The 121,896-nt window shown below is 48.4% G+C and overlaps 2 protein-coding genes and 1 non-coding gene across 7 annotated transcripts; 1 reads left to right on the top strand and 2 right to left on the bottom strand.

Moving 5' to 3' along the window:
- The first annotated feature begins 1,015 nt into the window (after positions 1-1,015).
- Positions 1,016-33,313, top strand: MX1 (MX dynamin like GTPase 1). 3 transcript variants are annotated; one of them, XM_074325077.2, is made up of 15 exons: positions 1,016-1,097; positions 5,731-5,796; positions 6,514-6,639; positions 11,298-11,490; positions 12,497-12,634; positions 13,374-13,528; positions 14,178-14,316; positions 15,160-15,358; positions 17,610-17,688; positions 19,291-19,413; positions 19,809-19,950; positions 22,858-23,016; positions 25,238-25,314; positions 26,386-26,631; positions 32,627-33,313. In XM_074325077.2, exons 3-15 carry the CDS (start codon positions 6,535-6,537, stop codon positions 32,855-32,857), a joined length of 1,986 nt encoding a protein of 661 aa, XP_074181178.2. In that variant the 5' UTR covers positions 1,016-1,097; positions 5,731-5,796; positions 6,514-6,534; the 3' UTR covers positions 32,858-33,313. The 3 variants fall into 3 exon arrangements, with proteins under 3 accessions (XP_074181178.2, XP_019601325.3, XP_074181166.2); XM_019745766.3 differs by lacking the exon at positions 1,016-1,097 and adding an exon at positions 1,479-1,603; XM_074325065.2 differs by lacking the exon at positions 1,016-1,097 and adding an exon at positions 1,579-1,736.
- TRNAI-AAU (transfer RNA isoleucine (anticodon AAU)) lies at positions 30,647-30,720 on the bottom strand. Its single transcript has one exon. It is a non-coding gene; the product is annotated as a tRNA-Ile (tRNA).
- Positions 33,314-37,234: 3,921 nt separating the features above from the next.
- TMPRSS2 (transmembrane serine protease 2) lies at positions 37,235-72,184 on the bottom strand. Of its 3 annotated transcripts, none has more exons than XM_019745777.3 (14): positions 72,060-72,184; positions 63,558-63,628; positions 60,663-60,885; positions 56,408-56,494; positions 55,532-55,651; positions 50,272-50,398; positions 49,033-49,143; positions 46,476-46,519; positions 45,495-45,666; positions 44,161-44,336; positions 42,938-43,033; positions 40,767-40,909; positions 40,125-40,277; positions 37,235-38,729 (listed from the first exon to the last, which is right to left on the bottom strand). In XM_019745777.3, the coding sequence occupies exons 2-14, from the start codon at positions 63,570-63,572 to the stop codon at positions 38,718-38,720; spliced, it is 1,479 nt and encodes a 492-aa protein (XP_019601336.3). In that variant the 5' UTR covers positions 63,573-63,628; positions 72,060-72,184; the 3' UTR covers positions 37,235-38,717. The 3 variants fall into 3 exon arrangements, with proteins under 3 accessions (XP_019601336.3, XP_019601335.3, XP_019601337.3); XM_019745776.3 differs by having other exon boundaries at positions 71,979-72,110; XM_019745778.3 differs by lacking the exon at positions 72,060-72,184 and adding an exon at positions 71,877-71,921.
- Positions 72,185-121,896: the final 49,712 nt, after the last annotated feature.

The following is a 121,896-nucleotide window of genomic DNA, read 5'->3' as shown; positions in this document are numbered from 1 at the left end:
ATCCCAGCAGTGGTCCTGGGGCAGGGTGAGGCTGGGCACAGGCAGGCCTGGCACACCACACTGAGTACGAATGCCCACCCCTGCAGTGGGGCAACTCGCAGCATTTTTACGGAATGCAGTTTTGAGAAAATGCCCAGTTGGGGCCGTAGGGAGTAATGCATGGAAGCTGACCAGGCATTGCTTTTCATTAATGCCAGCTCATCTCTCCTTGACACACCTGGGCCAGCCCCAGCAGGTGATGAGAGGGCTGGGGTCACTGTCACCCTAGTCACCCCTTAGTGCGCAGGCAACAGGGGCTGGGGTCACTGTGACTGCTTGGCCACTACTATGCTTCCCTGTGGATGATGTGCTTTTGCCAGATAAATTTTTTTTTTAAGATTTTTTATTGGGGAAGGGGAACAGGAATTTATTGGGGAACAGTGTGTACCTCCAAGACTTTTCCAAGTCAAGTTGTTGTCCTTTCAGTCTTAGTTGTGGAGGGCTCAGCTCAGCTCCATGTCCAGTCCCCGTTGTTAGTTGTAGGGGGCGGAGCCCACCATCCCTTGGGGGAATTGAGGAATGGAACTGGCAACCTCGTGGTTGAGGGCCCATTGGCGCATGTGGGAATCGAACTGGCAGCCTTCGGGGTTAGGAGCACGGAGCTCCAACCGCCTGAGCCACCGGGCTGGCCCTTGCCAGATACATTTTAATGGAGGTAGGAAACAGTAGTAAGGGGGCAGGAACCGGCTGTGCCGTGGTGGGAGCCCAGGGCCTGAGGTGGCTGGGCACCGCAGTGCAGTTAAATTCAGCCCATGTTTACTGAGCACCTTCTGTTGGTAGGGATAGAGCTTGACAAGATCTCAAACCTGCCTTTGTGGGGGTGACAGCCCCATTAGGAGATGGCCACATCCCCCACAATCCAGGACAGCCATCTGACATGAACTGCATCAGTCTTAGCTAAGCCAGTGTGGGGCGGGATGAAGCACGGCCCAGGCTTGGAAGGAGCTCCCAGGGGCAGCTGCAGACAGGGCACATCGCAGTTGGGGCTTGGCAGGGAAGGAGGGTGTCTCCGGGAGCCTGTGGGAGAAGGACGGGCCAGCAGGAGTGTGATGGAGACGGTGAGTGGGGCGCTGAGCCTGGTAGACAGTCCTCCAGGGCGAAGAGCACACAAGTCGTTTGGGAGAACACAGAGTAATCGATGTTTCTTTAGCAGAGAAGGAATCGTCAGCAATTCAGGGGGAAGGTTGTGTGCTTCCATCTTGTCGTTGCGGCTGGAGAGTCGGCGAGGCTCCAGAGCTCCCAGCGCTGCGGATGCTTTGGTGCCGGGCGCGCACGGAGCGCCTCGCGGAGGCTGCAGCTTCGCCCAGGAGGGGGGAGGCGGATTCGGTTTCCTTTCTGTTCCCTCCGACCCTCAGGTTAGGGGAGTTTCGTTTCTCCGCCGCCTGGGGCTGGCGGGAGATCAGGGCCGCAGGGTCGGTTTCGTTTCTGTTCCCTCCCGCCCCTTGGCTTAGGGGAGTTTCGTTTCTCCGCGGCCGGGGGTGGGCTGGAGCGAAGGGCGGAGCACACACACCACTTAAAGCCGGAGGGTGGTGAGCGTGTCTCACTCGCGGCAGCGAAGAGCCTGGTGAGTGTTGCGCTCCTGGGTCCGTGCACCCTCCGGCCGGCCGCGGGAGGCTCGAAGACGGGCGTTTGGGAGGCTGGTTGCAGAGGGAGCGCTCGGCGCTGTGGGCATTGCGGGGCTGGTAACAGTGACGAAGGTGAGAATGACGAGAACGACACTGATGTGGGCTGCGCTGAGAGCGCGCTTGATGCTACTTCAGAGCGACGGGCTGCTGAGGCTCCTGGGGGACCGATCCCAAACAGCCCCCCGAACCTGTGGCTTTTCTGCTTGAGGAGGTGGGAAGGTATTGGGGATGGGAGCCAATGGGGTCTCTGAAAGGGCGTGTTACGGGGGACGCGCTGAAAAAGTTTCACATCCACTGCCGCATGGTCTCTGAGCCCACCCCAAAAGCCGACCACTTTTTATTGTTTACTTATCTAGCTAACGAGGTCAAAACGGACAAGTCAGCCCCGGGGATTCCTTGGAAGCTGACGGACAAAGGGCCTTCACGGACCCTGCAGGGTGTGAGCGGCTGGCGCTGAGCGTCCTTGCGAGGAAGCTGGGTACTGGCGCAGCCCTGTAGGGAGGACCTCCCGGTGGGAGAGGCCAGGCATGCGCCGAAGTGCCCTGCGCCGCATTGCCCCACCCAGGGAATGGGGAGGTGCCCGGGACGCCCCGTAAGTTTGTGCAGCAGGGTGCCACTGAGTGGGGCAGACTCACACTCAGGGTCTATTGTCATTTGCGGGCATAAACGGAGGCAGGATGTGCTAGGGGCTGAGGGAAGTAACCCAGCAGCCGCGGAGAGCTAGCATGTGGGATTCTCGGAGTTAGGTCAAATTTTAAATCAAGTTTTTGTTGCAAGTACGGTCAACTGGTACTAACCGTCAGCTGTCAGTACCAAAGGGTGGGAGTCACCTTTCTGTTTTGGAGCACAGCTGCTCTCCCCACCCCCACCACCTCCGAGGTGACCCCCGCCCTCCCCCCCTTCTTTCCTCTTCTCCCCACCTCCGGACACTCAGCTCAGTGTGTCTACGGAGAGAGCATTAAGGCAAAGTGGAGATGTTCTCCCGTTTAGTAATAAAACATTTAAATGTCTGGGCTTTTGGAAAGCAGAACACTTTCAAGAGACAATGCAAATGTAAGTCCTGCAAGATTATTTTAAGAACTAGTCTGATTTATGAGTGTGAGTGCTGAAAAAAATACTTTTCCTCCCACGTAAGTGCTTCTCTCTGGGTTAATAATCAAATTAACAGAGACAGATTAACAGGAGAAAATCAAATTTTAGTACATGTGCATGGAAAATGCACAGAAGCAGGAAAATTCCAGGCAGCGAGGCAACACTGGGTATATGTGACATTATGGACAAAGGAGATAAGGGGGGGATGAGGTATTAGATTTTAGGAGTGAGAATGGGTGATTTACAGGTAGTTGAGGAAGATGGAACAACCTGGCAGGCAAATTCTTGCTGGGCAACCAACCCCGAGACAGTGGGACTTGGGAGGGATGGTCCACAGGCTCCCGCGTGGATCTTCCTGTGTAGTGACCCCTGATTATGCTAAGTTTCCTCCCTGAAGCAGGTTTTTCTGTCTGATTCTCTAGAGCAGGAAGGGGTTGGGGGAGCAAAGGTTCTTTCTGAGTCTTTTGTTTCTTAGTAACCAGCTTGAAAATCAATATCCCACAAAGTAAAACTTTGGTCCCCTTCTTGGGCAAGATGCAACTCTGGATCTGGCATTCTGTAGCACATGCTAGGTCTGCGGTCCTACATGGAGGTGGGGCGCTGGATCACCCTCCCATCCCTGCTGCCACAGGCTCTCCAGGCTCAGGAAGCTTCCCCACAAGCACGGGAATCCACCCCCTCAGCCCACAGCAGGGATTCTCCAGTGACACTGCTGTTAGTTAGATGGGCCTCCAGTCTGGAAGCCACTGGCAAGCTACCAGTCCAAAAATCTGAAGTGAAGGAGGCAACCAGCCTGTCACCCCCACAGACAGTGAGACCTGAGTGGACACAGAGCTGCCCTGGGCAGGAACGGAAAGAGGCTGCTGCACTTGGGCAGGGTCTCCTCCCTAAACCAAGCTTAGGAGTGAGAGGAGAGCCTGGTCCAGTAGCCCACCAGTGCCCACTGGGAGTGTGCAGAGCTGAGGAAGGTGAGAGCTGGAAAGGAGAGATGGTGTGCCGGCCTCAAAACTCCCTTCGGTCTTGTCTGCAAACGCAGGGTCCAGGGTAGACGCAGGGTCCAGGGTAGACGTTTGATGAGCAGTTTGGCCTGAGAGCTAAGGGTCACCACGATGGCCAAAGTTGGCAAATGCATTCAGATGCATTTGGCAGCTGTAGCGGAATACTGGGTGTGATGAAGTCAGAAGTGGTTTTCCTTACTGAGATTGTCCTGCACCTGAAATCCAAACTGATCCTCAAAGATGATCCATGAGAGGTACAAGCATTTAAGATGGACAGAAACCTACACGTTTTTGCTTTCAGGGACTGTCATTTTACGAATCAGGAAATCAAATACCATATGATCTCTATTACGTGGGGAATCTAAAACAAAATAAATGAATAAACAAAACAAAGCGGAAACAGACCCTTAGATATAGAGAATACGCTGATGGTTGCCAAAGGGGAGGGGCATGAGGGATGGGAATTAAATTCTTTTTTAATAATTTGGTTTTTTCTAATTTTAAAACATTTGAAAGAAATAAAGACGGATCCTGTGTGTGGGGAACTTCCTTAGTAATGCTAGCCACTCAGAACTTTCTTTTAAAATAAAAACAAGATGTCCTTGAAAAGCTGCAAGTTTTCTATGGGAAACCCTTGCTGAGTCCGTTTTTAAACACTGGACACAATTCTCATAGAGCAGGTTCAGGTTTACTAGGATGGTTGCCCCATATTAACGACTGACTCCTTTTACCTTTTTCTTTTGCAAAAACTGCACAAAATAGTTTTTACTTTTTGTCTTTGCATATTTACGTAGATAGCAATATGGAGACTCCTTACTGGGAGGAGCAGGGACTGTGGCCTTTGAGTCATGGATTCAGAATTCATTGAGCACCTTTCCTGTGCCAGGCAGTATACTGGTATGACCCGACAATGCTGGAAAAAAGACACGGAATTCATAATATTAACATTTAAAATCACAACTGCTGAGACTATATGTGTGGGTAAGAGAGACAAGAAGTCCTCTCGGCAGTTGGGTCCATAGAGTGTTAAGTGTGTCCTTCCTTAAAAGATCCCATGGATGGAAGATGTGGCAGCTGCTATGAAAGGGATATAAAAAAACACCACAAAACCATGAAAACGTGTAATGTGTTGAAGGCAGAAAGGAACTCTGACGCCCACTGGCGAGTGTTCCCTTTTACTGGTTGGGAATTTTTTCAATTGTAATATCGTCTGCCATCTCTAAAGCCACAAATATATGTAATTGCCGTTCCTGAGCTGAGCCCTTGTTTACAGAAGACCTCAGTGCCCCGACTAGATACCGCATGCATAGCCAGAGAGAATCATGACAAGAAAAGAAAAGGGGGGAGGAAGGGAATATATTCACAAAGTCCTGTTTTGCCCCTACTCGAATTCATAGTTATAGGGGTATAAGCCCTGGGGATCGCTGACGCCACCTGACTGGGTGCAGTAAGGCCAACCGAGGCAGCTGTGGTTTTCAACATGGGGCCCCAGCCTGGGACCCCCTGGGCACACAGTCTTTCCAAAGTCATGGGAGTTGGGGGTTAGGGAATAAATTTCTAGAATGCCAAATTCCAAATGGTAGTCTTTAAAACTGATCACCTTTCAAAACTCCCCTTTCTCCCACTTGACGATGAAAGGAGGGCGTCCCGGTCTCCCTTTGGTCTTTTTAACCTTGCCCTTCAACTGCACCAATACTGAGGATGATTGTATAACTCTTGGGGGAGAATCCCTGGGAAAGAAGCACAGAGCATCAGAAAAAAGTTATTGATTCAGGCAGTAAGTTTATAGCAAGACTATCTACCTTAGAATTAAAATATTCAAGATTTACAAGAAGGATTCTGGGCACTATGGATGGGCTTCAAAGCGGGTCCCCTCTGCATTTGAGCCATTGTCAGCAATGGGAATATACCTGGGTGAGGACCCTCATTCATTCACCAGGGTTTCGGTCTTATTTGTATGTTTTGTATGATTTCAGGGAGGTGGAGGAGAACAGCTCTGCATTTCTGCCCAACTCATCAAGTAAAAGGAAGGTATATTGCAGGTAAGTAGATAACTTTATATATTTTATAACCTTTATTTCAAATTGTAGGAGAAATATTTTTGTTTACTCTTACCCAAGATTACTAGATGTGTAAAATTTAATATTTAGAAACTTGTGGTCCCAGAAATATTTTTAAATGAATTTCAAATAATGCATGTATATTTTTTTTGATGTAGACAAGTGTGATAAAGTGGTCAATTTAATGCTTTCAAAAATAAAATGAATGACATTAAGATACACTTATGTGGAGGAAATGGGACGAAGTATGAAATTGATGATCCAAAGGAACAGAATAAATGACTTGGCGTTCATATAGTTTTTAAACTATATGTTTGCATATCAATTTACCATAATATTTAGATTCCCTCAGCTACATTAGAAAATGTTCTATAATAATTTTATTTATAAATGTAAATTTTTAAAAAAGGCATCAGATCTTTCATTCTTTACCACTATCTAAATTCATGGTGAAAAAAAATTTTAATGCTCTGCCCAAAATTGTGACAGTCAATACCCAGTTTAAAAAATCTTTTGGGTTCTGGAAGCAGATTCGTGAAGACCACTGAGTGGCCGTGCAGCATTTGTCGTCCTCTGACATTTGCTACCTTGGGGTCCTCCATCATTCCTTTTTCAGTCAGTAAGGAGTGATGGGTTTGATTCCGTGACCGATGTCCACAGCTTCTGAACTGTGTTAATTCTGATCTGCTTGACTTCAAGCTGAACAGATAAAGGAAGAAGATGGTTCATTCTGAAGAGGAAATTGCAAAACCTGGTTCAGCCTCTGCATCAGATCATCACTTACCAAATGGAAATGATGACATGCCAGGGGAAAATCTGAAAAAAGTAAGTTGTTGCCTGAACGTCAGTATCCACGTGGATGTAAGCTGTGTCCACTGAGGGCTGTCCTCGTGCACGGCGACACTCCTCCCTCACCTCTCCTGGTGCAGGACAGGACGCGGGTCCTACGGGCTGAGCCCTTCTGGAAGCCAAGTGTAGACGTTTTGCCTTCGCTGGTGCTGGTTGGTGTTCAATTTTGGCTTGGGAAGCCAGGTGACATGCTGACTGGCTCGTGTAGGTACTGGCCAGGGCTCTCGGCCCAAGGAGCCCTGTTACCACACGCCCACATCATGGTTCCGTCTCAAGCTGCAACCCCCTGAGATGTCATCATGACATTTTCTCACAGGGAAGCCATGTGCTGTCTTCTTTCTCAGAAGCAAGATATATTTTTGGTGGGAACCAAACGCGGCTTCTGGAATCAGTCCAACCTGAAATTGATCCTAAAGCTGACACTTCCAGCTGTCTGATCGTGGGTGGATGGTTATTTTTCCCTTTATAAGCCTGGTTTTCCATCTCTGAAATGGGAATAATAATGATATTTACTCTGTGTGGCTGTCGAGGGGAGTAAATGCAGGTACAGACTGGGCACTTCATGCTTAGTTTATTGCTGCTACATGTTTTAAAGCCACGGATCATCAGCTTCTTTCAAGTTGACTCCATTTCCACGATCAGGGTTAAACAACATTAAAAACCATGTTGAAGGACATAGGGAAATAAGGAGGTCCACCCATCTTTCCACCACCCCGTATAACTGTGTCTGGCCTGGCTAGAACCGGCACGGTACAGGGCAGTAAGAACTCACACTGCTCATAACCACCTGCTTGGCCTTTTCCAAGCAAGTTGACCAGGGTGTGTCTTGTGATCTGGCAGTTCTACCAAGGCATAGACCTTGGTTCTCCAAGTGTGCTCCCCAGACCAGCACCATCAGCATCGCCTGGGATGCTGAAATGCAAATGATCACCCCTCCGCCACCTCCGCCACCATCACAATCCTCCCCCAGACCTAGTGAACTAGAAACTCCAGGAGCAGGGCCCACCATCTGTGTTTCAATAAGCTCTCCAGGGGATTCTACTTCATTGCTAAAGTTGGAGAACCACTATGCAGTCTCTTGCATGTATCCTCTTCATGCAGACTCATGCATGAATTGTTTATAATAGCAAACTCCACACATGTGCCCATGAGTGGTGGGATGTGTACATCGATTGTGGTGAGCTCATGTTGCAGAATTCTACAGAGAGGTGAAAATGAATGAACTAAGGTTCTAGGCATCTGGAAGGCTGAGTCTAAGAAACAATGGTGAACCAAAGGATCGAGTCATAGAAGAAATGTACAGTATGATCTCATTTAGATAAAGCTCCAAAACAGGCAAAAATAATCAGTATATTGTTTAGGGAAAGGTGGATAGGTGGTAAGATTGTAAAGAAGAACAAAAACATTATCACAAGCCTCAGGATAGAGGGACCCTCTAGGGGTGAAGGGGCAGTAGGAGGAAGGTGACTAGGGAGGGGTGTGTGCAATGTCTTAAGTTAGGAATATGTGTTTTCTTAACCCAGGAGGTTGGTACATGCATATTTGCTAATTATTATTCATCTTTTATACTCTCTTGTGAATGGATGATAGGAAGAAATGAAAACCTATAAGGAGGGCTGAGACTGAGGTTGCTCATGGGTGCAAAGGCACAGCCAGGCTTCCAGCACTGCCACCATAGGCTTTCCCTGTGGAGGTGTGCTCCACAGCTTTCTAAGTGTTGTTATGGAGAAAAAAGGCACCAGGCACTTGTTAAAAGAGCAGCAAGGCAGATTTTACTCAAGACTATTGCAATAGGAGAGAGAAATGGAGCTCAGCTGGAATACAAGAACAACTGGGCTTTATAACGAGCCCAGTGCACAGGGTGAAAGAGAGCAGGAAGAATGACTAAGAGGAACTTGGTTAGGATCACGGGGTTGGGGGAGGGAGCTTGATTAATTACCAAAGGTGATGGACTTCTGGATGAACTGGCTTAGCAGCAGGCCGAGGAGAGGGCTCAAAGGAGCCCCATTCAGTTTGGTCAAGGGAGTCCTTGCCAGTGTCTACCCCTTTCTGGGCTGAAATTTGTCAGTATTCCCCAAATATGAAGTTTTGTATTCATGCATGCTGTAAGGCAGTGGTTCTCAACACAACCCAAGGCAGTTTTGCCTCTTGGTACGTGTGGCAATGTCTGGAGACATTTTGGTTGTCACAACTCAGGGAGAATAGTGAATAGAGGCCAGGGATTCTACTAAACCTATATTGCCCAAAACAGTCCGCCACAACAAAGGTTTGTCTGGCCCCCAAAATAAATAGCTCCTCACCATGATGTAAAGAAACTATTCTAGTAAAATTTATGTATATTATAAAGCATACACAAAAATAGGAATTAAAAAAGAAAAATGTAAAAGATAAACAAAATGATTTTCTCATATTTTATTCCTAATTGGGTTGTTCATTTTATTGTTGAGTTTTGAGAGCTTTTTGTATATTTTGGGTAGAAGTCCTTGGCAGATATATGCTTTGCAAACATATGCTTGTCTTTTTATTCTCTTAACAGCCTCTTTTAACCATCAGATATTTTCAATTTTAATGAAGTCCAATTAATCAGTTGGTTCTTTTATGGATTGTGCTTTTGGGGCCAGATCTAAGAAATCATAGCCTAATTCATAGTCACAAAGACTTTCTCCTCTATCTTATTTTAGAAGTTCTATAGTTTTAAGTTTTGCACTTAGGTTTGTGATCCATTGTGAGTTAATTTTGGTATATGGCATGAAATATAAAGTCTTTGCGTGTGTGTGTGTGTGTGTGTGTGTGTGTGTGTGTGTGTAGGTAGGTATTCAATTATCCCAATACCATTTGTTGAAAAGCTTATCTTTTTCCCACTGCATTGTCCTTGCACTTGTGTCAAAAATCAGTTGTTCGGGGCAGCCAGTTAGCTCAATTGCTTAGAGCGTGGTGCTCTCAATCCCCGCGTGGGCCACTGTGAGCTGCGCCCTCCACACCTAGATTGAAACAACTACTTGACTTCGAGTTGATAGGTACTGGAAAAACACACTTAAAAAAAAAAAAAATCAGTTTATTTCTGGAATATGTATTCTGTTCCATTGATCTCTTTCTCCATTTTTGCACCAGTATCACATTGTTTTGGTTTTTGCAGTCTTATAATAATTATTGAAATATGATAATCTTAGTCCTCCAACTTTGTTGTTTTTTCAGTCATTTTTTAAAAAATTATTTTTAACCTTTTAAACCACAATTACTTTTTTTTTTTATTATTGGGGAAGGGGAACAGGACTTTATTAGGGAACAGTGTGTACTTCCAGGACTGTTTTCCAAGTCAAGTTGTTGTCCTTTCAATCTTAGTTGTGGAGGGTGCGGCTCAGCTCCAGGTCCAGTTGCCCTTGCTAGTTGCAGGGGGCGCAGCCCGCCATCCCTTGCGGGAGTCGAACCGGCAACCTTGTGGTTGAGAGCCCACTGACCCATGTGGGAATTGAACCGGCAGCTTTCGGAGTTAGGAGCATGGAGCTCCAACCGCCTGAGCCACCGGGCCGGCCCCTCCAAGTCATTTTGACTACTAGGGGTACTTAGACCATTTATATTTATTGTGATTGTCAATATTAATAATTGGGCTTAAGAAGCTCATTTTGCTATTTGTTTTCTATCTACCTTATCTGTTCTTCATTTCCTCTTTCCTCTTTCTCTGCCTTCTTTGGAATTAATCAAGTATTTTTTTATGATTCCATTTTATCCTCTTTGTTGGCTTATTAACTACAACTGTGTTAGGGTTTATGTTAAATATTATTAACTTACCAAGTCTACCTTTAAATGATATTATACTACATCACATTTAATATAAGAACCAATATTATTCTTCCATGTCTCCCCTCCAAGCCTTTACATTATTTTTGTCATGAATTCTAACTTTAGCTACATCATAAACCTCACAATACATTGTTATTTTTCTTCGAATAATCAAATATCTTTTAAAGATATTTACATAATCTTTAAAAGTATAGTAGTTACCGTTTCTGGTGGGGATTGCTTTATGTCGATTCAGGTGTCCATTCAGTGCCATTTTCCTTTTGCTGGAAGGACTTTAACATTCCCTGCAGTGCAGGTGATGGCTTCATCCATATTTGGTCTCTCTGAAAATGTCTTTATTTTACAGCATATGAAATAAGTCTTTATTTCTCCTTTGGTATATCTGAAAAAGTCTTTATTTCACCTTCATTTTTAAAAGATATTTTCAGTATTTTTAAAATGCTGCTCCTCTGTCTTCTCACTTGCATTATTTCTGATGAGAAATCTGCTGCAATCTCATCTTTGTTCCTCTGTACATAACATGTCATTCTCTGGCTACTTTAAACATTTTCTCATCACTGGTTTTGAGCAATTTAACTATAAAGTGCCTTGATGACGTTGACTTTGTTTCTTGTGCTTGGGGTTCAATGAGCTTCTTGGGTCTTTGGGTTAATAGTTCTCACCCAGTTTGGGAAATTTTTATCTATTATTTCTTCAAGTATTTGTTTCTTCTGTTCCTCTCCCACTCTCTTTTGGGAACTCCAGTAATCTGCATTAAGCAATTGAAGTTGTCCATTTTTGATGGAACATGACCTTAAAGCCATGACAAAATTTTCCTATTCGTCCTCCTCCAGGGGCCCGAGAACAGCCTGTCCAGCCACTATGAGGAGAAGGTGCGTCCCTGCCTCGACCTCATCGACTCGCTGCGGGCCCTGGGCGTGGAGCAGGACCTGGCCCTGCCTGCCATCGCAGTCATCGGGGACCAGAGCTCGGGCAAGAGCTCCGTGCTGGAGGCGCTGTCGGGCGTCGCCCTTCCCAGGGGCAGCGGTAAGAACTTGCCCTCTGGCTTAGTCAGCGTGGATGGCCATAACAAATCCCACAGAAGTTTATTTCTCACAGTTCTGAGTCTGGAAGCCAGCCGGTTGGCTTCACCTGAGACCTCCCCTGTGCAGACGACCATCCCCTCGTCGTGTCCTCACATGGCCTTTTCTCTGTGTGTGCACATGTCTGGGGTCTCTTCCTCTTTTTATAAGAACACCAGTCATACTGGTTAGGGCCCTACCCTGTGACCTCATTTCACCTTAATCACCTCTTTAAAGACCCTATCTCCAAATACAGTCACACTGGGGGCCAGGGCTTCAACATATACATTCTGAGAGGGACACAGCTCAGTCCCAAACACCCTCTCATCACACATTTTTGTATGGGTTGTATGTAACCTGCAGTTTGTGGAAGGTCCCTAGGCCACAACTATGGTCATGTGGGTGTCTTTCATGAGCCCCTTCCAAGAGCTGACCCTCCATTGCGGAGGTAAAGGTTGGTGCCCTGGTTAGTGGTGCTGTCTGAGCTACAAGGCCCAGGATATCAGTGAGGGCTCAGGGGAAGGGGACAGACCTGAGGTGGGTCTTGAAGTGTGGGTTAGATGTGGACAATGGCTGGGATTTGGAAGGAGTTTATAGTGAGCTGGCCTGGTGAGCTGGCCTGGTGGGAGCAGTGTGCCTTCCTGATGGGAGTGCTATGTATCTCCGGGGATAGTGGAGGATGTTGGCGTAAGTTTGGGGTTTTCCCATGACTGTTTGCCATCTGAGCGGATGGCAGAACACTGGGATAAAGTGAGAAGCTTAAAATGGTGGCTTTCAAGCATTAGGGAGCCCCAAATCACCTTAACTGGATATGCAACGTGCATCAGCGCATCGCAGGGTGAGACCATCGCAGGGGCTGCAGTGTCAGCAGTCTCCCAGATTATATAAAAGTTTGAGACCCACTCGTCTCAGGCTACCATGTAGGATGTTTAAGAGCAGAATACAGAACTGATGTGGACGTGGCCTCCTAGGTATTGTTACAAGATGTCCTCTGGTGCTGAAACTGAGAAAACTTGGGAATGAAGACGAGTGGAAGGGCAAAGTCAGTTACAAGGACGTGGAGCTTGAGATTTCAACTGGTTCAGAAGTAGAAAAGGAAATCAGGCAAGGTAAGTGCCCTGTGTTCATTCATCCTCGCCTATTGGAGAGCTGGTCAGACTGTGTGGAGTGGGTGGGGTCTGCCTGTCATCGCCCCACTCCTTCTTTTCTGGGTCTGTCCTGCTCCCTTGGGAACCAGCCTCCCCCCTCTCTACATCCCCCTGCACATCAGACCCCAGCTTCCTTGTGTTTTCCCTCATTAAGACTAGTGCTTTGGGGCAGAATCTGACTTCAGTAATGTATTTCTTAGTACCTAAATTAAGTATCTTTGAGAATGATGTGCATTTTAAAATTTAAAGCTTTTCTCCAAATATCAAGTATCTGTTTCTTAGTCAAGGGTTCCCCCCATCCCCACAGACCTGATGGAAGAAGCATAGGGGTAGGCCTTTTCCTCCAGGAGCAGAATGGACGTGTTTACATAATTCTTGCTTAGCTAATTTATGGCAGGTCTCAATAAATGCAAACCACAGAGATCATTTGATCAATTTGAAACGTTCAAAGGGAGAAATAATACTTGAAGTCAATAAAGACAAAGGAGTGACACAGTTAGTTGCCCCTAAGTGTGATTGAGATGAATAAATAACTTTTCCTTATTGCCTTTAATTTCATCCTAATATGTCACATAATTAAGTTTCAGTCATTTAGGGGTGGTACGAAAGTGGCTGGTAGGTGTCGCTTTCAGAGGATTTGCTGTAATGAGACACTTTCATCCTGAGTGCTATTCAGTTTTTCTTTTTTCCCCTTCTCTAGCCCAGAATGCCATTGCTGGGGAAGGAATGGGAATCAGTCAGGAGCTCATTAGTCTGGAGATCAGCTCCCCTCATGTCCCAGATCTGACCCTGATCGACCTGCCTGGCATCACCAGGGTGCCTGTGGGCAACCAGCCAGCTGACATTGGACGTCAGGTGAAACTTCAGGCTCCATTCTGACCTTGGTCTTGGGGAAAGGGGGGTTGCATTAGAGCAATAGTATATTCAGGGCTGAGTTTGAAGGGTGGATATTAGGAGGTGTGAGTGGGGAATTTGGAGAGCAAATTGTGGTCTCCTCCACCAAGTCAGATGGAAGCTTCTCTGGAGAGAGTGAGGCAAACAGGCAAAACTGGAAATACATTTTATATGTTTTGTGTTTTATACAGTGACTCGTTTTGGGTTATCGTCACATTTTGCTGCACGTCTAAACTGACGTGTGTCAGGAAGGGATTTTATGTGGGAAGAGAGCGCATTAGGAACAATATAACAATATTTCCATATCAATGACTCTCACTCTATGGATTAAAGATTTAGGGAATAGTCTAGCATCTTGCTTTTCATTGAGAGCCTCAGATTTAAGGTCTTAGGAGATAGTAAATGAGTGAAAACCACAAGGTTTTCCCTGATCCCAGAACTGTTTTCTGCCAGAGAACTTGGTTTCTCATAACTCTGGCTTGGGAAGTGCCACCAGGCTTGTGTTGTGGGCTCATTTATTTTGGGGAAATATTCCTAGGACTCTGAAGGCCTGAAGCAAGTACAAGGTCAGGACCTATCTCAATTATCACATCCTCTCATTTTCTTGCAGATCACAACACTCATCAAGAAATACATCCTTAGGCAGGAGACGATCAACTTGGTGGTGGTGCCCAGTAATGTGGACATCGCCACCACAGAGGCACTGAGCATGGCCCAGGAGGTGGACCCCGAAGGAGACAGGACCATAGGTAAGAAGAGGGAAAAACCTAAAAATGATCACGGTCAGATGGTGGAAAATCATCCCTTGAATCTAAATTGGTGTTTCTTGGCACACATGCAGGGCTGAGGGCCTGCACCCAGCCGAAGAGAACTGCTAAGGTGCCAGGTTTGATGCCCATGAATCCTGATCACATGGGCTGCATACACTCTGGGTGCAGAGTGTTGGCTACAAGTTGGCTGATAACCTTTGTCTACCTGCTTATAAAAGGCATGGTGGGGTCAGGGGGCAGAGCAAAACCAGAAAACAGTTATATCAGTTAACATTGCATTTGAGGTAGAAAGGAAAGACATTCTGACACATGCCACAACATGGTTGGACTTTGAAGGTATTCTACTAAGTGAAATAAGCCAGATACAAAGGGACAAATACCGTGTTTCCCTGAAAATAAGACCCAACTGGAAAATAAGCCCTAGCGTGATTTTAATGCATCTTTTGGAGCAAAAATTAATGTAAGATCTGGTCTTATTGCAAAAATTAATATAAGGCCTGGTCTTATTTTGGGGGAAATATGGTACTATATGATTCCACTTACATGAGTTCTCTAGAGCAGTCATATTCATAGCGACAAAGTAGGATGGCAGGTGCCGGGGTCTGGGAGGGGGAGAATGGAGTTAGTATTTAATGGGAACACAGAGTCCATTGAGGAAGAGGGCAACTTCTATGCCTTGTACCTGGACTCTACAAGCCCTATTGTCTGCCCTCAAGCAAGAGTAGGAACAAGCTGGGGGGACTCTGCATGGGTGAGCTGTCTGTCGCTTCTGCCTCCTGAGAAGCTGTGAGCGTCCTTTAATCCGGAGGCTCTGGTTCACAGGAATCCTGACGAAGCCCGACCTGGTGGACAAAGGCACTGAAGATAAGGTGGTGGACGTGGTGCGAAACCTGGTCTGCAACCTGAAGAAGGGTTACATGATTGTCAAGTGCCGGGGCCAGCAGGACATCCAGGACCAGATGAGCCTCACTGAGGCTCTGGACAGAGAGAAGATCTTCTTCGAGGACCATCCACATTTCAGGTATGCCCGGCTCTGTTTTCCCAAGGTCAAACCCAAACTAAATACCTCTGACCTCCCAGGGACATCTGTGCTTTCCGAAAGCAGATATCGGAGTACTGATATTCTGTGAGTGTGATTGTTCTTTGATGATAACCATAGACTTTGCCTGAAAGAATAAGCGAGGAATTCACAAGAGTGACAAAAAATAAATTAAAAAAAATCAAATTAAGGAGGGGACTTGCTACGATAATTTGAGTAGTATGGTGCTAGAACCAGAATAAAAAACATAAATACAAAAACCAAAAACAAACAAACCCATAAATACAACAGAATGGGGAAAAAGTAGAAAACCCAGAAATAGACCTAGAGACATATTTAATATGTGATAAATGTGGCATTTAAAATCCATAGGCTCTGTGAGTTTGATTATCAATTAGTGGCATTTGAGAAAATTGTTTAATATTAAAAAGTTAAATTGTGCCTTTACTTAACACGTTACACCAAAATAAATATCACTTGAAGTTTAAATCCAAGGAAGAAGCCATAAGCATTCCAGAAGAAAATATAGATGGAGAGTTTATAACCCCATGGTTAAGACCTTTCTGACCTCAATGTGAAAGGTGGAACTTTTTAAACAGGAAAAGACAGTAAAATTGGTTAGATTGAAAATAACGAGAAGATGTGGCATTGGCAGGACAGGAGGAGCCTGCACAACCTCTGCATGGCACTGGGTACGAGGCCAGCGGGTCTTAGAAAGGTGCCTCCCTGTGGTTCAGAGTTTCAGTTCTGGGAATTCCACCCAGGAAAGTAATCAGAGATGTGCGCACTGATGTCTGCCAAAGGATGTTCGGCACAGATTTGTTTGAAATGGTGAAAAATTGGAACAATCTAAGTGCTGAAAATCAGGGGGTTTATAACCAGAGTAAATGCTCACGGTGTTTGCAGCCATTAGAGTGCTGTGCCAGTCAGATGCCACTAAAAAGCTGCTTATGAGATGTTAAGTGAGGCCCCTGTGTGCCCATGGGTATGTAGGTGGGGCCCCACGGATGCTGTTGATACTATTACAGTCAATTCCCCCAGAGGCTGTGGAGAAGTCGTATTCAGAATTGACAGGTGTGTAAACAGATGCTTGTAGACACCACTGTGCACAGCAACATTGTTCACTAAAGCCGAAAGGTGAGACAACCCAAGTGTCCACTGATGAAGAAACAGATCAATATGATGGGGTCTAGCCATGCGATGGAATATCAGCCTTAGAAAGGAAGGACGTGTGACACAGATTACAACATGGATGAACCTGGGGGACATTATGCTCGTAGTGAAATAAGTGGGCCACAAAAAGACAATACTGTGTGATTCCATCTCTGTGAGGTCCCGAGAGTGGTCAGATTCACAGAGACAGAGTGTAGAATGGTGGGTGCCGGGGGCTGGGTGGAAGGGAGGGCGAAGGAGCTACGGTTTGTGGAGATAGAGTTTCAATTTGGGAAGATGGGAAGTTCTGGAGATGATGGTGGTGATGTTTGCACAACAGTGTGAAGGTGTTGAACGCCACTGAGCTGTGCACTTAGATTGTTCAAATGGTAAATGTATGTGATGTGTGTTTTACCACAATTAGACAAATTGACAGGTGTGGAAACTGAAACTTAGGTGTGCATGTACTCTCACCAATAGGCATGTCAACTCATGCTTCGCTGTCTTTTTTCCTAAAAAGTCCTTTAAAATAAAGTCCAGTCATAAGTCGTCCTATGGACACAGACTTTGTTGGAGTGTGAAGAAGCCGTGGCTTCCCTCCTGCCAGCAACCATGGCTTCAGGTCTTGTCTCGGGGGAGGATGTGTCCCCAGCTCAGTGTGCATGCGAACACCAATGTAAATATGTGTCGATAGACTTTTATGAAGCCTTATACCGATTTGCATTATGTTTACTTATATAGGTATACACAGAAGGGTGTGTGTGTGTGTGTGTGTGCATGGTAAAAATGTATCTATAGGTGACTGTATGTATTTTTCTAAAGACTAAGTCAGATGTCATGAGATGCATTTAACATATCAGCTGAAAGGGCCCATTCCACAGTGTTGAGTCATCTGAAGTTACTAAAATGCAGCCATAATTAATTCTATGCGATCCACTTCTGAACGTTGGTGGGGTACCACCTGCAGGACATGCCACCCAATTGGAAATGACTGGATTTGCCTGAACTTCCCCAGCAGCACAAAGCTGACTGGCATTTTGTAGCTACACCAGATGGACGTGTACACTGTCTTCTCTTGCAGGGTTCTCCTGGATGAGGGAAAAGCCACGATCCCCTGCCTGGCAAACAGACTGACCACCGAGCTCATCTCGCACATCTGTGTAAGCACACACAGAGCTGTCCATCCTCTGGGTAGACTCCCACAAACACTAAGCTGAACCGCGGGGACATGCACACGGACCTCCTGGGGGTCTCGTGACGATGCAGGCTCAGATTCAGTGCGGCTTGGAATTCTGCATTTCTACAAAGGGCCCAGGTGGTGTGCATGGTGCTTGTCAGGGGACCACCCGTCGAGTGGGATGCTGAGACACTATCCACGTGGCCTAACTAAAAATTAAAATCGTGTGGGCACTGTCCTAAGCCTTCTTTTCTCATTGCCAACCATGTCTTGGTAATACATTTCATTTCTTAAATTTCTCCGTGGTCCTTTTCTAATCTGTCTGGACAGTCTCTGCGTTTTCACATTTTCAATACTTTTAAGAGGATTTTTCAATTCTTTTGAATATTTCTTTGTACATATTTCTGCTGTGTCTTGTGCCTGGTGAGTCCAGTGACAGAAGCTTGGTACTTGGGTCTGGCTGGCCATCACCCACAGTGACTTGGGTTGGAGGTTTGACTGTGAGCCTGTCTTTCTTGGAACTTGATCTGTGGGTGTTTCTGGAAGCCTGGGTTCGCACTGCTCTTCTCCAGGGAGGAGCAATGTTTGCTTCTGCGAGATGCCTAGAAGGGCCTCCCGCTTCTCAGCTTGTGCTTCGGGGGACACCTCAGTGAGTGTGAATTGGGCATCAAACCTGTCTGAGGACGAGCTTGTGGTTACAGATTCCCCGTGGAGATTTTCTGTTCCTCTCCCCTCGGTGCCAGAGTTCAGGCATTGCGTATCGTCCCCAGGAACGGGCTTGCGGGCAGGGCTATGCCTACTCACCGTTAGAATGAGAGCCTAGCTGTGGGGTTCCCAGCTTTCTGCAGAAAGAAGGTGCTTACCCATTAGATTCCCCACGTGGGACAAGTCCACTGGGGGTGTATCTTTTGCCCTGGCACCAAGTCAGGCTCTGAAATGAGAGTTTCGGTTTTCTTTCCTACATATGCCCTTGGGGCCAAATCCAGCTTCACTCTGTTTTCATCGCACATCCCTGGGCACCCATTGTCCCCTGGTTTTGGCTTCTGGGTATCTCTTTTGTACCGGACAACCCCCTGATACATTGAAACGGGTGCTTGTGATATTTTAGCCAGTGTTTCTAGGTGTGTGCCGTGGTACGGTAAGCCAGCCCATGCAGTCAACATTATTGTTAGAGCCAGAAGTGGACAACTTTTCATCTCTGAACAACATAAATGTTGTTGAATCTCAAATGATCCCAATGGCCACTTCAGAACCCACTAGAAACATGGCTCTTTCTGAGCTCCCTGCAGAGTTTATGTAAAACGATCACAGGGGCTGTTCCTGGCGTTGCTTTTACAGGGCCCAGGAACTGGACAGAGTGGTCACCTCAGCGTGGCTCTGAGCCTGTTTACACAGGAGCAGGAAAGTGGGAGGGCCTGGGTGGAAAACAGTGCCCTTCTCCCTCTGGAAAACCTTTCTAGAGGAAGCCAGGAAGTCCAATGTACTGCACAGCTGTCCTGCCCCTTGCAGAAGGAAGTTCGGGACCTCCTTTTCACTCCTGGTTCATATTTATGCATTTCAATAATTTTCTCTCTATTTTTCTCAGAAATCTCTGCCCCGGTTAGAAGATCAAATAAAGGAGGCTCAACAGCAAATAGCAGAAGAGCTGCGTAACTGTGGCACAGACATACCAGAAGACGAAAGCGGAAAACTGTTCTTTCTGATAGATGTGAGTATGGCCTTTGCATCAAGTTGAAGAATCATGCACTGACCATATAAAAGGGGCCGTGTGCCTTATGCACTTCTATCCTCTTCTGCCCACCAGAAAAGAGCCAGTGTGGAGGGATGGGGGCAGAGAGGAGTGGGGTGTGGAAGGCGGAGTCAGTGTGCTGAATGGTCACGTTGCTCATGGACTCTTCATCATGTGACTCACTCAAGATCCCAAAGGCATTAAGGGGAGAGTGGGGTGGTCTGGTGCCCAAGCCTCCTCTTTCCCTTTATCCCAGTGGCCCATCGGCAACAAAGAATGATTCGCCCACTCTCAGCCAGCACATGACCTCCAAACCACCTTGATGCTTCTTTTTGAAATATCACCACTTATACTTGTGTTTTTCTTCTTGACAGAAAATTAATGCATTTAATCAGGACATCCTTGCTTTAGTAGAAGGGGAAGAACCCGTGAAGGAAGACCAAACTCGGCTGTTTACCAAAATCCGACAAGAGTTCTACAAATGGAGTACTGTGATTGACAATCATTTTCAGAAAGGTGAGTCCAAGGCACCACCGTAAATCTGCTGGGTTGGGTTGAAATGCAGGATTGGGGAGGCAGATAATACGGTCTGAGGAGGACGGAGGTAAGAAGTTAGTGACACAAGGCACATTTGCTCTGTACCGTGTCATTGAACCCGGCCCAGCAAGCATCTATTTCAAATGACACTGAAAGAAGCTTCCAGAAGAATCAGCAGTCTTTCCATAGTGAGCAAGTTGACATGACGTGTGTACTCCTATTTGTGTCACCACTGAAATAACCCAGATCGATCTTGGTTAAATGGCTGGGTCCTTGAAGCCTGACCTGTATCTTAGTGCATTTTTATAGTCGCAGCAATGAAAAGAAAATAAAACAGTGTGCTAGATGCCACCCTTATATCATCAAATTCTTAAGAGTATGAGAAAAGTAGAAAATGTGGTCTGAAATTGCTTTTTTAAGACTAAAGGAAATTATATATTGATCAATGATAAGGCTGTAGCAACTGAGGGAAATTTGAAGTAATTTTGCTTGACCTGTCTATCCCTTCAAGGAAGACAACAATTCTCTTGTATGGTGCTCAGCCAGCATATTATGGCATAAGTGCTTGTGGCACGCAGCCTGTGAGAAAAGAGCCCTTTTTTTTTTTTAATACTAAATTCCTCCCGGCAAGTTATCGGTTACAAATCCCTGGATACCCACAAGCAAGAGGATGAATTTGGACCCCCTAACTTACCCCTATAAATAAATTAACTCAAAATGGATCAAAACCCAAAATGTACGTCTGTTAGAACATAGGTTTAAATCTTTGTGGCCGTGGATAAGGCAATGGTTTTTTTAGACAGGACACCTAAAGCACAAGCAGCAAAGGAACAAATAGATAAATTGGATTTCATCAAAATTAAAACCTTTTGTATGTCAGAGGACACTATCAAGAAAGTAGAAAGACATCCCACAGCATGGGAGAAAATATTTGCAAATCATAGGTCTAATAAGGATCAATATCCAGAATATAGGAAAAACTCTTACAACGCAACACCAAAAAGACAAATAATTCCATTTAAAGATGAACAAAAGATTAGAATAAACATTCCTCCAAAAATAAGATATGCAAGTGGCAATAAGCATCATTAGCATCAGAGAAATACAAGTCCAATCCACAAGATCTCATCTCACACTTACTGGGATAGATATCATCGAAAAGACAGATGATAAAAAGTTTTGACAAGAATGTGGAGAAATTAAAATATAAAACCCTCATACACTGCTGGAGGAAATGTAAAATGGGAGATTCCGGCAGTTCCTTAAAAAGTTAAACACAGCTATCACGTGACCTCGCAATTCCACTAGCAGGTATATACCCCAGAGAACGAAAACATAAGTTCATGTAAAAATTTGTGTATGAATGTTGGCAGAATTATTCACAATAGCCAAAAAGCGCAAACAACCCAAATGTCCACCAACTGATGAATGGGTAAAGAATATAGTAAATCCATAGGTGTTAGTTTACTAGGGCTGCCGAAACAAAGTACCACAGACGGCATCTTACTCAACAACGTGAATGCTTTGCTTACAATTCTGGAAGCTAGAAATCCAAGATCAAAGTGTCAGCAGGTTTGGTTTCTTATGAGGACTCTCCTTGACTTGCAAACGGCTGTCTTCCCGTCTTCTCTGTGTCCCCACATGGTCGTCCTTCTGTGTGTGTTCTAAGGTCCTCTTCTTATAATGGCACCGGTCAGATTGGAGTAGGGCCCACACTGATGGACCTCATTTCAACTTAGTCAGCTCTGTAAAGGCCCTACCTCCAAATAACACTCACATGCTGAGGTACTAGGGTTAGGACTTGAACGTGTGAATTTTGGAGAGACACAATTCAGCCTGTAATACCATAAATGGAATATTATTCAGCTGTAGAAAGGCATTCAGTACTGACACATACCACGACATGGATGAAGCTTGAAGACATGCTAAGTGAAAAATGAGACACAGAAACCCATGTGTTGTAAGATCCCATTTATATGAAATGTCCAGGGCAGGCAGATCCACAGAGACAGGAAGTAGAGGTTTCCAGGGCTGAGGCGGGAGGCATGGGGAGTGACCACTCTAGGGTACAGGGTTCCTTGGGGCAATGGAAATGTCTGAGGATTAGATAGTGGCAATGATTGCACAACTTTGTGAATATACTATTATAAAGTCACTGAACTGTACACTCTTAATACGGTGAATTTTACAGTACACATATCTCAATTTAAAAAATTCCTATAAAAAAATACCTCCTAACCAAAAGAGGGTACCCAGACCACTATCCCTGGTTAGTTCTTCAAAAAGAGGAACCAGACCCCTCCTGAATGAGGCCCTGCCCCCTCAATGAGGGTGTTTGTCAGCAATGCAGTGTGTTGAGAGTAAAAAGAATTCCAAAAGTATAAAGCAAAACCTAAGTGGTCATTATATAATAAACAGTGATCCCGTGCCACACTGACAGGAACTTATGTGCCCCTGGACTCTGTTATCCCGTTTGATCTACACACACTTCCTGCCTGTGCGACAGCACACGAATCAGTGACATGTAGCTGATTCTGGGAGGTGTCAATCCTACTTTTTAAAGGGCCTGCATATCATAATATTCTATTCTGATACAATTTCTTTGGTCAAAATCAAACTGGATTTATAAAATTTCATACTCAAGTACCTTTTCAAGGGTATGTCTGCGTTTGTTGCTTCCTGGCATCGCATCCAGGCTCTGTACTTGCCACCTCGAGATGACCGAAGAAAAGTGTCTTGAGACTTGTTTCTTAATTCTAATCCCTAAATATGTTTTGATGTTTTCCCTTGCTGCTCTGTGCTTTCAGAAAGTCGAGAATGGTCTTGTGTTTAGAAAAACCTGCAAGGTTGTTTTCGTAAAATAATGCAGAGCTCTTGCCTCTGTAGGTTACGAAGCTATATGTAGGCAGATCTGGAAATTTGAAAATCAGTATCGTGGCAGAGAGCTGCCAGGATTTGTGAACTATAAGACATTCGAGAACATCATAAAACAGCAAATCAGAGCATTGGAAGAACCTGCTCTGGACATGCTGTTCACAGTAACTGGTGAGTTCATGGTGTTTCACATTATTTCTTGGGCAGGGAAAGGGGTGAACTAAAGCCAGCACTGAACTTCACAGCTCTCCTGGGGTTTTCCAACACCAGCAGCCCAACCAGTTCTCTGATTTTCCTGATATCAGCTGGGAGTGCAATAATTCAACTCAGTTCTCACCCCAACTACCCAGAGCTGACACCAACCCCCACAACTTATGGCTCAGTCCCAACACGACTGCTACACTTTGGGTGGCAGTCACAAGTCCCATGCCCCTTGTTCTTCTGTCCAGCCATCGCTAAACAGAGTTCCCACAACTCCCTCCTCAGGGTTGGTAATTTGCTAGAACAGCTCACAGAACTCAGGAACACACTTTATTTACCTTTATTGGTTTATTATACAGAATTGACTTACCTTTACCAGTTTATTATAAAGATATTGTAAAGGATGCAAATGAAAGAGATACACAGGGCAAGGTCTGGGGGTGGGGGGGTGGTCCCAACTGCAGATCCCATGGAGTTGGGGACCACCACCCTCTTGGTACATGTTTGTGTTCACCGACCTGGAAGCTCTCTGAACCCTGTCATTTCGGGGTTTTATGGAGGTGTAATCAGTTATCAAGGAGACATAATCACTTATTAACTCAGTCTCCAGCCCTTTTCCTCGCCCCGTCCCCGGAGGATGGGCTGAAAGTTCCAGGCTTCTGTCAAGGCTTGTTCTTTCTGACAACCAGCCCTTATCCTGAAGCTACCCAGGGCCACAGGAGTCCCCTCATTAGAATAAGAGAGGACCCCGATTATCACTCAGGAAATTGTAAGGGACTAGGAGCTGTGTGCCAGGAACCAGGGACAAAGACCAAACAGAGAATTATGACACCACACCTCCACTCTGCTCCACTGCTAGGATTACTTCAATCTCAGAAGACTCTGTTTATTTGAATTCTCTGAGAAGTAAGGTTGACGACTAAATAACTGCATTACGGCAGTGTTGGGTGCAGTCTGCAGGTGGCATAACCTTTGTTGTGTGTAGGGAGGAAGCTGCCAGCGGCCCGCAGAGGAAAAAGGCAGCACTTCACATACCGACTTCCCTCTCCTTCACCGTCCGCCCCTCGGTTTCGGGGGCGTTATCCGACCTCTTCTCGCTTTCTCTCCCTGGCTGCCACCAGCCGCACTTAGTCTCCAACTGTCTCATTTTAGCCATGAGTAATAATCATTCATGGACCCATGAACTAGTGGAAATGGGGGAACCATGAGAGCTCATTAAGAGATGTGCTTCTACTAAAATTGTAGATTTTTACATATACCAAAATTTGTCATTGTGTTGTGTGGCTCAATTGTGCACTCTTAATCCTCTCCTGAAGAAAATGTGTAGTATGTGTATCCTTACAGTCATAGAAATAATTAAAACATATATATATATATATATATATATATATATATATATATATATATATGAATAGATATATGTATATATGTATATATAAACTTGTTTCAGAAAGATATGATATGGGGTCGATAGAAGATTTTCAAGCATAAAGATACTGTATGTCATATTAGGATAAAATTCTGTAAGTCAAATAAAAAGATGTCATGTAAATTTTCTGATTTAAATAAGAGCTTGTTCATGTATTTTTTCCCCCTTAATTTTATAGGGGAATATTGGGGAAACAGTGTGTTTCTCCAGGGCCCATCAGCTCCAAGTCGTTGTCCTTCAATCTGGTTGTGGAGGGTGCAGCTCAGCTCCAAGTCCAGTCACCATCCTCAATCTTAGTAGCAGGGGACACCGCCCACCATCCCATGTGGGAATTGAACCGGCAACCTTGTTGTTAAGAGCTCGCGCTCTAACCGAGTCATCCAGCCGCCCCTCATGTATTTCTTTTCAAATAGATAACATGCACGTTTAGACTCCATTGTTATATTTAAAAGAGTGATGTGATGTTTTCCTATAAAATATTGATATATTTGTAACTTACTAGAAATTACATTCTTTGCAACTATTTATATTTAGGATGAAAACTTTAAATGTCAAATAAATATGCCAGGGGACATTTAGATTTTAAAATTCTTCTAGAGAGTTCTTGGGACAAAAGCATACGTTCCTTCTTTAGTGAAGAGGAGAGGAAGGGAGGGAGGATACTTCTCTTTCCTTGTCATTTTATCCTCTTATTTTTTGCAATTTATAAAGACGATCAGTGATTCTACCAATACTGGACTTTTTTTGTTTTTCTTTCATCAGATATAGTCCGGCTTGCCTTCACAGATGTTTCCCAGAAAAATTATCAGGAATTTCTCAACCTTTACAGAACCTCCAAGGTAAAACTGACCGTATATTACTAAGAAATAAATAAGTAAATAATCCTGACACTAGAAAATAGATTTCTTGGATTAAGACCATTGCAACTTTATTGTATTTAGAGAAGCAAATAATGAAGCTTATTAGTGAATCTTCCTAATAATATTATCAGTGAAGACTGGTTAAAAGCAGTGAGCGGTGGGGGCAGCGGGGGGAGAGAGAGAAGGAAGAGGGAGGCAGGCCTCTGGAGGCTCATCTTACAAGAGCACTAATCCCATTCTGAGGGCTCCGCCCCCCAAGACGTAGACCTCCCAAAGGCCCCACGTCCACATGCTATTACCCTGGGGTTAGACTTTCCATACGTGAATTTTAAGGAGAACACAAACATTTACTCCCTAGCACCCAGCACAGATGGGAAGGCCTGCTCTGCCATGCACAAGCTGGTGGTCAGGGGGCGGGCCCAAGCCACGGCCTGGGCCTCCAGCTCCTCACCCACAAAACACAGCTAAGAATGGCTTCCTCAGAAGGTTGTAATGGCCATAGAAGAAAATGTCGAGGACATACCTGCAGCGTGCATCTCACTCCATGAAGCTCAGTGAGCTAGGAGTGGAATGGGGTACAGATGTTTTCTGTGTGACAGACCTCCCCCTGGCTTTCTGGTAGCCAGTTTCTCTAAATCCCAGGAACATAAGGATAGAGAATTGACTAACTTACATTCAGCCCCCATCCTGTCCCTGTGAGCTCTCTGATGGGTATACACTCCTCATCAGATGGACAAGCCTATAAGGGGGAACAGAAAGCAGCTGAGGCCTCAGGCCTTCAAACAGAACCTTATGGGTTCCCAGGCTCTGGGGATGAGGGCTGCTGTCACACGTGTGACTCAGCTTCCCCAGGAGAGCCCTACCCTCTACTGGGGATGGGAACCCCGTCCTAGATAAGCCAAGGTGGAGGTGCAGAAGGTTGCTCCAAAGCAGTGTGCTACTTGCGTGCAAGTTGGAGAACCAGCTATTGTGGGCTTTGCGTGTGATTCTCTTCCTGTGACCCAGCAATTCACTTCTTGAGGAGAACCTTGTGTGTCTCTTGTGCGATAGTCAAAAATTGAAGACATTAAACTGGAACAAGAGAAAGAAGCTGAGAAGCTCATCCGACTTCACTTCCAAATGGAGCAGATTGTCTACTGCCAAGACAAAGTGTATCGGAGTTCATTACAGAAGGTCAGAGAGAAGGAAACAGAAGAAAAGAAGAAGAAGAACTCAACGTTGCTGCCGTCCCTTCAGCCCGATTCTCTGAGTGACACCGTAGCTGAAATCTTCCAACATCTGATGGCCTACCGCGAGGTGAGTCCACGCATGTCTCAAAGATGTGGTTTCTGCGTCGCTTCCTTTCCTTGATGCCTCTCTCTTTAGTCTTATCATCTCCGTGCGGTGAGCATCAGGCAGCTCCATCTTTCAGCCATTGAGCTTCCGCAGCAGCGACTCAGCCTTAGGCTGACAAGAAGGGGTTATGGCGTACAGCCACTCTCCTCTGGTCTTGACTGGCTCTGTGGCCTTGGCCAAGTGCCTCCAGCTCTCTGAGCCTCAGCATCCTTCTTTGTAAAATGGTCTGTCCTCAGGTGTGTGGTGGCTATTCAGCAGGATGAGTGGGAGACCCCTAAGCATGGCAGTAACGTGCAATGGCGGCTCACCACATAGAAGCCACTCATCAAGACACGCGCTTTCATGGCTAGTCTATATATCAGGTAGTGTGAAGGGTGATCTAACTCATCCTGGGATGGCTGCAAAACTCAGCTGAGCACACCTCAGTCAGAGCCGCTGGGATACGTAAAAATCTGGACAGGTAAAGCAAATCGTAACCAGGTCCCTCCTTCTCTTCACTATTCGAGTGCTTAAGGCCGTGCTTCTCAAACTTGACCTCCCGGGGTCTTGTTGACAAGCAGCGGTGGAATGCAGGTCTGAGTTTGGGCCCAGATTCTGCATTTCTGCTGGGCTCTGAAGGGGATGCCCTGCAGCTGGACAGAGAAACAACTCACTCTGAGCAACACCAAGGGTCGAACTCCATTTCCCGCCAACACGGGGACATGCACACAAGTGAGTGAAGCTGGTGAAGGGCAAGACAGGACACCTGTGCATCTCGGCTGCTCATGCAGCGAGCTTACCACCCATCTGCTCACCTGCCTTGTGGAACCTGACAGTAGGTAATGCATGCACAGGCACAAAATCCAAAAAGGAGACAGTGGAAAGTGGGTCTCCCACCCACCCCGTCCTGAGCCATGCGGTCCCCTCCTCAGAAGCCCTTCCCCAGGTGTTTCTGGATTTCCTCTGAAGAAAAGCGCTATATTACACATGTTACACCAAGGTTAGCCAAGTACACATACTGATCCCCACCTTGCTTCCTTTATGGACTTTGGAGGTTCCACTCCAGCTCACGTGGAGCCCCCCCCCTTATTCTTTTTCATGGTGGCTGAGTATCCCATTTTATGGGTGCAGCAGATTGAGCCCATTCCCTATTAACAGACATAGTTTGTTTCCAGTCTTTTGCTAACACGGGGATGTTTAAGTGAATAGCTTGCTTCATGTCATATATCTGGAGGGCAAATTCCTACAAGTGAGATTCCTGGTGTATTAGTCAGGGTTGTGCCAGAGAAGCAGAACCAATAGGATATATGCAGTATGATCAAAACCTATGGTGAATGTTTAAATTAAAAAATTTTATTACAGTAAAAGGCACGTTGCCATAAACCTCCGTCAAAACCCCCTCGCTTCAAATGCACTTATCCCATCGTTCTTGCCACTTTCTGAAGCAGTTCTGGAAGTCCTCTTTCATGAGTGTTTCTACTCATCCTCCATCATGACAACGCTCCGTGTCACACATCACTTCGAGGACAGCAATTTCTGTCAAATAAAAACATTATGGTGTGTCCTCATCCACCTTATTCACCGGATCTGGCACCACGCGACTGCTGGTGCTTCCCCAAACTCAAAATGACTATTGAATCGATTCAGGACAGGGAGGCAGCACGGCAGCGCAACTAAAGACACAAAAGAGGACTTGCAGAACTGCTTCAGAAAGTGGCAAGAACGATGGATAAGTGTTCGAAGTGAGGGGGAGTTCCTTGAGGTGCGTTAATGGCAATGTGTCTTTTACTGTAATAATTTTTGTTTTTAAATTTAAACATTCACCGTATTTTTTTTAAAATCACATCTCATGTATATAAGGAAATTTATTTCAAGGAACTGGCTAATGGATTGTGGGGGCTGGCTGGTCAAGTCCACAATCTGTAGGAAGGCCCTCAGGGGAGGCAAGCTGAGGTTCTCGGGCAGGAGCTGAAGCTGCTGTCTACAGGCACCATTTCTTTCTATTTCACTCATAAGGTCTTCAACTAATTGGATGTGGCCACCCACACTAAGTAAAGGTTTTACTTAGTTATCTGGTTGAATATGTTCATTACATCTGTAGATTACCTCACAGTAACACCTCAATTAATGTTTGAATAATGGTACGATCGCCTGGCCACGTTGACACATGAAAGTGTCAGGATAGGGCTTCTTTTATATCGACGTTTAAAATTATATTGTATTACCCACAGGAGGCCTATTTCTTTCCACACTTGCCCATTAGACTACCCTAAAGTTGGTTTTTTTAATAGTCTGATAAGTGAGAAATTGTATACCTTTGTAATTTTAATTTGCGTTTTATCTTATTACCATGAGATGGACATCTTTCACAGTGTACGAGTTATTTCTATTTCCTATTCAGTCAACTGCATCCAGTCGGAGTTGTTTCTACAGCGAGCTGTTCACATGTAGAGATTTGTGATGCAACTGCTCTGAAGTTTGTCATTTGCCTTGTGGCTTTGTATGTGGTGGTTTCAGACGCTGCTGAAATGTTCTGGATTGGTGGGTTGGATTTCAGAGTCGTTTCTTTGGGGGCTTCTGCGCTTTTTTTGTCACACTGGATAAAGGACGTTGTCTTGTTGAGATTTATAAACAAAGTCCACAGTATTTTCTTCAAGTAACTTATTATTTCAATTTTTATATTTAAACCCTTGGTCCCTTCAGAATTATTTGATGTGCAGACTGAGGCTTGCTCTGGGGCCAGGAGCTGTCCCAATACCCTCACTGAAGAATGCTTGTCCCCATGGTGTGCAGTATGCCCCTTTCACATATTCTCTCCCCCTGTGTATGTCGGCCTGTTTCTAGATCCTGAATTCTGTCCTACGGGTTTGCTGTTCTAATGATCAGTGTCACCGTGATTACATTAGTAGATCTTTATACTGAGTTTAAATATCTGGTGCACTTAGCACTCCCCTAACCTGCCCCACCCACTTCTTTTCTTTTTTCTATATTGTGGTAAAATACAATCTCGTAAAATTTACCGTTTTAACCATTTTTAAGTGGACAGTTCAGTGGCATTAAGCACCTTCATATTGTTGTACCACCATCACCACCATCGTCTCCAAAACATTTTCATCTTCTGCTCCTGTTAACCACTGCCTACTGCCTCCCCACTCTTCCCTCTCCCTCGACTTCCTGTCTCTATGCCTTTGCCTGCTCTGTAGCTCCCATGAGTGGCTTCATAGAACATTTGTCCTTTCGAGTCTGGCTTATTTCACTTTACGTAATATTCTCATCCTTCATCCTTGTAGCATGTGTCACAATTTCCTTCCTTTCTAACGTGGAATAACTGTCCGTGGTATGTATGGACCACTTTTTGCTTACCCACTCCTCCATCCATGCACGTTGAGTTGGTCTTACCTTGGGCTGCTACGAACATGAGCGTACGACCATCTGTGTTCGCACGTCATTTTATGCAGAAATTCTCTGCCTGTTTTTATTTGTTCCAGTTTCAATATAAATTTTAGAATTAACTTATCCAGTCCCTCTGAAAACAGAGAAATGTACATATTCTTACTAGAATTACATTCACTTTATAGGTCTCCAGAGGGACCGTCGACGTCTTTATGACAGTAAATCTTCTAGCCCAGGACCATCCTGGGTCTTTGTATGTCTAAGATCTCCTTCTGGGGCCCTCAGAAGCGTTTTAAAGTTCCCTTCATGTAGCTTGTGCTCATTTCTACATTTAATTTCTACATATTTTCTCATCTTTGTCCCTATTGTCAGTGAGTCTTTTTTCCCATTATGTCTTCTGTTTGTTGTTGGTTGCTGTGCTCTCTGTGTTGTATGTATTTTATACCCTGTATTCGTACTGATTCCCTTATTGTCTGTAGAAGTTCCAGAGTTTTCCCCGGGGACACTCATCCGTCTGCAGACATTGGTAGCTTTCCACTTCTCTCCCCTTTCCCTCAGACTTCTTTTTCTCTCTCTTTTTTTTTAAGGAGGGCACAGCTCACAGTGGCCCATGCGGGGATCGAACCAGCAACCTTGGTGTTATTAGCACCACGCTCTAACCAACTGAGCTAACAAGCCACACCCAGACTTCCTTTTCTTGCCTCGTCTGGTCCCTTTCGTGAAACTTGAAACGATAGTGAAGCTACTAGGCAGGCTTGTCTTGTCTCAGACTTTAATGAGAACGCCACTTGTCCCCATCCAGCACGATCCTCACTGGCTCAAGTCAAGTTTTTGGCAGAGCTGTGTTCCTTCTTGAGGCTCTAAGGGTGAGTCTGTTTCCCTGCCTCGTCCATTCTAGAGGACAGGTGTGCTCCCTGGCCCGTGGCCCCTCCTCCATCTTCACAGCCTGCCGTGTTGCATCTCTCCCACCTTCTGGAGTCACAGCTGCCTCTGACTCTCCTGTCAGCCTCCCTCCTTTGTATGGGGTCCACCAGGTAATCCAGGATAGTCTCCCGATCTTAACGGCAGCTAATCAGCAGTCTCCTGCAACCTCAACTGCCCTTTGCAGCGACAGGTCACACGTTCGCAGATCCCAGGATTAGTGCGCACCGACACGTGTGGAGCCATCACTGCCTCAAGCACACGCATCATTAAATGAGTTGGTTTTCTCCGGGCCAGTGATTTGCACAAAGTCCCCGTGGGCACTGGGGAAAGGTCCAGAGCTAGTGTTTACCACTCACACACTTCTTCTCAGCTACCAAAGAGAGTGTTTCATGAAAACGTGGCCCATCTGTGAGTCTCTTGTGTGGCATCGCCACGGTGCCCCCAACGCACCCTGGTGGGAGGGACTTCTGCCACTGACCTTACTCAAATCCCTTGCAGGAAAGGAGTTTCCTCCTCTTGTCTGACACACGCTGTCCCTGCCCACGCTTCCTCTGTCCCCTCCTTGCATGTGGCTCTGCCTGACTGCCGCTACTTTTGCTACACATGGGTCAGAGGTGACACGTCACCTGTCTCCTACTGCCACCAGAACTGTTGGTGTTTTGGATGATCTTCATGAGAACGAGAAAATGATTCTTGCAGCCATATTCATACCAGAAGTCTCAAAAGGTATTTTGGGTGCCTGATTTTGTCACTGCAGATATTAGCAGTCCCTTTCAGCTTGTGTCCGTTCTCCAACGTCAGACTCCAGTGTTTGCAGCCCCCAACGCCCCTCTTGAATGCCTCCCATCAGCCTGTCCCTTCTCTCCTTGCCCTGTTTTCACTGCCGCCCTGGCTCACCCTCCTCCTAGGACACACAGCATATGTACCATCTCCATCTCACTGACCCCCTGACTAATATTCACTGAGCTCTAGTCCGCCTAGCATCTTCCTAAACGTTTATCTTTTAGCTCATTTAATATTTTCCACCATCCATTGAGTCCGGGTGCTCGTGTTTTATAGAGAAGGAAACTGAGGCACAGAGAGGTCACAGAACCCGCTAGGTGCGAGCGCCTGTCAGCTTGTGAGAGATCACTGTCTTCGGGAAGAGAAACTTTTCACCAGCAGGTGGGGCGGGAGACGGAAGGGTTGAAACTACCTGTCGACCTATGTGAAACTCCACAGGGCGCCCGTCCGTGGTCTTTGATAGCCCAGCCTCTGTTCCGCTAAAATCATTTTAGTGCTGATTTTTCTAAAAGTCACGAAATCTTTTTGGCGGAATTGTAAAGAATTTGCACTATAAGTAAGTTGTAAATAGTTTTTGTACTCCGTCGCCCATTCCCTTTTCGCAGCACGTTACCCTCTTCCATCACAAGGAAGCATCTCATGGCTCGGACAAGCGTGTGGTGCCCAGCTGGCCCCTGGCCCCCAGCAGGGTGCAGTCTGCACTGTGTGCGTGTGTGTTGTCCCCCGCTGCCCTTAGCACACAGGGCGCTGATGGGTATGAAACCCAGGGAGGCACCTTGCACCTGCCGGGTCCACGTGCTTCCTGGTGCTCGCGTGCTGACGTGGAGTCTCCTCATTACAATGTCCCCTCAATCCTTCTGTGAACTGTCCCTTCCAGGAGGCCAGCAACCGCCTGTCCAGCCACATTCCTCTGATTATCCAGTTCTTCATTCTCCGGTCGTACGGCCAGCAGCTCCAGAAGGCCATGCTCCAGCTGCTGCAGGACAAGGACAAGTACAGCTGGCTCCTGAAGGAACGCAGTGACACCAGCGACAAGAGGAAGTTCCTGAAGGAGCGGCACGCGCGGCTGACGCAAGCTCGGCACCGGCTAGCCAAATTCCCCGGCTAAGGCGCGCTCGGTCTGGCCTGTGCCTCCACGGCATGTATGCAGGGAGTGAGGACCCGGCGCCTCCCCCACAACTGTGCTTTTGTTAGTTCCCCATTTCACAGAGTGGTTGGCAGTCGCCATGCTCGTCTCTTAGTGGAGATGGACTCTGGGTGAAGCTGTGGTGAGCAGTTGGGTTTCAAGCACTGAGACTCAAGGCCCATCCTTGTGAAGGATGTGGATTAGGTGGGATGGATGATGCCATCTTCCCGGTTAGGAAAAACGACGACCCCCCTCACATAGTTCCCGCTCCCCAAACGCTCTCTTGCCTTTAGCAGAGACCCATGCTCGTGAGCATTGTAAGGAGCTGTTTCCTGGGTTTTCTGCACGATCTCTCACGCACCCAATGTTTTAGGATCATTAGTGCCATGACGTAGAAATCACACCTTATTGATTTGTAATAAACTCTTTGATAACAGACTTCTCTCTGACACCTTTTTTATTTTGGGGAGAAGCCTGAAAATGACAGCAGGTAGGAACCTGGGGGAGCAGACGCGGCCCACCATGGCCGGGCCAGGTACGAAGGAGTGAGTTGGGTACAAGATCGGGGTCTGCTTATTTACAAGCGGATGAGAGGAAATGGGGGATAAAATGAAACAGCGTGAAGCAAACGGCATTGGTGTGTAATGTGCACCATTAAGAGTCCAACCTGTTAAATTCCTGGGTACCTGCGTGGACTTGAGGATAAAAGGCCAAGTCAGGAGAGGTCATTTGCCCAGAGGCAGAGCTCCAGCTTGGGGAGGGGGGCAGGGCAGTACTAAGAAGCAGAGATAGTGGCATATTAACCATGCATTGCCCTGGAAGAGCATGCACTGTCATGACCTCCTGGTCTAGCCAAGTGTGGGGACACTCACAGACACTCGGCCACGGCCAGCTCAGGGCAGGACACTGAACAACAGGCTGTGGCTGGAGGCAGTGGGGGCAGGGGGTTCCAAAAGGACCTATATCATGTCCTTTCAAGTGAGAGTTGATGTGTCACAAGCCTAGAGGAGAGATGGCCAGGGAACAAGCGGAGATGCCACAGAGGAGGACCTGTGAGCGGCTGCTCTCCAGGGAGACCCACTCTGCACAACCAGCATGAGCGGCAGAGGCACGTAACGCCGAGATGTCCAGAAAGAAGGGCTGCCTCACGCGGTGCGGGCCTGGGCAGCGGGGGCTTCCGGCCAAGCTGGACAACCGCTTGTCGGGGTGGGAGAGGACTGGCTACACTGCCTCCTCCATCCAGGCCCACTCCAGATCCCTTCTGACTGGGACTCTATGATGCTCAGTGTTTTGGGACAGTTCGAGAATTTATTTATTTGCAAGAGGGAATGCCAGGAGAACAATGAGCATTCAACAAATTCAAATCAAGACCCACTGTGGGGGAGCAGCACCTTTGTGCCTCTCCCAGGTGCCAGTATGACTCCTATTTAAAGGGCACAGTATACCAACACCCACAGACTTGTAAGAACAAGGGGAGGCGGGCAGTGCCTGCAACCCCCAGGCCAGTACCAAGCATGTGTCCCTGTAGACTGACAGCTCCTCACCAGGTTCTGGGGAGCTGGCGCCCCCTGGTGGCTGGCCTGAGCAACGTCTCCAGTACCAGGCGTCCTTACCAGCGACAAGATTCTGTGGGGACCAGAAAAGTCAGAGGAGGCAGTGTTCTTTGCCGTTACAATTTTCCTGGTATTCTCAGAGAGGGCGGAGGAAGAAAGGTGATAAAGTGCACCAGATCAAGAATTTACCCAGGGAGGGGCCGGCCCCGTGGCTCAGGCGGTTAGAGCTCCACGCTCCTATGGCCGAAAGCTGCCTGTTCGATTCCCACATGGGCCAGTGGGCTCTCAAACACAAGGTTGACAGTTCGATTCCTCAACTCCTGCAAGGGATGGTGGGCTGCGCCCCCTGCAACTAAGATTGAACATGGCACCTTGAGCTGAGCTGCCGCTGAGCTCCCCGATGGCTCAGTTGGTTGGAGCACGTCCTCTTCTCCACAAGGTTGCCAGTTCGACTCCCATAAGGGATGGTGGGCAGCGCCCCCTGCAACTAGCAATGCAACTGGACCTGGAGCTGAGCTGCGCCCTCCACAACTAAGACTGAAAGGACAACAACTTGACTTGGATAAAAGTCCTGGAAGTACACACTGTTCCCCAATAAAGTCCTGTTCCCCTTCCCCAATAAAATCTTTAAAAAAATTTTTACCCAGGGGGTAAATCTGCTGTGGACTCGCCAGGTCTGTCCCCACGCACCAGACCACCCACCCATGGGGAAGATCCATGGGGAAGAAGCGTGCGCTCCTTCCAGGTGTCAGGACTCAGGGAGACACAGCGCTGGAGTCCACGTTGGGAGATGCCTGCAGAGGGTGGTGGGGCTCAGGCAAGGGGTTGAACTGCCCCTGCTGTACCGCCACATTCCCACGAGAGGCAGCGCCAGGATCAGAACCTGTGTCCCCAGATTCTGCTGCCTGACCAAAAACATCTACCTTGAAGGTCCATCAACCCATACAGAAAATGCTAGAATACCAATAATGTCCACTCATGGACCCTCACTCCAGGCAAGTCAGGGGCTCAGTGGACCCACAGGATGGAGCTGAGTTTGGAACAGAGCAGGGTGAGGGGCCAGAGAGAACTGAATTGACGGAAAGCCTCCGTGTGGGGACAGAGCCGGGAGTGCAGTTTCCAGGCTCTCGCCCTCACATAGACAGGTGCTGGCTCGGGTAGTAAATGGCCATCAACTATGATAGGATGGCCATCAGCTGTGGCTAGTTGGCCATCAGCTGCAACCAGTGAGCCATTGGCCACTAATATAACTGCCATGGCTACGCTAGCAGGACACAGGGGCTAGCAAGAAGATGGTGGCTGGCGAGCGCGGATTGCAGTTAACACGGCGGAGTGCGGGTTGCAGATTGCTGAGAAGTGGACGGCGGGCTGTGGATCTTGTGGCTCTTGCTGCCTGTGTCTCCAACCCAGCCGCCAGCAAGACTATAGTGGTATAACCCCTATCTATGGCTCCGTGGGTGTTTCTTTTTGGCCTCACCATGTCCTGCGTTCTTATGTGTGGAGCGGGAGCTGAGACCCTGCATGACACTCCATTTTTCTAGAACCTGGGGTCTGGCATGCTAAAGGTGCTTAATAAATGCTATGGGAGGGAGTGGGGTGTGGGAGATGCTGGGCGCGTGTTCAAATGACTTTCTGGATTCCTGACTATCCTCTAGAAGCTACAGAGCATATGCCTTTATCACTAACTATCCTTTCAAGCAAAAGCAGAGACAAAAGCACCCAGTCTGGGGAAGGTGGACCAGTCCCCCAAGGGGCGTGTTTGTCTGGCAGGAAAGGACTCCAGCCCCAGCAGCAAATCCTGCACCAGGCGGCAGGAAAAGCAGCAAAGGGGCACCCGCACTGGCTTTCCCTTTGTCTGATCCCCACTTTGCTTTCCTCCTGCGGAAACGATCCCAGTGGTTTGGTGGGTTTTCAGGCAGTGACAAGATCAGTCTCCTTCATCACAGCAAAGTGATGGTTCACACACCACTATTTATGAGGCTAATTCATTTAGAATGACGTAGCTGGTACACTGGTGAATTTCTTAAATGTTACTTTAGAAGCAGCCTAAGTTCCAGCACTTTTCATAGAACGCTGCGTGCACTGGGGCAGGGCGTTCTGCCATTCACGTGACATGTCACCTCGTCCAAAGCAGCGTGTGGCCGTGGGAGTCGTCACCAACCAGGGACTGTGGATCTTCACAAAGCCAGGCCTTGGGGGGACGCCTTGGTCTGGGGGGCAAAGGCTCCGAAATTGGAGCAGGATGAGGGGAACTAAGCACAGAACAGACAGAAAGAGCTGGGAACAGGCCAGAGCCAGGCTAAGGTGGGACTGTCCCCGCAACAACTCAGCAAGAGGCAAGTCAAGGTGGGGGACGCTCCCACCGGCCCAGCTGCAAGAACCCACAGAATAATCAGCACAAACCATGTACTTTTATTAACATTCATGGGTTCCCTTTACTATTATTAATAGCATTGTGGCTCATTTTGTATTAAGCGAATTAACTTTTTCGAAAGGTTTAAATACAAAAATATCAGTTATTTCCCTAGTCTCAGCATTCTGGCTAGATCTCAGCCTCATCCTAAAATAAAACCATTCACAAGGTGAGTCCAAAATGAAAACTGTAACGGAAGATTGTCAACTGCCCATGTGGATGTTTTTAGATATATACTCAATCATCATTTGTGAATTCGCTTACTTGCTAAGATCTAGTCGTAACCCCCAAATCAATACTAGCAGCATTTTGATAACCATGGTAATGGCAGAAAATTTGAATCCCCCTACCATTCTCAGATGAGGTGGAACAGGCCTCCAAAGACTCAGTGAATATTTGGAAAAAATGTATAATTTATTTGTACAATATTTCACAATTGAATTTTACACTTTTAAAAAAGATACAAAACAAGACAAGGGGGGTGGGGCATCACATAAATAAAAAGAAGCACTAAGGAAGGAACATTCTCACCATGACAGGCTTTTTAAAATCTGGCTTGGGGAGCAGGAACCTCAGTGCTGCGTGTCTGGAAGGACCCTGGGGACGCTGCTGTCACTGAGGCATGTGCAGTGGGGCACCCTGTGAGTGGGGCTGTCCAACCTCCATTGCAAGGTTAGTCCCAGCAGTAGAATCACCATTTCACTCTTGGAAACCAGTATGCGTGAGGGGAGGCAGTGCTCAGAGCACAGTATTTCCATGTCCCCACTTGGCAATTCAAGTGTGGCCCTTCCCCAGGGGAAACATAAGGGGCCACAGGGAGTCCAAAATACACCTTTCTCTTCTTTGTCGCGAGCACAGGTGCTGTTCTTCAGCAAACTCATTAACAGAACATGAAATTAGGAGCCAGTCACTTTATAAAAGCAGCTCAAGCTGGCCACCACTCATTCTTGGCAAGGACAGTGGTTTCAAGAACCAAGTGTGAGAAGTAGAGGTGTCACAGCCAAGATTTCATGAGCACTGAGGTAGTAACGTGTGGAAACTTTACATGGAAACAGTGTATTTTTAATCACACATCCCTGATTTTCCCAGGTGACCTCAATTTCCTGTGATTAGCGGGCCTGAAGAGGGTCAGCATGGCACCCCACTCGGCCTTCCTGTGAGGACCACAGGGGAGTGCTCGTCCCCAAGGAGGAGGTTGGGGAGGAAGGCGGACCCCCGGGCGGAGCCGCACCGACACGCCGTGGCCACCTGCCCCAGCGATGCTCAGGGGTGAGCACGTCTGGCTCTGTCTCCACTCTCACCCCCGCAAGAAGAGAAAAGAAGGCTTCTGATGCCCTTTCAAGTGACAATCAAGTCATCACCCATGAAGGGCTGGTCCCTTTATTTCCAGCCACCATCCGGGGCTGCTAAGAAGGCACTGAAAAATGACCAGTGAAAATTCTTGTAGGGAGACAAGCCCTGGGGTGGCCCCAGAGGGTGGCCCTTGCTGGTCCTACCCGGCTTTCTCTCTTTCTATCTCAAGCTGTCCAGCAGCTAAGAGGTCACCAGCCCCCTGTGCATCCAAACCCGGCCCCTAGATAGGCTCAGAAGGCAGATCCCAAGGGGCGGATGCATCCCTTTGTCCTGCGTTGGCCTGGGCGCCCACACCCAGTCCGGCCGGGCACCCGTTTTGGACAAGAGGCCAGGGAGCACAGGCCCGGGAGGAGCCCCTGTGGCCTGCACAGAACCGTGGAGACTGCCAAAGACAGACAAGTTCACTATTTAATAAAAATGAAAGGACCTTTGAATCATTTCTAAAGATACATTATGCACAGGGAATTAAACATCAGCCCCTTCATTTCCTTGTGGAACGGCACCAAGGACCAGGCTGTGTGGATTAGCTGTTTGCCTGTTCAAAAAGGAAAAAGAAATGCTGTCATTTTCTCAAGACAAACAACGGTAGAAAAATCATTTTTCTCCCTAGAATGACATCAGGCACTTATACACCGAATAGGCCAGCTTAATAGGACAAAGGGATTTCCCCCTGCGGCAGGAAGGTCGAGGAGTGCAGCTGACAACGCTCGGCCTGGAGGGAGCAGGGAGTGTGGGGGGTGTGAGGAAACAAACCGCTAGCACAGCTGGGACACAGGCCTTTCCTGGGAAAAGCAAGCTTGACTTAGCCACTGTCAGACAAGTGTTTACCGTCCTGGATGTCTACCTGTAGTCCTGCACCCAGCCTTTCACTCCACGCTCTGGCCCGGTACGGCTTGTCCCTCACACGCTGCACATACAGTCCACCCCCAGCTGGCTCACCACCCTTGAGCTGTCTGGAACACCGTCCCCTTCCAGGCCCACCCCAGCCCCCCAGCTCCGCTCCATCATGCGGCTCCCAACAGGACAGCTCAGTTGTCTATTTCCAGCACTCAGCCCTCTGCCAGATGCGGCTGGTCAGCTGCTGTGGTCACTTAAAGGTATCAGGTCCCAGGGTTTCATTTGGGGGCCAAGTCAGGCAATGCCCTCTGGCCTGGACCCCCTGCCCCAGACTGGAGACTAGAGAGGGACTCAATACAAGTGTTTCTTTCAGCAGCTACCCAGCCCTGGAAGGGGTGACGACGGCCAGTCCTGGAGCCCTTGAGATAGAGAGAGATTTGGTTGTTGCTGAACATCCAGGCCGTGCCCGAGCAGAGGGTCCTGCTAAGCAGGGGTCAGGCCGGGAGCCCAAGCGGGCAGGACTGCAGGGAGCCCCTGGGACCTTCCGTTTCCACAACCTTTTTGTACCAGAGAAGCCCAGCTGATCTTTCACCTCCACACTTGGGGATTCACTCAGAGTGTACTCAATAGCCCAGAAGAGGACAGGGCACTGTCACGATTCAGCTGGTTAATTTGCCTCCCTCTGCTCTCTGCCCATCAGCAGAAGTTGGATTCGATGAGCCAAGCCAAGGAGTGGACTGTGTGTCCAGTCTGTGACAGAGCAAGCCATACCCGGCCAGAGCATGGAGTGAAAGGCTGGGTGCAGGAGAGACTACCGGTCAATGAGGTCTGGGGGGCGGGGGGGCAGAACTGAGTGTGGTCAGCGGAGCACAGGCCCAAGTGCAGCATCAGCCACCAGGTTGAGCCCCGTCAGCAATGACGGGTGAACACTGGCAAGGGGGGATGCTAGCTGCAAACCGTCGCTAAGGGAGGCAGCATTTACATCCCGCACATGGGTGTCCAGCAGTCAGCCTCCTGCAGTGGGGCCACACCTCAGAGATATCTGGGCTTTGACACGAGCGAGAGACTTCAGTCAGAAAGATGGGACAGTTACCCTCATTTGTCGATAAATCCAGTCTGTAAATACTGTCACGTTGCCGTACACTCCTGGTCTGTTAGCCTTGGCACAGCCGGATCCCCAGCTCGTGTCCCCAATCAGCCACCAGACGCTGCTCTTCAAGGTGACCAGAGGACCGCCACTGTCACCCTGAGGAACACAGCAAAGAACGGAGAGCAGAATTTCAGCTCACAGCCCACGCACACGCTGATCTTGCCCAGGGGGTGGGGGGCTGGGTGGGGATCCTGAGTGGGAGTTACGAGTGGGTGTGCAGGTTTCACATCTCCTCCAAGGACGTCACAGTAATATAATCCCCCAGCGACTAAGCTTAGTCTCCACCAGCTAAGAGTTACTAAATAAATTGGTGTCTGTATTTCAAAATACACAAAATACTGACTTCGGTTCCACTGACACTCTGACAAAATGAAACCGTTTCGGAGGAGGCAGGGCATGTGGGTGGTGTTGGTAGTACAAACACTTTCCCACCATGACCGTTAGCTGCCATCACTTCCCACAGCTGCCCCAGAGCTGGCTCCGTGTCCCAGGGACATGGGACCCTGTCTCCCGTAGGGGCAGGGCTTCTCCTCACCGACTCAGTGGGCCAGGCAAGGCCCAAAGGTTGAACACAGTTGCACTTACCTGGCAGGAATCAATGGTCCCCTGCAGATACCCTGCGCAGATCATGGCAGGTGTGATCAGGTTATTGTAGACATATTTGCTGTTACATTGCCAGGGCTCAATTAGGGGCACCATGACGGCGTTGAGCACCTCCGAGGTTTTCCCTGAGACAGACGATATCATCGAGTAATCAGTGCTGACAGCAGCTCTCCCAGGAAGAGGGACTTCGTCCCAGAGAGGTCCCACTGCAGACACTAGGCAGGTGTCCACGTCCCTCCTGCTCCCTCCCTCCTCCTCCCAAGCCTGGGGAGCCTGGCTCATCCTTCCAGCTGGCAGCCTTCAGGCATCTCTAGGGTTTGGTTTCAGGGGACGACTTCCTGCCTCTGGAGCTATGGGCCTCCACCTGTGTTCTAGAATCGTCCTCTCTCATCACTCCACAACTTGGTTCGATAGGATCAACTTTCCTCATCCATTGCTCCCTCCTCACTGGACCATCCCGGGAGCATAAGGAGCTCTTTTGTGTCTCACCTCAAACCGACCTTTTTCCATCCCACACCATCCTTCATGCTCTGTCTCATTTCTCAGACTCCTATAAACAGCTGTCGGCACTTGGTGTCTCTACTTCTTCCCTCCCACCTTTCTACCTCCACGTGAATGTCTGCTGGGCACCACGGGGTGAACGTGCTGAGACAGAACCTCACATGCACATTCCTCTGCCCCACAGCCTCACCACCAATAGCCCCTGGCTCAGGCAGTGGCACCCCCCCAGGGGGCTCCCATCACAAAGCTAGAGGCCGTCCTCCCATGACTTCCCACCCTCTGTCCCACTGACATTCAATCCCAGTTGCTTGATCTCTCCACTTACATGCCCACCACCCAGATCTGAGCTGCCATCTTGTCACAGAGGGCCCCTCACCACCCTGTTGTGTCTACTCTCGCCCCCTTTCCATGACTCCCCACACAGCCGTCACACCCCATCACTCCCCTGCTTAACGCTTCCTCAGGGCTCCCTATCTCACGAGGACTGGAAGCCAGTGTCTTCACCAAGGCCTATGAGACCCCACGCAATCTGTCCCAGCCCACCCTTCGTCCCTGGCTCACCACGCCCCAGCCCCCCTAGGCCTTCTGTTCCTTAAACATTCTTGTCATTCAGAACTCAGCTCAAATGTCACCTCTTTTGAGAAGCCTTCCCTGACCACTTCCCGCCTTCAAAGCACTCAGGCCCTGACTGTCACACCCTCTGCTACTTGAAAGCATCTAGTTCAATTATGTTTCCTGTTTGTCTGGCCACATCCTGCCCCAGGCATCCACACAAGAAGGTCAAGTGCCCAAGGGCAGAGATTTCTGTTTTATTTTGTCCATTGGTGTGTTGTCCCCACCGTACTAGGGGCTACACCTACTATCTGTTGATTTTCCATTTCATCTCGGCTGCTGTGAAGCCTTGCTCACAGCTGTGAGGCTCAACCACGGTCACTTCTTTCAGACGAGATGCCAGGATACCCACCACCACCACTGTCTCCCCAGACGCCCCCCGTCACCCAGCCCTAGTACTCTGCACCCCGTTCTAAAGAATTTGAAACATTTTTCAAAGGATGTAAACACTACACGAAATGCTTCTTTACACCACTAAGCACTTCCGACACTCCACACAAATGAAATAGCCGGGATCCCTCCATTAGAAAAACGTTAGCTGAGATGAAAGCAAATTATAACTTAAGGAGGCTGAGCAGGCCCGTGCTGGGGGTCCAGGTTCTTCTCCCTCCCTGTGGGACCAGCGCAGGAGGACAAAGGCTCAGGACAGCTGGCAGCCGGCCATCAGCGGCCAGGCAAGCCCATCCTCCCCGAGTCCATTATCTCTCAGCCATCAAAGGGCGGTGTCTTCCAGGGTGGCCCTTTAGCAACAATGGGACCCAAACACAGGGCAATTTTATACCTCTCACACCGATATGGCCTTTATCCTTCAAACAGCAGTGTCCACACATTGCTCCATTTGATCTTAATATAAACATGGTGCATTCGTAGGGCAGGTAGGATTTTTTCTATTTCGCAGGTGGGGAAACTGAGGTACAAAGGCTGACTGAATTGCCCAACGTCATCCAATGATTTAGTCGTAGGACCACACTTGAAACCCAGACTTCCCGCTTCAAACCCAGTGCTATGTTCCACAGGACCTGCGTGCTCACGAGCCTCACCTTTCTCATAGGTGGCCCCCCACCCGGAAATCCAGCAGGACTGTGTGGGCTCCAGCATCAAGCCTGGGTTGGGCAGACACACGGGTTTCACTTTGTCTGTTTCAAGAAGAAAAAGCACCATGAGCTAGCCAGGTCTCACTGAGGGCCATGGGTGATGGTCTCCAGCTGGACCGATGTCCCATGTGTCCACTGCTGGGCCTGGTACCACCACCATCCTGCCCAAGGGAAATTCCGATGCCAACGGGTCCTGGCACTCTACTTTCCATCTTGGCCAGACCCCTCCGGGGTTTATAAGTTATGTGATTTATAAGTAGAATTATCTGCTAGCTCTGTTTCCAAAAATACACAATTAACGTTTCTTCAATCTCAAGTCTTCAAAAAATAGAAATTAAAAATACACAATGTCTCCAGGTGACAGAGGGTAGAAAAAAGACACCTGTGGCAGTGGCCAAAAAGATGACGGGTACGTCCCACTTGCACCTGGGAGGCCCATATTAGAGGCACTTCCCACAGATGGGTTTTCTACATCTACATTGCTTCTGAACTTGAACGCAAACACCTCAAGGGGAGAGATGGGGTTTTGCGTCTTCTGTATCCACACGGGGCTAGAGCATTCTGGATCCTTAGATGGACTAGAACGGGGTCCAAATAAGAAGCTAAGGGAAAGTCTATTTGTTTTTTACTGTCTTAAGTTGTTTTTTAAAGGATTTTATTTCCAGAATGTATGTGAAAAAATTAGACCAGTAGTTCTCAATTGGAGGCAATGTTACCCCCAGGGGACATCTGGCAACCTCTGGAGACATCTTTGCTTGTCATATCTGGTAGGGGAGGTGGGGGTAGTTCCTGGCATCTGTGGGCAAGGCTGGGGGTGCTGCTAAACGCCCTACAGCACATGGGACAACCCCACCGCAGAGAATTACGCGGCCCCAGATGGCAGTGGTGCTGTGGCTGAAACCCTTTTCTAGCCTTTCACACGTTGATGAAATCATCACTCTCCACAGAAGCAAAATGTGGTGGTCACTGCTTCCCGCACACACACAGGCACATTTTGGGGTGATCTGGCCCATGCTGAGCACTCTTCTATCGGCCCTGCCGCACGCCACCCCAATGCAACACAAATCCCTTACTTCCATTTATCAGCACATTCTGCTTCCAATCAACCTCTCCTTGAGATTTGGTCAAAACTGTTCCCACACCTGAGCCCCACACAAAAAGGTACGTACCGTTGAAAGTCAGAGGGGTCTGCAACTTCATAAGAGCAATGTCGTTGTTCTTGCTCTTGGAATCATAATTTGGATGAGAAATCACTTTTTCTACCCGGTACCCACTTCCATAGAACATGAAAGATTGTCTCAAAATTCCTGCAAAGGCTGTCCAATACCGTGGGTTATTCAGCGGTCTGGAAGACAAAGATGAACGGCGTTAGAACCACAAACAGGAAACACTCAAGTGATGATCTTCAAAAGTGGGTGACACGACTCGCCAAAAGCCACAGAGTGAGGCTGGTGAGCGGGTGTCAGGCTGCCCTCGGTCCCCACGTCCCCACCGCCTTGCCCGCACACACACCTTCCTTCTTTCCAGCCCCTGCTTTGCCTCATGGGTCACCCCTGTGTCTGCACCGGCCCACAAACCCTCGCAATTCCGAGAACATTTTTTCTTGGGACTGAATGCCTGTTGGGTTTGAAAACCCACTTCTGGCAGCACTGGGTCTCACCCATCTTTATGTGCGATGGCACTTCCTGGCGCACAGTGGGTGCTTAATAAATGCGTAGTGATGAATGGACTGCAGGTCTAATAGCCATGAAAGCATTACCTCTAAGTAGGGGTTTCCCTTTAAGAGGACCCCAAATCCAAGCGAGCCATCAGAGCCCAGTGGAAGGAACGGAAGGAACAAGCTTGGGTACTAAACGCCCCTTCCTTCAACCTGCACAACAGCCCTTGGGAGGAGCAGGCACACCTGTCTCAAGGTGCAGCTGAGCCAGACCCAGCCACACTCTAAACCAGAAAAAGACCTCTGATGAGTGGTGTTTCCTCCAAAATAGATGTGTAACCAAAAAAGGAAAAAAGAGGGGACAGCATCTTCCACAAAAGCTAACGCTGTAAGTTACACCTCCCCTCACCCTTCTCAGCCTGTCCGGGTGAGCAATGCTGTGACCAAGGGTGATTCACCCAGGCCACAGGGACCCTTCCGGCAGGGCAGCGTGAGGTCGCTGAGCGTGTCTGAGTGCACTCCCTCCAGGGATGACCACTCAGGGGAGGTCAGAGCTCCTGAGAGGGCAGCAAGGGACAGTGACGCCCCGGTCCCACCCTGCATCCTGTGCCAGAGCCCTCCATGCAGTGGACGCCCAGCGAATAACTGTGAAGGGAGGGACGTGGCCAGATGGCTCATGTGCATTAGCTCATCTGACCCTCCCAGTGACTCCCCGAAGCAGGTGCCATTAGAACCGCCACTTACTCCAGGAACCCAGAGCTTGAAGAGGTCAAAGACATCGCTCAGGGTCACATGGCCACAGAGCCACCTGCAAACCCAGGAGCCCTCTTCCCACCATGAACGTACTCCTCCACGCAGTGAGCCGCTGTCACGATCCACTCGGGGGTGATGATGGAGCCTCCGCAGACGTGGACCCCCTGGACGTGGAGGCTCACCTGCCAGGGCCAGTCCCCCAGGGCCGCACTCGTCCCACCCACGATCCGACTCTGGCGGCTCATCTTCGTGTTGACCCCACATTCTGCAGGCGACAAGCACAATAGCGTCTGGCAAGCAGAATCCGGGCCACCCTGCCCCATCCCGACACCCACCCATGCAGCGTGCACCCAGACAGCGCCCATCCCAAAGGTGCCGCCGGGCTGGTGGACAACTGTTGCCACCTCTCATCCCCTTTGTCTGGGGTCTGACTTCTAGAGAACGTGTCCTGGTCTCCCTTTGGATGGAGGGAGGACAGGACACTCCTCCAGCGCCCGAGGCCACCCCAGGAAGAGAACTTCTGCTGACACTGTGAGTCCAGACATCTAGCTGGGCATCCTGGATAACAAAGTCCCCGGGGTGTCCTTGAGTCTTAGAGGGACGGAATGCTCAGAGGCCCAAGATTCCTGAACAAAGTGAAGGAGGGCTTTCCTGGTGTGTGCAGGTCTCATTCCCCACAAGGAGGCCGGTGGGTCAGGAGGTGGGGCAGGCACCATGCCCTCTTGGTACCTAAAGGACCTTGAGCAGAGCCCGGCTGGGAAGTCCCTGCCAGGACCACTGGGATGTGTGTCCAGCAGGAGCATCTGCCGGTCCCACCTCTTCAATGAGAAAAGCTGAGCTTCAGGACCAAGACCCCAGGGCACAGGGGCAGGGCCGTCCCAGAGAAGGGAGCGCACAGATGGTGCTCGTTCTTCTGAGCAAAGGCTTGGAAGCTACAAGCAATCCAAACACAGAATGGGGCCCCCCAGCCTCCAACACCACCTCGGGGGAGCCACACGTCCCCAAAGACGGCGTACGTGTCTGAAGGCATAGAATGTCTCCTACTTGGAAGCAAAGAGGAAAACCAAGACTCACCTATACAGCGTAATGACACCACTGTTTTTGAAGAACAGACATCACTGCAAAAGAAGGGAAATTGTGGTCACAATAAATGAGGAGACACTTGACTCTCAAAATACTTAGAACTGAGTATTTTCTTGCAATGTCCTCACTCCCCTGCCTCCTCAGACATAGAAGGGTCCATGATTGAAGACTCGAATAAGGAAAGTAAATGTATAAAGCAGACAGTGGTGAAGAGCAGACACTGTGTATGGGGTTCAGACCCCAGCTGTGTGGCCACAGGTAAGTTACTTAAATGCGTTGTGCCTCAGTTTCCCCATCTGCAGAATGGGCTAATAATAGCACCAACCAGTAGGTGGTTTGAGGGTCAGCTCGCAGTAATGTCAGCCATTATTTTTATTCTTGGAATTGAAAATCATCCTCTCATGTTGTAAGGAAGCCATTTGTGGACTTTGGTTTCCTGTGACTGCTTTACATTTCTTGCATAGAAAACAGAACAATCAAGTACTTTCCCAGGAGCAAAAGAAAAGTTTCTCGTTTGGGAGGTAAACATTCCAGGCTACAGAAGCAAAGAAACAACTGAGCATTCTGCCGGATAGTGAAGTTTCCTCCTTGTGTACTGAGGGGAGATGCTGCCCTGACATCCAGGTGTTCACAGCTGGCTGTGTTCCACTGCACACCAACAATTTCACGGGGCACCAGCATCGGGCCCAACCACTGCTGGGTGATGCGGCAGGACACAGAGAAGCCCACTGCACAGTCCTGTCTGGACAGACACGCCGTGAACTGCTCCAAACACAGCAACCGTCAGCCCCCTCCCTCTGCAGTGACACGAGTGACTGCAGCTGCTTTGCCAGCCCCAGAGGTAGCCTGGTTTCATGCCACCCACCTTCTCAGAAAAAAACATTCAGATACCGATCCAAGAGTCACCCTCGCTTCCTGAAAGTATCTAATCCACAGCAAAGCCCTACTTCTTGGAACCTTCCCCAAAATGACCCAATACAAGCCCAAATCCTAAAGAAGTCCTTTACGACACCTTCCTACTGAGCTGCCTCACGGTTCCAAAGACTGCAGGTGTGTCCCAGTGGTCTTTGGCTGAGGGCACTGGCCATGCCACGAGGAGACACCTGCCCATTTCCTAAATGTTTTCTAAGAATCGTAAGGTCCATTCTCCTGGACACAAAAACGCCAGCATCTGGGCACACAGTGGCCACTCACCAGCCTCACTCGGAGCAGAGAAACTCGGGACCAACAGATGCCTTCGGAAAGCAAGAGGAAAGACGTCCTCCCACCCCTGCCACGTATACGGGACACCATGTGCCAGGCAATGACCTCTTCTTTCCTCCACACGTGGCATCCACCTTATGACATGCCAAGGCTCTCACCGAGAGTTGGCAGCCTCCCCTCCCCTGCTCAGCCCTGAATCCATGGAAGACAAAGAAACACTCAGCCTTTACAGAGCCCAGGCAGCTGTGTTTAGCTTCTCCAGTGAGCAAACCACAGCCTCACTGTTTTGATGGGTCCACCTGGCCATGCACACCTGCCCTGCTGGGCTCACCCTGTCACATTCCCCCTAAGATAGACAGGCTCCGCGGAAGTCAGTCCCCCGGACACCTCAGCCACAGGCCACCAGGAATGCAAAGGAGCTTTCAGCCTCCCACTCACAGGAAAGGAGGGGCTGCGTGATGAGTTCGTCCTCCCCTAAAACAGCACCTGGCAGGCGGGGCGTGATGGCCTGGCTAGCCACCTGGGGCAGAGTGACAGGGACCTGGAGCCGAGGACGTCTCATGCAAAGGACACCGTCTTTTAAGTCAAAGAACATTCAGATAATAATGAGCCTGGGAAGACTGAAGCATTTTAAACACAAGTGCAACAAAACGAGCAGTTGAAGCCTGCTCCTCTCCCTCACCCTCCTAACCGGTTAAGCCATCAGTCATGCGACCTGTCCTTTGGCTTTATTTCCATCCACAGGACACACCGTGACCCACCCAGGACCACAAGGCAGCTTGGAGGTACAGGAAATGTTGGCTGAACTGAACTAGCCTCTCCTTCCCCAGCCCTCGCTGAGCGTCATCTGTTACTAGGGTTGGGGCTGGGGACCAACCATCAATGCAGCCTGGGACTGAGGGGGTTCCGGGGGAGGAGACTTCTAGTGTGGAAATCGGCAAAGTCCTGGGCAAGCAGGATGAGTTGGTCACCACGCTGGGACCCCGAGGTGCTCTGTCGCATTCCTAGAGACACTCCCTGACACGCAGTAGGTACATCTCTAATGTCTAGAGTGTGAAGAAAATCAACAACGTGAATTCTGTTTTGCAGTGTCATCAACACCATTGAGGGCAGGGGCCGCAAATGAAATGGCACGTACATGCCACCTACGCCGCTTCCCCAGAATGAACCCCGAGCTGCTCAGGGTGATCGGTCCTGCTTGGAGTCCCATCTCCTCGTGAGGAGAGACTCACCACCCCCGGCATCACAGCTCAGGGAAATCAGGCTCAGAATACTCATTTCCCACGATGCCCCCAGACATTCTCAGTATAACATTATTTCCAAGGAGAAAAGAAATCACAACTACCTGTGGTAGAGTTTTTTATAGAGATCGGTGTTGCCAGCACTTATGTTCAGCTTCATAAAGCTGGTGGCCCCGCTGTCATCCACTATTCCTTGGCTAGAATAAAAACTATTCCTACAAAAGGCAGAAAATCGTATTCAAAATGATGGTTCAGTGGTAGGCAATCACAAATCCAATGCTATCACAATACGTCTTTTGTATGCTGTTCAGATTAAGAGAAACACCTTAGCATTTTGGAAAACAAAATCCCAAATTCTAATCCAATGATTGTTATAACCGTTTTACAATCCGATAACCCTGAAGTGTCAGGTAAAAGTCCTCTGTTGGTTGTGTTTCTTCTAGTTTGGGTTTGGATAAAGAAATGATGAGAACAAGGAGATGTGAGTACATACGACCTAACAAAATGTACAGAAGTTAAAATGCCCCCAGTTATAAATACAGGTCCTGAACCAAGATGGGGGCTTCACTATGTCATGCGACCCTGCAATGTGGGGGTGGCATTTTGAAGTATTGCACTAGCTGCAATGCCAACTTTCTTATCAAGAGGTCATTCATTTTGAGAACTGGCATATAGAGAACACCCTAGAATTGCATGGAAGTCACACTGGGACACCCCCACGGAAGAGAAGGTGGTAATAAAATCATACAGCCTTTCCCCGTGAGGCCAAAGGGCAGCCTAGATCTCCCCAGGGGTGCTTCAGTGAGCCCTGGCTGGGCCTGGGGGGATCTCCCTCCCCCTCTCCGACCTCCCCCATGGCTGTGCACAGAAATGAATTCTCCTACATCTGTCTGATGAGCTGTTCTCTCCTGTTCCAAAGCCTGCAGTGCCTCCATGTGCATACAGTGAAGGTCGCATGTGTGCCATGAAGGTCATACAGTATCTGTTCCTGCTCACCTCCCCCATCCAGCCCTCCCCACTCACCCACCCCCACCCCCACCCACAGAGGCCCTCAGTCAGCATCCTGGCCCCTGCCGACCACAGCGCTGGAGGGTCCTGAGTAACCGGAGTGGGTGGAGGTCAATGCAGGCTGTGTGACAGGAGCGACACTCACTAGACTCAGAGAGAAAGCAGGGGTGGAAGTGACGGGCACAAGTCCCATCTGCTGCTTTCCCACATCAGCTTTGGGAAGGAGACAACTTTGGGGGGGGGGGGGGACTTAAGCACTGTCTTAAGTTCCCACTGCCTGTCACGGGCATCCTGGCCCCGCAGCCCCTTCCTGAGGCCACGGGCCCCACGCTCACCTGTAGCCCATGTCCTGGCACGCCGCCCTCCCGTAGTTCTCGCTCCAGTCGTCCTGGCATACCGGGTGCCAAGACTTCCTCTGGGACGAGTACACCTGAAGGATGAAGTTTGGTCCATAGAGGCGAACTGCACAAAGGGAGACGCTCTGTGAGTTTCAGACAACTGTCCCCACGGCCACGTGAGCCCCACCCTGCGCCCGGAGGTGGCAGTGCTGGGTCCCCTCTCTCCAGGCGCCGACCACACACGAGGGAGGCCAGCAATCTAGTCTCGCCGCTAAAAAGTGCTCTTTCCCCAGAAGAACGGAAAACAGACACGACTTGTTCACAGATGCTGCCAGCAGCCTTGCTCACAGCAGCCAGAAGGTAGAAGCAACGTAGGTGCCCATCAGCTGAGGACGCACAATATGTGGTCCATCCACACAGTGGAATATTCTTTGGCCATGACAGGGACGAAGGGGCACATGCTACAGCGTCAGGGAACCTTGAAGACAGTGCGCGGAGTGACAGAAGCCAGTCACAAGTGCTACATGCTGGCTGATGCCATTTCTATGAAATGTCTGGGGCAGGAAATCCACAAAGACCAAAAGTGGGCTAGTGGGTGCTTAGGACTTGGGGGAGGCGAGGAAGTGGGGACGGGGCGGTAGTTCAAGATTTCCTACTGAAGTGATGAAAATATCCTAAACTTGACGGTGGTGATAGCTGTGAATATATGAAAGCCACTGAACTGTACACTTGAAAAGGATGAATTTTACGGTATGTGAATTATAGCTCAATAAGACTATTTTTAAGAAATAAATGAGTAAGATAAAAGGTTTTTGAAAAATGCTCTTTCAACAATTGCTCTAAACAGCAAGTCAACTCTCTCTCTCTCTCTCCCTCTCCCTCTATCTCTCTCTCTCCTTCTCTCCTGTACCCCCCAAAAAACCCCTGGACTCCGGCAGAATGCCCAAGGATGTGCCAAATACCTGGTGTAGGGCTCGGCCTCTAAATTCACTGTTCAGCCGAAACAACCATAGCTCTTTTGTTTAAAAAGATAAAACGTTATGAAGACAGTATAAGCCCCCTCCCCGTTCCATTCCCTCATCTTTCTCCCTAGAGGCAACCACAACCTCGAATTCTGAGAACATTTCCTTGTAGAGGAGAACACAAGTGGGTATTCAGAGTGGAATTCTACTTGGATTAACCTTGCTCTGTTGTTTGCGGGGAACTGTGTGGGGCTCAGAGTGTAAAATGAGGACCGGGTTTTTCTCAGGCCTCATTGTCGCCTCCGTCTTCGGCCCGACTCACCGGACAGCGTGACTGACATTCCTCCATGAAATACCAGCCTTGGTCTGATTATTTCCCAATGCTTCTGTGACGACTGACCCGACATGCCATCTGTGCGCTAGCCAAGTGTGATGCGAGTGGATAAACAAACCTACCGCAGCCAGACAACGGACTATTATTCAGCTAAAAGGAAGTGAGCTCTCAAGCCAGGAAGAGACATGGGGGAACTTCAAATGCACCTCACTAAGTGAATGAAACTGATCTGTGAAGGCTACGTAATGTATGATTCCAAATGTATGACATTCTGGAAAACGCAAACCATGGTTAAGTAAAAAGGTGAGTCACTGCCCGGGTCTGGGGTGAGCAGGCAGAGCACAGAGGATTTGTAGGCAGTGAAACAACTCTGGGTGATACTACTGCAAGCGCATGTCTTTGTACATGTATCCAAACCTACTGTCCGAAAGTAAATACATTATGCATCGTCTACAGCACCAAGCGTGAACCCTACTGTGAACTAAGGACTTGAGTTAACAATAACGTATCAACGTTGGCTCATTGATTGTAATGCAAGTACCACACTAATGCAAGATGTTAAAAACAGGGGCGACTGTGGGGGGAGGGGAACTCTACTATCTACCCTAAAGAACAGAGTCTACGAAAATTTTTAAAGTAAGCAGAATTACATATACTTCGAAAATTAAAAATAAAACTGACACTGTGATAGAAAGTGAGGGAGACATTTCATTTTTCATCTGTGGACAGTTTGGGGATTTTTTTTCCCTTGCAACTACCTGCATTCACACGCTAACTAGGAGAAGATGGCAGGTGATGGCCAGCACTGCAGCACGTCTCCAGCAGGCTTTTCTTTAAGCATTAGGAAAGTTTTCAGCTTTCCTGAGGTTTAATTGACAAATAAAAACTGTATATATTCAAGGTGCACAACTAGGTGTTTTGATGCCCCTATGCATTGTGAAACGTTCACCACCGTCAATTAGAATATCCATCACCTCACATGGTTGCCCCCTCCTTCCCTCTCTCCCTCCCTCCTTTCCTTCCTTCCTTCCTTCCTTCCTTCCTTCCTTCCTTCCTTCCTTCCTTCCTTCTTTCCTTCCTTCCTTCTTTTTTGTGGTGAGAACACTTAGATCTGCCCTCAGCAAATTTCAAGTGTCAAAAACAGTATGTGAACTGTGTCACCTCAACCGGCTCTTCCATTTCTGTCTGACACTTGAATTCTCACAGAGCGTAGCAATAGACGAAGAAAGTTAATTAATGTTAAGAATACATACATATGCTTTGCCCTTGGAAAGAAAGCTCTGCACACTTTCTTGAACAGTTTCCACGGCCGGCGGTGTTCTTTAGTGTTAGGAGATGTGCATTTATGCGGAGCACAGATTAAAAGCACATCACATGGTGTTCTCTCTAATATCGGTCACACACAACGTCATGTCCGTCTGCTTTGTTTTATGTAAACAGTCAACATGGAAATGAGATAATCCCACGTGGAGGAGGGCCTAGTGACTTATAAACTCTCAAGCCCTTCAACCCAGCAGTTTACTTCTGGGAACATGTCCTACAATATGCTCTTGTGTTTGGCACACGCATGTCACAGCAAAAGGGCGCCAGGGAAGAAACTGGTATCAGGGGCCTGTCCAAGCACCAGAGCACTGGACAGCAGAGGGACAGGGGGAAACATGGTTCCAGGATGTGTCACCCAATGCTGGAGAGTCACTTGGGTGGTAACCATTGGGAAATGGGGGGATTAAGCATGCAAACAATATTTGTTTTTTTATGCAAACACTCTGGAAGGAGAAGCAAAAAACTCCTTTAGTTGCCCCTAAAAAAAAAGTGATGGGCTGGTGAACAGGAGTGTGTGTGAGCGTGTATGTGTGAGTGTGTATGTGTGAGTGTGTGTGTGGTGTGTGTTTGCATACCTGGTGTGTACATGCGTGTGTGAGTTAGGAACACAACCCAGCTCTCTCCTCCTCCCGCTGGCTTTGTTTCCTGTGTGTCTCCTTTACTGCTCTCACAGAACACTTCACTTCTGACACGGCTGGTCACCAAATGTGCTTGGGGCTTTGGCCCACACCAAGCAAGTCTTCATACAGCCGGGTGTTCTACCCTTTATTCTGATGCTGCCTCCCTGGAGACAGCGTCAGATCCCACAGGACAAAGGCTCAGCCCCACGAGATTGCCCCCTTCAGAAACCAGTCACAAGTCCAGGTTGTCTGTCACCCGTGCTTCTGACCAAGTGGAGGTTCTCATGACCCCCTCCTCAGGCCGATTAATTTGGTGAGGGCATCACAGAAGTCAGGAAAACATGCTTCTGTTATGGGCTTATTAGAAAAGGATAAGACAAAGGACCCAGATGAACACGCAGATGGAGAGATGCGTAGGGTGGGGCCCATGGAAGTGCCACCTCCCAGGTCCCCGCATGCCCACCCGCCCGGAAGCTCCCCGACCCTCACACCATTGGGGTTCATGGAGGTTCCTCACGTAGGCAGGTTCGATCATCAACGCCATGGTCAGCTCTCCTCTCCTGGGTGGGACTAAAAATTCCCAGCCTCTGACCGTGGCTTGTCCTTTCTGGTGACCAGCCCTCATCCAGGAGCCATCCTGGTGCTCTCCCAGAGTCACCTCAGCAGAACTAAGACACTCCTCACCCAGGGAATGACCAGGGTTTCAGGAGCCCTGTGCCAGGAACTGGGGTCAAAGACCAAACATTAGAACCAAAGATGCTCCTAGTGATCTAATCACTTAGGAAACGATAAGGTTTCAGGAGCTTTGTGCCAGGAGCTGGGGCAGAGACCAATATATGCTTTCTATTGTGTCACAGCATGTGAGTGTATATGAGTGTGTGTGAGTGTGTGTGTGGGCAGAGTGGGGGAGGTGAGACCTTTAACTGCATACCCTCTGTTACTTCCTGAATTCTGATCTGTTCGCATATATTAACTCTTCGAGTGTTTAAATAAATACAACTTAAATATCAAGACAAGAGAAAGTGCGTCCAGGTCACATATGAGACGGTCCTGCTGGAGTTGAATCGCGCATGCACGTGTGGGAAAACATCAGAAGCCATTCCACCTAATACCGTAACCACACTCTACTCAACCTCAAAAACTTCCTACTTTAGTTCAGAAAATGGTGACAAATATATTATCACTGAAACAAAGGCAAGGCACTCCACTGAAAGTTTAAGGAGCGAGTGAGTCACTTGCAAGTACAAATAGTCCCCGGCCGGGAAGCATGTAACGCTATTGCAGGAGCTCCTGGCACCGAGACCAAGGTATCGACCTGCAGACACAGTCAACCGGGCAGAGCAACCATGCAGGGCGAGCACAGGGCCCAGGCTGCCTCTCAGAGGAATCCACGAGCCAGGACCGACAGTACAACCCACGCAGGGACGGCGACCTGCAAACGGATGTGCAGGAAAGGAAACCTCGCCAAGATGGTCTCAGGAGAAGAAAACTGACCATGAAGCAGACAAAGGCTTTCTCCAGCATTAACTGTGTGAAACATTATTGGCTCACAGGACGAGTCTTTAACTCTGGGTGTGTGCACTTACACAATAGAAAGTTCGTGAACTTAATTGTCCGTCCTTGTACACGTGGACATTAGCACGACTCCCAGATTCAAACATCATTTTCCCCATTGCAGCCTGTTACACAGCACGCTCGCACCTTTACACTGAAAACTCTGCCATGCAGTGACACCCTGTAGCAGTAGGGAGTGTGAAGGTCCCAGTGACCCTGGCCTTGTTGCGTGACACCCACCAGCTGTGTGACGTGGGGCCAGAAGCACACCCTCTCTGAGCCTGTCTTCTCATCTGCCAATCGTGGTTAACCTAAAGCTCCAGGTCGGGACTGATGACATAATGCATCAATGTGGGGGACACAGGCCTGCACCGACGTGCCCTGTATATGGCGGACCCCAGGCGCCCAGGCCCCCTGGGTGGGGGGTGCCTTCCCACGGCCAAGTGCACAGTCCCCTGACTCACCGCACCGGTTCTCGTCCTCCCCGCTGGGGCAGTGCAGGATCCCGTCACACCAGTGAGAGGCACTAACGCAGGTCCCCGAGGAGCCACACTCGATCCCGGACACCGAGCACTTGTTTTCCACTTGCAGAGACAGGAGGGACATGCCAGTCAGGCTCAGGAACCAAGGGAGCCACCTGGCACCCCCCAGAATTCCGTTGTCTGCCCCACATGACAGAGGGAAAAACTTTCTCCTCTTAATTTGAAAAGGAGGGGAGGTGTCCTTGCTGCTCACATATCAAAGGAACCAGGGCTGGGGGCTTATTCCAGGGCCAGTGGGAAGGACTTCCCGCCTTGCATTTGGACAGCGCTCCACTTTGTCTCTGCCCCCAGGTGACTCCTGTGAGCCGGCACTGCCCCAGGCTGATGGAAGAGACTGGGCTGCGTTCAAGGAGGTGGGGGGGGGGAAGGGGGGGCACAGCCAGCCTGAAGCAGCCACTGCTGGAAACTGTGATACAGGGGTCCAGGTGTGGCCCCCAGGTGGGGAACCTGTGCTCATGAGTGCCAGGTGGCACCTAGTGCCCCAAACCACTGGGTAAACTCAAATGCTTCTCCCAGCATGTGTCAATACCACACAAGTGGCACGGGACTGTGACAACTCATAGATTAGGATGGAGCATGCAACCCACATGAGATTGCCTGCTTCCAAGAATGGTTATTCATGCATCACCATAACTCAAGAGAAGCAGAGAAGACGGCTCGTCTTGTAAGACAGAAACTTCAGCAAGGGCTACGGGAGGGTCCCGCGCCCAGCGAGCAGGGCTCCTGTAAGCTTGGGCACCTGGCAGCCCGCCTCTAGTAGGCCTCTCTCCTGCTTCAAGGTGGCCACTCCGCACTTACTGAACTTCCAGAGCAAGATGGCGGCCACCACTGCTCCCACGAGGATGGCCCCCAGGGAGAAGGTGATGCACAGCGCTTTCTTAGTCTCTGAGAAAAAGAAATGAGTTTACAAGTTAGTTGCAAAGTTTTCTTCAAAGTCACACTCTTAGATTCAATCCACTATGTTTATAATATAGGCTATCAAGAAATAATAATTTCTTATGCACTTAAATGTGTGACTTTGAATGTGAAGAACGTGTCCTGGAGGAGCCTTGATTGTTCCAGAGCACTAAACTTTATGCTTTTTGGAGAATCAAAGCAGGAAGCCATGATATGAAGCAAAGTGCACTAAAGTTAAGCTCTCAAAAACAAAAAAAGTATGGTCTTAAAATAGAAAAAATGAATGGTTACGTAAAAAATTGGCTGAAAGAGGAAAAATACCTTGTTTCAGTAATTACACACATAAGCAAAACAATAATAAGTTACCCCAAACTATTATCTCCCCATCAGTGGCACTCAAGGCAAAATAATAAATTGTCCCACCCAAGGCTATTAGTGAGTGGACACTACAGACCCACACTGTCGCATTCCAGCCACTAGCCACATGTGGCTATTTGTACTTCAATTAATTGTGGCTAAATGGTGTTACATAGTTATGCAAATTCAAGTGCTCAGTGGTCAGTGGCTGCCACACTGGACAGTGCACATGCAGAAAGGACATTCCTGCTGCTCAGGAAGGTTCTGACAGTGGCCCTTTGGTCTGAGAGTAGGAACATTTCAGATAAGAAAAAAGGCATTTGGGAAAGGTCACCAATGTTCTCTAATCAAAACAAACTGACATGCCACTGTAGGTCGGAGCGTAAGCCAAAAGTTGCATCCAGGTCTGGAGGACGGTGCCAGAAACCCCACCCCCAGTAACTGATCCATGGAGGGCAGCCCCAGCCCCAGGTGCTTCTGGGAGCTTATCTTGGAAGGAAGGTGAAGAGGTGGAGGAGACACAGGGGAGTGGGCATTTAAACGGACCCGCCATCCCCCTTAATTTATACAGGGGACACCCAGGCTGGACAGGAAGAGCGTGGGGAGGCCTGCTGTACCTACACGGGCACATTTGTGCTTTGGGAAGTCAGCCGGGGCGAGAAATTCAGCCCTGGAGTCGATGGACCAGAACTGACCCCTCTGCTCAAAGCCACGCCTCACATTTCGTCCTCACATTCTGCTAATTCCACAGTCTGTTCTCCAACCCGAACAGGTTTAGGAGCCTGATAACCCATTTCCTGGCCCCATCCGCAGAGATTCTGATTCAGGTGGGGCAGAGGGAGGATGAATTTGCAGTTCTTACAGGCTCCCAGGTGAGGCCAGAGCCAAGGTCTGAGGAACGCCAAGTGGCACCCAGCCACATCATCAGAACTCGCCAAGAGCGATTATTTCTGAGGCAGGCAGGGTGGAGTCTCAGGGGCAGCTCTCCCGGGAGAAATTCCAAATGGCCAATCTGACCCATTGGCCAAGGATAATCTCTTCATTGGGGCGACTTTTCTGTATGTCATTTTATCTAAGATACAAGAACTTGACAGGACAGTTAGGGAATATTAAATTAGGTGGTGTTACCTGACATTCAGTGGCAATCTGCGCTGCTCTGGGCAGTGGGGACCCCTGGTTTTACTTTTGGTGGACAAGCATTTTGACTTGCTGGTTTGCAACTGCGCCTATTGTTGAGTTTAATTATAACTTACTATCCATTTTCCTTCATCATCATCAATTTAGTCTACTGTTGATTCAGCCCTACTGTTTCTAGTGTCAATTATTTGCGTCCTAGGCTTGTTGACCTTCAATTCTCCAAAACCCAGCTGTGATTCAGTGTGAAACACCTATGACTTGCTAAAGCAAAACAGATACATTAAATCCAAAAATGTCCCTTGTACTCCTGGTGGGAAAGCTTCTGATTTGTGCTAGTTAAGTAACTCGCAAAATACTGTCAAGGTTCGGACAAGGCTACATGCCACATGATTCCAACTGGACAATACCCTGGAAAAGGCAAAACTATGGAGCCAGAGAATAAGAAGGCCTGGGAGGAGGGAGGAAGGGAGAGATGACCAGGGGGAGCACAGAGGATTTTTAGGGAATGAAACTATTCTGTATGGTACTGTAATGATGGACACCTGTCACTACACATTTGTCCAAACCCATAGGAGATACAATAAAGAGTCTAATCCTACCTGAAAACTATGGACTTCAGTTAATATGGGCTCATATGAATCAACATGGGCTCATCGTTGCAACAGACAGAGGCACCACACCAAGGTAAGATGACGGGAAATTTTGGGGGTGAGGGAAGGTGGTATACAGGTGCTCTCTCTACATTCAATTTTTCTGTATGCCTAAAACTACTCTAAGAATAACAGTATGTTATTTTAAAAAAATACTTCCAAGGCCAAACATTACACTTATAAAATATATTTGTTTCTATGTGTTATAAGCCAATAAAATGTTCTAAGAATAATACCACGGTAAGTTCAGTGAACTATTTTTGAGTTTAAAGGGCAGTTTTAGAATGAAAAATCCTATGTGTAGGCTCGTGCCCTTCTAAGAATAACCGACAAGGGATTTATATATCCCTGTCAAACTGCCTGTCTTTACCAGTTTCTCCCTTGGAAAAGTGGAAATGTGGGAGTCAGGAAAGCCGGCTCTTTCTGTCAGCCGGGGTTGGATGGTCACCGGTATGAGTGCCACCCATTTAACATGCTGACCTCAAGAGGGGACCCCTGGCTTCTGACCACTGTCCTCTTTGTTTAGGAGGCGGGTACCACTGCCAGGGTTCCTTAACCCTCTTCACCTGGCTTCCTTCCTGCCACCATGACAGACTAAGAGTGGGGTTCTCAGCCTCGGCACTGCTGCCATCTTGGCTGGTCATTCTTGGCTGTGTGGGTGTCCCGTGCACTGTAGGATGTTTAGCAGCATCCTGGCACCTACCCAGGAGATGCCACTAGCCCCCCCCCCCCAGTTATAAACAACCAGAACTGTTTCCAGACAAATATCCCTGGGGGTCAAAATCGCCCCCCATTGAGAACCACTGGTCATGACCTATCCAACCAACCACCAGAAGGACATCAGAGCAATTTCCTTGAGCAGAGAGAAACTAATAGAGGGACAGAGAGAGCCAGGAAAGGAGACGGGATGATGAAGGAGGAACCGTGAAGGCATAGAAAACGTGGGAATAAAAGAGGGTAGAGGTTGAGAGACAGAGGAGCAGGCTGGAAACGCTGTGTGTGAAGCGTGAGGGGAGCAGACACAAGTGTTGGGACAGAAATACAGGACGGCAGTGCTCGTTAGGAGCTGGGGATGTCTGGGAGGGACACAGAAAGGGGGCTTCAAATAGCACAGGTATTATTTCGATGATGTATGATGTGGTGGTGGGTACATGGAAATGCTCTGTTACTCATCTTCAACTGCACAAGTATGTGTCTATCCCAAAGTAAGACCGAAAACATTATCATTTAAAATGTTAGTTGGTACAGCCACTGTACTAGTTTTGTAATTGGACTAGTACCAGCTGTACCAGTCCACTGCCGTGCTAGTTCTGTCTGGGCAATTCCTAACACTTAAACTAGTCTGCATCAAAATTCAGAGGGTGTAAGGAGAAGGGGTCTGGAAAGAAAGAAGACAGAGTGAGATGCAAACAGGGGAGATGAATGAGAGGGTATAAGAAAGATATGGAATTAAGTGATAAGCGAAGGGCACGCACCCTCGACCTCTCAGCCCTTCTCTACATCCAGCCACAAGATCATTAAAGCCAAGAGAAAGTCACAGAAACTTCTGGGCCCCAACCACACCAGCCGCTTCATTCACTGAACACAAAATCCTTATGGGGCACCTGCACCCCGACTTGTTGTATCCAGGGAAGTGCCACAAAGAAAGGTCCGTTTATTCCTGCAGCAGGACTTTACCAATTCATTAAAGATAAACCACGCAGGCAAGAAACAGTACAGAGACGCCCATCTTGAAAGACCACCCTGGGTGGTACAGGCAAAGCTGGGACAGGAGAGGTAAGGGAACGTGAAGACCTTTCAGCCCAGGGATTCCCGCAAGTCCCTGAGCAGGAGAAGACACTCAGCGGCTGACAGTTTTGACACAGCAGAGGGAGCGGGAAAAGGCACGTAAGACAGACCAGCCCCAGCCGCCCAGCATGGTTGGCCACAGCAGGTGGGAACAGAGCCCACTAGAGAAGGCAGACCCCAAACTCAGTTTCCATTGTAGGAAATAAACACAAAAAGTGTCCTACTTGAGGTACACAGCGTCCCCGACGGGGATTTGGGCTGCGTGTGGATGGCAGGTGTTGAAGTGTGCGTCATAACCCTCGGGGTGTACTGGGGTACCACAGGCGTGTAGTACGGGGCCGGATACACCGAGTAGGCACTGGGGGCCACAGCAGGCCGCGGGGGATAGAGGCTCTCGGGCTGGTATCCATGGTTTTCGTAGTAAGGTTCAACACCTGGTGGTGATCCCTAAACAATTAAAAAGACAATGAATACTACGAAACCGTAGTGACCCTAAAGGTTAAATGTAGACCCCACTGCACTCAGACAAGGCATTAGAAGCTTCAGACCCTTTTAAGGTGTTTATACTTATGCCAAACGCTGAACTTATCAAGAATAAAAACTAACCAGAATTTTCAGTTTACTGTCAATAGATTTTGTTTTTGTTTTTGTGCTAGTCATTTTTTTTTATTCAGGTATAACCGACACGTAACATCATATTAGCTTCAGGCATACAACACAGTAATTCAATATGTGTATAAAAATTATGAAATGATCACCACGATAAGTCTAACTTCTATCACCACACATATTTATAAAGAATTTTTTCTTACGATGAGAACCTTTAAGATCGACTGTCTTAGCAGCTTTCAAAGATGCAACCCAGTCTTGGTAACAACAGTCCATTATGCTGTAATTACTGTGTTTCTCCGAAAATAAGACCTAACCGGAAAATAAGCCCTAGCATGATTTTTCAGGATGACGTCCCCTGAACATAAGCCCCATTGCGTTTTTTGGAGCAAAAATTAATATAAGACCCGGTCTTATTTTCAGGGAAACACGGTACATCCTCAGGACCTAATTATCTTATAACTGGGAATTTGTACCTTTTTGACTCACCCTTAACCTATGTCACCATTCACTTCTTTTTTGTGACATAAAGAAAAAGTAAATGGTTTACAAACCATTGAAGTTTAGTTAAAAAAAAAAAAGCAAATAAAGAAAAAAATGTGTCAAAGTCTGGGAATGAGTCCATACCCTATGCCTTGAGAATGGAGTGCAAAGTTATAAACTAGTGATACCGGAATTATAATGAGAATAATAATAGCTGACACTGGAGAACTGACCTGCTTTCATGACCTTGAAACCTTGAAACCTTGAAATGATCATGACTAAGATGATTCAGGAGCAATTGATACACCCATTTTGCAGAGAGCAAAGTGAGCGATAAAGTTAGGAAATTGGCCTAAAGGATCACAGTATGCACGTCACCATGCAATCCCTTTTCTTGCCCCTCTTCTCTTGTAGAATCACATCACATTTACTCACTATCTCTCATTAATGAGCAGGTACCTGGTTTACAAATGGGGGCTGCTCGCAGCTCTGCCTAAATAAACATCTTTATACAGCACAAGCGTTTGTGTGGAGTTCTGTGGACTTCTGTGGCTATGTCCCTGCGAGTGGATTTTGAGTTCTGTGGACTTCTGTGGCTACGTCCCTGCGAGTGGATTTTTCTGGGTGCAAAAGTGAAAGGGACTGACCCAGCCATAGTGTTTTATTCTCAGCTCCACCTTTGGGCTGGTTTCTATGTTCTTAGAAAGCCCTTCTCCGCTCTTGCCACTTAAAGATTGTTTCTCTAGGCCTACCCTTTAGGACCCGCCCCTCCACTCCCCAGCGGGCCACTCTGGACCCTGCCCACCCGCAATCTTCTCCTGCTTCAGCTCCCCTCAGTCCCACTGGCTGGGAGGCCACTCTGCCTCTTATCAGTGTCTGAGGTCCCCATGCAAACCTTCTTCCCACTCGTTAATTTCTGCCCTTGTTTCTTGTTGACTGTGATCCCAGAGAGGACCGGTGTTCTCAACAGAGGCAACTTAATGCTTAGAATTTGAAATGGAGCCACCAGGAAAGTGACAATAAAGAAATGAGCCAAATGTGGGCTCCCAGAGTTAACTTTTGCTTAATAACTCACCAGTGCTCTCCTTCAAAAGTCCAAAGATTATAAGTCTGAACCCAAGCAGCAGGCAGAAGGAGAAAATGACATGTAATCTCCCATCTAAATGGGGGACCAGGGGCAGAACCAGCAGCACGTGTGTCAGCCTCTATCTGTAGCATCTGAGAACACACCGTCCAACCCAGGAAAGGCTGCAGCAAGCACCGCCATTTGTCCTGGCGGATTCCCGGGCAGTGGATTTGAAATTCAAAATGAATCCAGTGAAAATATATACCAGCAACAAATAAAGGTGGGGGAGCTAGAAGTCTGTTTTCCAGATGTAGGATCTAGAAAACTGTTATTAACCGCAACTCTTTCCTAAATGCACTTATTCCCAGGGATACGATGAGTTGGTGAGATATGATGGGGAACAGGGATCATGCATTTGCCTCCAATGGGGGTGGGGAGGGGGTAAGGGGGCGGCTCCAGGAAGAGACACAGCCAGCCCAACGCCTCATTCAATCATGACCTGTCCTGTGTACCAGTAAGTCGGGCTACAGGATGGTCTGCTGGCCCACGTGCCCTACACACTCTTTCTTCCCCAGGACTTACTCCCTCTCAGCACCATCCTCCCTCCATCTATCCCCACACCGAGCCCGAGCCTGGTCCCCTGCCCACCCCCACCTTCAGAGCAAGAAGAGAAGAGGTGGCAGTGAGACGCTCATCTCCCCACACCCACCCAACAGCTCTGAGACTCTCATGGGGGCAGCTGCTGGGTGGCCACACCCTGCCTCCTTCTGCTCACCTGTAATCTAGGGAATTTCCTGACCAGCATCCACAGAGCACACACAGTCCGGACATATGGCCCTTAACAAGGTGAGCAACATTGTTAAGGCCCATGTGATACACCTCAGGGAATCACAGAAGAAATAAGGGGACAAAGAGGGACGAAGAGGGACAAAGACCCGGAGGGTAATAATTCACCACTTACTGAGTTTAAAGCCATCCTGACTCTATTAGCAGCATCAGGTAAAGGCAGGTATTTGAAACCTTCAAGACGACCTAGAAGAAAGAATGACAAAACTGTAATATTTCCATACCAGTTAGTGTCTAAGAGACAGGTAGAGAAAGAACTAGAAGGCTGTCTAGGTGACAGTCACCGCTCCCCAGAACGAACAGCAGCATTGCCCCTTCACCTCTACCCCTGGCCCCCACAACCTGCCACACTGGAGCCTGGGACTCGCTCATAACTCAGAGTTCAGGGCTGGCTGCACCCACACAGCTCTCACAGGGGACCGAGTCCCCCCGCACCCACCACGTTACAACAGGAGAAACCAGGGATGGGACACACACACACACACACACACACACACACACGCACCCATCACGTTCAGCAGAAGCTGCAGATGGGCAAACATGTGGGTTAACTCCCTGCAGCACTACCTCCTGGAGGTATCACTGGGCAATAACGGAACGGCTCTGACTCTCGGACAGAAACAGACGTAATAATCAGCAGTGTCTTGTTTGGTTGAGGCTTGAACGAGAGGTGCAGGCCGACAGCTCGGTGCCAGGCACCAGTGACAGCGGGCACCATTGGAGGCTCCCTCGCTCGCACCTGCAGTGTCCGTGGGGATGGAAGTAGCCGCACACCCTGAGCAGGGGGTCTAGAACTTAGTACCAGAGGCCACACCTGACTTTTTAAGGAAGCCATATGGACGCTCCCAATTCTTAACAAACATATATGTAAAAAGAAAAAAAAAAGAAAAAGAGAAAAAGCTGGAAAACACATTCACACTGACCCGCTACTCCATTTACCAGCCCAAATCTAGAAGAGATTGAAATTCAGATCTAATCGTTTCGGTGGTTTCTAAGGTTAGCAGTACTGAAAAGAAAGCTCTGGTTCATTTGTTCACGGACATTTGTGAACGGTTCACCGTAATATCAAGAGCATCAACATGGAAACTCGGTAGGAAAGCCCCATCTGACACCACTCTCCCTCGCAAGACCAAATGAGGGCGTTTACCCGCCCTCCCCTGCTGTCTGGCCATGACCAAGGAGTGCTTCGAGAAAAGGCCTTTGCAATCATCCGCCCACAAGACTGCATTCCCAAAGAGAGAGCTCTGGGCTTCAAGGCTGGCCAGGTCTGGTCTGAACATTTCCACCTGGCAAATGGCGGCAGGCAGCATGGCGTGTGGGTCAGCCCGTGACCTCTGGGATGAGTCCCTGGACCCAGACCCCAGCTCAGTCCCTCACTAGCTGTGGCCTGGGGCAAGTCGGTGAACGTTTCTGTGCCTCAGTTCCCTTGTCTGCAAAAGGCAATAAAAATAGTACCCACTACAGGGTTGTTGGTATGAGATGAGATGAAACTTGGAAAGCTGTTAGTGCCTGGCACACAGTAAGTGCTACATGGATTTTTGTGAAATTAAAAAAAAGTGATCGTAAAGCTCACAGACGTGGAGCGGCCTGCTGGGGGGAGGGGCGGATGGCAGCATTTGCATGTTTGCAGACTTGCTAGTGTGAAGCCCCCCAGCTCTGAAAATCCAGTGACGCCAAAAGCAACAGAGCTCGCGCTAGGACACCACTGCCTGGCTGTCTCCTAAACATCATTATTTGACTCATTCAACTAAAAATAACAACAACAGGCTATGAATGAAAATATGAATATGGTTTTTTCATCTTGGGAAAACTCGTTGAACTGGTCAGCCCCCAAAACACACCAATCATTTATTTATGACTTCATGTAAAGTAAAAATATAAGAACCAGTTCATATTGACAACGTTGAGGTTTTTTGAGATTAAAAACAAAAAAGTCAACACCTTTCTGGGGAAGAGGAAAGGGAGGGATCACTATGTAGAAAATACATATACACACATATGTATATATGCACACACCATTTAAGCCTGTCAATGATGTAACTAGCATGTATTAATATACCTTTTCTACCTCTGCTCTGTGAGGAGAGAGCGGTCTAAGACTTGACATCAGCACAATAAGCTCCGCTCCCCTCTCGGATAAGCAGGAAAAAACTTGTCACCTTCCTAAGATTACTTTCAAAAGAGCCCTGGCCTAGCGAGCAAACGTTCTCACCCCTCTGGTTTGTCTGCTCTCAGGGCCTGTGCCTCTGAGCTATCTCACCAGTTATAGGTTTGGGTGAAGTTTCAGGAAATGAAAATTCGATCCCACTGGCGGCTTTCCCACTTGAGGAGCGCTCTGAAAGGAAAGAGGAATCGATGCTCAAAATTCAGGCTTCCTGTTCATTCAAGATCCCTAACAGTGAGACAAGGAAGCCTGGAAGGGAAGGCACCAGGGAGCACAGCCATGAATTATCCTGTAGAAGCCCCAGGACCCAGAAGCAACGGCACAATACCCTATCTCATCCAGCGATCCCCCGGCCCACAAAACCTTAGAACCAAAAACACCAAGTGTGTCTAGACTAGCTACCGCGGAGGAGAGGCGTGCCGCCTATAATCTCTCTGGCCGAAAAGAAAGGAAGGGAGAATGTCTCCATGGAACCGGGTCTGAAAGGAGACCCGGAGGTCACACTGGGTCTGGCTCCTCTTCACAGCTGGCGTGTCCACACCCACACAAGACAGCAACTCTCTAACTGGTTTCTGGAAGGAGCAAGACGAGAGAGGCCACACGGTGCCACGGAGGTCCCTTCCTGTCACTGACAGGGCACAGATAGTTGTCCTTCCTTCCGAAAGCCAGCCACAGCGAAGCATATTTCCTTTAAGTGGCAGAAGAGCAAATGTGCCACTGACCCCCTGACCCCAACTTGTTGACCGCCAGCTCCTGCTCCACAATCGTCCCCATGAATCACATGACAGAACACGGCCGTTTCGGTCGACTGTGGGCCTTCCTTTCAGGGAGCTGAGTCACACCTGAGTCACTTGCGGTCATGCTGTGGAGTCCTACCTGCACGTCAGGGCCTAATGAAGCTACATCCAAACAAGAACAGTCTCTTCTCTTAGTGTCTTCCCTCTCGAGATCTCAGAACACATTTGCCAGAGACTAAATTTGAAAACCACCAAACGAATGCAGATGAACTCACAGAGTCCCATCCACGGTCAGGGGTGTCCCCTATCAGGAAGGCTCCGCTGACCTCACCACGCACCACCATGCATGTGCTCGCTCCCACGCAGACGCCCTCTGGGTGCCTCCAGGAGGCGAGACAGGTGAGACAAGGTGTGACAGGCTGACGAGGCCCACACTCCTGGACCTCAGATTCTGTGTCCCTTCTTCAAACTCCAAAGCAAGCAACACCAACACACACTCCCTATCCAGTCAACAAGTGATGCATGAGCCCCTCTCATGCCTCAGCCATTGCACAAAATCACATTACAGAAACGACGCTCTCATTTCCTGCTGGGGAAATCGTGCACTGGTAAAGTTAACAGACAGTAGTAGATTTCAATAACAGTTCAACATAAATAGTAAGTAGAAGGCAATCAGACAGTGACTGGAGAGAGAGGTGGGGGAGAGAGCGACAGAGACAGGGAGAGGGAGAGGGAGAGAGAGAGGCATCGCCTCAGGAGAGGTATTGTCTGCAGCATCCAAGTTTCTTTCTCTATGAATGCCTCATTGTCCCAACGAGATTACAAACTTTTTAGGGCAGTAATTGGGTCTGGTCCTTTTTTATTTTTTTCAAATCTAGCTTTGTGCCACACAAAGAAACCGTTCCAATATTTTTTTGAGTTCCAAAGGCCAAATGAGTAAGAATGAAATGTAAGAGAGAGAGAGAGAGATGGCTGGAAAGCCTGCACCTGGACAAAACCAGCCTCCAAGGTGAGGTCACAGTGACCCCACAGGTCCAGGTGGTTAAACTGACTGCATGTCTAATGGGACAGGCAGGCCCAGGTCCCTCCAGGGGGGCACGTGCAAAGACCACTCACTGGCTTACGTGTAAAGAACTTGCCCCAGTCGATTTGTGAAATGGGGACAATAAGTCAGCAAGGTTGTTGCCACGATGAAGGTGGAAGTGTCCCAGCCCTGTGCCCAACTCGTGATGAGCACACAATAATAACACAATGAGCCGCTAAGATTCACCTTCCAGTATCTACGGGGCTGTTATGTGGAGAAGGGACTCAGTTTACTCTGTGTAAATCCAAAGGGGAAACCAGGATCAAAATGGTCAGAAATATCAGAAAGGTGGGTTTAACTTAACCCAGGAGAACCAAGTTTCCAACGAGAAAGGCCAGAAGTCACCTGGGTGGCCTTGGGAAGAACACAGTTCCTCAAACCTACAGACGTTTGATCCAACAGTGAAGACCACTTCCCTAGCGTATTCTAGAGCGGAACTAGGCTTTCGCCAGGAGACCAGACAGGATGAGCTTTTATTCTCTGCGGTCAGACACTTGAAGAATGAACTCCAGACCCACGGTGCCTAGAAAACCCAGGCTCCACGTGCACCGTTCAGATCAAGGGCTGAAATGAGGCCAAGTGCGGTGCTCGACCAGAAAGGCCCCTAGGAAGGCAGTGACCTTAGAAGGAACCTGACACTGAGGCTCAGGCCACATACAAACAAGCAGAACAAACGCTGGGCTTCGTTTTCTCTTCCAGTTCATCTCTCATTTGGGAACAGTTTTTACGAACGTCCCCGCCATCGCCATCGCCATCGCCATCGCGGCATCCTCTCTTCTCCGTCCGCCCCGAGCGCTCCCATCCTGTGTCTGTTCTCCCCTGGCATGAATGCCCAGCCTTCAGCCCCCACAACTGCAAGCACAGGGCGCCCTTCCAACATTTCATCTTCCTTATCCCCCCTCTGCACTCACACGCCCTCCTGCACCCCCTCCCTCACTGACGCCTGAGAGCTCCCGTCTGTCCACACACACAAACCAAATGCTGGAGTTTTCACCGAGAGCAAGTCCTTCCTCCTCCCCCCACCCACCGCCGGCTCACCTCTAATAAGAGCAAAAGCTTGCCTTTCGGTCACCGCCCTTCTTCGAAATCCAGTTTACAATTCAAGTAACTGCGCACAGCCCCCCAGAACAATCAGTATCTGCCTTTCTCCCAGGATGCCTCTATGGCTGCCACTGCCACTTCTCCATGTCCAGTTCCTCTTCTCCAGACCATTGTCCAGCGGCTGGGAAAAACCAGGTCCCAGGCGAGGCTCTTCTCCTTTCCTGACCACAAGTTCCTCCTCTAACCGGTCTTGCAGAGTTGCCTGTGTGATCAGACGGGCCCTCTGCTAGTCCTGGGGACTTCACGTGTACATGGGGCCAGGATGTCAATGGAACAGGGGCTCATTGCCTCGGGGGGCTTGGAAGCCAGAGCTCCCCCTAGATGGCCTTTGGGGCTCCCCAACCCCAAGCCAGGAAGGGGCTCACCAAGTCCGTCCCAGTGCAAATCTCAGCTCTTCAGGTCTGTGACTGACATCCTTGCACCCCACCCCCAGAGGCCACCTGACTCATCCTGGGGCAGACCCAATCTCAGGGGTCCCTGGCAGGCACTTTGGAAAGTAAGGTGGGGACAGGAAGAGCAGCAAGAGCTCAGCAATTGTGGGAGGTGGGACAACTCTGGGGAATCCAGAGCAGTGAGAGAGCAGAGGTGGGAAAGCCCTTGGGGTCTTGAATGCCCCCCAGACCCTCCTCCCCAGCAGATCCTACCCAATCCTTACGTAACCCAAACCAACCAGCCACTAAATTGACCCAGTCGCCTTTCCTTTCTGCTTCCATGCCCAAGGCTCAGACCTGAGCAATAATTTCCAAACCTGGAATTTTCTGGAAGGTTTAGAAAAATAGATTCCCCACTCTCAGTGTGTGATGCAGTTGGAAGCAGGGCAATGACCCCATATTGTTACAAAGCTCTGGGGACTCCTGCCACAAGTTCAGATGGAAGAGTGACAGCCGCCAGCCCAGGGTCCCAGTTTACGCTTGCTGGTGGGCTGCCTCCCTCATGCCCCGGCTGGACCCAGAGGCACAGTCAGCACACTTATACGATGACCACTACACTGTCCTCATGTCCTGTGTGTGTCTAGGCGTCATCATCCACAGGACATCGCACCAGCATCATCCGGGGAAGTCAGCCCTCCCCCCACTGCCCCACGGAGCAGTCCTGGGCATTCTGCTCCGTCACACGGAGCCCCAGGCGAGGCTGCCACCAGGGCTCCTGTCAGGAAAGGCCCTGTCACACGGGCACCTCCGGGGCCTGTGCTCAGCTTCTCTTTCTCCTCTTCTCTGGTTTCCATACATTCTAGTGCCCTGGAGGAGCCCAGGCGGAAGCAAAGGTAAGTGACAATATGTACCGAAGCCCAGAGCCAGATGGCTTTGCCGCATCCCTTCCCCCTGCAGGACCTTACAACTGCATTCAACATGTTACAAGGAACTTGCAGTGACGTCTGCCTGGAAGAAAGTGCCACATCCACGTTTGCTGTTATCACAATACCAGTGGAGCCAAATTTGCTCCTACAATTAAGGTGACTGAGCCCAGGGCAGGGCAGCCAGGGCTCAAGCTGGCAATCTCCAAGGCGGCTCCAGCAACAACACAACCCTGTTACAAGGCTGACCTTGAGGGTGTCTCTAAGAAGGAAGTTGCTGGGGACCAAACAAATGTCCAAGCCAAGAACAAAGGCCCACGCTGCCCACCAGTTGATGTGTTTGAAGGACAGGGAGGGAAGTGTTCAGGGGTCCCAGCCCAGGGGACTCCCCCAACTCTCCACTGAGTGTTTGCTTGCTCAATGGAGCCCCTCCTTCCACTCTAACCTCATTGGCAGGTTCGGTCAGCTGGGGTTGGGGGGATGGAGGCAGGCCCCACCTCTGGTAAAGCTGAGAGCCAGAGCGACTCTCTAGTGAATTCTTGGGGGCTCCTCCATCACCTGGCCCACCAGCCACCCACTCCACCCCCCCCCCCTCACTCAGCAATTGCAGCAGCAGCAGCAACTGCGAGCTAGGAGACGAGGCTCCCTCAGTGCCTGAGCCCCCAGATCCTGGGGCCGTGTAAGCTCTCCCAGCCCCCACCCCTTGTCCCGCGGAGGTTGGCTCCATTCTCACTTCCTGGAGAACCTTCCGGACCTCCCAGAATTAGTCAACAACCCTCCCCTCACTTTAGGTTTTGTAAGCACCTTGAACTCCGGCTCGCAGCCTTTGTAATTTCCGTTCCTAGAGGGGTTCTTGACAGCGGTGCGAGCGCAAGCATCAGCGCACGCAGCGCGCGCTCGCTAGTGCAGCCCCAGCACCGCCGCGCGTGTTTGAGGCGAGGAGTGCGCAGCTGTCACCCTGCCCACCGGCCGACTCTGGCCACCGTGCCGTCCTTTCCCTCCCAAGCGAACCACTAGGATTTCCCTTGACCAAGTCCATTGCTTGTGCATCCGAAATGGGATTCGAGGTTACCGCGCTGTGCCCGCGGGCGGGGCGGCTCTCTGTCGCATCGGTTCAGGATCCCGGCACCCAAACGCTGGGCCACAAGCCAGTGCCGGCAGCCACCCGCAACCAAAGCCTCTGAGACGTGGACACACAAACTTTGGGGTGGTAAAGCAATTCCGCCGCAGGACCCGTGCGGCGGGGAACAGGGCGCCCACTGCCAGGCTGGCGAGCTTGGCCGCTCGGCCACTGTACAGAGTCCCACAGGGCGGCATGCGGTGGACCGGAGCGCCCGGGTGTCCGGCCTTTTCCCCGGCAGGGAGCGCCCGCCCATGGTCCAGGACCACTCCGCCCGACCGGTTCCTGCGGGTGCCCGGTGCCCAGGTGGCCAGCCCTGATCGCCGCCTCCGGTCGCCGCAATGGGGCCGGGGCTGCGGGCAGTCCTTCCCCCTTGGCCGCCGAGCCGTTCGCGCCTCGCCCGGGGGCCGTCCGGGAGCCTGTCCCCGCCGTCCCCGCCGCGCCGGCCGTATCGCTCCCGGAATCTCAGCGAGTTTCCAGTTTCTCCCCACTTCGGGAGGTAACCAAGGAGCAGAAGGAGTTCAGGTAACACTCCGGGGCTGCAGAGATTTTCGCGAAACAAAGAAACGGATCGAAAATCCCCCCTCTTCCTCGTTCCCGGAGGGACAAGGCGCACCCCCAACCCCCCGGCCCCCAGCTCCGGGCCGCAGAGGCAGGGGGAGCAGGAGCCGGTTCCGACCGAGGGGATCCACCCAAGGGACCCCCAGACCGAGGGGATCCACCCGAGGGACCCCCGGGCACCCCCTTCTCCAAATAGGCCAGGGACTCACAAGGCAACCTGCCCCGGCCGCGGGATGCCCACGGGGCCGCCGGGGGCCTCCGAGCGCCGCGCCAAGGGATCCCGGGCTCGGGGCACCCTCGCAGCTCCCACGGAGGGGTTTTGCCGGGCTCAGCCCCGCGCGTCCCGCACCTGCCGCGCTCGCGCTGCGCACACCTGGCTTCACCTACTGTCACTCCCACCCAGCGCCCGGGAAGCTGAGGTCGCCCGGTCTTGCGCGGGGATCCCGAGCCCCAGACGGAGCACAGAGCCGCTCACCTGCGCCTCGCTGGGCCCGGCGCTCCCGCCCCTCGCCCTTCCTCCTCCTCCTCCTCCTCCTCTTCCTTCTCCGCTTCCTACCAAGCTCACGTCTTCTTCTGCCCGGCGCGGGAGTCCTCGACCCTCCCCGGATCTCGCTTTAATCCCGGGAGGCGGTATCCAAATGCCCAGGGCGACACCCCCAAGTGCAGGTCCCGGGTCACCTTGGGCAGGGGGAGGGGTCGAGCCTGAGCGGCGGCCCCAGAGGGGCGGGTCCGGGCAGGGGCGGGGGTGTTGGGGGAGGAGTTTCCCCAGGGAAAGCCCGGGACGCGCTCCTGGCCCCGGCCCCCGGCAACGTTCGGAGGGATCTTGAGGGACACTCCCCGGGCCTCGTTCCCCCGCGGGCATTTAAGGGCTGGGGAGGAGCGCGAGTCCCTCCCCGCGTCCGTTGGACCGCGCCTGTCGCGGCGCTTCGAGCCTGAGGACTCGGTTTGGATCGAGGAGGGGGGTTCCGGGGAGTGCTGATCGAGACCCCTGTGAGCCCCGGAGCTGCTGTTCCGCGAGCTAATGTGGACTGCCGGCCGCGGCCTGGCCCCCGGGCCCGCCTGGTCTCCGTGCCCCTGGAGAGGACCCAGGGGTCGGCCCGTGGGGACCAATGTCCCAGGCACTAGCACCTTCAGGTCCTAAGTCTCCACCCACCCACCCAGAGTCCCCTGAAGTGGCGCGAGGACTTCCAGCCACCAAAGGTGAGGGACGCGGGATGACGAAGAGGGTGAGCTGAACCTTAGTCCGGAAGGTGTGGCTTCCCCCCAGTCCTTAAATGGCTCTTTCCAATGCTGTTTGCAATACACACAGTGAAGTGAATTGTTTTAGAATAAGGCGGCAGCAGGAGAAAACCTAATTCATTCATCAAATTACGTTTTGCCTTGGCTCAGCCCTCTTTCCTCCGCATGTCTCCCTGGGCGCTGGATTTTCCTAGCAAGTTCTGCCACCCTCTCCTTTTGCCCTCACCCTTGGATCCACAACAGGGGACTGTCCTGATTATGCCCCAGTCCTACCCACGTCTCATACGCCACTGGTGTCCAGGTTGTCCTGAGCAGAAGACCCTGGAGGACTGTCTTTAGCAGGTAGATCAGGTCGGGGTGTCTGGTGGCTGTTGGCTTATTTTTGTTTTGAATAGTGTGTTTGGAGCCCCCCAGGAATGAAACCATTGTTCCACCAAACCGCTAATGTCCGCTGCACAGCAGGTAGTTTGTGTCTCTACATTCAGTCCTCATGTTGTGGTTATTCTCTCCACATTCATTTCCCCTTCTTTTAGCAACTTTCTGGAATTCTTGGAGGAGTATACACATCTCCCAGGAGCAGACCACTGGCTTGGGGAGCCGACACCCCCAGTGCAAGAGGTGGGCATGGGGTCAGTGTCCAGCTCAGCAGCTCAACTGTATTCTCTGCCAGAATTCCTGCTTCAGGGATGGACATACAGCCCACTTCTGGCCAGTGAGACACAAAAGAGAGGTTTCTTGAGGCTTGGGGGAATACTTTCCACTCTTCTAAGGGAACTTGCGGAGACCTTCTTCCTTGTGTTTGGAGGAAGAAGCAAGTGCTCTCAGGATTGTTGGTTGCCATCTTTCCATCATGGGGAGCTGGTACCAGGATAAAGATTGCTCCTCCATCAAAAGCACAGCATAGAGATGACCAGAAACCCAATTCTTCCTGCCATCACGGAACCACTGAGTCAAACCAGCTCTGAAGTGAGGTCCCCTTTACCGCTTCTTTCATGAATAGAAGTGGACAATCAGAATTGTTTACCACAGGGAGTCCCTGGGATACAATGAAAACAAAACAGTGTGATTCTATGTTAAAAATAAGCAACAGAGTTCTGTTCATAGTAGCATGGAAGACTAGATATCCTGAAATAATGCTCACACTACAAAACCGCCGAAAAGCCTGGATAGAAAATACGTTGTTGTATCCCTTATAATTACAGCTGAATTTGCAAGAAAACAGGAATTCCTCAGACACAAAAAGTGAACTGGGAGCATACATCCAGGGAACTGAAGGAGGAATCCTAATGGCAGGTGTCTGAACTCCTCTACCCACTTTTAGTAGTGCAGAGTTTTGTGGGCAGGGATTGCAGGTGGATGATAAACACAGTCAAAGGCCTCAGCCAGCTGGAAAGTTGACTAAGACACCACCATGTCAAGTCAACACCCAAAAAGCTCTACCCTAGGAGAAAGCATGATTTAAAAAATAAAAAATTATAATCTACCCCACCAGAGGGTGATGACAATAAGCTTGTCTGTATCTCAGTCTTAGCTTTCAATGGAGGAAGAATAATGCTCTCCCGAGACTTTATAACTGAAGCAAGCCCTCGTATGAGCATTTAGGCTTTGAACCCAAGTTCCCACTTGCTTTATGGTCAGAAAAATGTCAAGCCAAGAGTTTACTCTAAAGTGGTCCTAGACTGGTAACGCCCAGGCACACGGCAGAAGCAAACACATATCCTCACCGGTGGAGTGTTGCTTGTGATGGTTAATTTCATGTGTCAGCTCAACTGGTCTAAGGGATGGCCAAATAGCCTGGAAAGCATTGTTTCTGGGTGTGTCTAGGAGGGTGTTTCAGGAAGAGCTTAGCATTGGAGTCAGTAGACTGAGTAAAGATCTGTCCTCCCCCATGTGGGTGGGCATCATCCAGTCCTTTGAGGGGCCACCTATAGCAGAAAGGCTGAGGAATGGTGAATTCGCTCTCTCTGCCTGAGCCGGGAAGTTGGTCTTCTGCCCTCAGGCATCAGTACTCCCAGTTCTCAGACCTCTGGACTCACACTGAATTACACCATCAGCTTTCCTGGGTCTCCATCTTACTAATGGCAAATCCTGGGACTTCTCGGCCTCCATAATCATGTGAGCTAATTCCTATAATAAATAAATAAACACATACATACACACACACACACACACACACACACACACACACACTATTGGTTCTATTTCCTTTAGAGAACCCCGACTAATACACCCCTCAAACCAGGAAAAATTACAACACAGTCACAATTAAAATGAGCTCTAATTTAATTAAAAATAATTAAAATAAGACATAAAAAAGTCAACAACAATAACACACAATAGAATCAGACCATAGATATGGGCATTATTAGATACAGATGAGAAAATAAGTATGTTTACTAATTAAAAAATTAAGGCGATAATCAAAAAATGAACTAGAAGCAAAGATTGTTTAAAGTTACCTGGCAGAAAATACTAAAGAGAACTTCTAGAAATAAAAAAATGTAAATTTTCAATAGCTGCACAGGGAATGAATGGAATATAGACCTGAAGAAATTATCCAAAATTCACATAGAAGTACAAAGTTATTTTTTTAAATATATGGAAAAGAAGCTAAGTGGTATGGAGAATTGAGTATGACACTATAAAATATGTCTAATTAGATCTCCAAATGTAATAATAGAGATAATAAGGTAGAAACAATATTTGAAGCAATAATTATTGAGAATTTTCCAAAATTGATGAAAGTCATGAATGTCTAGATTATTGAAGCACAACAAATCTCAAGCAGGAAAAAAAAAAGGAATCCACAATTAATACAGTGAAATTGCAGAACACCAAAAATAAAAGAGAAATTCTAAAAAGCATCCTGAAACAATAAGACTAGTCGCCAAATGGAAGGCAGAGTATGGTGAAATAAAATATTTAAAGTGTTGGCAACAAGTCATTGTTAATCTAGAATTTCATACCCTATAAAAATATTCTTCAAGAAAGAGGGAAAAGACATTTCCAGACAAATCAGGACAGTGTTGAACCACAAGAAAGAAACTTAAAAAGGACGTAGTTCCGGAATACATAAACAATCCCAGAATGAAATGCAAGAGGAAATGGTGAGCCAAGGAAACGGTGAAAATGTGGATGTCTAAACAAATATTGAGGCATAAAATAACACCACTGCAAATGTTTAATTTATAAAGATAAGGAAGCAACAAGTACAACTTAAGTGTTGGAAAACAACAGCATGGAAACCTGGTACTACCTGTGGTGGAACGAACATAATTAAAACATTTTACTGACTGTATTCTTCTGGAGGAGAATAACATACCGATTAATGTTAGACTTTGTTGAACATGCTTGTTAAGAGGATAATTACAAAAGAATAAAAATAGAGTATACAAGTGTATTGACTATATTCAAACTCAAAGTAGAAAAAGTGGGATAGGAGGGCTGGGGAAAAACTCGAAGAAACCAAGCAAAATAAAGCAAAAAAGAAGGATACGGGGAGGAAGAGGAGTAAAATTGAACCTAGGAGAGAAACGAGACAAATAGGAAGAACAAAATATAAATGTGGAAATATACACAAACACGTCAGTAATCATAACACATGTGAATGCTTCAAAGTGTCCAATTTAAAAGAACAGATTTTTTTAAAGATATAAATCATTAGATTATCTAAAATTTTAAGAGAGCTGTATGTTAGTTATGAGACACATGTACAATGGACACATGTAAAAGAAAGCTGGTTTGGCTATATTAAAAATGGACAAAATAGTAAACTAGAATAAAAGCTGCCTTGAGAATAAGGAGAGTCACTTTACGTTGATAAGATAAACAAATCATTAGGAAAATTTAACTTTAGTTAAACTTACATATACCTAACAACATAGTCTCCAAAAGTGTATAAAGGAAAAATTTCTAGAACTAAAAGATCTTCACAAATCCACCATCATCTCTCTTAGTGCTGATAGGTCAAGTGAACAAACAAATAACAACAACAAAAACCCGGTAAAAATAGAGAAAATCTGACCAAGCTTTGTTAATTGGCATACAGTCACCTACACCAAATAAGTGTCCAGATCCTTTCCCAGGTTAATTCTCAGAAACAGTTAAGAAGCATATTATTCCAGTCTTTCGAAAATTCTTCAAAGGAATAGAAATGAGGAAAATACTCTCAGACTCATCAATCCTTCAACAAGGGAAGATAGTTCCAGGAGAATTACAAGCCGGTCTAGTTCCTGAATATAAATGGAAAACTCTTAAACAAACATTAGGAAAATGAATTCAACAACATATAAAAAAGATAATTCATGACCAAGTTGGGTTTATCCTAGAAATGTAATATTGTTTTAACATTAGAAAAGCAGCTTTCATTATAGTGCAATAACACATTAAAGCAGTAAAATCATAAAGCTATTTGAATAAAGTTAGAATGAATATTCAATAAAATTCCACATGCATCCATGATAAAAAGAGAGTCCTTTGTAAAGATGACATAAAAGGAAACTTTCTTAACTGATTAAAGATATCTATAAAAATCTCCCCAAATATCCTTAATGGTAAAATGAAAAAGATGATTTTTTCACCGATCTGCTCAACACTGCACTCAACGTCTTAGCCAACATAGTAGATGAGAAAGAAGCAAAGTAACAGGAATTCAAAAGAAGAAACACGTCTGTCATTATCTGAAGATGATAGGATTGTGTAACCTACAAAACCTCAAGGAATCAAGAGAAAAATCTTGAGAAATTAAGAGTTTAGCTACCTGTCTTTGCTAGATCCAGAGGCAATGCACAAAAATAATGCATTCTTCTGCACCACCAACTAAGCCTTGGAAATGTGCATTTTAAATGCATCCTTTACTATGATCATGGAAGTGTAATTTTGTAGGAGAATGTCATTCTTGAAAAGGTAGGTGGAAATATTAGGGGTGAAGTGTCATGATGTCTACAACTTAATTTCAAATAGTTCATCAAGAAAAAGCCACATATGGGAAAACGTTAATAATTGTTGGGTCTGGGAAGAGGGTGTACACGTATTCAGTGTACTAATCTTTCATATTTTCCGCATTGTAAAAGAGCTGAAAACAACTACAAAGGCATACCACTTAAATGGCAAAAAAAATTAGTTACCTTGACTAGATCTACCAAAATATGTGAAAACTTTTCGGGAGAAAGTTATACGCTTTTACTGAAAGGTATTAAAGACAATAAAAGGGGAGCTATTCAGTTCACATATAGAAGATGCAATGTTATAGGGATGTCAGTTGTCTCCTCACATTGACATAATAGATTCAATACAACTGCAACCAAAATTCTACCATGTGTATTGGAGTTCATTGATGAGCTTAGTCTAAAATATACATGCAAGAGCATGAACGAACAAAGGGCCAAGAATCACTGAGACACACCCACGGAAGAGCAAAGACGTCTCAGGATTACTCCCGAATAAGTCATCGCATTTGAGAAGAGCGTATGGAGGAGACTGAGTCTGATTCCTTCAGTATCGGAAGCCGTGCGATGGCGTTGGTGGAGGGGAAAGAAGAAACAAGAGTGGGAAAGACCAGATGGGAGCCTAGGAACAGAAGCATGCATATATGTGGAGACATGAGAGGTTCCAGGTGGAGAAGTCCACTGGGAAACGCCATTATCCGTCTGGGAAAGACGGAATTAGAACCCTACATCGCATCAAACATGTGAATCGGTGCAGGTGAATTAAAGACCGTAAGTGAAAATAAAAGTGTTGGAACGCTTTAGAAGATGCGATGGCTTTGTACTGTGACAGCGGCATGAGAAAGCCATGTTCTGTGTGTTCCTGGTGAGGCTGGGCCATGAGAGTTCTCTGGAGAATTGGAGGGCAGGCATGAAGCAGAGCCAGCTTTGCCCCCACACCTTGTTGCTGGTCAGCGGACTCACCTCCAACCACTTCCGATCACGGGGCGGTGGCCAGGCCTGCAGCTGCTCCCCTTTCCCGGGGGTCCTCCAGCTTCTCCGGCTCCTGGGCTGGGTGTGTGTTTAGCTCTGCGGGGATGAACCCACCCCAGCTTTGCAGGGCACCCTCATCAAGGTCAGGGCAACATTCTCCCTCATGGGCTTCAGCTCATGCAAGTGGGTCCCAGCTCGTCCCTGCTCTCTCCCATTTTACATCTGCTGTGAACTGCATACGATCCCCCATTCATACGTTGAATTCCTAATGCCAATGTGACTACATCTGGAGACAGGGTTTTTAGTAATTAAGGTTACATGAGGTCCTAGGGTGGATTGGTGAGTGACCCTTACAGGAAGAAGAGAGGTCTGTCTGTGTCTCTGTCTCTCTCTCTCCACATACGCACCCCAGGAAAGGCCATGTGAGGACACACGAGGAGGCAGCCACCTGCAAGCCAGGAACTTCAGAGGCTAGCACCCCGATCTTGGACTTCCAGGCTGCAGAACTGTGAGAAAATAAATGTTTAAGCTGCCCGGTCTGTGGTGTTTTGTCCTGACGGCCATGGCAGATAACATTCTTCCCTGCCCTGTGGTCTCCAAGCTTCAGCCTCAGATTCGAAGACCAGAATCATATAGAAACTGGTTAAACAGCTCCCTCCACTGCCCAAGGTCAAAGCCACTCACCCACCCCTTCTAAAAACACCCAGACACGCGTCATGATAGCAGGTAGAACACAAGGTGAAACCAGTGAGGGGTCTGACATGGGAGTGTCTGGAGGGCATGATGCTGAGCACAGTAAGCCAGACACAAAAGGACAAACACTGTGCGACCCCACTCGTAGGAGGTCCCTGGAGCAGTCAAATCCATAGGGACAGAGGGAGAATGGGGGCTGCCGGGGGGGGGGGGGGGGGATAGGGAGTTAGTGTTTAATGGGGACTGAGTTTCAGTTTGGGGAGATGGAAAGTTCTGGAGATGGATGGTGGTGATGGTTGTACAACAAAGTGAAGGTGTTTAATGCTACTGAACTACACATCTAAAAACGGCTAAAATGGTAAATTGTATGTAATGTATATTTCACCACAAAAATACAAGCCAAACTGACAAAAGTTTAAATTACCCAATCCCATACACGGCCAAAATAGTCAGCTGGAGAGGAAGCAAGGAAGAGGGTGTGAGCTGGCATAACCGCGTCGAGAACCTTCCCAGGAATGTTCAAGACGCGTAAAACTGTTACCCAGAAACTCTGCTCCTAAGTCCGTGCCCCAAAGACTCTTGCAGAGTGCCCAGAAACTTCCACGGGAATGTTCACATGAGCTCGGTTTCTATTACAAACCCATGGAAGCCACCTGAGTACTGACAGGAAACTGCTGTCAGTTTCTTCGAATAGGAAAAGGAGGAAACCGTAGTGTCTGCTCCTATGATGGAATACGAGACAGCAGTGAGAACGGAAAAGCCACAGCTGTACCCATGACCACAGATGGATCTCGCAAAATACTGGGCACAAGAGTTGCAGAAAGATGCACACAGATTATTCTATTTATACAAAGTTCTAAACAACCCACATTAAAGAGTACTTTGTTTAGAGGCATGTACCTATGTGGTAAAACTGTGAAAAAAAAAGAAAGAAATGGACAAACACACAATTCACTATAGTAGCTTCCCCAGGGGGGATGGAAGGGGGCAAAAATGGGGTTGGGGTTGGGGAGTCCGGATGTAATGGCACTGGTGACAATTTGTTTCTTAATCTGGGTGGGTGGGGGACTCCGCAGGTGTTCACCTTATTTTTTCTTTATACCTTTTAACATTAAATATATTCTGTTGTGTGTCTGGAATATTTCATAGTTTTACAAATGATGTATGGATAATCATTAAACTAACTGGTGTTTAAATGTCTGTACCAGAAAACGAGTCCCTCGATGGGAATAATGCAGCTATTCATGATCTGCCGGCGAGAAGATGATCTTTGGTCCCATGCTGCTTCAGATGGAGAGTTCTGAACTTCAGTTTTGAGGTTAACCAGCTCCAGTGTCCCATGGGTGCCCACAGTCAGAAGGAGGAAAGAGAACCAACCAGCCCCTTGAAATACAGGGTGCAGGACACAGAGGACGTGTTCCCAGCCAAAACAACGCAGAAGGAGCGTTCAGCGCTTCACGTTAAGAAGCCACATGAAGCCATCTCTCAGTGACCCCGGGCTGTGGTGTGTCCCTAGGAGGTGGATGAGGGTCCTTCCCACACACACCACTGCTGGGAGACTGTGTCCCGCGGGACCCTTCGTACCGTCACCGTCACCATGCTTGGTTCTTTGGATGAGCTCAGATCCCAGTGAGGCAAACAAGGAAAACGTTTTCAGTATTTGTTGTTTGTCATGGTTGAAGCGTCTTATAAGGCTTGGCCCCAAGGTTCAGTGTGTTCTCAGTCTCTGAGCTGTAAAAAGAACAATTACTTTTTATTAAACATTTACTGTGCCAGGCAGCACACTCGAGTTTGCACTGCCTCCTTGGGAGATAGGAACATTGATTTCTCCCCTTGACAGCGGCGGACACTGGGGCTCCGGACGGCCCTGACCTGCCTGGTCATACAGGTGGGCTGAGACCAGAACTGGGTCTGTGGGTACAGCCGGCTTGAAGGCGTCTGAATCAGAATCAGGGGCCAGGACGCCTGGTACCAGGACTTGGGAAGGGCTTCCTGTTCCCAATCTGCCCCCAGGGACTCCAAGTCCCACAGGCCTCCTTGGCTCCAGAACCTTTGCAGGGGCAAAGAGTGCGCAGGGGTGTGTGGGGGGCAACTGCAGCTGGCTGTGAAGGGGGGACATATCTGCCTCCTACTTGCTCTCCATATACCTCCTCCAATGCCCTGAGTCCCAGGTGTCTGACCTGGGTCCTCCCCACCCAGCTGTTCTCACCTCCACGGGGAGACATTTCACGTCGAGGGACGCAGGACAGGGCTGGCTGGTGTGCACTCACTGAGATCAGCCGGTCTCCTTGAGCCTGGCTCTGGGGGCTGTTATAACTTGAACAGCCTCCAACACACCTAATTCCCAATGATGGAGGAAAAACAGGACAATTGCAATAAAAAATTCCACTTGGAAAAGAGAAGGAGAAGTAGCATTTGTGGGTCACCTGACCTTTGTGTACCCCTCACTGGTGGGAGGACCAGGACTCAGAGCCCTGCTGTCCTGAGAGGTCCAGGTGGCCCCCAGTCTGCCCTCGGGGACTTCCTTTGGAGGAGAGGGGAGGTCTCCTGCTGCAGACCTGCTTCAGCACCGCTGCTGTGCAGGCAGCCACTTCTGCCTCGGGGTGGACGGATTGCAGGCCTTTCTGGGCTAGACTGGGCTTCTGTGGCCTTACGTCTGTGGTGGGCTTCCTGGGGACTGGCTCCCATCACCCAGCATTCTGGTCAGACAAGCTCCTCGCAGCTGGACGCAGGCCTGGTCTGGCTGGCCCTTACCAGCCGGTGACCTGTTCCAGAGAGCCCAGGGTTCTGGGCAGAGGTCCCACCGCCCCCTCGGAGACCTTCCCTGTCCCAGACAGACCAGGTGGACATGGCATGCTCTGGCCTTTTACATGATTTTGTGACTTTTTTCTTGCCTGATGTTCTTTTTCCTCTGAGGCTCTGAATTCCTGAGTGAACAGGCTTATTTGGGATGAAGGGACGAGGGCCACAACCTGGCACCTCCCAGAGTACAGGCTCTTAGATTATATCCTGGGCGGCACCTAGCTGCGGGCGCCCAAACGCCCATCATCACACGGACTCTGACTCCTGACCCCACCTCCCCTCCCCCACCCCCACCCTACAAACACCGCTGCACTGAAGAGAGCCACCTAGCCTGGGACCGCCTACCCTGACTGGACCCACATCATTACGGTGACCTTGTCGAGACTCAAAATGGCACCCAAAGTTCCAAGAACCATAAAGTAAAGGTATTCACTTCCTACCTATGTGAATTAATCCATTTTAGAATTAACCCCCAGTGCGTGGACCATCAGCCTCAGCCTGGTGAGCTTCAAGCCGTCCCTTGTGGAACCCCATCTCCACCTGGGAGCCCCAAAGACCTGCTATCACCAGACTCCCAGTACCTGCCGCTCCTGGGGAAACAAAGCATTGCGTTCTCTCCGCCTCACTGAGTGAAACACTTTCCTTCATCATATCAAGACTAATATTTTCATTACCTTGTTGAATGCCAACATTTGAGACAAGAAATGGCAGCATAATTGCAGGTTCCCTGGATAAATACAAATACTGAGCCTGTCTGGGTACCTGCCGTGCCCTTGAGAGCCTTTTAACAGATGCAGGCCTGGCTCTAACAATAACAAGTTCACGTGAAGCGAACTCCGTTAAAGGTCAGCCTCTAGAATTCGACTTCAAGCCTGCATCCCAGACTTTCTGAAAAGGGCCCCTTTGAATGAAAGGTTGTATAAGTCAGGACTGGTGAGACAGAAGGGTGAGACTGCCCCCAGGAGCCCTTCCCTTTCAAGTCCCATGCTTTCCAAGACAGCAAGGGCCACGTCCTCCCTTCCCCCGAACACACACACGCATGCACGCACGCACGCACACACCTGTAAGCTAACTTTGCACGTGTTTCAAGAAGCCTGTGGAGCAGGGCAGGTCCCACAGGGGCACTGAAGAGATGCCTGGGGTGGAGGCCAAGGTGGGGAGGGCACAGGAGGTCTGAAATGTGTCCTTTGTCCACCTCTGCTGGGGCCCACTTTGCAGAGGGAGTGATGCAGGATTTCACTGAACACGTGCTACTGCAGGAAAGTCTGTGGGCTAGGCCAGACCTCGGAGCAGTGTCACAGAGCCTTTCAAAGAGCCTGGTGCGACCTCAGTGCCGGAGCTTCCGAGAGGGTTTAAGGGGGAGACGGGGAATTTGCACCTTTGGTTTTGGCCTCCTTCCTTTCCCCCATCCAGGTGCACAGCACGGGGGGGGGGGGGGGGGGGGGGGGGGCAGTGCTTGTGAGTGTGTGTGTGTGGGAGGGGGGAGGGGGGCGCTCAGTGTGATGCTCAGTGACGCCTAGGGACTAGTTGTACGTTTCATTTGCACAAATAATCTTTCACCCTTCTTATTCTTTTCAGCATTTTATTAAACCTTGTTGCTAAGTGAGGAGTACAGTTTTTATTATTGGCTCCAGAATGCACATTACCTAGGTCTCTCGAGAGAAATGAAAATATATTACCAAACATAATGCTTTTCCAGAAAACTTACTTGTGAAATGGGTGTCACTGGACCCGGACGTGAGCCCTGGTTCTTCACGCTCCTGCTTCTCCCCCAACAAAGACAAGTCTTTTCAGGGGTACTGACCATCTGGATAATTGTTTTCTCTGAAAAGAGAAAACTGAAAAATACTATTTCATGCATTAGGTTCTTAAAAATCTAACACTTAACTTTTGTTCCATGTCTTTCTCATCCTAAAACATGTTTATTTTATGTGCTTATACATGATTTCTTTATTCTGGCAAAAATACACACAAATAACGTGGGTTTTGTTTGTTTGTTTGTTTTTAAAGATTAAGCCAGCCTGCCGATCCGGGGTCCGGCCGCTGAATTTCTCACCACCCACCCTCCGATACCCCCAAACACCGCTGCTCTGGGCCAGGACGTCAATTTAGGGAGCTGCATCCATTCTCTGTTTTTGTCCTGGTTATGGCAAGTTTCACAAAACCCTTGTATCTCTTTGTCCCAAAGAAACACTCTGTCCAGCCAGTGAGGGCCCATGCAACATGGAAGTGAGGTACCAGCTCTTTGGGATGGGTACAGTGTGCTTCAGAACTGAACACGCTCTGCGTGGCCGGCAGCTTGCAGTGACGGTGCTGGCCTCCTTCCATTTTTGGGGGCATGAGGATGTGCCACGTGATGTCTGTACCCAGTTATCATGACATACGTCCACTCAAGAAATGAACCGTGACAGACCAGTGAGCAGCGTAGTTCATTTTGACTTGAATGCTTCTAGTTCAATTCATTTGGGATATATGCCATATGCTAAGCACAATTTAAATATACGTACACACATGCTCACATACGCATGTGTGTGTACATTATATACACGGTAGGTGTGTGTAGTTTTTAAATATCCAAATACACAGATATTCCTTTCTCTCACTGGTTTTTAGAAACCGTGGCTGCTTTAGTGAATCTGCGCTTTAAAAAATGAGAACTGAAACCATCCACGCCCCACCTCCAAACTACTCATTGTCTTCGTTTAGCATGACTTTCCGCTTTCAGGTGGTCTAGACAAACGACTTGATCACTCATTCCTGAAAACTCCCAAAAGGTCCCCCAGCTCTTCAATGGAAAGTTATCAGCAGTTTATTTCTTAAGACTCTGAATCGCTGCCTCCAGCAACTTTCCTGGCTCCTCCCACCGATGCTGGCTGTGGTAGCACGATTCACAGCTGGTCCTCACCAAACCCTCCCCTGGTAAGCCATGCCTTCACCCAAAGCTCCAGTCCCCAGTTGTCCCCACCTGGTCCTTCCTCTCTGGACACTGCAGGGTCTGCTTTGCCCGTGACTAGTTACCTGGGCTTTGTCTTGGGTGAGCCTGCCCCCGACAGTAATGGGCCAAGCTCAGGTAGATAGACAGCGGTACCCAAAAAGCTAATAAAGGAAGTAAAACAGTGGTCGTGTTCCCGGTTGCAAGTCTTCCAGTCCTGGGTACAAGATGCCTGCTATAAGACAGTAAAGTATTCTGCTATATAGAAGGAAGAGGACAAAAATCTACTTTCTCCTTTACTGATCATGTCCTTCAAAAAGGACCACACGTGGGAAACAGTGGTCCCCAAGGTGAGGCAGGACGTCCCTCTATCCTCAGTGTTCTTCCGGTTGGTCTAATAATCAAACAGACATGAGATAGTTTAGCAAGAGAAAACAGCCAAATGTAATTACACACCGATGTGTGGGAGCCCACACACAGGAGCGCGTCGGCGACCCCGCGTGCACGAGACGTTCAGAGACAGAAAGAGGAGATGAAGTGTGTGTGGCGTTCTGAGCGCAGGCTCCTCAGGTCACTGCAGGAAGAGCACATGCCCAGTAGCCACAGTCAGCAGTCAGCCCTGCCCCACAGGTAGGTAAGAAGTCTCTTCTGGTTTTCATTCTTATGGTGGGCCAGGCCCCTAATTTAAATTCTTCTAGACAGTGAGGGGGGGGGCAGAAGTTTCTCTTGAGCCCACAGGGTCTCAGCTGCCATAAGCTCAAAATAATCCACATACCACAGATGCACATCTTGGGGTGGCTTGTTCTGAACCCCTACACCAGTAACCCCCAGGCAGTGCCCTGGGAGGGACTAGAGACCACACCCAGCGTGGACTGTGGGTGTTGGGGTGGGAATGAGAGAACCAATTAACAACACGATAATGGAGAAGTCATCCAGAGTCTGGCAGGGTGAAACGTCCCAGACCTGCAGGGACCCCTGAGGTCACAGTCTTCAGGTTAGAATTCCACTCCACATCTAACTACTTCTGAAATCTCATAGGCAAATTGCTTAACTTCTCTGAGAATTAGTTCCTCTGAGAATTAGGCATAATAACATATTTCTGGATCATGGAGGATTGAGTTAGCTAATGAATGGGGAGAGAGTTTGTAAACTGAAGAGCTAGGCAAATGCAAGTTATCATCTTTCCCAGCAAGTGGAGAATTCAGACAAATCAAACCCATGTCGGTCTGGGATGGCAGGAAAAAGACACCCACACCCAGGATGTCGTGTGTGGCTGTGCAGGTTGTGTACTGCACAAATCTAGGGGGTGCTTTTCACATCAGTCGTCATTGGAATATGTATATTTAACATGACAGTTTTCCAGCAGATGCCAGAAAATGTTTGGAATTCACAATTATTCTAATTCAGGTGAAAATCCTGAACAAGTTTGTGCTGAGACAGCCTGTCCAGGCACCATCTTATCCGTCTTGTAAAATGGGAGCCCGTAACCCTAAGGCAGAACTTTCCTATACATGGTTTATAAAGTTAAACACCAGTTTCGTATCTTAATTGTTCTTTGACTTAAATGTATGGCTAGAGGCCAGAAGTAAAAGCATCAATCACTTTCAAAATGTGTCAGGCAACTTTAGATTGATCGAGAACAAAGTTCTTATTGGTTGCCATGGGCCAAACCAAGTATAATTATCTTACTAGAAACACAGAATTGTAAAAACATTTGAACTAACTTTTTAAAATTGGGAGACTTCACATAAAATCCAGCTTTCCAGCTTCTCTGTAAAACTGGGGAGATGGGGCTGAATGGGCCTCCACCATCCATTTGGGGCAGGGACAGCTCAGCAGCCCAGTAGGTGCCTGAATGTCTAACCCTGGCATGGAACTTGCTGGAATGGCGGTACCACTGTCATGAGCAGTTCCAGAAGGTGCTGGGTCTGGGCAACACCTGACACCCAGCTGCGTATTCCAGAGTCCCCGTCCCCCTGGGAGGCTGAGGGCAGAAGCTGCCGCCACACAAGTGAAGCGTCTGCTTTCCTCTATGCTCCTTCCATGCCTCCTAACTGCCTTTGCTTAGAAGCAATGAGGGGAACAACTGGTGTGCAGCCCCCAATCCCGCATGCCTGCGTCTGCTCTGTGTGGGGGTTGGGGATGGGGTGGGGGGCACATGGTTACTGAACACCTGTAGCATGCCAGGCCCTGGGCTGGGGGCACGGGGAGAGCAGAAGACAGGTGCTCACGCAGCTACTGTTCCCCCAGAGAAGACAGAAGCACATACACAATAAATACGCAGTGTCAGATGGTGCTGAGTGCTACAAAGGAAACTAGACCAGGTCAAGGGGACAGAGCGAGGGTAGGAGGGGGCGCCTTCTCACACAGGAGTCAGGAAGGCCCCCACTGAGGCGGGAGGGGCAGCACATGCACCTGTCAAGGGGAAGCACTTTCTAGGTAGAGGCCCTGCTTCAGGGGCAGGCCCAGGGGAGCAGCTGCCTGGGAGGAGGGACAGAACCACGGAGGGTGAGATAAGAGATGTGGTGTGAAACCACGGAGCAGGCACCATGGGAGGCTATATATATGTGTGTGTGTGTATATATAAAGATTTTATTGGGGAAGGGGACAGGACTTTACTGGGGAACAGTGTGTACTTCCAGAACTTTTTTCCAAGTCAAGTTGTTGTCCTTTCAATCTTAGTTGTGGAGGGTGCAGCTCAGCTCCAGGTCCAGTTGCCCTTGCTAGTTGCAGGGGGTGCAGCCCACCATCCCTTGCGGGAGTTGAACCAGCAACCTTGTGGTTGAGAGGACGCGCTCCAACCAACTGAGCCATCCGGGAGGCAGCTCAGCTCAAGGTGCCGTGTTCAATCTTAGTCGCAGGGGGCGAGCCCACAATTCTGGATTGCACTGTGAGTCAGCCCCACCTCCCTGGTTTCCACTTGGGAAGGAGAACTATGCTGTCTGCTGTAAGAATGAAGCGTCGGGGAACTATGCAGAAGGACGGGGGCGATCCATTGGGATGGAAGGCACATGCAGTAATGCCAGGAGTGGCTGGGAGGGGACCCGGTGGGGCTGATGGGATTCGCAGCTGCAGGTCGGATGTGGGCTGAGACGAAGTGGGAAGTCAGGGGTATAGTCTGAACAACTACAGGACCAAGGACGCTGTTTCCTGAAATGGGGGAGCAGGTTTGGGGAGATGAAATCAAGAACGTGCTCTTGGGCATATTGAGTTTGAGATGCTGTTCTGGGCTGAATTGCATCCCCTGAAATTCAGAGGTGAAGCCCCAACTCCCAGGAGCTCAGAATGTGACTGCATTTGGAGGTAGGGTCTTTAAAGAGGTGATTCAGGTGAAATGAGGCCCTTAGGGTGGGTCCTAACCCCATCTGACTGGTGTTAGAAGACATGCACACACAGAGAGCCACCAGGAGTGCACACACAGAGATGACACCAGGAGAAGACTGCCGTCCGCACACCAAGGAGAGAGGCCTCAGGAGACTGCAGCCCTGCCCACGCCTTGATCTGGACTCTCCAGCCTCCACAACTGTGAGGAAATAAATTTCTCTTGTTTGAGCCGCCCAGTCAGTGGTATTTGGTTAGGGCAGCCCCAGGACACTCACACAGATGCCAAGGAAACCTCTAAGTGGAGATGGTGAGTTTGCAGTTGGAGTTCAGGGAATGGAGATACAAACTTGGGGTCACCAGCAGAGAGACATATTAAAAGCCAGAAGCCCAGACAAGACCTCCGGGAAGGGAGTGACCACCATGGAGCTCCACAGGCAACTGCGAGAGCGGGGAGGGAAGGAGAATGAGGCGGCACAGCCCATGATGGGGGGCCGAGGGAGGGTAGGGTTTGGACGCTTAATGAAGAAAGGGTTCAGGGAGAAGGCAGCAGCCGGCCAGTGACGGGAGGAAAGACCAGACTGGACCCTGACTTCATCCAGGGACCACGGTGAGGGCATTCCAGGGGACTGTTGCGGGGAAAGCCTGGTGGCTGGGGAGTCGAGAGAGCATGAAACAGGAGGAGGTGACACCGCGCCCCTTGAGCCATAGTCTTAAGGCCAGTCCAAGAACAGAGGGTGCTCTGCTGTATTATTTATGGAAGGCAAACCCAGCAGCCTTGCTATTGTCTCGACTACGGGCGTCAATGGTCCCCCAATCACACACAGCCCTGTCCACGCCCGGGGCGGGGTTCAGTCCAGACCTGGTCCCTCTGGGAAGAACCATCACCTCCCACAATGAACCGCTGTGTTTCCCCCACCCCACGCCCTCGGTTTCCAGGAAGCTCAGGAACAGCTTGATCACTGTCACAGGACAGCGTTCGCTGCTGTAGTTTGTCCTTGTGTCACCCCGCTACCCTGTCTGTTTACATTTTTGTCCCCTAAGGGTTTAGGCTTTTGGACTAAAACAGCCAGAAAGACCCACTTCTGGTCACACCGTCCATCTGTCACCTCTGTCCACTGAGAAACATAGTCGGAGCCAGCGCCTGTCTGAATGAGGGAGGGGAAAGAAGGTGTAAAGGAAATACACGAGTCCATATCTAAAGTCTCTAGTCACAGAGGAAACCATCAACAGAGCCACTGCATAGGAGAAGGTGACACAAACCTGTTTGTAACAGTGAGAGTCAGTGAAAACAACAGGGTTTAAAAAAATGAAAGCCTTCGTGGTCTTAGATGGAATGACAAAGAGGTGGCCCAAGAATGTGAAAATAATGAAATATTTGCTTTCTGACAGTAAAATGGTGGAAATCAATTCACAACGGACCAGAGCATAGGAGTTCGCTGCCGCATTTAAGAGATAAAATACTCCACACCAGCGAGACGTTACCTTAATCCAGTGGAAGCTATGAAAACAGCTAAAACAAACAAAGTAGAAGAATGTGCCTCTTAGAAGAGGGGCTGGTCAACCACGGAAGATTAGGAAAATGCCATCACGGATGTCACACGCCCATGTGTGTAATAGTTCCAGTCATTCTCACATTTCATCCTTTATAAGAATCACCCCCAAAAGCCTGATTAAAACTGCAAATTTCTGGGCTGTACCTCAGGAAACCTGCTTCAGTGATTCTGGGGTCCAGAAACTCTCCCCTGACCCCGTCATCGCTGGGCGTAGGGACTGTGAGATTGCCCTTGCAGGGTGTTACTTCTCTGGAAGGGTGGAGCCAGCTCTGCATTGCAATAACCCCAGGGGGTGTCCCCTCTCCTCTGTGGGCACCACCTAGACAGTATGTGCCCCAGAGCTTGCTATCCTGTTGGCTTTCTTTTATTAATTAAAAAAATAAAATTTTTTTTTAAAGGATGATGCAGCTCAGAGGACGCAGTGGCCCATGCGGGGATCGAACTGGCAACCTTGGTGTTATTAGCACCACGCTCTAACCAACTGAGCTAACAGGCCACCCCCTAATTCAAAATTTTTAATCATCAGGAAAGGAATGACATTCACAGCCACTCGTTTGCAGCTTGGCATTCACCCTGATGCTGTGATGGTGAGTTTAAATTTCGAGTCATGAAGTAATATTTTGACAAAGTTCCCCACTTGGTCCTCAGCCTGCTGTCCCTAAAAGGCCCTCAGCATGGAGACACAAAGAGGAGTAGATTTAGATTCCGTCCCATGACATGTAGTCAAAGGGTCCACGTCCCCAACTGCTAATTGGTCTTGTATTTTCCAAGTTATTCTGAAGGCCAGCCAGACTCTCCTTTTAAATGTTGTGTATGACCAGTGAGTGGGGAATCCGAGAGGTCTCACCTGGGCCAGGTGGCCGGGTGGCATGAGGGGTAGTGGTGGCAAGTTTAAGGGGACTGGGGTTGCGGCAGGGGTGATAGGCAGAGGAGAGCTTTGGGGAAGGGATGGAAACAGAATCCATCATGGCACCTCCCAGCACAGGAGCAGGAAGTGGTGTTACCTAGAAAAGTGTGAGACAGGAAGAGAGGCAGGGAGAATAGCAAATGACCAGGATGATTTCCAGTCATTAAGAAAAACAGTTCCTTAGCCGGGAGACAGTTTTGCTGGAGCTACCACCTCCCTGAGGCCCTTTGCACACCTCCTGACCCCGGTAATTAACTCAGTACTTGAGACAAGTGGGTGCTGCCAGGGTGTTCAGTTCAAGTTGGTCAGATATGGATTTTTCAAGTCAGACAATTGGTTGTAAGCCTGGGCACCGTTACTTAAATTCTCTAAGCCTCAGGTACCTCATCCATACTAGGGACAGAGAGTGCTACCTCACAGGATTATTGGAAAGCTGAGACGACACAGGTATATAAAGACAGCAGCACCATGCTTGCTAGATTCTGAATAAGCACATCCTACTCTTATCACACTTGGCCAGCATCTGACGACTGTCGTAATTCTTTCACGGGTGTTCTCCAGGTCCCAGGTCACCCAAGAAGACAGAGAGGCAAGGAAAGGGTCTTTCTGCTTGAAGAGAATAACAGAGAGGACAGCTTGACAAAGAACCAAGGGAAACGTGCACGTGAGGGAAACCAGCCGAGGAATCCAAATGCTGAGGACCAGGTCTTGGGAAAGAAGTCTGTGTGCCAGTGCTTAGAAACTGGGCATTTTGGTCTGGTTGTTTATAAACTGTAAACTCATAATTTCACCCGTGGCGTTGATGTAGAGCTAGAGCTTGACCCTTACCCAACGGCAGCCTGACATCCATGCGCAAAATGCTCTCCCTCCTCCTGAAACTTAATGGAGAGGTGGTAAGAGAACCATATGCGTCCTTGTCTGTCACAAATCCTACGCTGACGTCACGTCCTGGAGGAAGATATTAACTAAGTGCCCCTGAATCAGGGAGGAGGCTGGGGTGGGAGGGGAAGGAATATCCCGGTGCCAGGTTGGTTCTCGTTCGGTGGCAGCAGGTAAGTGGCACCCAAAGTAACAGCAAAAACACTTTAGAAGAGAGAGTTTATGGTCAATATATTTAGAAAATATAATCTTTGATGCCAATTATATTATGTAATGGTAATAAATACTCAAATTTAAAGTGTTCATTATTTATGATGGAATTATAATCAAATAGATTTTACTGGATGTTTGTGTCCTTCCTCTCCACCCTGAATTGTACATGTTGAAACCTGACCTCCGATGTGATGGTATTTGGAAGTGGAACCTTAGGTCATGAATGGGATTTGTGTCCTTGTGAAAGAGACCCCACAGAGCTCCCTTGTCTCTTCCACCCTGTGAGGACACAGTGAAAAGATGGCTGTCTATGAACGAGAGATTGGAACCTCACCAGAAACTGAACCTGCTTGACCTTGGACGTCCAGCCTCCGGGACCACAAGAAATAAATGTTTGTTGCTTGAGCCACCCAGTCCATGGTATGTTTATTATAGTAGCCTGAATGGACTAGGAAAGTCAGTTTGATATTTTTAAGTTAGAAGAAGGTCAGTCCAGCCTGTGCTTGGTGCTTTGATGAAGTACTTTGGGAATGTGGTCTCCTTAGATTATGGGAACAGTGCTGGGCCTTAGGTGCTATCAGCCGGGTTTTACACGTGTGGCCAGGGGCTGGATTCCAGACAGTGGAGGAATTGCAGTCCGTATCCAATGTGCGTCCTTCAGTGTAGTCATGTGGTCGGGCTGGCCAGCCACGTGGCCAGGGGGCTGCGGTCCAGCTGAGGGAGGCCTGGGGGAGGCTCCAGCCCGGCATCCCGTTACCCAGAGAGGGCGACAGTGAAATCATGCCCCGGCATGAGCCCTGCAGGCCGTCCATCTGCTCCCAGATGGCCAGCATGGGGGGCAGTCGGGTTCCTATGTTTCCTAGCTTATTTCTAGGCCATGGAGAGGGCACTGGTCAGGTTGTTAGAAGGAGCACATGGTCATCTGTCACCTTTGGGGGTTGGGTGAAGAGCTGGGGGGCTGGCAGAAATCAGGGACTCCATGAGGGAGAGAAAAGACAGCGACTAAACGTAAGTCTGGACCCTTCCTTGCCCGGGACCTGCATGGTCATGTCCACGGTGGGGTGTGGGCGTGAGGGGCCTACACTACCCCTCAGGCCCCATTTCTCCCATTCCACCAGCTGGTGGTTTGTGTTTACTTATGGAGTGACTCCACGTCTTTTCTTACCTTCTTTCTCACTACATCCATTGGGAAACATTTCTCCTCTTCCCGCTGGCAGCCTGCAGCCACCCAGAGACTGGCCGGCCTGGTTTTTCCAGTTGGACCAGAGACACCAGCAGAGGTGTGTCAGCCCCTGGGGCTCAAGAGGAGAAATTTCAGAATATGCCCCTCACTAGACATATCTGCATGCCGGTAAGGACTGAAGTTTTCAGGAAATCTGGGTTTGGGTTCCAGGCCCCCAGTTTCCAGTGGGGGGGTCACCTGCCAACAGTGTGGCCCCCAGCCTCAGCCAGTGTCCACTTCTGTGCAGGGACTTGGTGATCTGTCTGTCCTGCCTCATGACACCAACGATCCCAGGAAATAATGGATTTGAAGAGGCTTTGAAAAGAGAAGAAAGAGCTAACCCAACGCACAGAAGCAAGCATAAAACCGCAGCCCAAACTGGCAGGGACAGGTAGCTGGGGGCAGGCTGACCAGTTCTTCTTGGTATTGGCTCATTCAGCCTTTTCCCCTATGTCAACAATGGCAAAACAAACCAGCTATTCACACAAGACCTGGCATTCAGTCTGCGGGGGGAGGGGTGATGCGTATCTTTTAAGAGCCAGACCCACACTGTGTGGGGGCTGAAGCTTATATGATTTGGGGGGACCCTCTTGAAGGAGTAAGATACAAAATTATAAATACAAGAACACATCAAAAGCATACATATTCAAAATGAGAAAAGAAAGCGCAATAAATTACGAATTCTAAAAAGCCTATAGTACCCCAATATCGCAAACCCAGGAAAATAACGTTAAGAGTTTCATTAATTTTACAATAACTTTCTAACTACATTTTTAGGGTATACTCTCTTTGTTTACTTCTTATGTCAACCCTTTAAAAGCAGGACTTTTTCTCTACTCCACTCCCCAGAAATGCAGGATGCCGGGTACTGTAGGACACACTTGCTCATATCCTGGGGTGACACCTGGCCCTGCATCCTTGCACCCCAGCTGGCGCTGTGGGTGGTAGGAACATTCTTGGAAGCCATTCTCATACCTCATGGTTAACAACTAATTACCTACACACGATGGCAGACAACATAAAAGTTACTCATCCCAACCAACAGGTATCCTCAACTCAGCTTCCCCTTAGCACCAACCCAAATATGCCCATGGCGGCTGTAGCATCACCAAGAGAACTGGAATGGAGGGAAAGCGTGAGCAGAAAGATACAACCTTTATGATCACAGTTTCCATACCCTACTTGTGCAGCGTTTGCACGATGTGATGTCGTGAGAGCACCCTCCCAGGGCTGAAAGGCTGGGACTTCATAGCGTCCAGGTAAAGCCCGCTCTGTGCACCACGTGAAGCTGGAACCGAGCCTGGCCTGTCTGCAGGGCTGTGAAGCTTGAACTTGTTGCTCGAGGACAGACATTGAGGGGCATGGACCTGCCGGGAAGGCCTTTGCCTGGACCCCACCAGGCCTGTAAGGCCTCTGCTTGTGCAGGTGACGGGGAAGCCGGGACCAAGCACAGACCCACTGTCAGCGGCACCAGCTGGGACAACAGGCATCTGTGCCTGGAATTACCTGCAGCCTCACTTGGTTACGGAGGAGAAAGGCATTGTCCTTCTCTAGTCCTTAGTGCTGGAAACCGCGCTCAGGTTGATGCCTCCAGGCTCTGGGGCCTGACCAGCTGGAAGGATGGAGTTGACATCAACTGAGATGAGAAGGGCCATCTGTGGGAAGATAACTGGGTCAGGTGTGGACAAGTGCGATCTGTGCTGCGTGCTGTACACGCAGTGGAGACGGCGGAGAGAGAATGGAGTACTGGCATCTGGAGCTGGGAGAGAGGGCTGGGCTGCCAGTGGGCATGTGGGCCGTCTGCACATGGAAGAGGGGACAGCATGTCTAGAGCTGGGGCTGGAGGAGGTCACCAAGGGGACGAAGCGAGAAGCAGCGCTCTGGATGGCGCCCTGGGGACAGCAGAACACACCGGGATGCACTAGAGGAAAACCAGGCAAGGGGATGCTGGGCTGCACTGGGCCCCTCCCACACACTCATATGTGGAAGCCCTAACCCCACCCCCACCACAGAATGTGGGAGATAGGCCCTTTAAAGAGGTGATTCAGGTAAGATGAGGCCCTTAGGGTGGGCCCTAATTCCATGTGACTGGTGTCCTTAGAAGAAGAGGAGACGTGGCCACACAGAGACACCGGGCATGCATACACAGGGGCAACCATCAGACACAGGGAGAAGGCGGCGTCTGCGAGACAAGGAGAGACGCCTCCAGAGACACCAGCCCTGCCCTCACCTTCATCTCGGACTCCCGGTCTCCAGAACTGCAAGAGAATAGATTTCTGTTGTTTAAGCTGCTCGGTCTGTGCTCCTTTGTCACGGCAGCCTGAGCTAGGACTACTACAGGTGGGGACGTGGACGCCCGGGAGAAACTGGGCGTCACAGAGGGTGGGATCCGTTGTGATCGTTGCACGTAGGACCTGTAGGGGTCAAGTCAGGGGAGGGTTGGCAAAGTCCCTCCTTCCCAATTTGTGTTTTGATTTATGTTTCTGATAATAAACAGCGGATCCATGTTTGCAAGTGGTTCAAATGTTGCAGAAATATGTATAAAGAGGAAAAGAGAGGCTGCTACACTGCCTGGAACCTTGAAACGTTTTCCGTGTCTGGGAACACACAAAGATAACCCATAACGTGTGTAAAGAGAAACCAAAAATACACAGGCTGAAAAACACATCCCACCTCCTCTGGGCAGACACGGGACAGAGTGCCGGGCAGCACGTGGGCATTACAGCCACAGGCTAAATACCGGGGGCCCCTATCCTGAGGCTACCAGGGGCCGAGGGCCTGGCTCACGGCGACCACGGGCATCCAGAGAGATGAGGAGCTGGGATCAGACTGGGGGCTTGAGGCTCAGGCTGGAAGAAATCTACAGACCCCCTCCTGGGACGTTCTCAGGAAACTGGTCCCCAGAGGGGTGAGCACAAGGGAGCCTCACCAGGAACGAGAGGATACGTGGAATGGGAGCCACTGGGCTGGCGACTCCCCAGGGAAGGCAGGACAGGGGCCTCGACTGCCGAGGTTAGACCTGGGAACAGTGGGCCAGGAGGAGGCATCCACGGAAATCCAGGGCTCAGGGAAGAGCGAGCTTGCCTCAAGGGGACTGGGCACCAAAGCTCCACTGTAAACTCCGACGCTGGGAGCCACACAGGAAAACTCATCTGCAGGACATGTGTTCTCTGCGGGCAAATCAATTCTGCAGAAGGTCTGGCATAAGCTTCAAAATAGGGATGGAAGTCTGCTCACAGGTAACTGGGGAAGGAGCTATGGTATGTTTTTCTACCTGGATTCCATGGTGTTCTGGAAGTCTTCTTTGGTACATGGAAAAGACTATTGGCAAACACCTTTGTAAAAAACGTAATGGTTGATTTATCAATACTTACACATTTTAAAACCTGTTTTATCCTCAGGTTTTTATGTTCAGTTTTTCTTATTCTACTTATAAACGTGGAGAAGTTTGATGATCGCTTGGGGAGGGCTACAACAATTCTATTTATTAACTGTCCTTAAACGTCTGGATGGCATTTCTTTTTTTAAAATACTTTTGTTTTTGTTTCAAGGACTTTAGTCGTCTCACAAACAAAATTTCTTGAAGCACCTTTGTGATTTTAACAACCTAAACTTATAAGTAAGTATGGTGACTTGTAGGCCATAATAAATATTTTAATAGTTCTTGAAAACTTAGTAACATTCTTTCAACTTGCTAGCGAAGATCTAAATCAATTCCTCAGAAACACACTGAATGGTGTTTAGTGTAATCGGAGTCCAACTGGACTCACAAGTCCAATCCTTTATAGTGTCACGTCATCTAAATTCTCCTAAATATCACCAATATTTTAAACATCAGACCCACACAGGTTATTCCTTCACTAGATACAGCTATGTTGGTACTCTCGCCATTTCACTGGAGACTCGGTAAGATCTATGTTTTCTAGGGCCTGATGCTTATACAATTTGTGGACCTCTCTAAGAAAAAAAAGACAAATTCTTGAACATGAAATGACCTCCCATTAAGTCAGGGCTTGAGGGACCTGACGCTTCAGCTTCATAGATTTCATGGTAAATTCAACTCTGATCTGTTTCTCTCCAAAACCTTTCCTGGGGCCGAACACAACTCACCCAGAATCTTATTCCACCATAAAAAGGAAGGAAGTGCTGACACACGCTACAACACAGGTGACTCTTGACACCATTATGCCAAGTGAAAGAAGCTAGTAACAAAAGCCAGTATTGTGTGATTCCATTTGCATGAAATATCCAGAAAAGGCAAGCCACAGAGACAGCAAGCTGATGAGCCTGGAGTCATGGTGGGGGGTCGGGGCTGGAATAAGAAAGCAAGACCTAAATGGGACGGGGTTTCTTTTTAAGGTGATGAAAATATTCAAAAATTGATTGTGGTGATGGTCGCACAACTCTGATTATACTAAACATTGTTGAGTTGTACACTTTTAATGAGTGGCTTGTATGGTATGTGAATTGTATTTCAATAAAGCTGTTAAAAATAAATCATTTACCATCTAAAACAATTTGATATTCTAAGCAAGTTGGGATGGCCCGCCCACACACTGAGGTCACTGACTGACCGGAGCCCATTGGTGAGTACTCCCAGCCCGGCTGTGAGGCCCAAGTGACCTCCAACCCCTGAGAATACGAGTAAAAATAAAGTCTACTGCAGGATGTTGTAATGACACGTCAGAACTTTACGCGTGATGGGAAATCCTAAAGTCTACCAGAGAGCAAACGGATTGCTGGTAAAGGGACAAGAGTCAGTAGACAGCAAACTTTTCATCACCAGTAAGACAGCAGAAGGAGGGAGATCGTCAAACCACTGAGCAAAAATAACCGTCACGCCAGCAGCTGATGTTCAGCAATGGTATAACTGAGCGTGAAAGTGAAGATATTTTCAGACAATGAAAGATTACGGAGCTTTCCACTCACAACTCTCCCTAAAAGAATATGGACGGAAGAACTTGAGGAAGAAGTCGGTTGAACTCAGGGAAGGCAGAGATTCAAGAAATAATGGACAGCACAAAAAGTGACAACCTAACGGGAAATTAAACTGTCTATTCACAGGAATTACGGCAATCAGAATAACGTTTCCTCCAAAGATCTCCGTTTCCTGATCCCCAGAACCTCTGACTCCATGACTTTACATGGCAAAGGGACTTTGCACGTGTGATTAAGGTAAGAATCTTGAGATGATCCTGGATTATCTGCGGGTGCCCAACCTCATCATTAAAAGCCTTCCCAGGGCCAGACTACGAGATAGATGTGACTATTGCAGAAAAGTCAGACAGATGCTGGCTTTGAAGATGGAGAAGGGGCCAGGAACCAAGAAATACAGGCGATTTCTAGAAGGTGGACAAGATGGAAAACAGATTCTCCTGAAAGATGAATAAAGATGGAAAACAACCTCCAGAAAGGAGCATAGCCCTGAGGACACCTTGGTTTTAGCTCAGTGAGACCCGTGGACACTTCTGACCTCCAGAACTGTAAGGTAATAAGTACGAGGTCTGACAAGTAAGTTCATGAACTTGTTGCAACGATGTTGCTAACCTTTTTTGATATCAGAGAGATTATTCCTTATGAACTTGACAAAGAGTTAACCAAGTTTACTAATTGAAAGTGCTGTAAAGGCTGCATGAAAAAGTTAGACGACCTGAACTTTTCACCAACAACTCATGGCTCTTGCATCACGACAATCCACCAGCTCACACGGCACTGTCTGTGAGGGAGTTTTGAGCCAGTAAACAAATAACTGTATTGGAACACCCTCCCTACTCACCTGACCTGGCCCCCAATGACGTCTTTCTTTACCTGAAGATAAAGGAAACATTGAAAAGAAGGCATTTTGATGACTTTCAGGACATGAAATGTAGTAGGACAACAACTCTAATGACCATTCCAGAAAAAGAGTTCCAAAATTGCTTTGAAGGGTGGACTAGGCTCTGGCATTGGTGCACAGCTTCCCAAGAGGAGTATTTCAAAGGTGACCATAGTGATATTCAGCAATGATGTATGGAGCACTTCTAGGATGAATTCGTGAACTTGTGTGTATCATTTAACTCACCAAGTTTTCAGTAGTTTGTTACAGCAGCAACAGAAAACAAACTAATACAACTAACACATCAAACTAATACAGAAAGAAGCAAACACACACACACACACACACACACACACACACACACATTCTTGTGTGTTTAAAATTGGTTGTACCAGAACTATAGGTGACAATAGAGGTGTGGGGGCTAAAAAATTATATTATATTTCTTCCCACCTTTTAAGTTCTTTTAGCTGGTCTAATAATGAAATTAACAGAGACAGATTAACAGGAGAAAATCAAATCCAATACATGTACACGAGAAATTTACATAAGGAGGAAAATTCCAGGCAGCGAGGCAACACCAGGTATACAGTGGTACCTCGTGTTTCGAACATAATCCGTTCTGGAAGACCATTCGAGTTCTGAAACGTTCGAAAACAGCTGACAGCGAGGCCTCAGGATCTTGCACTCAGCGGAGGCCGCATGACATGTTCGACTTCCGAGGTGTGTTACAAAACCAAAACATTTACTTCTGGGTTTATGACGTTCGTAAACTGAAATGTTCATCAACCGAGACGTTTGAAAACCGAGGTACTACTGTATATGACATTTTGGACAAAGGGAAAAGGTTGTGGGGGACGGGGTCTTAAGTTTCAGAAGTGAGAATGGGTGATTTACAGGTAGTTGAGGAAGATGGAACACACCTGGCAGGCAAATTCTTGCTGGGCAACCCTGAGACAGTGGGTCGGGGCATCTAGGCTAACAGACCCCTCCTTGAAGCCCTGTTTACCACACTTCATTCAGATCAGGCTAAGGTGACATCCTAAGGTTCCCTTCCTGGAGTAGGCCTTCCCCTCCGAATCTCTTAGGAAGGAAGGGGGGAGGGTCAAAGTTTCTTTCTGAATCTTGATTCTTAATAAACAGTTTAAGGTCAATGTCCAAAAAGGCAGCTTCAGTGTGGCAAAATCTTTGGTTTCCTTCAGAGGTATGGCGTGTAGGGGTTCAGAACGAGCACCCCAAGATGTGCCTCTGTGGTATGTGGATTATTTTGAGCTAAAGGCAGCTGAGACACTGCAGGCTCTTGAGAAACTTCTGACACCTTCCACCCCCACCCCGCCCTTGCCCATAATAAGAGGTTAACAGAGATAACCTTTTTTGACCGCTGTATAGGACAGGACAAACTACTAATGACTGGACATCTGCTCTTCTTATGGCCCTGCAATGACCCACTGAAGCCCCAGGTGCCTTAACTCACCCTGAACTCAGGATGTCATTTCCTCTTTCTGTCTCTGAATCTCTCATTCATGTGGGGTCCCTGATTCTTTCATGTGTGTGGGCTTCCCATACATACGTGTGTAATTAAATCTGGCCACTTTCTCTGATCTGTCTCACGTCTGTTTAATTATTAGACCTGCCGGAAGAACCTTGAGGGTAGAGGGGAGTTTGTTCCTCCCCACAGGTATAAGACTGTCTATGTCTCTTGCAGAAGAAGAACAGAAATGTTGATTTTTCTTGATATTTTAAAGAAAATGTGTAGTAAAGTGTGCATGTTAGGAAAGTACCTTCACTAAAAGAATAATTGCAACAGGACGGAATTGTTCAGGGAATCACAGGTAGACGAGTGGAATAGAACAGAAAGTGAAGAAGCAGCCACACACATTGGTGGGAACCTGGTATAGGCTGTCGGTGTCCTGACAACAGTGCAGGGAGAGGAACCATTCAATCCACATCTTGGGACCTGGCCTTGGGAGGCAATGGGCTTTCAGAGTTGGGACCACCAAACGGACCTGAGGCAGCGTAAAGGTAATTTTCTGCCTTCTGCCTGGCCCCCATCCTCAAGACGCCCCCACCTTAAGAAGGCTTCCGAATCTCAAGTGACAGATGTGGGTCTACAAGGAAAGCTGCAGTTATGCCTGAGTCTGCTGCTGGCCCCTGGGCCGGGAGGATGTGCGCTGGGAGGTTGTAGGGAGCCCAGGGTTAGGCAGAGGCTCTGGGGGGGTGGGTGGGGGCACAGACCCCTGTCTCCTTATCTGGAGTACCGGAAGGCCTGGCCAGCGATGGGCAGGGTTAGGCAGAGCCCTGAGAGTGCCGCCATACTCGTCCAAGCACATGTACACATCTACTGAGCTGTGTCCCCTGTTGGTGGTCCAGGGCTCCATCTGAGATTTGTTTGAGTATCCACTCCAGCCTAGGTCCTGCTTTTACCTAAGGGATTGTTACAGCCCTCAAAGTCAGTGGAATCTCTATTTTATAGAGGAAAGACGCTTAAAGACATTGCGTAACTGGAGTTGCCTCACATTTTTATAGGTGGTTGGGCTGGGACTTGAACCGAGGTCCCTAGGAGCCTCTGACTCAAACACTTGAGCTTCTGAAAACACCAGTCAGGAAATATCCCCTGAGGTGCCTGCCCCCTTTGGGTCTGAAACAGCAGCTCTAGCCAGCAGAGAGGATCCTTTAGGGACATGTTCCAGATCATTGCCAGGACAGAGGGAGTGAGCTGTCACCATCTATCCCGCTTCAGAAGTCTGGGGGGATTTTAGGGAGTGGGATATTTGGGGGAAACGAACTATAGTTAAATGCAGATGTCCTATTGCTGCATTCAAAGCAGAAAGAGAGCTCCAAGCAGGCTTCCCTGTTAGGGGCGGGAGAGTTCCTGCTACGAGCTTGGGGAGATGGGTCCCTGACTCCGGGCTCCCATCTGCCTTAGGCAAGCCCCAGAGGCCATGGGGATGTGCCCAGGGCTACTCAGCAAGACTGTGTGAAGGTATCAATACCCAGACCTTCAGCCTCCCAACCTGCTTCCCTATCCAGATTGTTCTGCCCTGAGACGGCTGAAGGCTCACTCAACTTCCACCTCCTACCCAAAGGAGGGGCCAAGAGGTGTGCAATTTCCAGTCCTGGGCTTGAAACCGAAAGGAGGAAGGACTTAAATGACCTGTCAACTGGGAGAGCATTAAAAGCATGTTGATAATCGTTTAACCGTGAGGTCCTTAATGTGTTTCAGACCCTGCTGGAGACGGAGGGGGAGCAGGTATGGCCCCCCCAAAATATGTCTTTGGCTTGAGTATTGTTTTGAGCTAAAGGTGAAAGAGCCCCCAGACAGCTATTACCAGAGATACCTCTTTACCTAAGACTTATCTGCATAACAAGGCAACCTTTGTTTTCCAAACAGCTCCCCTAGTGCCTCGCCCCTCACAAGGCCTTCCTGCCTGTGCTTCAGAGCCCTGACCCCTTCCTTTGCTCAGGACGGCACAGAAGCCTCAGCTGCCCAGCTGCCTGCCAGTCTTCCTGTCTTTATGGGGCTCCCATACATAGGAATCGGTGTTTTTCTCTGATAACCTGTCTTATATAAGTTTAAGTACCGTGTTTCCCAGAAAATAAGACCTAGCCGGACCTTCAGCTCTAATGCGTCTTTTGGAGAAAAAATTAATGTAAGACCTGGTATTATATTATTATATGATATGATATGATGATATGATATAATATGATATGATATCATATCATATTATATCTGGCCTTATATTATAGTAAAATAAGACCAAGTCTTATATTAATTTTTGCTCCAAAAGATGCACTAGAGCTGATGGTCAGGCGAGGTCTTATTTTCCGGGAAACACAGTATTAGATCAAAGGACCTAAAACGGAGGAAGGGAAAATTTTTCTACCCCGTCAAGACCCACACTGGTATTAACCCACAAATCCTCCCAACCCTGAGAGATGAATGCCACTGTGCCCACTTGACGGAAGGGGAAACCGAGGCAGAGGGGTTCAATAACCCCTAGTCACCAGCTAGTAAATGTGGATCAGGAAGGGAACGGAGAAGCTGGCTTGTACCGTGTGATTCTGGCGCCAAAGTTGGGAAGGCTTCAAAGATGAGTGGTGTGGCTTGACAACGTCCCTTTACTCCCACCTACTTATTAGGCGAGCAAGTTTTCTGGACCCTTATATTTGTACGTCAAAGAACAGAAATCCCATTACGCCAAACTGTTTCTTTCATCCCCAGAAATCCAAGCAGAATGAAAGCAGTGGAACAGCCTGTTGCTCAGCGCGCGGCAGCGCTGAGCTCCAGGTTGCTTGGGGAGCCGCTTAGAGTGAGGCCTGCAAGGTTGGGATCTACTGCAAACGTGAAGTCTGGCCGGGCTTGGTAAGATTGGGCAAGAGGCACAGGCCTGGCGGAAGCAGCCAGGAGAGGATTTTGAGGAGAGGGCATGGAAACAATTTTGGCGCCTGTGGGTATTTTCCATTGAAGAATTGATGAATCTTTCAGGACTTTCCTGTAGTGTAAGATCAAGCAGGCCCCTGGAGTGGTAACGTTGGTTAATGTAGGTAGTGCAGTGGTAAGATACCCTTAGACTGACGGGTGTGTAGTGTGTGTGTGTGTGTGTGTGTGTGTGGTGTATGTGTGTGTGTGTGGTGTGTGTGTGGTGTGCGTGTGTGTGTGGTGTGTGTGTGTGGGTGTGTGTGTGGTGTGTGTGTGTGTGTGGGTGGGTGTGGGTGTGTGTGTGTGCGTGGGTGTGTGTGGTTTCTGTTCTCAGATCAGTCCTTCTCATTAATGGATGCATTGCTAATAAACAGTCGTTAAACATAGAAGTTACAGTCATATCAAAATGTATGCCATATACTTACACTGTTGTCAACAACTGCGCATTCATTGTGATATGATCGTGCAATCGTTCCAATTCAGGAGCGATTTTCAATACTCAATTGTAAAATTGTATTTTCTTCCGGGGAAGCATGACCGGTTCACCCAAAAGCCTATAAAGGGATATTGTCAAATTAAAAACCAGTCAGGGTAAGTCCCAAGCCAAACCATACTGTCAAATCGAATTCCATCACAGGGTTAAATCTCAAAATAGAAGGTATAGGGTCACCATTATAATTGGGGGAACCGGTCATGCTCCCCTGAAAGAGAGACTTTATTCGAAAGGCTAGTTCCGGGGAGGACAAGGGACTATTGCAGTGGCAGAGGGGACAATGGCAACACAAGAACGCTGTGACAGATGATTTGCAAGCACCTCCAGGGCCAGGCAAAAGGGGCTTGGCTTTCAGAGGGAGGAGGAAACAAAACTAGAATGAACTGGCCCTGGGGAGGTGAGATGAAGGACAGGTAGGAGGCCAGAGAAATGTCCTACCCCAGGAAGCTGGTTCTCAGGAGGGGCTGTCTGCAGGCTCTGGCCAAAGTTCAGGGGCCTGGAAGGAGAGAATCTTCACTCTGGTTAACGAGCATTTTGTCCTGACGGATCAATGGAAATACGCAGTTGAGCTAATCATTTCCAAGGCACAGAATGGAAATTTATGTTATCATGCAAAAGGTCGGCTGCTCGCCAAAACTCCAGAGGTAAGGTTGGTGGAAAGAATAGCAGGTTTATTCCAAAAGGCCAGCATTAAGGGATATCAGTGGATTCCTGTCACAAAAACTGCCTTCCTGCTCTTAATACCGCCCAAAGGTTTTATAGACATGCAAGGAGGGAGAAGTTGGTCAGGCAATTTCTGAAAAAGGCACTTCCTGGAGGCTGGGCTGCCTCTGGGTCAGCAGTGGATCCCATACAGATGCAACAACCTCTCCCTGGTCACCGGGGAGGCATGCACTCAGCGCTGAAGTACACAGAACCACAGAAACTGGTCGGTGCGCATACTGAATGTACAGTAAACAGAGTCACGAAGGTTTGGCAGGAGGGGAAGAAAGCAAAGAAAGGGGAAAAAAACTTTCAAAAAGTCCCAAGCCGAACCATACTGTCAAATCGAATTCCATCACAGGGTTAAATCTCAAAATAGAAGGTATTGGGTCACCGTTATATTTCGAGGGTCTGGAGACAGCCCAGGTAAATAAGGGGGTGTCTGTGAGTGCTGCTAAGTCTGGTGCGGAAGGCGGTTCCATGCAGGAAGCCAAGTTCTGAACACAGAGGGTGAGGGGGGCTTGTCAACCCTGAGGTGATACGCAGCATTGTCAGTATTTCTCATATTCAGATGGAATCAGTAGGGGCGGGAAAATGGACAGGCAAATTCAGGAAGAAGAGAAACCACGTGAAATTCCAAACTCAGAAAGAGGAGCTGGTTCCTGTGCTTGCTAAACGGTCAGTGGCTGCTGTCCAGTTGCTCAGTTATTTAGATTCAGTTGGATACATTTTAAAGATGATAAACATGTTATTTAAAAGGTCACTCACTATTCAAAATAGGCTGGATTCCATATGTTACTAATTAAATGTATGACAGAAGTGGTTAGATAACAGCTTAGAAAGTGCAAAGGGTCACGTGGTCTTTCAAAAATATTTTAGATCAACAAGCAAAAATTTGAAGAGTACGGCTCCTAGGAATGGGTGGGAGGTGGGTCTTAAAGGTGACTCTGCAAGGCCACTTGTACCCAGGGGTGTTTGGGCGTGTGCCATCAAGGGCCTGGGGCAGCCCTTCGGTCAAGGACAGGGGCTAGACAACAGGAGAGGTCAGTGGGTCAGGGACTCAGCCCGCTGGCCTGGAGTCCGCTGGCGGGCTGTGCCTCTCCTGGACTAACTGGCTTAGCAGGCACGTTTTCTTCCTGGCTCTGAACGCAGGCACCTCCCTAACTGTAACAGGTGGTACTCAGCCTAGGCCCGGGCTCACCTGGGCCACTTAGCTCCCGGTCCCTGGGGGTGGGACCCAGGCCTCAGGTTTCCAAGGTGAGGCCAGGTTGAAATCCCCCCCCCCCCCCAGCCAAGGGACAGCCGCACCCATGGGCAAAGTGCTTGGGGCTATTTTTTGGTCACCATGTAGAGTAGTGGCCTGAGGAACAGGCAGAGTAAGTTTTTATTACATGGACCCCAGCCCTGAGGTCCCCAAATGTCCTCTTCCACTTCTCAGATACAGTTTTTCTCTTCTAGCTCATTCTCAGTGTATGTGTGTGTGGTGGGGAGGAGGACAGGGCGGGGGGTGGGGTGGTCTGTTCCTCTCTGTGCTTCCCACATGTTGGCCCATCTCTACATAAAATTCTCAAAGTTCGTCCCTCCTGGGGAGTGGAAGTGGGCGGAAAGAAATAGGCTTTTTTTGGTTCTTACCTGGAAAAGGGGCATCCTCACGTTGACTTCTGTTTTAGTACAAAATAATGGGTTATTTACTTGTAGCCTATGAAACAAATTATTAGAGATTGCTAATGTGTTGTATTCACTAGGTAATATGGAGGAGGAAAAACTTTCCTCTACCCTTAAGGTTCTTCTGGCTGGTAATAATCAAACAGTCATGAGACAGATTAGCAAGAGAAAAATGAGCAAATTCAACCGATACATATATCTGAGAAGCCCACATACACTAGAGAGTCAGAGACCCCACACGCACGAGAGGTTTAGAGACAGAAAGGGAACATCATGGGTATTTAAGACATTACCTGAAGCCTTCAAAGGGTCATTGCAGGGTAAGAAGAGCAGACACTTAGCAAAGAGAAGTTTGGCAGTTTGCCCTGCCCTACAGACAGGTCAAGAGGTTATCTCTGATCATCTCTTATTTTGAGCAAGGCCCCTAATTCAAGTTCTTCTAGTTAATTAAAGGGAGGGGCAGAAGTTTCTCTGGAGCCTGAAGCTAAAGTTGCCCTTTGCTCAAAACAATCTGCATATGAAGTTCTGACAATTGAGTTCGAGAACTCATCCTAGAAAAAGTGCTACACACCTCTGCCGAATATCACTACAGTCACCTTCGAAGTACTCCCCTGGGGAAGCTATGCACCTTCACCAGAACCTAGTCCACCCTTCAAAGCAATGTTGGAACTCTTTTTCTGGAATCGCCACCAGAGCTGTCATCGTATTACCCTTGATGTACCGAACGTCATCAAAATGTCTTCCTTTCAATATTTCCTTTCTCTTTGGGTAAAGAAAGAAGTCATTGGGGGCCAGGTCAGGTGAGTGGGGAGGATGTTCCAATACAGTTATTTGTTTACTGGCTAAAAACTCCCTCACAGACAGTGCCGTGTGAGCTGGTGCATTGTCGTGATGCAGGAGCCATGAATTGTTGGTGAAAAGTTCAGGTAGTGAAACTTTTTCACGCAGCCTATTCAGCACTTCCAAATACTAAGCTTGGTTAACTGTTTGTCCACTTGGTACAAATTCATAATGAATAATCCCTCTGATATCAAAAAAGGTTGGCAATAGCGTTGCAACAAGTTCGTGAACTTACTTGTCAGACCTCGTAGAACAAAGGTGCGTCTTGCAGTAACTCATTCTGAACCCCTGCAGTAAAATCAGCATGTTGCTAATTTATTAAAAATGCAAATGCATCCCAGAATGTCTCCAACTTGCCTACACTGATGACACTGCCACATATCCCTGAAGACCGGGGACACTGACTGTTAAAAGCATTTTCAGATAAGAAAACCCATAAAAGATTTGAACAGTCAAATCTTCACTTAAAATATAAAAATTTTTAAATTTTATTACTAAAAAATAAAAAAATTTAAATTGTAAAAACTCGACGTCAGATATAAAATTTCCAAATTACCATTTTGCTTATTTTCCATGCTCCCATTCGATGAATCCATTTCATTCAAACTCTTTCCAGTCTCCTTTGTCATCCAGTTCCCTTGCCGTGAGAGCCACTAGTTTTGAGTTAATCGTTTTCCAGATTTTATTATATGGCCTTCAGTTTTGTGTAATTTCTTTGAGCTGCAGCAGACGGACTCACGCAGGGTGCTGTCACTAGAAACTTTATCTCAAACTGTAAGTATCTGTTTACATAACATTAGAACACTGTTTCTTTTTCATCCTTTTGTAGGTGAATTTATAGAACATAGACACCCTACTGCTGTTAAGGTGGCTTTTAAAAAGGTTGCTTTTAACACTCTAGTCCCCTGAATGTGAGGTCATAACATCCTGGAATAATTTAACGGGAGTGAAACGTCTTTCCTTCTTTGTCTTCTGTCGGTGATTCAGTCAGGTGGCTGCTCGGAGCATCCCAGCCAAGTGCTGACTGAGTCGTTTCAGGTTATTGTGTGTCCACAAAAAAGAAGCTTGCTTTTTGTAAAAAAAAGAAAAAGGGAAGAAAAGAAGAAAGAAAGCAGCTGGTGTTATATTTCACAATAAAAACATTGATTTAAAAAGCAAGGACGAGTGCCTTACATAATATGAGAAACTTTGTAAAGATTTAAATAGAAGGTAATCTTATCTTTTCTGGGGGATGATTTTTTTGGGGGGAAAACCCTTTATTTGGGATATATGCAGTGATTGTGATTACTGAGGATTTTGATTTCATGGCACCATTTGTGTTGTTTTGAGTTAACTGGTTTTCAGTTGCCAGGATCATGCTTTCTGTTTATAAATTACTGTTTTGTTAGTTTTATTATTATCGATTTATTTTATTTGGGGTTGTTTCATTATTTAAAGAGTAATGAATACATCAGTAGGATTTTTACACTAGCATTTTCTAATAACAAAACCCTGCACCATTGGAATTTCCATGTTTCCCAAACCCGTCCTCACGAACAGGCTTGGATAGAGTCCTTCCCCTTCAGAGCTTGCTGGGGGCGGTGACAGCGAGCTGCCCATCACTCCACACAGGTTAAAGCATTCGCAACATTTTCTCAAGGAGAGTACGCCAAAGTATTGGGCTATGTGAAACTTTATCGAGCATTGTTTATAATACCAAGTAATGTGTCGAAGCTGATATTCTTTTCTAATGGAGGCATAAATAAATGTGGAGGGGGGAATGTTCCCTTACCCCTCTTAGTTCTTCTGGCTGCTCAAATAATTGAAATGACGAAAGACAAATTAACAGGACAAAATAATCAAATTTATGTACGTATGTACATAGGGAGGGTCCATAAGAATATAGGGCCCAAGGACAAATTGGGCAGTTTGCTTTATATGCCATCTTGAGCTAAGGAGAAAGGGGGGACGGTGGTTTGGTACTTTAAAGGGAAGGAAGACAATTTACACAGGGATGGAAAAGCAAATGTTTGGTAAACAAATGTTTGTTGGGCGGTCAACAATGGGACACAGAGGACTCTGATCAAAGGGCCTTGCTGGGTTCCTCCCTGTCTGTCACTCCTGGTTCCTATCAAACTATAGTTCCCTATGGTGACAGCTGCCTTCCTGGAGCAGCTCCTCTTTCTAAATTCTTTTCAGGGTTAGGGGGAAGGTCAAAGGTTCCTGCTGAGTCTTTGTTTCTTAAAACCAATCAGCTTAAAATAACACTTAGGTCAAAGAGACATATTTTGGAGTGATAAATTCTGTTCCCCTCCAATCCATATTTCTAGGGCAAGTTGAATATTTACTTCTCTTGGTTTCTGTTGTTGCTATCGCCAAGCTCTTTGTCTTCTATAGAATGAAAACGGGTGGCGGTTGGTAGAGGTTGTCCTTTGCTCTAATGAAGCTCATTGGGAGCAAAAAGGATTGTGAGTTAGTTGACCTTTACATTCTATTCTAGCTTTGATTTCCAGGAGCCCTGGAGACATATGCACATTGGAGAGCTTAGCTGTGTGTGCACATACACGTACATATACTCTTGCACAAGCATGTACATACACACATGTTCACATGTGCATGCATGCTCAGGATCCCACACATGTGCACACCGTGTACACAGGTGTGCACCTATATGTGCTCACACATGGTAACACACACACACACTTTCATACAAACACCCTTGTCATCTTTCGTTTTCTTTTCAACAATTCTCTAAGTCAAGATTTACAAGGAGAATTGGTGAGCTTTAAATTTTTCTCATGACAAGAGAAGGGAAGAGGGAAGGAAAGGGGTGAATCATTACAGGTTTCATTTGCTCCATCTATAAGCACCCTTTTATAGTTATATAAAATGATCTGAAATGGTTCATGTAGCCTCTCATTTCTCTCCTCATGAAGAAAATTACTTAAATGATACATCTTGAAATTAAACACTGTCTCGCGGTCTAGTTCCACAGACAGGAAGAGATGGCGTGGCACCTGACACTTGACACTGTTTGCATATGCCCTGTGGTGAGCACCCCCGCCCCCAGCACGACAGTGTTCATCTGAAATGCTGTCGTAGTCAGACTGAGTCCTGGAGGAGCCGGAGCAGAGCCAGTCCCAGAGCTGTGGTCAGATCAGCTGGTCGGATGTCCCCACCTGAAGTGGATATCCTCATGAGACACGAGATCTCATCCACTCTTCCAGGGAACGCTGTGATATTCATTCTGTTTTTAAGTAAGGAAACTGAAGGCATTTTGTGTCTTGGATTTGGGGACTTTTCAAGGTTTGGGGAGCCATTGCTTTCTGAACTGCAAGATTCTGGAGACTACCAAGCAATGCAATAAAGGGTGTCGTCATAAAAATTCACCCTCAAATTCACCATGAAATCTTTTGTCTTCTCCAGACTTAACACAAATGGTGGCTGTCTCCTGTCACCCATTACATCCCTGCCCCATTTGTAGCAGCAGCCCTGTGCTTGGACATGGATAGCAGAGCTAGAAAATCTAAGCCAATCACATAAAGCCCAGTTTCTTTGATAGGGATTCGTCAGAACACCCCAGTCTGAGCCAATCAACACATGCCATTTTCCTAATGGACAGCAATTGGCTTAGGAATGGACACGTTACTGGTTATAGCCCACGAAACATCAAGGGAGGTTGACAGGTGGCTTCCAAAGAAACATTCCTTGCTCTCTAAAAGGATGGCCTCTTTCTTGCTCATGAATTCATAATTAATGCTGGCAGCCATATGACAAAAAACCACCTTTAGGGAGAAGCTCAAACTGTGGTTGGCAGATTGGAGACACAAAAGTTCTGTGATCTTTGGTCACTTTTCTTTCTCAGACAATGTCTCAGTAGATGGTCCATTCAAGCTTGGATAATTTCATAGAGTTTGATAACTGTTTTAAAAGGTACAGAAGAGATAAGAGCCATGCCCACCCTGAGCTAGTATCAGTGGGGGCAGCAGTTCCGTCCTGCCTTCCACCCCTCAAGTCCTGAGCAGAAAGAGGAGCCTTTCCAGAACTGGAGGCAGGCAGGGCTGTGTGCAAGGGGGCTTCTGAGGAGTTGAGCCCATCTGCAGAAGCTGGCAGCTGGGGTCCCTGCAAGGAGAGAGCTGGGAGAACCAATGCCCAATATCACTCCCTAGTCCCACTAGGATCTCCTGCGAATGTTCCCCATTAGCCAGTTTCAGCTGGAAGCCCATCCAGGCAGGCTTCTGGAGTAGACAACACAAAGAAGGCTGGGAAGCAGTCGGGATGCATGGAAGCTTTATGGGGCAACCGGACCAAGGACGATGGGACCTGCAGTTCATAATGTGGTCAAGTTCCTCGTTCTAAAGTCGCTTTCACTTGTTTTTTCTTTCTGTCTTTGTTTAATACCCCCAGTACAACCTACGCCACACTAGGGCCCTGCTTCTTATGCAGCCCTCAGGCTTTCAGCTGCCTGCTGCCCAGTAACTTCCCCTGCATATCTGGGTTACTTGTTAGGGCCCTTCAGATGTTTGTTCACTTATCCCTCCACCCCTCTCCCCCTTGGCAACCATCAGCTTGTTCTCTATATCTGTGGGTCTGTTTCTGTTTTGTTTATTCATTTGTTTTGTTTAGATTCTACATATAAGCTAAATCGTATGGCATTTGTCTTTCTCTGTTTGACTTATTTCACTTAGTATAACACCCTTTAGGTCCATCCATGTTGTCGTAAATGGCAAGATTTCATTCTTTTTTTATTGCTGAGTGATATCCCATTGTATCTATATATCACATCTTTATCCATTCATCTATCAATGGGCACCTAGGTCGCTTCCATATCTTGGCTATTGTAAAAAATGCTGCAATAGGGAGGCCCGGTGGCTCAGGCGGTTAGAGCTCTGTGCTCCTAACTCTGAAGGCTGCCGGTTTGATTCCCACATGGGCCAGTGGGCTCTCAACCACAAGGTTGCCAGTTCAATTCCTTGAGTCCCGCAAGGGATGGTGGGCAGTGCCCCCTGCAACTAAGATCAAACATGGCACCTTGAACTGAGCTGTCTCCCAGATGGCTCAGTTGGTTGGAGCACGGGCTCTCAACCACAAGGTTGCCAGTTCAATTCCTCGACTCTCGCAAGGGATGGTGGGCAGTGCCCCCTGCAACTAAAATTGAACATGGCACCTTGAGCTGAGCTGCCTCCCGGATGGCTCAGTTGGTTGGAGCGTGTCCTCTCAACCACAAGGTTGCCGGTTTTGACTCCCACAAGGAATGGTGGGCTGTGCCCCCTGCAACTAGCAACGGCAACTGGACCTGGAGCTGAGCTGCACCCTCCACAACTAAGACTGAAAGGACAACTTGAAGCTGAATGGCACCCTCCACAACTAAGATTTAAAGGACAACAACTTGACTTGGAAAAAAGTCCTGGAAGTACACACTGTTCCCCAATAAAATCCTGTTCCCCCTTCCCCAATAAAATCTTAAAAAAAAAAAAAGCTGCAATAAACATAGGACTACATATACCTTTTCGAATTACTGTTTCTGTTTTGTTTTTTTTTCAAATAAATACGTAGAAGGAGAATTGCTGGGTCATATGGCAGCTCTATTTTTAATTTTTTTAAAAAAATTTCCATGCTGTTTTCCATAGTAGCTTACCAATGTGCAATCCTGCCAATAGTGCACGAGGGTTCCCCTTTCTTCACATCTTCACTGGTACTTGTTATTTGCTGAATTTTTTTAAAACTTTTAGTTATTTAAGTGTGTTATTCCAGGACCCATCAGCTCCAAGTCAAGTAGTTGTTTCAGTCTAGCTATGGAGGGCGCAGCTCACAGTGGCCCATGTGGGGATCGAAGCCCGTTCTAACCAACTGAGCTAACCGGCCACCCCATTTGTTGATTTTTTTATGATGGCTCTTCTGACAGGTGTAGGGTGATATTTTACTGTGGTTTTGATTTGCGTTTTCCTGATTAGTTGAGCATCTTTTCATATGTCTGTTGGGCATCTGTACGTCCTCTTTGGAGAAACGTCTATTCAGGTCCTCTGCCCATTTTTAAAGTGGATTGTTTCTTTTCTTTTTTTTTTTAAGTTAAGTTGTATGAGTTCTTTACATATTTTGGATATTAAACTCTTATTGGATGTATCATTGGCAATTATCTTCTCCCATTCAGTTGATTATCTTTTTGGTTTGAATTGGCTTTTCTATTTTTTGCACCCCAAAGCATCCTAATATACATACACAAAATATTTTATGTGCATAGCTATTCTAAAACAAAAGTAATGTTATGAGTTAGAAAGAGAATGAGGAAACTCACAGAAGGGGCAAAAGTTATCACCCTATTGGTGCCCAGGCCTAGATCAGGCAGTGCCACCAGGGTGTCAACTCCTAAATGGAAATAGGCACCAATTCACTGTGTGTGTGTGTGTGTGTGTGTGTGTGTGTGTGTGTGTGTGTGTGGTAGGAGCCTGGAGCCAGCTCACTCTAGGAAACAAAGAGCAGGGGTGTGGCTTCCCTCCCACGAACATAAAGCTGGATTGCTTTTGATAAAGACTATTTGCTTGACCTTGGGAGAGGGTGGAGTTAACCGTAAGTTTGAGAGAAGAAAGAGGAGCCCTAAATAAACAGAACACTAGGAGCCTGAAAAATAACTTTTCAAAGCTTAGGATAAAAAAAGATATGCCTTGAAAACATTTCCAATAAGTGCAACAAATGGAAGACTGCACCTGAGGAAATCTAAATAATAGAGCCATCATCAAAGGACGTTAATGTACTGGGTGTGATCTAAAAAGAGACGGAGGAAAGGATAACAATAGAAACGAACAAACAGTAGGGTGTCATGCAACAACTCAAGCAGCTATGAGTAAAGAAGAGGATAAGAAAAATGACTGATGGGAGATGCTGGAAATAATAGAACTGTAAATACTGAAATAACTTCATAAACAAGAGAAACCCTAAAGAAGACACAGTTAAAGAGAAAATTAGTGAAATAGAGGATTGTACCAAGAAAATCATGCTAATGGGACAGAGAGAAAAAGAAAAAAAATATGAAAGAGATATAATAGGGAGAATAAAATGAGATGGTCCAACATACATCTAACAGGAGTTCCAGGATTAGAGAATACAGGAAACGGTGGAGGAAGTATTCAAATTGTAATAGCTGGCAATTTATCAAAATTGAAGAAAGACACAATTTTCCAAATAAAAAGATAACAGTAAGGAGCAATCAGGGTACCTAAAAATAAACCCACAGTCAGATGCATTGCAGTAAAAATGCAGAACGTCAAGGACAAAGATAAAATTTTAAAGCTTCCAGAAAGAAAAAAAGCAAGTAACCTACACAAAGGAGTGATCATTAGGCTAATAATTGACACTTCAATGCCCAGAATGGAAGCTGGTGAGTGAAAATTTTCAAAGGCAAAGGAAAGCGACTTTCAACCTGGAATTCTGTAAACAGCCAAACTATTATTAAGATTGAATGCAAAATAAGGACTTAAAAATGACTGAAGAGTGTAACACAGACTTTTAATGAAAGAACAACAAAATCAGTGGCTTTCAGCCATGGATGACCATTAAACCACTTGGGGGAAAATTTTAAATCCTAGGGCCTGGGCCACACCCCAGAACCAGGTGTGAGTCAGTTGTAGTCTCCCTAGGTCATTCCAGTGTTCAGCCAGGGTTGAAATTACTGTCCTACCCACCAATTTCAGGTAGACGGGAAACAGCTCCAGAGGAGGTTACTAAGGACACACATATCAGTAACCTACGTTAGTTTGTCGCGTCTAGCACGACGTGGGTTGTGGGGAAGGAGAAGGGCGGTGCAGAGTTAAGAAAAGACAGTAGCCAGTAATAGAGTATAAACCCAGGTCAAGGGGAACAGTCTCAGGGGCTGAACCCCGAATCGGACCAACGCATAGTTTTTACTGGTAAACTTCTAAAGAGGTAATGATTGTTAATCTCAAGATCTGTGTGTTGGTTGCCTGCTGGCTGTATTTCTGAAAGCTCCCACTGTGTTCCAGCCTGAACTTTGCCTTTACACACACGCACATCTCCAAGGAATCCATTGAAGGGGAGGGACTGATATAATTCCATCAGGCCTCAGTTTGCTGAGGCAATCCCTTGTGAAATCCTGGGAAGAGCGTGGGGGAACAAACGGTTTGGCAGCTGTAAGGCAACATTAGTTAATGTAATTATTGGTTTTTTTGTGGGGGGAAAACCTTCTACAACTGTTTCATTGGTTTAGGTGTGATAGTTATTGGACAATATGAGTTTCGCTTGGTTTATTCTACCCCCAGTGAATTTATCTCATTGATTTGCCAGGTAATCTACATCTGTTTTGAGGAGGAAAGACAGTGCAGTTGTGTGATTCTGTGAACACAGAGGATCACAAGCTTGCTGCACACTGGAAACTCCTGGGAGTGTTTTCAAACTTGTTACTGCTTGGGGCTCACTCCCCGAGGTTCTGGTTTCATACATAAGGGGTGAGGTCTCAGGGACAGGAGATTTCAAATCTCCCCAGGGGCTGTGAGAGCCACTGAGTCAGGGACAGTTAGCTGCCTGCACCAAGGACATCGGAAGAAGCAACGTGAAGGTGGAAGCATTGAGTCTGATGAACTGTCCTGGAAACTTCTTAAGAAAAATGGGTTGCCAAGTCCTGTAAAAGGTACAGCTATGGCTCGTTTTCACAATGATGTTAGACAAAAAAATTCATGCGTTAACCACATTGCTTTCTGAACACATTGGAAATATCAAGACAATCTGTGGATAATTTGAAGACTCATTTCCTTTTATTTCTTCTAGACCTACTTTTGCTTTTCATATCTGGAACCACTATCAGCTGGTTGGGGGATGATAGTCGTTCAGAGCTCTAATCTCAGCTGTGTTTAGTTTGGGGACTTTGGACAAATGAGCTCATTATTTGGTGTGGTTACTTCCTTAACACCAAAGTGGGGAAGCCTGACCCATCCCTCGTGTGTGCGGTTATAAAATAATTTGCTCCCGAGCTCTTGGGAAGGCGCAGGGCGGGTAAGGGAGATAAAATGATAACCTGGGCCTTCCGTGGAAGCCTAGTGACCTTTGTCCAAGTATTTCATTTCGATTCTGTTCTACAAGCACCTACACAGAGCACCCTCAAACTCCTGCCCTGACACAGCCTAGTGCAGGATGAGGAAGACAGCATCCCGCCCTGAAACTTGAACTCCATCTCGAACAACTGTTCCTGGAACGGGCGCTGCACACCGTCCATGCCGAAGGCACCAAATGATGACACCGTGCAGGTTCGGAAGGCAAGCTCATAGGAGGGTGTCGTTTATGGGGCACTCAAACCAAGACACTCATTAACACAGCTGTCTACACCCAGGGCATGTCTGGGCCATGCTGACACCTTTTCACTAAAATATAATAAAAATTGGCCAACTTTCTTTTCTTAAATTTTATTGGGGAATATTGGGGAACAGTGTGTTTCTCCAGGGCCCATCAGCTCCAAGTCATTGTCCTTCAATTTAGTTGTGGGGGGTGCAGCTCACAGGCTCATGTGGGAATCTAGCCAGCAGTCCTGTTGTTCAGAGCTTGCGCTCTAACCAACTGAGCCACCCGGCCTCCCCAAAAGTTGGCCAAGCATTCCCCTTTATCAGTCAGACGTTGCTGTGCAGCCTCAATGTTTTCCACATGTGCATGCGCATGAAAACCCTCTGAGTGCACCATGTAAACTGTGGATTCCCTGGGTCTGCCCTCACAGGTTGTCAGTGGATCTGGGGCTGGGCCCAGAAGCTGCAGTTTAAGCCAACGTCACACTTTGAGAAACACCTGACCGCTGCCTGAAGGTCTGCCCACTTCCTCTTGCAGGCTCTCTCCTCCTCCAGCCAGACGTGCCTCCTGACACTGACGTGTCTGCCGGAAGGGGTCACTTCTCCGACACCCTGAAATCCACCATACAGCTGAGTAACTGTTGTGGGAATAAGGAACTATAATTTATTGTTTCTTTCCCGGAACTCTTCACGAGTATCGAAGCTCTGTTGCTGGAGACTCCATTGCCATGGGTGACAGCTGTCACCATGAAAGGCCACGCAGTCCCAGGCTGGAGCCCACAGGGGTCTGCATCATTCAGGGACACAGCTAACAGTGTGCTGCAGGGAGCGCTGGGTTATCAGTGTGTCTCGGGAATATTGGACTGGTTTGATTTCCTCCTTTTACACATGGGGAAACTGAGACTTACAATGGCGACTGGCTTGTGGTACATTGATTTTCTGGGCCAGCAAGCCCACACAATTTGCCTAAAGCCCAAATCTGTGGTGTGGAGAGGCCCCAAATTCCCCTTGCTAGTAGAGGGGTTCAACCTTCGACCTGGGGGGAATCATCCATGCTTCTGGGGGATTTTCTAGAATAAAATTTGGCCAGGCTACAAACATACCTCATATCTGTCAGGAGGGTAATGGCCTTATAGCTCTCTCTCTCTCTCTCTCTCTCTCTCAGCATAGCTTTAGCTGTGATGACACCCCCAGGAGCCGCCGTCTCTCCTGTCCTGCCACCACTCTCTCTTTTTCTCCATTCTCTTTTTGCCTCCCTGGGCCCCGGGGTCCACGCAGCCAGGCCTCCCAACTTCTCCATCCGGGGGTGGCTTGTGGCCCAGTGGCCCTGGAGATGCTGGCTAGTAGGTATTTAGCTGTTGGGTTTCAAGGACCCTGGGTGGGTCGTGGGCACCCCAGCTGGTGGAGAGGAAGTGGCTTTTGAAGGAAGGTGTCCTTCCTAGGTTTCACTCCGGCAATTTCCACTGAGTTCTGGGTGGACACCAGATGTCAAACCATGAAGAGGAGAGGGCGCTGAGAAGCTGTAGGTGGCGATGCTGTTTCAGGAAGTCCAACAGGAAGGTAGGAAAGAGCTCCTGTGAGAACTGGAGGGAACCATGGGGCTATCGGGAGGGGAGGGGAGGGGGCAGGTCGGAGAAGAGCTTCAACGATGCTATTATTGTAATGGGCACCTGCCCCCAAGGGGAGAGGAGGAAGAGACTATGAGCGAGCGTCCCTAAGAAGGTGACAGCAAGGGAAGCTGGACATGGCTGAGGGTGGGAGGCAGGTGGGAGGCGTCTCACATGGAGATATTTGGGACACACTCTCCTCCTCCTCCTCTTCCTCCTTCCCTTCCTTTCTCTCTTCTCTTCCCTTTCATTCTCTTCCCTTCTCCCCTCCCCTCCTCTTCCATTTCCTCTTTCTCTCTTCCGTAAAATAAAAAAATTGGGAAAAGGTAAAGATGCCAATTTTTTTCTCCCCTGCTATGTTTCACTTTTATGTAACTTCCAGAAAGAAGTAGATATTAACGAATATTCTCTTTGATTTTAGACTTGATAATATTTTCGGCCCAAGGATCATGATTTCTGTTGAGCACCACAGCTAAGCGTTCACGTCCCGGTGTATCCTGGGCATGGGCCATGGTCCCCCGCCAGAAGGTGGGCGGGCGGGAGGAGGCGCAGCGGTTTGCCATCAGCCCTGGGTGGGTTTGAACCCTGACCCTGGTCAGCGTCACCTCGCCCAGTCGCAGTTTCTTGCTGAACAAACTGGGCTGACTGTTGCCGGATCACAGGAAGTGCCTAGAAAGCACGTGTCCCCTCGACGACACCTTCCTGCTTTTCTCCACGAGTCCATCAAAGTGCTTAGTTTCCCATGGTAACTGGTGTGTTTATGAATCACTTGTTCTTGGAAACTAGAGCTGAGTATAGCTTCCCAAACGCCTGGCTGTTTCCTGGTTGTCAAATATGGGGTTTTTTGTTTTGTTTTGTTTTGTTTTGTTCTACAGCTTTCTCTTCAAACGCCTTTTGACAGTATTTAGTGCAGCATTAACTTCCTCGGGCTGGTCCCTCTTTCCTTGGCCACGGCTTCCTCCTCTCCCATGAATCATCACGCTGACAGCTACAGGGCCAGTTACCTGGATTTCCTGGTGCCGCAACATTGCCCTTAACACACAGCACGTTCCTGTGCAGGACTGTCACCTACTGTCCATCGCCCCCATTATCCCTTCCTCTCCCCCCAAATTCGGCCATAGATGCCCCTGATGATATCATTCAAATGACCGTATTATGACCCGTAGTGCATCAGTCTGAAAAAACAGTCAAACCGATTGTTATTATGTAATATCTGCTGTTCTCTTTCAAGCAACTGTCAATGCATCTTTTAAGTGATGCCCCCCCAAGGTCACATTTAAAACTGGCTGGCACCATTCAGTCTTGCCATTGGGATCCCCCTCAAGTGACACGAAATTCAGTGGTGTTTAAATTGCGTGTGTTCTGGGGCCCACTTACTCTATTGGAACTTTGGAAAAGCTGTTATTTGTTAATGTCACAGCATAATAAAAGTGATCATAATCCAATGAAAAATAATCGAGAAAATTCTGATTTTAACTGGACTTTTAGATTTAATGCACGGAGACACACGGTGAGAAGAAAAAAACTGATAAACTCTGATGTCTGAGCATGTCTCCCTCTTGATAAAACCTCGTCAGTGGTTTAGAATGAAGATGACCCCTTGCCCAAGCTCATTCCCCTCCAGCCTGCAGCACACACTCTCCTGCTCCGGCAACACCCACTGCTCAGGGGTCATGCCTCAGGAGTCCTGCACATGCTGTTCCTTCTGCCTGACACCCTTCCCTGTTCTTTGGCCTCGCTCTGGCCTCAAAGCCCTCCATCCTCAGTGAAGCTTTCCCTGACCTCCTGATGGGCTCACATCACCAGACTTTGTGCTTTCACAGCATCCAACACCCCTTGCGTTTGGTCTGTGGGGTAGGACGTGTACGGTGCTCTCTCTTTCGCACTTGGTCCTGCCCAGGGGAACGGGCACCGGCCATGCAGAGAACGAAGCACTTACCATCCTAACTGCTTTGTAAGTTTATCACAGTGAGTTCGCACAGTAAGCCTGTAGGGGGCATCACCACCATCCCATTTTATGGATGAGGAACTTGAGGCTTAGGTCCTAGGGAGCATAAATCTGTTGTCCAAAGGCCAAGGGCTAGTGAGTGGTAGAGTCCACATTCCAAAGCCAGACTCTTAGCCATTGTGCTAACGACTTCCCACCTTTTTATAAAATTAGGTCTGGTTTTGGCTGAGCCGTCCAGACAGTCATCGTACAACTGACTTGAACCCTGATTTATAACCCAGAGGGCAAAGGAGCAACGACACTTCCAGACGCTCCCGGGAGGAAGGGACAGCCCAGGTCTCCCATTTCCTACACACTTACCAAGGTGGGGCTCTCTTGGAGGGAGAGGCCAGGGGGCCAGCTCCCAGGTCTCCTCCCCTGGGAAACCTTGTGGAGGGCAGGAGCAATGAACAGCAGTGTCCCACACAGAGGGAAAGCGTCCTGTGTCTTGCCATATGTGACAGGGGATTTCAGCTGCTTCTTCAGTGAAATTGAATGAATGTGTGGCTGCTTGAGTAAATGAGTTCCTATCAGCATAGCAGTGATGGCCTGGGCGCTAATTTTAGAGGTTGGTTTCTACATTAAACGGGGTTCTGTCATGAGGTACAATGTACTCAGCCTTTTGTTCTTGAGTGAGAATGAGTGTCAGCTCGCCATCCTCCTGCTCATTGACAGGTTGCTGTAGAGAAAGGCGGGTGGGGGAGCACCTGGTTTCCAAAAGGCTGAGGGGTCTAAAGTGCCAGGAAGGAGTGAAGGACCCTGAATACAACGTTTGCCCCATTTACAATCTTTGCTAGATGGGCCCCAGCTCTGTTGAAAGCCCCAGAGAGGCAACCTGGCTTCCAAGAGCCATGGAGACACGGAACCATAGAAGGACCGACTCTGGCTTTAGGACCGACTCATTCCTGCCGCTCCCTCCTGAGGCACACAACGTGGAGCAGCCATGCTCCTAACCCAGGGGCATGGGCGTGCGGTCCTCCAGGGGGCCCAGAGGCTCCACTGTGACCAGTCGCCCTGCTCTGAGGTCCTCCTCCTGGAGGGAGAAGGCCCACTCCTGCTGCTGCCCAGGGCCATGCTGGTTCCCCTTTCCTTGTTCCCAGCTCCACTATCACATGGCAGTTTGGGACCAGGATGTCCCAGTGAGCCAACAACAGTGTCCTGCCCTCGGGAGGCTTCTGGGACCGGAGCCCACCCCTGGAGGGGGGTGCGTTCATTTCAGAAGCAGCAAAGAACACACACAGGGGGTGGGGTGAGGGTGGGAGTGGGGTGGCCATGGTGGCCTGGACCCTGGACTTCTCCAGGGTGACTCCCGCGGGCCATCCTAGCCCCTGCCTCCAGGACTGAAGTCTCCCCTTGCTCCCTTCTCTGCCACAGGCTGTGCTGCCTGGGGCCTTGTCTCAGCCTCTGGCTGTGAGAATTTGCACAGAACCTATAGCCCGACTTCCTACTTTTACTGTAGATTGCCTTGATCTGAGCTTCAAGAGCAGACACCTCATTAACACGCTGACCTACTCTTTGTCCGACAGTTGGGGTTTGGGTTCTGAATACTCTGGCGCCATAAGCCCGTTGTAATGCAACCAACAGACAGAAAGGCTTGGAAGACAGGAGCATAAAAAGCAGTGAGAAGCAGAAAGAAGGGTGGATGGGCTGTCCAGTCCTGAGGAGAAGGGCAGAACCTGGGCAGGTGGGCCAGGCAGCCACTCCTGAGGGTGGGGGACAGAGGGAGGGGAGCAGAGTAGCTCCCCCAGGCTGGGGCGAGATGGGTGGTGGGACCGGAGCCGTGGAAGGAGGCACTTTGTTCTCACAAGCATTTACTGAGTGTATCGAGATGGCTCATGCAAGCTGACATTACATTTAACAGCGTTTTAATTGTAACTTGGAGTTTTAGGCTACTTTACAGTGTTATAAAATATTAGATT

The sequence above is a fragment of the Rhinolophus sinicus genome, chromosome 17 (assembly GCF_057876585.1).
Source record: "Rhinolophus sinicus isolate RSI-liver-muscle chromosome 17, RSI-T2T, whole genome shotgun sequence".
Taxonomy (NCBI): domain Eukaryota; kingdom Metazoa; phylum Chordata; class Mammalia; order Chiroptera; family Rhinolophidae; genus Rhinolophus; species Rhinolophus sinicus.
The sequence above is the reverse complement of the archived record's forward strand: the minus strand, read 5'-3'. Positions and strand labels throughout refer to the sequence as shown.

Bases quoted from the DNA above. Each gene is read 5' to 3' on its own strand.
- MX1 (XM_074325077.2), top strand. From the start codon at position 6,535: ATGGTTCATTCTGAAGAGGAAATTGCAAAACCTGGTTCAGCCTCTGCA. The intron at 12,635-13,373 runs GTAAGTGCCCTG...CCCCTTCTCTAG, and splicing joins AGAAAAGGAAATCAGGCAAG to CCCAGAATGCCATTGCTGGG. The intron at 23,017-25,237 runs GTGAGTTCATGG...TTCTTTCATCAG, and splicing joins CATGCTGTTCACAGTAACTG to ATATAGTCCGGCTTGCCTTC.
- TMPRSS2 (XM_019745777.3), bottom strand. The intron at 45,667-46,475 runs GTGAGTCTTGGT...TGTCGCCTGCAG, and splicing joins GGTGTCATTACGCTGTATAG to AATGTGGGGTCAACACGAAG. The intron at 43,034-44,160 runs GTACGTACCTTT...TTCTTGAAACAG, and splicing joins GACCCCTCTGACTTTCAACG to ACAAAGTGAAACCCGTGTGT.